Source organism: Zingiber officinale, chromosome 6A (genome assembly GCF_018446385.1).
Source record: "Zingiber officinale cultivar Zhangliang chromosome 6A, Zo_v1.1, whole genome shotgun sequence".
Lineage (NCBI taxonomy): Eukaryota > Viridiplantae > Streptophyta > Magnoliopsida > Zingiberales > Zingiberaceae > Zingiber > Zingiber officinale.
Window position 1 is genome coordinate 72,901,398 of NC_055997.1, and position 123,652 is coordinate 73,025,049.

The 123,652-nt window shown below is 39.9% G+C and overlaps 3 protein-coding genes, 2 long non-coding RNA genes and 1 pseudogene across 11 annotated transcripts; all 6 read left to right on the forward strand.

Annotated features, from left to right (window-relative positions):
* The first annotated feature begins 34,454 nt into the window (after positions 1 to 34,454).
* LOC121996548 (putative disease resistance RPP13-like protein 1) lies at positions 34,455 to 47,815 on the forward strand. 7 transcript variants are annotated; one of them, XM_042550549.1, is made up of 7 exons: positions 34,455 to 34,920; positions 35,107 to 37,902; positions 38,015 to 38,204; positions 44,684 to 44,755; positions 45,250 to 45,500; positions 46,142 to 46,229; positions 47,616 to 47,815. In XM_042550549.1, the coding sequence occupies exons 1-4, from the start codon at positions 34,594 to 34,596 to the stop codon at positions 44,713 to 44,715; spliced, it is 3,345 nt and encodes a 1,114-aa protein (XP_042406483.1). In that variant the 5' UTR covers positions 34,455 to 34,593; the 3' UTR covers positions 44,716 to 44,755; positions 45,250 to 45,500; positions 46,142 to 46,229; positions 47,616 to 47,815. The 7 variants fall into 7 exon arrangements, with proteins under 7 accessions (XP_042406483.1, XP_042406482.1, XP_042406481.1 ...); XM_042550548.1 differs by having other exon boundaries at positions 45,250 to 45,474; XM_042550547.1 differs by having other exon boundaries at positions 45,250 to 46,229.
* A 2,705-nt stretch (positions 47,816 to 50,520) lies between these two features.
* LOC121996553 lies at positions 50,521 to 77,015 on the forward strand. Its single transcript, XM_042550558.1, has 2 exons — positions 50,521 to 58,657; positions 76,714 to 77,015. Exons 1-2 carry the CDS (start codon positions 57,776 to 57,778, stop codon positions 76,828 to 76,830), a joined length of 999 nt encoding a protein of 332 aa, XP_042406492.1. The 5' UTR covers positions 50,521 to 57,775; the 3' UTR covers positions 76,831 to 77,015.
* A 14,457-nt stretch (positions 77,016 to 91,472) lies between these two features.
* Positions 91,473 to 92,357, forward strand: LOC121994066. Its single transcript, XR_006115568.1, has 3 exons — positions 91,473 to 91,969; positions 92,049 to 92,146; positions 92,299 to 92,357. It is a non-coding gene; the product is annotated as an uncharacterized LOC121994066 (long non-coding RNA).
* Positions 92,358 to 93,356: 999 nt separating this feature from the next.
* Positions 93,357 to 94,495, forward strand: LOC121994068. The gene is made up of 2 exons (XR_006115570.1): positions 93,357 to 93,388; positions 93,932 to 94,495. It is a non-coding gene; the product is annotated as an uncharacterized LOC121994068 (long non-coding RNA).
* A 71-nt stretch (positions 94,496 to 94,566) lies between these two features.
* Positions 94,567 to 95,195, forward strand: LOC121994067 (annotated as a pseudogene).
* Positions 95,196 to 119,370: 24,175 nt separating this feature from the next.
* On the forward strand, positions 119,371 to 121,246 carry LOC121994069 (rust resistance kinase Lr10-like). The gene is made up of 2 exons (XM_042548239.1): positions 119,371 to 119,991; positions 120,052 to 121,246. Exons 1-2 carry the CDS (start codon positions 119,451 to 119,453, stop codon positions 121,113 to 121,115), a joined length of 1,605 nt encoding a protein of 534 aa, XP_042404173.1. The 5' UTR covers positions 119,371 to 119,450; the 3' UTR covers positions 121,116 to 121,246.
* Positions 121,247 to 123,652: the final 2,406 nt, after the last annotated feature.

Here is a 123,652-nt window from a genome sequence, read left to right on the forward strand (position 1 = left end):
AAGCCGGTGAAAACCTAGTGAGTGAAGCTAGGTGAAAGTCACAGTGAGTGAAGCCGGGCAGGGAAAATCCAGATGGATCAGGGTGATCGGACATCCGGTGTTGGGAACTCAAGTAGATCAAGGGAGTGATCGGATACTTGACACGAAGAGGAAAGCCCAAGTGGGTCAAAGGATTGACCGAACACTTGGTGGAGAATTCTAGCAGGTCAAGGGAGTGACCGGATGCTAGAATGATGAACCAACAGGTCAAGGTTGACCTGATGTTGGTGTAAAGCACGAGGTTTAGGGGGGAGTTTGGATCGATGCGGGGACCGATCGATGTCTTGGATAGCTGATCGGTCACGGTGATCGATGCTAACTCATGTAGGTTATCGATCGGTGCAGAGACCGATCGGACAACAATCGAGGCACAAAGAAGTTTGGGAGAAGAAGCTGATCGGTCTACGGACCGATCGAGTGATCATGTGGACCGATCAGAGAGGATTCTGATCGGTCCATGGACCGATCGGAGACGGAACAGAAGCGAAGGATTCGTCGACTGTGTGATAACTGATCGGTCCACAGACCGATCCAGGCACTAGCCGTTGCGACGCAACGGCTAGATTTCTTCTGTGTTTCTTCGTTTTCTTCACAGGTTATAAAAGGAGGGCTGCTGCTGCGAGCCTAAATATTCTTCTTCTTCTTCTTCTTCCTTGGATTGAAGCTTCTGCTTCTGTGCTCTGAGGTTCTGAGCTTTGTTGAGCTCGCTTCCGAAGCTTCGCGTGAGCTTCCAGTCGTCGATCAGCTGCTGCGTTTGGGTTGTGAAGTTGCTGCTTCATCGCCTCCGATCGACAGAGAAGGCAAGCGAGTGTTGCATTCATATTGTTGTTTGTATTTGCTTCTTGCTTTCCTTGTACTCCTTTCTTGTTGTTACAAGTATTGTGGCGAGGTTTCTCCACCCACAAGGAGCATTTATTAGCCGGTTCTCCGGGGACTCATCCACCGACGGATTGATAGGCTTCGTCCACCTTACGGACACGCCGAGGAGTAGGAGTTTATCTCCGAACCTCGTTACATCGGTTTGTTTGAGGTTTGTCTTCTTTCCCTTTCGTTTCTGTGTTTATTTTCCGCTGTGCTAACACGTTTTGTAGAAAGAAACGACGATTTGGGGTCGGCTATTCACACCCCCCTCTCTAGCCTCCGTACGAAGGATCCTAACAATGCATGTCAAAAAGGAAACAAGCCAAGTCAACCCATAAGTCAACTAACCTAGAAAGATCCAACACCATACTTGAGCTCCTTCACCTCGATCTATTTGATTCACATGGAGCCAAATCACTAAACAAAAACCAATATTGCTTAGTAATAATTGATGACTACTCCAGGTACACTTGGGTAAAATTTCTAAAAACAAAAGATGAAACCTATGAAATATTTAGTAATTTTTGCAACTTAACGGAAAATGAAAAAGATACTAAAATTAAAAGGATAAGAAGTGATCACGGAGGGGAATTTGAAAATCATAAGTTCACCCAATTTTGTAAAGTAAATGGATACCAACATGAATTTTCATGTCCTAGAACCCTCCAACAAAATGGACTAGTAGAACGTAAAAATAGAACACTACAAGAAGCCGCTAGGACAATGTTAAACGAATATGAGTTAAGTCACCAATTTTGGGCTGAAGCAATAAATACGGCAAATTATGTTCAAAACAGAATTTTAATAAACAAATATCACAACAAAACACCGTATGAACTCTACTATCATAAAATTCTCAATCTAAATTATTTAAAAGTATTTGGTTGTAAAGTTCACATTTTAAATACTAAAGATTACTTAGGAAAATTTACACCCAAATCTAACCAAGGAATATTCTTAGGATACTCCTCTACCAGTAGAGCCTTTAGAGTATATAATCAAAATACATTGAAAGTTGAAGAAACAACCAATGTAATATTTGATGAAGAAAACAACTTACCTAATATAACTGTAAATATTAACACTAATCCAAGAGATGTAGATGATGATGAAATCCAAACTAATCTTAATGAGTCTGAAGAATCAGTTTCTGACTCACAAATAAGACCAACTAGAATAAGCACCTCTCACCCACCTGACCAAATTTTGGGTGACCCAAACCTAGGAGTCAGAACTAGATCGTCCTATAGAAACTTTAGTCAGATTGCTCTAATTTCTAAAATTGAACCTAAAACTATAGAAGAAGCCCTGCCTGATCCAGACTAGATCATTGCAATGCAGGAAGAATTAGCCCAATTTGAGAGAAACCAAGTCTGGGACCTTGTACCTAAACCCATAGATAAATCAATAATAGATACTAAATGGGTTTGTAGGAATAAGTTAGATGATCACGGTGTTATAGTAAGAAACAAGGCAAGATTAGTAGCCAAAGGGTTTAGTCAAGTCGAAGGCCTAGACTATGATGAAACCTATGCTCCAGTAGCTAGACTCGAGTCCATTAGGATGTTATTAGCCTATGCAGCCAATAAAGGATTCAAATTATACCAAATGGACGTTAAGTCAGCTTTTTAAAATGGTTTTATCAAGGAAGAAGTCTACGTAAGCCAACCTCCAGGGTTTGAAGACATAGACTACCTTAATCACATTTTTAAATTAAAAAAGGCACTATATGGACTAAAACAAGCCCCTAGAGCATGGTATGAAAGATTATCTAATTACTTAATATCCAAAGAATTTAACCAAGGACAAATTGATCCTACTTTGTTCGTGAAAACTATAGGAAAAGACATCTTTATAGCCCAAATCTATGTTGATGACATAATTTTTGGCTCAACTAACTCAAAATTTCTAAAAGAATTTATTAAGTTAATGGAAAGTGAATTTGAAATGAGCATGGTTGGGGAACTCAACTTTTTCTTAGGCTTACAAATAAAACAAACCAAAGATGGAATCTACATTTATCAAACTAAGTATGCTAAGGAGTTAATCAAAAAATTCTGAGAAAACTCAAAATTATAAATACTCAATGGCAACCAACATAAACATTGACTCGACCACGAAGGAAAACCAGAGACCCAAAATACTATAGGAGTGCCATAGGAGTTTACTATCTGCAAGTCGATCGACATTCTTTTTGCAGTGGGTATGTGTGCAAGATACCAATCACATGCAAAGAGTCACACCTAACATATGTTAAAAGAATCTTGAGGTATATTAAAGGAACTCTAAATGTAGGACTTTGGTATCCAAGAACTTGCACTTTTGACCTTTATGGCTATTCCGATTCAGACTATGTGGTGCAAGCTAGACAAAAAAAGTACAAGTGGTGGTTGCCGATTCTAGGTCGGTGCCTAGTAAGTTGGTCAAGAAAGCAACATTGTGTTGCTCTATCCACTCTGAGGTGAATACATAGCTCTAGGAGAATGTGCATCTCAATTGTTATGGATGATGCATACACTAAAAGACTATCAACTAGACTATAAAAATACTAAAATCTTTATTGATAATATCAGCTCAATTAATCTGACCAAAAATCCTATACACCACTCTAGGACCAAACATATAGAGGTAGAACACCACTTTGTAAGGGATCATATGGCTAAAGGTGAAATTGCACTCAACCACGTTGAGTCCAAATCAAACCTAGCTGACATTTTTACAAAACCCTTACCTGAACTTGAGTTCAGTGGACTTAGAAGGCAAATAGGAATGTGTTGGATAGAATAGATATCTTACTATTATTATTTTTTTTTCAAATTCTAGGAAAAATAATTTTCAAAACTCCAATTTTACTAGACTTTCAAAAGTTGGGTTTAGTCTAGGATTTCCCCCTAGATATCATGTTCCCCTAGAATTAAGCCAGAGCATCTCACAAAACACCTAGGTTTACCTTGATTGTGAATGAAAAACATAGAATGGCGTGAGATGCATAGGGTATAGCCTGGACTCAAGAATGCTTATATCTGTGCATCAATATGAGTCTGGGCGTTAAATATGCAATAAACATTAATCAAGTTAAAGTTCTCCAGCTCTAGTCAAGTCTATCTGGACCTAAATAACTTAACTTGACTAACCTAGTAAAAGCTATTGTCCTATAGACAATCAGCAAGTAACTAAAGGTTAGATAGTTGGCAAAAGATACTCAATTTCTTTTTCAAGAATGTTTTGTTCTCTATGGCTCTGATACCTAATATATAAACAAGACTTGTGCTTGGACTTAAGGACCAACTGAACTTAAAGGAATAATCTGGTCCTAAAAACTTAAATTCCAATTGACCTTAACTTCCAAACTCTGTTGAATATTGCTAACTTTAATCATGTACAACTCTTTATACATTGCCCATTTTTTGAGTTATGGCAAAGGGGGAGAGTAGCAAAAATGTAAACATAAAATTCAAGTTAAAAATTAAGGGGGAGCAAAAGTTAAGGGGGAGCCAAAGTTAAGGGGGAGTATATAGGGCAAAATTTACTTTAGTTACTTAGCAAATTTTGCCTGTGTTTAAAATGACTATCTATTCGCTTGTTTACTTAACTTCGAATTTGTGTTGCCATAATCAAAAAGGGGGAGATTGTTGGTGTGAGAAGCATCCGACGATCGAACTCGTGTTTTGATAACGGCAAAGAATTCAAAGTTAAGATGTTTTTTAGTCTAACAAGTCTACTTGAGGATTTCAGGAAAGTCCTAGCTGCGGTTAGGCAAAGGGAAAACCCTAGGGGCGGTAACCCTAGGTCATAGGGGGTGGTAACCCTATGCGTAAAGTCTTGGCAGGTTGATGGCTTCAGGCAAAAGTCCTAGGGGGTGGTAACCCTAGGTGAAAAGTCCTGGTGTCGCGAACCAGGTGAAAGACTGGACTAGCAGGGAAGCGGATGTCCAGCAGAAAGTCCGGAAGCATCAGTGCTGAGCAAAAGTCGATGAGGATGACCTGACAATGTAAAACTCTGAGTGGAGTAGAGAGCGCGTTCCCGAAGAGGGAACAGAGGGCGTCGGGTCGACCTAGGGCTTCCATGGAAATCCAAAGTCGACTCGGACAATCCGAAGTTATTACTATGTTTTATCAGATTCTAACATTGTCTTGCAGGGTATTTTGCTCGGACTAACCTTTGTTTGTAGGTGAGGAACCTGTGGAAAAAGAGTGTCCGGGCGCCTAGATCCGGGGACCAAATTCTATCCCTCTGCGACTTCGCCACGTGGAGCATCTGGTTGGTTGGCCACGTCACACTCCAGTGTGCCAGGATCCAGCGCCCGGAACCGCATATAAAAGGAGGGTTGAGGTGCAGCTTCAAGGACAACGAATTCTAAGTGATCTTTCATCTACACGCTGCTCCAAAAGACACTCCGAAGTGCTACTTCAAGTGCCCGACGACCCGAAGCTTCAGAATTAGCATTTCTTGTTGTCGGTATAATTTTTGATAGCTTTTATTTGTACTCATAATTGTAATCTTTTAACGAGCTTATAGTTGTTGCCCACCGGAAGCGATCAAGGATCGCGGGCCTTCGAGTAGGAGTCGACTTAGGCTCCGAACGAAGTAAAATCGACCTGTCTCTTTGTGTTGTCTCTTTATTTTATTTCCGCTTATTCCACTGCACGTTTTAACTCCAATAGTTTTCCGATAATCGAACGAAATAGCCACGAGCGCTATTCACACCCCCCCCCTCTAGCGCGTCTCGATCCAACAAAAAGTCCCCAGGTCAGGCCCTCCGACGCTCAAGTCAAGTACTTTTTCCCTAAAAATCACAGAGAGAGGACGAAAAGTAAAGACTAGTGAGAAAATGACGAGTGAGCGTACCTCCATAAGGGACAAGACATCCCTTTTTATACTGCAATGGATGCTTCTGGGACCTAGCAAGTGTAAGGGAATGTCGGCTGTTAGGCTTTGTTTGGCGGTGATTGACACATGGCTCTTCCTGATAGGCTGGCGGCACAACCGAAGGCATAACGCGACCCAACTGTTAGCATATTCCCTGACACCTTGATTGCTCTCTGACATTCTCTGACAAGTGGTTGCGATTCCTTGGCTTTTGTCCTGTAGCGTCTGAACGACGAGTCTGCCTCCCGAGATCTGTACTCGCCCTTCTTTTATATACTATTATCGGACTTGTATGTCCCGATCTGTGTGTTAAGCTTGTATCATAACCCGCCTTTGTCATCTGCTATCCACGGTCTGTACACCCCGATCTACAAAATAGGTCCGTGTCTAGACCTGCTTATATCCGCTGCTATCCATGGCTAGCACGTCCTGACCTGTAAGCCAGGTCTGTGTCTAGACCTGTGATCCTTGGCTTGGATGTCCCAACCTGCATGCCAGGTCCGTGTCCAGACCTACATGTATACCTGTAATCCTTGACTTGGATGTCCCGACCTGCACGCTAGGTCTGTGTCCAGACCTGCATGTATACATGTGATCCTTAGCTTAGATGTCCCGACCTGCACGCCAGGTCTGTGTTCAGACCTGCATGTATACTTATGATCCTTGGCTTGGATGTCCCGACCTGCACGCCAGGTCTGTGTCCAGACCTGCATGTATACTTGTGATCCTTGGCTTGGATGTCCCGACCTGCATGCCAGGTCTGTGTCTAGACCTGCATGTATACCTGTGATCCTTGGCTTGGATGTCCTGACTTGGCCCTTGGGTCTGATTCTTGACTGCTATAAGGGCTGGTCCTTGTTCGGCATATAATCACATCTTTTGACCGTCCCATCTGCTGAGACTTCGGCCTTGTCCACGTAAGCTTGACTTTTGACTTCCTGGACCCCCACGTCCACCTGATTTTTGACCGGCCACGGATGCTTGACTTCTGACCTTCTTGACCTCCAGGTCAGCTTGACTTTTGACCCTCTTGTGGCCTTGACTCATAACCACAACATCTTATCGACCCCACAAACATGCACCGTATCAACATTTATTAGAAATGTCAAGATAAAGGATCTAACATGATATTTTATTTTATTTTTTGTTATTTTTAGATAAATGTCATTATAAGGTATTTATTATGACACTTAGAAATAAGTGTCATTCAGATAATGTCACAATAGATCAATTTTCCTGTAGTGAGAGAGGAAGCGGCGATGGCTTCGACGGCTTTGATCTGGTTTATGTTTTTAACCTAGCGTTTTTTTTATTTTAATTGTATTTTTTACTTATTGCATTTTTATTTAATTACTTACTTTAAGTTTTCTTTACTTATTTTTTTTAACCATGTTTATTATTGATCGACTTTTGGGGTTGGATGTATTTTTTTTATTATTTACATATTTTTGTTTAATTTAACTTTTTTAAAGATAACTTTCTTTTAAACTATAATTTAAAAAAATTAAAGTTGGTCAAAACATGCTTGGTCAAAACACATTCCTTTTAATCATGGTAGTAAATAATAATTTTTTTATTATTTTTTTTAAACTAATCGCAGCATGCTGCATGCCGTTAATAATTTTAAAAAGTATTCGCAGCGTGCCTATTTTTGCATGTCGTTATTGTTATTAAATATTTATAGTATTAACGACATACTTTTAATGTGCGTCGTTAATATCTAGACATAATTTTTTTCTTCTTTAAGTTTATACTATTAACAGCGCGCATCAATATGCACGCCGTTAATAATACTATTAACGGCGTGCTTTTAATGTGCGCTGTTAATAGCAAGCTGCTAAAAATTATTTTTGTTGTAGTGTCTATTGCATAGTTTTAAAGCTAGTTTGCATAAACCATTGATATAAATAAAACTATTAAAACTAATATTAAAACTATTAATTTTGGATATTTTTGGCAATGATTCTGTGCCAAATATTAACTATTTCTATTGATATAACTTTTATGAGTAGTTTTCAAATCGCTCATATACATTTGGATGCCTAGTTCATTTCCAGATGCTCGCACACTTAGTTGGGCATGCGAGTCGGGCAGCATAACATTACTCTCTCAAAATACCCCTATTTCTTATAATAATATCCTAAAATACATATTTCTTTATCCAATAGAATCACCTTAACCATGTGACCATTGCTAACTTAAGATTTTTATGATCTTTATCTCCGGGATAAAAAATCAAATTTAAATAAAAATTTTAAAATAACTTATTAAAAATAAGAATATTTAAATTTGATTTTTTTTTTCAAATTTTAATTTTAATTTTTTTAAATAAGAGTACTTATATAAAAAAATTCGATTAAGAATCTAGTATTTGAAAACGGTATAAATTATTTAATATTTAATATAGTTATAGATATTTATGTTGGTGCAGGAAGCATCCGACGATCGAACCAGGGCGATTGAACCACGATAGTTATAGATATTTATAAACGGTCTCTGGTGTTCTGCTTTGACTCTCTGGCATGTCAGGCAGGTACTGACATATCTAGCAACGTCTCTCTTGAGTCCAGACCACCAGAACTTTTGTTTCAAGTCTTGGTACATCTTGGTGAACCAGGATGCATGGAGTAGGGTGTACTATGAGCTCCCTCTAAAATTTTCTTTCTCAACTCTTCATTATTGGGGGCACAAAGGCGGCTCCCCTGATAAAGAATTCCACTGTCTGATACTCGAAACTCCAAATTTTCTTCTTTCTGTATCCCTTGCTTGATCTTCTGGATATCTGGATCTTCACTTTGCTTTCTCTGTATATCCTCAAGCAGGGTTGACTCTAAGGTCAATGCAGAGAGTTGCCCATAAATAATTTCCATTCCAAAGTCTGACAACTCCTTCTGCAGTGGTAGGGCTAATGATGATAAAGACATCAAGGATGCACTGGATTTTCTGCTTAGTTCATCTGTCACTTTGTTAGCTTTTTCCTGGGTGGTAGAGGATTTCACAGTCATAGTCTTTAACCAACTCTAGCCACCTACGCTGTCTCATGTTTAAGTCCTTCTGAGTGAAGAAGTACTTAAGACTCTGATGGTCTATAAAAATTCTGCACTGAACGCCATACAAATAATGTCGCCAGAGTTTTAGTGCAAAGACCACAGCTGCCAGCTCAAGATCATGAGTGGGGTAGTTCTTTTCATAATCTTTGAGTTGTCTGGAAGCATAAGCTATCACTTTTCCTTCCTGCATGAGCACAACTCCTAAGCCCATCTTAGAAGCATCACTGTAGATGTCAAAACTCCTGTCACTTTCTGGAACTGTCAGGATAGGAGCACTGGTCAGTCTCTTCTTGAGCTCTTGGAAACTTTGCTCACATTTATCTGACCATTCAAACTTCTTGTTCTTCCTGGTGAGGGCTGTTAGTGGAGAGGCTATCCTGGAAAAGTCCTTCACAAATTTTCTATAGTATCCAGCTAAACCAAGGAAGCTTCTGATAACCCTGGCGTTCTTGGGTCTACTCCAGTTGTTGACCGCTTCTATTTTGGCTGGATCCACTTGGATACATTCTTTAGAAATTATGTGGCCTAGAAACGCCACCTGCTCTAACCAGAACTCGCACTTTGAGAACTTAGCATAAAGCTGTTTCTGCTGTAGGGCCTGCAAGACTATTCTCAAGTGCGTGTCATGCTCCTCTGGGGTTCTGCAATAGATCAGAATGTCGTCGATGAACACGATGACAAATTTGTCGAGGTATTCTCTGAACACTCTGTTCATTAAGTCCATGAAGACTGCAGGTGCATTAGTCACACCAAAAGGCATGACTACTAATTCGTAGTGTTCATATATGGTCCTGGAAATTGTTCTGGGCGCACCACTTCCTTTCACTTTCAACTGATGGTTCCTAGAACGCAGGTCTATTTTAGAGAACACTGTTGTCCTCTTTAGCTGATCAAATAGATCATCTATTCTGGAAAGAGGGTATTTGTCCTTAACTGCTATTTTGCTCAGCGCTCTAAAATCTAGGCATATTAGCATGAATCCGTCTTTCTTCTTAACGAACCACTCTGGAGCTCCCCAGGGTGAATGACTAGAGCGGATGAAACCCTTGTCAAGTAGCTCCTCAAATTGTTCTTGTAACTCTTTTAGCTCTGCTAGAGAAATTCGGTACAGAGCTTTTGAAATTGGACCAGTACTAGGAACCAGTTCAATCTCAAACTCTACTTCTCTGTTGGGAGATAGTCCAGGTAGCTCTTCTAGAAATACCTCTAGATACTTGCAGACTACCCGAACATCTTCCCGCTTGGGTATTTCTTGTTCTTCTGTATTCACAATGTACGCAAGAAAACCAGTACATCCTTTAGCTAACATCTGGTGAGCTGTTAGGGAGGAGAGGAATTTTTGGGTCTTCCTCTTTGGTACTCCCGTGAACTCAAAGGATGGTTCACCTTCTGAATCCTATAAACACTCCATATTGCTTATTGGTAATCCGTTGGCGGAATAATTCTTCGTGAAACTCTTTCTCGGAGTCAGTCCAGCTCATCTGATTGACTACTCTCTTGCTCTTAACTCTCTCTCTCTCCCACCACATACGAGCATTTCTTGATAGGCAGAAAGAGGCACACTTGACCTTCTCGACTTTTGGCCAGTCAAGAAGCTCCATGGTGCACTCTAGTGTCTTGAACCAAGCCTGAGCATCCCAGGGCTCAGTCGTACCTTAGAAACTTTCTGGCTTCAACTTCCGCCACTGTATCAGGTATGTTTCTTGTCTTCTAGGTGTTGTGACGACTTCCAGGGCGGCTAGTGGAACTTCAGTTACCACTGGAGTCTCCACATTAATGGTTGAAGGAGTGGGAGGAACTGACTGCTGATTGGCCATCAAATTAACAATCACTTGTTGCTGCTCTACTACTTGTCTCTAGAGTTGGGCAACAACTTTAGAGAGATTGGGCTCAGTTGATCTAAGCTCTTCATTCTCCTAATCTTGGTTCTTAGTACGAACAGTACGAGGACGTCCTTTTCTTGACATCTAATTATGCAAAGAAAAAGACTTGATATATTCTCTATCCTTTCTAAATAAACTTAGGTATATGGATAAAAGAGAAACAAAACTTCTATCTTATTAAGCGCATATAAGCAAATACTCTATACTGCAAATAATAAAGAAAGCATAAAAGGAAAACTTAAATACTTTCTTACTTGAAGACGACAAAGCTGGTGCTGATGTGTGATGCTGGAGAATGGGGACTGCTCTGATACCAACTGTAACGACCACCCTTCTTACTACTACTACTACTCTCTAAGGTGACCGTTACTTAACTATTAACTCTACTTAACCGGTGTGATCGAAACCACGAGGAATCCCTACCGAAAAATTTCGATAGAGTCTCCCCTGTACCGGTGACCAAATTCATCAATACATGCAAATAATAACCATCAGCCACATGCGGCTGGTATATATACTTCACAACCACGCAGTAATAACAATCTAAAACAAAGATGAACTCAAATGACATGAACTATAAAGTACAATCTCAAATGTTTACAGTCCACTAAAACATGGAAAACTTAGTAATAAAGAAAGAAAACTAAAAGAACTCTTTTCTAGTCCCAAGACTTCCATAGTCCTGACATCACACACTATCTGCACCACCTTGTCGCCTTCCTTGCTAGATCTTTTCCTTTCCTTTATCTGCAGTAAGAGGAAATGCAGTCTATAAGCAAAATTTGCTTAGTAAGCGCTATCTAACTCACAAAAACACGAATATGCATGTATACAAAATGAACTAGAAACTATATGCTCTAAAAGAAAGTAAAGCATAAATATATCCGCTCATGTCAAACTAATAGCAAAGAAAAGCTAAGGAATCTACTCATGTAATTCTAATAGCTAATCATGCTATAAAAGGATAAAACCACATGCTGAAAGATAAAGCTAATCATGCTAAATATCAAATCAGGAAACAACAAAACTAATAATGTATGCTTCGAATTAAAAGAAGCTAAACTTTCTGACTCTAAGCATAAATGAAGCTTATTTTATTTGTTTCAAAAACTTATACTTTATTACTTTAAAATAATAATCAACTTCTCTTGGGTCCGACATTATACCAATTTGCGCGCATCCTTAATATGAGTCAAGGTAGCTAATCCCGAAACTACTAAGGTACTTCTAGGCGATCTTGTGCCTATGGGCGATTTAGGAGCCCACCCAATGGACCTTGTGTCTGGTACATGACATTAAAAAGTAAAATACTTATTTTCTTTTTAACTATAACTTCCTTATACTTGTTATTCTTTAATTCTCTTATAACAAAATGTCTTGGCAATTCTTTGAGCACTTGATGTGCTGCTGATCCCAATACTTAAAATTTAGGGATCCTAGCAAGACCTTGATCTTTTCTTACTTATAGCTACTCATGTTCAACTAATAACAATGTAAGCTGTACATGCTCAATTAATAGCAAATGAATACTACTGATGTTCAACTAATAGCAATGAAGACTGTTAAGGCTACTGGTGTTCAAACAAAGCTACTGTTAAGACTGTCCATGTTCACATGATAACAAACAAAGCTACTATTGTTCAATAATAGCATGGAAGGGTTGTACACATACATGTGATAACAAATAAAAGCTGCTATTAAAAGACTTAAACTGCAATGCTATATATGTGATTCACGCCTATTGCAATTTAAAAGAAAAGTGCATTCTTAATGAAATAAAACTATTCTGCTACATATAACTTCCACGTCTACTGCATAAACTAAAAGAGTGCATTATTCTAAGCCCCAAATGGGGCTGTTCGGCTTGTAGAAATGCAAAGAAACTAGCTGGAATAAGCTCCACAGGAGCTGCCCATGCCCTGTAGAAATGCAAAGAGGCAAAGACTATTCTAGGCTCTATTAGAGTTGTCCGTGCTTGCTGCAACACAAAAGAAATGGGGCTATTCGTGCCCCTTTCTCAGCACAAAACAAATTAAAACTTGCTAGCATTTAGAACCTATGTAAAGCTTGTTCTGTTTGTTCAAAATCTATACTTTATAAAGCTACTAATTTCTCATGCTTATAAACAGTAAGAAACAATAACTTCATAAATGGCACGAAAGATACAATCAACAAGCTTAAGGTAAAATCATCAAGGAAACCAAACCTAATCCAACCAAAATCCCTTCTATCTTCTTTATGTGTTTCACAGCAACAAAACCCTAAGACACTCTTTACAGCATACTAGATAAGGAAATAAAAACCAAGATATTAAACCTTAACTCACGGCAGCCAACCCTAAGCAACAACCTGGATTCTATACAATCTTCCAAAAACAAAGGAAGGGTTTCAAAAACTCTTAGTAAACTCGAATTCCTGAATAGCATTCATGCAAGGAAGAAAACCAATCCCCGAACACAGTTATTGAAAGAATTTCAGAAGACCACAACCCATCCTACTGCCTTAATATTTCTCATAACATAATCCAAACAACCCAAGGAGCAAAACTTCCAAGGCTGTTCATATCCCATGGATACACACGCTGGAACCAAGTAGTAAGGCTGACCGTGCCCCTCTCCTAGCACAATTCTACTTGCTGAAATTTTTCAAACAAAACCCATGTAATTTATTCAAAACTATACCTTCACAGAATTACAGAAACCTTTAGGCATGTTACAACCGGAATGCAAAGGAAAACCACGACAGCAAGCCCTAAAACATCAATCTTCACAGAAAAGAAATTTGAAACAAGAAAAACATGAAATACTTGCTGCTCTTTAAACTTCAAGCTACCCTAATGCTGTAAGAAAACAATGATACGTTGTTGCTTTAAAATTTTATGCAAAAACTTCGGAAACAAGCAAAGAAACAAGGAATTAACCTCGGAGCTATCCTACTGCAGGTGAGTAGCAACTTACCCTTCGTGTTCTTGAACTCACAGCCGAAAAGGGAGATCTAGGGTTTCAGATAGATGAGAATCCCGGCGGCTTCTTTATGTTTTCGAGCTCCTCTCGTCGAGGTGGTCACGCACGGGTGAAGACCGGCCGGAAAACGATGCTCATCGGCCGCCGGAGACGTGCCCTAGGTCGTCTTCGCTTCCGCCCGAGAGAGAGCCGTCGCGCGGCGTCGCGAGCGTGAGAGGAGAAGAAATTTTAGGGCTCGGGAATAAAACGATTCCTTTTTAATACCTAGGGTATTTCGGCATCTAATTATACCACTTAAATATTATTCACTCTTTCCATAATTAACACCGGCCGCCAGCATAGCTGGTCAGGCGGGTTTTGCTCGGGTCAAAAGCCTCGGCTTCGATCCCTCAGTCGCGCACTTTTTATTCCAATTTATTTTAAACGTTCCAACTATAGCTTAAATATATTTCACTTCCTAATTTACCAGCAACGACCGCCAGCACAATTGGTCAGCCGGGTTTTGACCGAGTCAAAGATCGCTGGTTCAAACCTCGGCTTGGATATTTTTTTTGTCAAAACTTCTTTCGTTTAGTAAAAATATCAAACGACCTCCAAAAATTACATAAAAATACTCTAAAAATTTCTAAAAATCTCTAGAATATTTTAAAAGCATTTCCAAATATTTTTAAAGATATTTAGAACTCGAAATAGGGAAAATTGGGTTGTTACAGTTAGGCAGGTGGAAAACCCTAGGGGGTGGTAATCCTAGGCGGGAAGTCTTGGCGGGTCGAAGGTTTTGGGCAAAAGTCCTAGAGTTGAGGACTCTAGGTGGAAAGTCGTAGTGTCGCAAACCAGATGAAAGACTGAGCGGGTCGTGGAGCAGACGTCCAGTGAAAAGTCCTGGAGCCTCGGGCGCTGAGCAAAAGTCCAGTTGGTCTGAAGGATCAACTGTCAACATATAAACTCTCTTGAGTGGAGTAGGTGAGGACGCGTTCCCCGGTGAGGGAACAGTAGACATCGATTCGACATAGGGTTTCCGGATTGAAATCTGAAGTCAGAATCGGGCAATCCGATGACTGTTAAATACTATAATTTCACATATCTCTATTATCCTAACTTTATTTTGCAGGGTATGTTGGACTAACATGTTTTGCAAGAAGTGAACCTGGAGAAACAACCTCACTGCAAGGCGCGAGGGCGCCCTCATGGAGGTTGAGGGCACTCTCAGGCAGATAAGAGGTGACTTCTTCAGATCTCATCCTCGCTGCGAAATCGGCGGGGTTGAGGGTGCCCTCCAGGGTGTTGGAGGCGCCTTCAGCAAGCTATATATGCCTAATTCAAGCAGCAACTTAGAACATCATTAGAAACACGATCCATCTTCCGTGTGCTACTTAAAGAACGTTCCGACAAAGCCGCAACTCGACTTTGACGACCAGAAATGTCGTTGGTATATTTTACTACATTCAATTGTACTTCAAAGTTGTAAAGATTTACTAATTGATAGTGATTTCCCACCGAAAGTGATCAACGATTGCGGGCCTTGGAGTAGGAGTCGCCCAAGGTTCTGAACCAAGTAAATCTTGGTGTTTGCGTCTGCATTGTTTACTTTTTGGCTACATTTACTCGAAAGGTTTCCGAAACGAAAGTGAAAGCCACGAGCGCTATTCACCCCCACCCCCCCCCCCCTCTAGCACTTTTTTAATCCAACAATTGGTATCAGAGCGGGGTCGCTTTGAATTGGTACAACCACCATTCAAGCAATATTTTTTGTGGTAATTTTCTAATTTTTTAGAGTCGATTGGAATCGGTATAATTGCCGCCTTCTGATCCATTTTTCGCAATTGAAGTTTTTGCTCGAAGCTGGTGCAACACCACTCGAGTTCGGGTTTTATCTTTTCTTATCCCACACTACTAATCCAAGACTAAGTCTTGGAACAAGTTTTTGTTTTTCCTTGTGTGTAAAATCTCCCTTTGCTATAATGACCCATCAAGAAGGCTATAGCATAGCCTGCCCTCCACTCTTCACCGGTGAAGACTTCGGCTACTGGAAGGGCTGAATGGAGTCATATCTCCAAACTCAATTTGAGATGTAGATGATCATCAAGACTGGGATTGCACTTAGACTCGACTGCTCGGGAAAATCGATAGCATGCGAGAATTGGGACGTGAGCATAATCAAGAAAGTCGAGGTCAACACCAAAGCAACTTGCACCCTCCAATGCGGCCTTACAAAGGAGGAGCTGAACCGAGTCACCCATTCTTAAGCGCAAAAGAATTATGGGAGAAACTGATCGAGCTGCACGAGGGCACATCCGACACAAAGGTAAGTAAGCGTGACTTACTTTTTAATAAATTCAAAATGCAGGAAGGAGAGACAGCTAGCCAGTTTCATGCAAGAATTCAAGATCTACTGAATGGACTTCACGTGATCGCACAGAAAGTGGAGAACTACGACATTATAAGGTACGCGCTTAATGCCTTTTCGAGGAACACCTTGTGGGCATCCATGGTTGATGCCTACAAAGTTTCTAAGGATTTATCTTTAATTAAATTAGATGAGTTATTTTCTGAATTCGAATTACATGAACATACTAATGCTCAGCCGTTGAGAAAGGTGTTGCATTGTTTGCAAGTACAAGCAAGACAAAGGATGCAAGGAAGAAGCATCAAATCGAACCCGAATCTGAAGAAGAACCGGACTCAGATAATGACGATGACAAGATAGAAGCCGAGCTCGTCAACCTAGTATGCAAGCTCTACAGAGAGAAGAAGGCACTACAAGCCACATGGGGCGAGTCCTCCTCAGAAGATTCCAACGAAGAGCTCAAGCAGATGAGCTTCCTTACACTGACGGTCCGGGAACACATCGACGAATCAAAGACAGAGCGCGAATCGAAAGCTGAGTCTAAGCGAAGCCACGGATCTGTATCCATTTTCGAAGGGCCAAAACCCACTGTAAGTGCTTGTCAATTAGATAAATTATATGGTTTAGTTAATTATTTGTTTCGTAAGCTAGCTAAATCGAATGTCCGGGTCAAGTCACTTCAAAAGGAAGTAACATTCCTTAAAGAAGTGACTAACCCTAGCTCCTTGACTGATCTTGATCAGACTGGAACCTCAACTCAAGTCCAAAAGCTTGAGGAAGAGAATTCTAGCCTGAAAAATTAAGTCAAGGAACTAAAGGACATGTTGAAATGATTTACTCTGGGTTCCAAGAATCTTGATCTGATTCTTGGAAAACAGCGAGCCGTTTAAAATCGATCCGGACTTGGATTCAAGGCTAAAAGAAAATACAAGTTGTATTTATCTCTGGTTAATAGAAATAATGGCAAATTAGTCCAAGCATGGATCCCCAAGTTGAACTTGGTTAATCAAGTTGGACATGGACAATTTTGGGTCACCAAGGATCAAATTCATTACTTTGATAGACTATATCAAGGCTATGATCCAGGGGAAGTCAATAGGAAGACCATTTTTAGAATTATTTGATGATTACATTCTCTACTTTTATTATACATGTTTAGATTAGACTAGTTAAGGACCTAGGCGTAATTTACACTTTGCTAGTTAGACCTGGGGATTTCAAAAGGAAAATTAAGCATCCAATTTCTTTGAGAGGCTTTGTCTAGAAGTGGTGGATGATCTCATACCCAAGAAGGCCTAATGCCTCGTCATAGCCTGGAAGCTAATCTTTGAAATGTGTATTTAATTAACCAATTGAAAAACCTGAGTCTAACTTAAATGTAAATTAATCTTTAGACATAACTTAAATCAAAGATAAAATTAACCATCTCACAAAATCCATAAGGTTCCCTGATTGATAATTTAGAAATGGGTGAGATGAACTTAGGTAAAATTTAGAATTGAATTAAAATAATTTTAAATAAATAAATCAAGTTTAACTTAATTAAATCAATTTTTAACTTAATTATCAAATCAATATCAACATAACTTAATTAAATCAATTTCATTTTTAATAAATAATTTTAACCTAATTAATAAATAATCTTTACTTAACAATCAATTTAACTTAAATTAAAACTCCATAATAATAATATATATATATATATATATAGCAAGCACGGAGGCGCACTCGTGAGTGGCGGGAAAAATTCCCGCCGAACCCCTAGAGGGCGCCTCACACCAGTTGGAGGTGCCCCCCATAGCCCATTGAGGGTGCCCTCAATGCGGTTGAGGGCGCCTTCAACGTTGGTTTTTCCAGCGAACAAAAACATGTCTGTTCGTATTTTTCACGCCCCAACCATGACCTATCTCACACCGAGACGCCCTCCAACACCAGATTTCCTCCCTTGCGACCCCAAAATGCCTCCTAGTTATACCCTACTTCGTTTATTACATCAACATGTATTTCTTTTTGTGTTTTTTGTTATATGTTTGCTTGTGTAAAAATGGGAAGAGAAGGAATGTAGACGTTGCTTCTAGTAGCACACCATCTAGGGATCCTAGGTTTCCCTCTGAGCAGCATAGGATAGAGTTCCTTAGCCATAAATTTACTGCATTAAAATGTCATTACTTAAGTATATCATTTTTACTAGGTATTCTCCGTTTATTATCCAGATGTTTGAGCACTACCAGCTAGATAAGCTGGTTTACTGCAGCAATGCAGTTAATCATGATCTATGTGCTCAGTTTTATAATAATTTAGATAGGGTAGATGATTTGACCTACTCCACCAGAGTTGGTGGAAGGGATATTCAGTTTTCTCCCACTCTTTTATGCACTAGTCTAGGACTTAGGTCATCCACATGTTCTTTTTTTTGCTACCCTAGTAGGGACTTGTCATTTGGTGAGCCCTACTCCCATATCACCCTAGATACTATTTATATGTATCTTTTTGGGGAGGAGAGACCACCTTTAGTGACTGACTTCAGGTCACTCTCTCTTAGGGTCCATGACTATATTATGTACTGAGTCCTGACTTTTTGTATTTTACCGATCGTATCTCAGAACGTTCCGAAGATGCGCCCTTCTCATTCTTTCTTTTTATACACCCTATGTCAGCAGTTGAACATAAATATAGTTTTACATATATTCCATAACATCATACGTGATGCCAGTCTCGTCACTAGGTTTGAGATCCATATGTCCTACTATCATATCTTGACATATATGTTCTCGACCCTAGAGATAGACATGACCCAAGGGAGAGTTACTTCTCTTGGTCCTTACGATGAGTTCAGACAGCGTTAGTTAATCCTAGTGCATGTAGATATAACGCTCAAGGGATCCTAGCCTAGAGAGGTGGGCCACCGCCAGCTATTCCAGCAAGAGATGACTTTTATGCCCCTACCGAGGGAGAGGAGTGGTTAGAGTTTGCAGAGGCAGATCTCTTTGAGGATCCTCCTCCAGCACAGCCCTCGACTTCGACCCAGCCCTTGACTTCGACCCAGCCCTTGACTTCACTGTCCGTCAAGGATCGTCTTGCTCATCTCGAGGAGTCCTCCGCGCATTTACAACAGTTAGTCTCAGATGGCTTCAGCACACTCCGAGGAGAGATGATTGCTCTCCGAGATGACGTGACTTCGAGACTTGACTAGATTCTTCAAACTCTTCGAGCCCCCGAGTGACTATTACCACCACCTATGGTGTCGGCCTTTTTGCATGTCACGAGACGCTCCAAATTAATTATGATTGAAACTCATTGTAACTAAAAATAATAAGTGTAGTATGGAGTCCCAAATCGTATTTTTTTCCAAGGATAACTAGTAAGTGTGCGTGCATACTCTAGATTCGGCTCACAGTAAATTCTAATGTCAACAAGGTCAACTAAATGCTTTCATTTGACTCACATATCAAATTATCTTCATCTAATACATTCAAGAATAGAATCTAAAGATAATGTTCTTAACTAGACATGATCTTCTTAATTTCATCACAATAACAAGAACTAAAAATAACATTTCATTTATCTTCACACTCTGATTCAACAATTTCACTCTAATTCTCAAACAAGATAGTATTGAAGAGAAGTAACAATTTTCAACTGAAGGTAAGCAATTGACTCTTTAACACTATCAAAGCAACAAAGATTATGTGTAAATACATCGGAATTGTTAACTAAATAACAAAAAAACTACAAATTAGCAGTATCAGTGCTGCAAGAACTTAGCAGACCATTGGTTACTTGCAAAGGAACAATTATATCCGGGGTTGTAAGCAAGAAATTGAAAACGGAAAGTCTAAGACTCAATCAGAAATGAAATTGCAATGTTATGAATCAGATTTGAAGATCTGAGCAGATTCAAACACAATTCAAAGACAAAATTGAAGAAAACAAAACCTTAACATTCCACAAACCCAAATCCGGAACTAAAACTCCTCCAATCTACTATCAACAGATATGCCTTTGGAAACCTCCCCTCAAACATCCAACAGACAATCGACTAAGCTCCCAACTATCACCAGAAGATACTCACAGCTGTTGGAAACCTCCCCTCAAGCTCACATCCATCTGATAATTCCACCAGCCGAAGAACAGAGCTCAAGTTCTGGAAATTGCAAACCAGATCGATCGGCCAAATCGACCTAAGTTAGCTGCGGAATGGAGATCAGAAATGGATCAGAAACTCTCGGAAACCTCCCCTCAAGCTCTGGTGGATACGAATTCGCTAATCGGAAACCTCCCCTCACGGGAATGTGGCGATGGAACAGAATTGAAATCGCGGCTGAGAAACCTCCCTCGGCTGCTCTCTGATCACCGGAAGATGGACGCCGGAATCTTAAGATTGACGTCGTCGAAGGAATTTGAGTCTCAGATCTGGAATTCGGGAATGGGAGTTGCGGCGACGATGATGAATAGTGGCCTTTGTCATGGAAATGCCGAGCTCCATGTTCACTGTAGCTTCTCGCGGAATTTAAACCTCTCCTCATCTGATCGGACGGTCCAAATTGTTTCTGGCTTGATCAAAGGCTGGATGAACTCCGATCTGGATCAAAACCCTTGGATCTTCATCTATGGCTGTGATGTGCTTCCTCGTATCTCGGATGGACCAGATCCTTGACGGATGGCTCAGATCTCTCTAATCTTCAATGGCCAGTCCAAAACACTCCAAGGCTTGATCGACTTGATTAGCCCTTGATTGAAGCCCAAGTGTGGCCTGATTTGATTGGGTCCATGACCCTTTTGATGCCTACAAAATAAGAATCAAATATTAGTATCAAATACCATGAAAATTAGCTAATTTGCAATTAGGTCTAAAATCAAATGCAATATTGAAATATGATGTAAAATGTGAAATTATACTATGAAAAGATCATGAAAAATATGCACTATGAATTAAAATAATATAGCAAAATTATGGTTATCAACCTACTGATGATGCTCTATCTTGATTAGTCCTTTCTCTATGCTTTGTATATATTTGGCATCCTATCCATCGACAGTTTGTTCTAGTCTATTTGATAAACATCCTTTATAGACTTGGATTTGTTCTAAAATTGCTATTTCAGTCTGTTACTTAATTTTAAAAATTCTAGGAAAAATATTTTTCAAAATCTCAATTTTATTAGTTTTTCAAAATATTAGATTTATCCTCGGAATTTACCCCCCTAGAAAGCATATACCCCTAGTCTCAGCCAAAGCATCTCATAAGCATACTAGGATTACTTTATTTATGTATGAAAAACACTTAGAATGGTGTGAGATGCATAGGGTACTACCTGGACTTAAGAATGCTTATGTCGGTGCATCGACATAAGTCTGAGCATTAAATACCAAAATCATATTAACAAGTTAAGTGATCCATGCTTAGTCAAAACTAACTGGAACACTTACTTAACTTGACTAACCAAGTGAAAACTACTACCTCTTGGTAAATAGCTAGTAACTAAAGGTTAGACAGTTGGTTGTTAGTAAATAATTTGGTTACTCATACTTGGACTATAAGACTTTAAATTTTTAATTGGCTGACATGAATCAAGGGGGAGTGAAAGGAATTTTTTTTTTAACCAAGTTATTTCTTGTATTTAAAATAAAATTATCTTTTACTTGGTTTTAAAACAAAATTATTTTATGACTTGAAAAATATTTTAATTATTTTTGACTTGGTTTAAAAATAGAATTTTTTTACTTGGTTTTAAAATAAAATTATTTTGACTTGAAAATTATTGTTGATTTTCTATAACTTGGAAAATTACTTTAGTTGGATTTAAAAATTATTTTACTTGGACTTAAGAATCATTTTTTACTTGAACTTAAAAATTATTTACTGACTTGAATTTAAAATATTTTGGGTATAAAAAAAAATTATTTTTTAACTTAGCTTTGAAATAATAAAAATATTTTTAAAAGGTTTGATTAAATTATTTTGAATTGAAGTCTGAATTAAAAGTCTGAGCCTAGTATTTTTCAAAATATTTTTTTTATTTTGACTAAGTACTCACTAAAACTTCAATTTAACTTGGTTTTAAATCCTGAATTTAATTTAACTTGTAAACCTATTATTTTGAATTTTTTGACTAGATAATATTTGCTAAAGTCTTGAACTACTAGTTTCAAACAACAATGCTTTCTTTCAGGGGGAGCAAACTATCATTTCTTTTCATCCTTTTTTGTACTTTATATTTTTGATATATGACAAAGAGGGGGGGGGGGGGGGGGAAAGTGAAAGTAAAAGTAAATAAAAGGAAAACTAGAACATTTGTTTTCAATTTGCTATAGTTACTCAAAATGTTCTAGTTGTAATAACTCAATTCTTAATATTGCATTTTGAGTACTTTTGTTTTACTTAACTTTGAATTTTGTTGTCATAATCAAAAAGGGGGAGATTGTTGGTGTGGGAAGCATCTGACGATCGAACCTAAGTTTTGATAATGGTAAAGGGTTCAAAGTTAAAGTTATTTGTTATATAACGTGTTTGAATGAGTTTGCAGGAAAGTCCTAAGTGTACTTAGGCAAAAGTCCTAGCTGCGGTTAGGCAGGTGGAAAACCCTAGGGGGTGGTAACCCTAGATCCTAGAAGGTGGTAACCCTAGGCGGGAAGTCTTGACGGGTCGAGGGCTTTGGATAAATGTCCTAGAGTCGAGGACTCTAGGTGGAAAATCCTAGTGTCGCGAACCAGGTGAAAGATTGGGTGAGTCGTGGAGCAAACGTCCAGCGGAAAGTCCTGAAGCCTCGAGCGCTGAAAAAAAGTCCAGTTGGTCTAGAAAATCAACTAGTAATAGGTAAACTCTCTTGAGTGGAGTAGGTGAGGACGCGTTCCCCGGTGAGGGAACAGTAGGCGTCGGTTCGACCTAGGGTTTCCGGATGGAAATTTGAAGTCAGAACCGGATAGTCCGATGACTGTCAAACACTTTAATTTCACATATCTCTATTATCCTAACTTTATTTTGCAGGGTATGTTGGACTAACATGTTTTGTAGGAAGTGAAGCTAGAGAAGCAACCTCGCTGCAAGGCGCGAGGGCGCCCTCATGGAGCTTGAGGGTGCCCTAGACATTGGCGCGAGGGTGCCCTCATGGAGCTTAAGGGCGCCCTAGACCTTGGCGCGAGGGCGCCCTCAGGAAGATAAGAGGCGACTTCTTCATATCTCATCCTTGCTGCGAAATCGACAGGGTTGAGAGCGCCCTCCAGGGTGTTGGAGGCGCCCTTAACAAGCAATATATGCCTAATTCAAGCAACAACTTAGAACATTATCAGAAATGCGATCCATCTTCCTTGTGCTGCTTAAAGAACATTCTGACAAAGCCGCAACTCAACTCTGAAGACCAGAAACTTCAAATTCACTGTTCTCTTTTGTCGTTGGTATATTTTACTGCATTCAATTGTACTTCAAAGTTGTAAAGATTTACGAATTGATAGTGATTGCCTACCGAAAACGATCAACGATCGCGGGTCTTGGAGTAGGAGTCGTCTAAGGTTTCGGACCAAGTAAATCTTGATGTTTGCATCTACATTGTTTACTTTTCCGCTGCGTTTACTCGAAAGGTTTTCGAAACGAAAGTGAAAGCCACGAGCACTATTCACCCCTCCCCTCCCCTCCCCTCCCCTCTAGCACTTTTCGATCCAACAATTTATACATTTATATTATTTTTCTTTTATTCAAATTAAATTAATCATATATGACAAAAAAAAATTATTTTAATATACAAAGCCCAATGCAAACAAAAAGGAGGATGTTTTACTTAAAATTTAAAAATACAAGGTTTTATATCTCTTTTCGATTTTCACATGGATGAAAAAGAATAATACTTTCCCACAATTAATTAAAATTACATCTTGTTTCAAATTTATTTAATTTTATAATATTTTTATTTATGTATTATATATTATAGGAAATTTATAATTTTAATTTTAATTGTATTAGCGTAGAATTAGAATTACTTGAGTTGATTGATTTTAATATTAAAATTTAATTAATTAAAACCTAAGTTTTAATTAACTCTAAACCCTATATATGCTGCTAGTTATTCTACCGTGCGACGCCTTGTCCAAGCAACTTTATAGTTGCCTTTGCCTTTCTCCTATTCTTCCTTGGCTTCGTGGTGTACTCGACATGTGCCATTAAAATTACCTTCTTTTTAAAAAAAAAAATGGGAAGGAGGCCTATTAAATTGTAATAATTAAAACATCTCAATATTAATAATGGTCAAAATCAATTTGCCTCTTATGATTTTTAAGGATATAACACTCTAACTACGTGACAATCACGTATTGGATAAGACAAGTGTCATAGATCGAGCTCTGATTGTGATTTTGATATTATTTACTGTTGGATTAGAGTCAATCCAATGATTGAATATTATTCATTCCATCACTCAAACTCTGAGAAATGCCCTTTCTTTCCTACTTGAACGCATGCCCCTTTTCATCGCATCCAACCCTAATCTCACTCGCATTCTTCTATAGACGCACACCCCTTTTAATCGCATCTAATCTCGCATTCTTCTACATACACACAATGATGATCTGGACAAAGAAGATGACGTGGAAGTCTACCGATGGCAAGGCGCCGAGGAAGTCGGCCCTCACAACTGGTAGCATGAAGAAGCCCCACTGCTTCTGTCCAGACACGACATAGTGGCACTAATGGAGAGATCCGAAAGTACCAGAATAGCACGGAGTTACTGATCCGAAAGTTGTCATTCTGGCACCTTGTGCGTGATATCGCGTAGGACTTCAAGAGCAGATGCTACAATTCCATTCAACCCATGAAGCTGAACATCGACAACTCCCTGCACCAACATGCCTCCATGCCACAACTTGCAAGATCTCATAGGTGAGCCTTGCTTTCTCCTCCAAATTATAACTTAATCACTAGCAATTAATCTTGCTATAACCATGGCTCCATTGCTCTATCCCGTGCTAGGGAAAAGATCCATGTCTTGGTGAAGGCCAGAATTGGTAATGCAAGCAATGACATACACAACATTGCAATGCCCGAGGATGAGCTCTCTAATGACCTCTTTAATGATGGCATGCAAGCAGAGGAGAAGAGGAGGCGGCTGAACATGGAACAGGTGAGGGCACTAGAGAGGAGCTTCGAGTCATAGGGAAACAAACTGGAGTCATAGAGGAAACTATAGTTGGCTGCTGCACTTGGGCTACATCTAAGGTAGGTGGCCATTTGGTTCCGGAATAGGAGGGTCATATGGAAGAACAAGTAGTTGGAGATGGATTATGAGCTGCTTAAGACTCAATTTGATGCCTTCTGATCACAAAAGGAGGCTCTAAAATAGTACAACAAGAAGCTCCAATTTGAGGTAAATTGAGAATTTTCAAAAATGATTACTGGGATAGGAATAACTCAATTGTGAGGAAATGTGCAGATCTTGGTTCTCAAGGCAGGGAAACAACACTAGATGTCATCAATCTCAATAAAGAAACTGAATGTTCGTGTAGCAATTGGAGTCAGAACACCTCTGAGAGCGAACAATATTACAAATGTTGAAAATATTTTGGAGGATGGAAGTTTCTGTAACTTGCTATAACTTTTAATTTGAAAATGGTATATGAAGGTTTTCATTTGGACTTATCGTCTCAAGTTTACAAGATGTATTTGAGTAGAGATCTATGAAGAATATACAATAAGATTTTCATCTTTAATGAATTGAAAATTATTTTTACACTTATTGGGCTCTAGTTGAAAATTGTGTTTACATCTAATGGGTTTTAGAGCTAGAGTGGTTTGAATTGTTTCTAAATTTTAGCTTTAATAATGTTTGAAGTTCTCTTATACTTTGGCATTTAGGTGTGGTTTGAAACTGTTCTTAAATTTCAAGAATCAACAACGTTTCAAAAGTGCTCTTATACCCATGATATTTAAGAGTGGTTTGAACTCACTCCTAAATTTTTAGCATCAATAGCATTTTAAATTCACTTTTATATATGGCGTATAGGAGCGGTTTGAAATTGTTCTTACATCTAATGCATTCTAGAGCAATTTGAACTGCTCCTAAATTTCAAGTTTTAATAGCGTTTTGATGTGCTCCTATACCTACATTTAGGAGCGGTTTAAAATCACACCTTAATGTCTAGCATGAATAGTGTTTCGAAATTGCTCTTATATCTATAGCATATAGAAGAGGTTTAAAACCATTCTAACACCTAAAGAGTTTAAGAGCAGTTTAAACTGTTCCTAAATTTATAGCTATAGAAGTGATTTGAAACTGTTGTTATATGTACAACGTGTAAGATCGATTATAAACCGTACATATAAAGTATAATAGGAGTGATTTTTTAATTTTTACCATCGGTTACGAAAACCATGTCTATAGAATATAGGGACGACAACAAGAGGAGCGATTTCTAAACTGTTGGTAAAAGTGTAGGAGTAGTTGAAAATCGCTCTTAAAAGTAAAAAAAAAAAAATCACTCCTATATGGGTGCTTTTTTTGTACTACTTATGTCGCTCAGTCGAGTTATAAGAGGATTTTCCAGTGCATTTCGACTATCCGGTCGTACGGTCACTTGACCAATATTACCCAAATGAGTTGTCTCATACAAGTGCCGAGCGAAAGATAATCAAGTCATGCGTTGCACGAATATACTATAGGACCGTTGCGACCGGCTAGAAGGGGGGGTTGAATAGCCCTGTAAATAAAAACAAAAACACCCTTCTCGAACTTTCAACACAACACTTGCATAAAATAAATTGAGCAGAAATTAAAGAAAGGAAGAGGCAAAAAGATTTACTTGGTTACAACCAAGGAGATTGTTAATCCAAGGAATGTCGCACTAGTACCTCCTTCTGGCGGAGAAGCCTCTTACAGCAGTGAAAGCGCAAAAAAAGAAGATAATCTAAAACTGAAGCGTACAAGCATTGTAAATGAATTACTCTGAGTTGTTAAAAATCTTCTGGACTAAGGCTATATTTATAACCTTGGTTGGGACGCCCCAAAGGGTTCCGGGCGTCCTGGGGGGATAAACTTTATCCCCCAATGTTCAGATCGAGTCAAAGCTCGATCTTGTGAAAAAGTCAACCCCGGGCGCCCCGGTATGTTTCGAGCGCCCTGGAGGGGTCCAAGCGCTCCGGTCAACTCCGGGCGCCCCGGACCCAAAAGTCAACTCTGGTTGACTTTTTCGGTTCGGGTCCTCTGCTCCAGCTCTGGTCGCCTCGGTCCGGGTCTTCAACTCCAGATCCGCTCGCTTGGGTGATCTCGGCCATCCGGAAAAGGGTTCACCCGAACCCAACATCCCATCTTCTCGAGTGGGCTTCTGTTCCGGCTTCTTGTCCCTCAGAATCACCGCGTGTTTCCTTCTCATCCGCCGGCGTACTCATCAGCAGTTTTCATCCCTCAGACGCACCGCGTGCCGTCCTTCTTGCTAGCTGCGTCTCTTGCTCCTTGAGCAATCTTCTACTCCTGCTTTCGTCCCTCGGAACCACCGCACGCTTCCTTCTCGTCCGGCGGTGTACTCTTCCGCAGTGCCTCATCCCTCGGACGCACCGCGTGCCGTCCTTCTCGCTAGCTGCGTCTTCCACTCGACTACCTATTCTCTTAAGCTCCTGCACACTTAGACACAAGGTTAGAAACACACAGGACCTAACTTAACTTGTTGATCACACCAAAACAACATTGGAGTTCCAACAATCTCTCCATTTTTGGTGTGAGCAACTCAAGTTAAGCTAGGGTAAAAATAGACATAAAATAAACTTAACTAAATTTGCAATTAAGTGCAAAAATAAAACAAGTTAAATTTTGGACTACCTCCCCCTAGACTTATACTTTTCCTTCTCCCCCTTTGATCACATAAAAAATGGGGTTCTAAGAAAAAAATCTAAGGGTAAAAACTTAGAAAATTTTGAGATCCTTAAAAATTTTTTCAATAATAAACAGTCTCTGAAAAAAAAATTAAGTAAAATTTTAAGAAAATTTTCTAAGTGAAGTTATAAGAAAAAAAATTCTAACTTAGACAGCTTTGCAAAAACATTTATTGAAAATTTTTCTAAGTATAAAAGAGAATTTTTCTAAGAAATACTCAAAAAAAAATTCTAAGTTAAAAAAAAAAATTAAATCTTTGAAAAAATTATTTTTGAAAGAAAATACAAAAAAAAATCCTAACTTAAGATTTTTCTAAATAAAATTTTCTAAGTAAAAATTTCACGTAAAAGTATTTTTCTAAGTATAAAAATATTTTGAAAAACATTAATAGCATTAATTAATTCTAATTTTAATGCTTTGACCGAAAGTTAATTAAACATTTATTTCAATATTTTGGCTTCCAAGTCGTAGCGAGACACTAGGCCTTCTTGGTTATTGGAGCAACAACCACTTCCTTAGACAAAGTTTCATAGAGAAATTTACTGTTTAATTTTCTCACTGAAATCATTAATTTCGTTTAAAATTTAGACTAAGCAAGATTTAGGAACTCAATATAGGTTACAGCCTACTGGATTAACTAAATATTTCTTAGGTACATATTTTCTTGAAATATTCCTAATTTGTCCCTGATGATATCTATAATACCAATTTTAAATTTTAAATTTTAAATTTTCTAAAATTAGATGAGCATGCATGGTTTTTCAAATTATCTACTTGTATTTTTAGATCTTTATTTTCTTATTTCAATTTCTCATTTTCTAATTTTGATTTGTCTAATTCTTCTAAGGGACAAGATTTAGCCAAAATTATTTTAAAATTTTTAGTCTCATTTTCTAATTTGCAACCATCTTTTGTTAATAGTTTAACAAACTTAAAAAGTTTATCGGGAGGAAGTGATCGTACCTCACTTATCTTGTCGATCTTGTTGTCTGTTTCTCCCCCTGAACTGCTGCTTTCTTCCGACGTGGCTCCCCCTTCATCAATACTCTCGATGCTCATTTCGGAAAAGCTTGACTCTTTGTCGTCCTCTTGATGACTTGCCATTAAAGCAAGTCCGGAGAATGCCTCGACTTCCGACTCCGACGACATATCATCCCACGTCGCCTTTAGGGCCTTTCGCTTTTGGATAGGCTTCTTACCCTTCTCCTTGTCCTTGTTCTTCAGCTTGGGGTAGTTGTCCTTGACGTGTCCTTCTTCGTCGCAGTGGTAGCAGAGGATCGTCCTTTTCTTTTTCCCCATTTCCTCGTCATCGAGAGAAGATTCCGACTCAGGTTCGTCTCTCGAAGCTTTGAGGACGACGTTGTTCTTGGGCTCCTTCGAACCTGCACATCTTGATTCGTGCACTTCAAAAGTCGAGAAAAATTCTTCTAATAAAATTTTTTCTAAATCTTTTGAAATGTAAAAGGCATCTACTAGTGATGCCCATTTTAAATTTCTCACAAATGAATTTAACACGTACCTTAGTGAATCTCGGTTACTTACCTTTTCTCCGAGATTTGACATTCCGGTGATGATCTCTATGATTCTTGAGTGCAGATGCGCAATTGTCTCGTCTTCTCCAAGTCGCAGGCTGGTGAGCTGATTGCGAAGTAGATCTCTTCTGGCAAGCTTGGCTTCGGACGTTCCTTCGTGCAGCTCAAGGAACTTCTCCCAAAGTTCCTTTGCCGAGTCGTAGTTCCCGATCCGGTTGACTTCTTGAGGCGGAAGAACGCTTAGCAGATGGTATTCTGCTTTTCCATTCGCCACGAAGTCGGGCTGCTCCTTTTTCGTCCAAAGGTATTTCTCCTTACCTTCCGGTGCTGTAAAACCAAATTCCATTGTAAGCATTAATTTAAAATCGATGATAAAGAATACCTACATCAGCTTTTTCCAAGTAGCAAAATCCCCTTCGAATTTCGGCGGGTGGATGCTTGGTCCGACCATTATCTTTGCTTCGATTGGCGGGTAGTCCTCCTGAAGCGCTTTGGCTCTAATGCCACTTGTAGGACCGTTGCGACTGGCTAGAAGGGGGGTTGAATAGCCCTGTAAAACACAAACAAAAACACCATTCTCGAACTTTCAACACAACACTTGCATAAAAATAAATTGAACAGAAACTAAAGAAAGGAAGAGGCAAAAGGATTTACTTGGTTACAACCAAGGAAGTTGTTAATCCAAGGAATGTCGCACTAGTATCTCCTTTGGGCGGAGAAGCCTCTTACAACCGTGAAAGCGCAAAACAAAGAAGCTAATATAAAACTGAAGCGTACAAGCATTGGAAATGAATTGCTCTGAGTTGTTAAAAAGCTTTTGGACCAAGGCTATATTTATAGCCTTGGTCGGGGTGCCCCGAAGGGTTCCGGGCGCCCTGGGGGGATAAACTTTAACCCCCAATGTTCAGATCAAGTCAAAGCTCTATCCTGTGAAAAAGTCAACTCCGGGCGCCCCGGTCAGCTCCAGGCGCCCCGGACCCAAAAGTTAACTCTGGTTGACTTTTCGGTCCGGGTCCTCTGCTCCGGCTCTGGTCGCCTCGGTCCGGGTCTTCAACTCCGGATTCGCTCGCTTGGGTGATCTCGGCCATCCAGAAAAGGGTTCACTCGAACCAAACTTCCGGTCTTCTGGAGTGGGCTTTCGCTCCGGCTTCTCGTCCCTCAGAATCACCGCGTGTTTCCTTCTCGTCCGCCTGCATACTCATCGGCAGTCTTCGTCCTTCGGATGCACCGCGTGCCGTCCTTCTTGCTAGCTGTGTCTCTTGCTCCTTGAGTAGTCTTCTGCTCTGGCTTTCGTCCCTCGGAACCACTGCACGCTTCCTCTCGTCTGCCGGTGTACTCTTCCGTAGCGCGTCATCCCTCGGGCACACCACGTGTCGTCCTTCTCGCTAGCTGCGTCTTCCACTCGACTACCTGTGCTCCTAAGCTCCTGCACACTTAGACACAAGGTTAGAAATACACAGAACCTAACTTAACTTGTTGATCACACCAAAATAACATTGGGGTTCCAACATATACTAAGGCAAAAACCTTTTGATCGATTTAAGTAATGGTTACTCGAGTCAGCAGCCATTTAAGCGCTACTCACGTGAATTGGTTTGCACACATTAACATAACGCCAAGGAAAAAATGTAAAGGTTGAGAAACACAAAAAGACATGAGTGTCTAGTAATTTACAGTATTTTTTGACTACACTTGAAGGGGAGGCTTATGATTCGGTGAATAAGGTAGGACCCCCGTAGTGGGGGTCAAAGTCAAGAAGATCGACTGAGGTGGCGGTTAAAGTCAAGGAGGGTCAACACTCGGGGCCGACATGATCGCATGACTTGGCTAGATAGTCCGGTCTGTAGGATCGAAAAGAATTTAGATATCTCCACAATAGCATGATATTGTCCACTTTGGGCCTAAGCCCTCATGGTTTTGCTCTTGGGCTCTCCCCAAAAGGCCTCATGCCAATGGAGATATCTTTCTCTTATAAACTCATGATCTTTTCCATGTGTTTTCAATATGGGACTATGTTTGCAACCTTGCAACCCCAACAATCCCCCCCTCAAACAAAGGACCATAGGCTTCCCACGTCCGATCCTTGACCCACCAGGTCTTCCTGCCCCTCGGTCTACCCGACCTACTAGGACTTCCTTGCCTAGCCGCAACTAGGACTTCCTGCCCCTCGGTCCACCCGACCTACTAGGACTTCCTTGCCTAGTCGCAACTAGGACTTCCTGCCCCTCGGTCCACCCGACCTACTAGGACTTCCTTGCCTAGCCGCAACTAGGACTTCCTGCCTGGTGTCTGGTCCTCTTGATCCGAACATAGGAGCTCCCACTTTCTTTGTTCGAGGTCAATATTGTACTCACATAGTTCAATCAGACCATAGCTCTTGTGCACAGTCGGCAGTCCGGGCTCTGATACCAATTGTAGGATCGAAAAGAATTTAGATATCTCCACAATGACATGATATTGTCCACTTTGGGCCTAAGCCCTCATGGTTTTGCTCTTGGGCTCTACCCAAAAGGCCTCATGCCAATGGAGATATCTTTCTCTTATAAACTCATGATCTTTTCCATGTGTTTTCAATATGGGACTATGTTTGCAACCTTGCAACCCCAACACGGTCAATGAGACATTTTGCCCGGTCAGATACTGAGTCCCCCAATGTGATGAAATCCCGAGTCGGTCCGACTAGACTCCCTGTCTAAGCAGAAATTAGGTCGATCGGATTCCTTGGCCGGGCGGATACACGGTCTTCAAGAGGTCAAGTCCTCAAGATGTTCAATGCTCTTTAGCCGACCAAACTCCCTATCCGAGCGGACAATAGGCCGACCATACCCCTTGACCAGGCGGATACCCGATCTTCAAGAGGCAAGTCCTCAAGATGTTCAATGCTCTTTACTCAATTGGACTCCATGTCCGAGCAGAACTTAGACTGACCGGACTCCTTGTTTGAGCGGATATCCAGTCTTCAAGAGGCCGAGTCCTCAAATGGGTCAGTGCTCTTTAGCCGGCTCGGCTTCTCATCTGGATGAATGATGTTGGGAATACAATTAAAGTCCCACATTGAAAATATATGGAAAAAATCATGGGTTTATAAGATGAAGATATCTCCATTGGTATGAGACATTTTGGGTAGAGCCCAAAAATAAATCCATAAGGGCTTAGGCCCAAAGTGGACAATATCATACTATTGTGGAGATATTTAAAATCTTTTGGTTTTAACAATTAGTATCAGAGTGAGGTCTTTCTTCACCGGACTAACCGTCGAAAGAAACATTAGCCAGAATTATGATCCAGATCGAACCATGTGAGTGGAACCTTGAATGAAGTAGGGGAGACCCTAAGAAGGTTAGTTACCTGATGCTTGAGGAGAGGCCCTGAGCAGGTCAAGAGTAACCCGATGCTCAAGGGGAGACCTTGAGCAGGATAATGGTGGTCGTTCATTTGAGAGGAGGATTGTTGGGAATATAATCAAAGTCTCATATTAGAAATATATGCCCAAAGTGAATAATATCATACTATTGTAGAGATATATGAAATATTTTGGTCCTAACAAATGAGGCCCGACCAAACATTATAAGAGACTCAACCAGTCTATCATTAAAAGCATATTAATGACCCATTAACCTAATGACCTAATATTCTTTTTTGACATTTCGTGTAACCATTGTCAGAGAATATAGGAATATTTCCTGTGCACGCTATACAGAGGAAGCTTCTACCATGCAATACACAAAAATGGTGAGTTTATTTTAGGGAAATTGTCAAAATGTCAGAATAACCCATTTTTTTTGAAATGCATTGATATTCGTGTACAGAGGAAAATTAGCACTATATAAGGAGTCTCTTCCTAAAGGCGCAGAAACACGTACGTAGATACACACATCCACATTTATTGTTCTATTATTATTCTTCTTCTCCATCTTGCTCGGCTATTGTTGTAACTTGAGCGTCATAGTACTGCTTGCATCGGAACCCTTCCCTGGCATGATGATGAAGCCTTTCTTCTCCCAGTTCTTATTTTGCTACATAGGTTCACCCACGTCATCAAGGTTTTCGTCTTCTCATGGTCAACATTGGAGCCACCTAGTCAGCGTGTCATCTTTTCCGCTTCCAGATAATATCACTATCTATTAAATAGAGAATGGTTTTGTCAGTGATGCTCCATTGTCATCGGAGGAAGAGGAGTTGAGAATATCGACAGAGTTCCTCCTGTACTTGCCGATAAATAAAATGAAAAAAATATTTCAAAAAAATATAGGAACTTTGTTAAATATATTATTACAAAACACAAAATAATTTTGTTTTATAATATATTCCTCCGAGCTTGTCAATGTATAAAAAAAAACTCTTTGACTTTTACTATTTATAATATTTTGAAAAAAAGTATTTACATATATGACATTTCATGTAGGAAAAATTAATTAAAACTAAAAAGATGTAAGTGAAGGAAAATGGTAGAAAATGAAATTGAATGATAAATAAATTATAATATGGGCATTTTGATAATATTAATCGATAGAGATAATATGACAATAGTTTTGATTTTAATTTTAAGGTGGTATTAATTTATTGAGAAACAAGGGAGGAGAGGAAAAGTCGGATGCCTCAATACATTTTGACAATTAGAATTACACTAGTCAAATTTAGAATTTAATGTGTTCTATATAAATATTTTTTTTTAAGAGAGAAAATAAAAATAAAATAATCATGTTTTCTTGTTTCTTAAAATAAAAGAAAGAAATTTACACATCTTATAAATTTAAAAACAAACAAGTCTAAGAAAGTATTTTGAAGAAATTATGGAATAACATTAGCATGATTCAAAATAACTAGAAACAAATAAGCCTATGTCGTTTCAAAGCAACGACAACAACTGCAATGCAACTCAGAGAACCTACATATTTTGTGGAGTGACTTTTAGTTTTCATTTGTTTTTATTATAAATGTAATTTTTTACAAAAATTAAAAGGTACATGTTCCGCTTTAAAAACGTGTCATAAAGGGTATTAACCATGTTCCACTTTATATGAACCGACAAATATATCACTCCAAACAATTGACGCAGGGGCCAACGAATGGTTGAGCATTTGATGCCACGGCAGACTTGGTTCACTGACTCGTAGATCTATGCATCCCTTCACCACCAGGCCGCTCCTTCCTCGTCTGCCTACCTAAAATTTCCAATAAGGAACAGGGAAGAACAATGGCCGGAGGAGGCTTCCTGTCTTCCATCATCACCATGGCGGTAGACAAGCTGCATAGCTTGGCTTTACCGTCAACGCCATCTTCTTCTTCGTCACCACATAACAATATTGAACAAGAGATGAGTAAGCTGACAGAGACTATGAGGAGAGTCCAAGCCAAACTTGCCGACTCAGAGGAGGATAATCATGTAAAAAGTCACTCGGAGAAGCTTTGGCTTAGCGAGCTCAAAGAGGTTGCCTATGACGCCGAAGACCTAGTAGAAGAGTACGAGTACGAGGTGCTGCGTTCCAAACAACTGCATGGGAACAACAGTGGGACACATGAGGTACGCGATTCTGAAGATGATTACTTTTGTGAATACCTAAATTACTTTTTTTATTTTGCCGTGCTTTTCAGTTTAATTTTATAGGCTGTAAATTAGATGATAACAAGATCCTGTGTATTAATATTTGGGAATTCATACTGTAATCTATACTTTCAATGTTTGGATTCATGATTATAAACCCAACAGGGTGAACTAGCAAATAAAGCTGCGGAGATAAGGAAAAGATTTGATGAGATCACCAAAGAGTGGAAACTCCTAACGTTGCCTAAGAACGCAGGAGAGAGAAAGAGAAGCCCCTTAACCCTAGTTGATAACAGAGAAACAGGCTCTTTAGTGCTTGAATCAGATGTTCTTGGAAGAGAAGAGGAAAAGGATATGTTGGTTGAATGGCTGCTGTCAGAGGATGATATGACAGATAATAGAGTTTCTGTGATTGCGATAATTGGGATGGGGGGACTAGGTAAAACAACACTAGCTCAGCTTGTCTATAATGATCCAAAAGTAAAAAGCTATTTCAATCCAAGAGGATGGGTCTGTGTATCTGAAAATTTTAATGTTGTTAATTTGACGGAGAAGATCCTACAATCATTTACAGAAGAGAAAGGGAAAGGGGAAGTGAAAATTCCTGAAACGCTAGATGGGCTCCAACGTGCATTAGAAGAGAATCTGCTGGGGAAAAAGTTTTTACTGATATTAGATGATGTTTGGAATGAAGAATTCACTCTCTGGTATGAATTAAGAAAGCCCTTAGTATCGGCTCAAGTGGGTAAAGTTATAGTGACCACTAGGAATCAACCAGTTGCTAGAATTATGGGGATAAGAAGTCCTCTCGACTTGAATTGCTTACCATTTGATGTATGCTGGCAATTGTTCAAGAGAGTCACTTTGGGAGGAGCTGATCAACCACATCTTGAAGACCTTGGTAGGAAGATAGTAGACAAGTGCAAAGGCTTACCTTTAGCTGTGAAGGTGCTAGGAGGTGCTCTTAGAAACAAAGAAGATATAGATTCATGGGAGGACATACTAGAGAATAAGAAGTGGGAATTAGAAGAAACAAATAAAGGAGTTTTACCGGCACTTAAAATATCATATGATTGCATGCCGATCCAACTTAAGAGATGCTTTCAGTACCTGTCCTTATTTCCCAAACACACACGTTTACATTCAGAAATAATAGTCAGATTATGGATGTCACAAGGTCTTCTTCCTCTTGATGAAGATGATAGAGATAAGAGAGCAGAGGACAAAGGCAGAAATTACATAGAAAGATTGGCTGAGAGGTCAATGATACAACTGAAATGGAGTGACTCTTTTTTGATGCATAATCTTGTTCATGATCTTGCACAATATATAGCTCAGGACGAATGCTTCTGTATGATGGATAACAAATTTGACACAAAGAAATTACAAAAGATTCGACATTTGTCGGTGAGCATAGAAGATCCTCATCTACTAAAACATCTGGAGACAATAACAGATCAACAACTAAAACTAATGCGGACACTTTTTATAAGAGTACAAGACAAATCAAGGGGGCGACCTTTTATTACAAGACAAGACAAAAATTTTGGAGTCCTTGACGATCTTTTCCAAAATTTGAAATACATACGAGCACTCCATTTAAGCCAGATCGGCATCAGAGAGTTACCAGATACATTGGGCAACCTCAAACTACTTAATTACCTTTCTATAAAAGATATTGCAATAAAGAGTATTCCAGAATCCATACACAACCTTTACAACTTACAAACTCTGGATCTGACACAAACAAATATTTCTGAACTCCCAAGGCAGATTGATAATTTGATAAATCTACGTCATCTTTTGCTTTCTCACAAAGTTGCCTTTCTTCCATCTGGAATTGGAAACTTAACCAACTTGCAGACACTCACCCACTTCAACGTTGGTTGTGGAAAAAAGCATTGCGACATTGGAGAATTGAATAGTTTGATGAAACTTGGAGGGCATATCTCCATTTATAATGTAGCATTGCTACACAGGAGCATTGCGACAATGCCGGTGAACAAATTTTCAAACACAAAACCTACTCTGAAGACAAAAAAGTATCTTGATTCTTTGAGGTTAGATTGGCTTAGAGAGCATGATAATTTTGACCGTTTCAAACAGGATGAAAAGAAGGCAGAACAACAACTTGCATACCTCCAACCGCACGTCAACCTCAAGTTCCTTGAGATAAATAATTATCCAGGTGTTAGATTTGTTGAATGGGTGAGTGATTCATCCTTCACTAAGTTGACCCGTCTGATTCTAGAAGATTGTAAGAATTGCACTAAACTTCCACCGTTGGGTCAACTTCGTTATCTGGAATATCTTGATATAAGAGGCATGGATGGCGTACAACATGTGGGACGTGAATTTTGCTCCATGCTAATGGCCTCTCCATCTTCTTCTCAAAACAATATGGCATTTCCATCTCTGACACACTTGGAATTTAGCAGTATGCCAAATTGGAAAGGGTGGGATGGAGTGGAGATTGGTGATTTCCCCAGTCTCCATTTTATTGAAATTTCTAAATGTTCAAAGCTGATCAAGTTTCCTCAGTGGCCCTTTATGTCTTCTGTGAAAGAAATGACATTAGGTAATTGTGGCGCACTTGATGTTCTAAATTTGCATTTATGGACAAATTTAAGCATCGGTATCAAAACTCAAGAACATAGCAAGTGGATGTCCAAGTGTTACTTTCCAACGCTCCAACACTTGACATTAAAAAGCAGGGTGGAATGTGTTCATCTGTCACAGAAACGACTACCTTCACTCAAGACTTTAGAGATTCAATCTTCTGAAGAATTGAGGGTCATTGGAGGGCTTGAAGGCCTCACCTCCTTGACTTCTTTAATTATAAGAAATTGCTTTAACCTTGAGTTCGAGAAGTTACCAGCCACCCTCCAACAACTAAGGCTCTCCAATTGTCCTCTGTTCCATAAGGGGTTAGAAAAACAACCGCATATGCTCAATGTATTGGTATGAGAAATATACACTCTCTTTCTTTTCAATACCAAATACTTATTTTGGTAAATGATAAAGTTATTCACATGCATCATTGTCTTTCATTTTGTGTGCCGATGATGTCAAGAGAGAGGGAGAGAAGAGGGAGAGAGAAGAGCTTATAGAGTTTGAGAGACGTTACCCTATCATCAAAGATTGGAGTGATGCAGAGCAGGACAACATCAATAGGATAACATGGATGAGTGATCACAAGGATGACAAAGAGTACAATGGTAGCAAGACAGCAAGATTCTTACCATCGAGAAGGGATTCTTATCGTGAGTATCTTTTTTTAATCATTGTTATTTTAATTGGAATATATGTTTAGGTTGTACCTGTAAAAAAATTATGATATAACTTATTACATTATAGATTCCTCTTGTGATTTTTCTTTTAGTTTTGAAGAATTTCTAAATAAATTTTGATAACATTTTTTCATTAGAAACAGAGTGATTGTATTTTCTTTCTAAAAAAAAGTATATTTGTTGACATATGTTTATATATCTCTATATAAAGTAAAATGAGAATATCTTAAAATGCTCTTCAACAATATTTAAATTTAATTGTCTTTTATTCATTTTCTATTTAAATTATTTTCTCATTAAACATCATTCAAAATTTTAAATAATTATAAATACAAACATGAATTAAAAAAAGTAGATTCGCTACCTTAGTAGCTCCTTAGTTTCAACCCCACGGATATGGAGGGAGGTAAATATAGGTACATAGACCATAGGCGCATGGTGGGGTAAACCTCAGATCGTCAGTTCCTGAGAATCGACCCTTGGCCATTACGCTAGAGATGTACAAACATGAATAAAGATATTATAGATTCGATCCTTACTCTAAGTCATTGTAAGCAAACCCAATAATCCCTAAATGAGTAGCTTTGTTATACTAAATTAAAACCATAAATATTTGATAAAAAAATGTAATTAATATACTCATTGTATTATGTTGATTGAGTAGGATTCAATGCCTGGTGTAAAACATGACAATAGTTTGTCCATGTCTCAGTACACAATATCTAATAGAATGAATGATGATAGGGTATTACCTTGTAGGAGTAGAAATCGATCAAGGTAATATAGAGAACCTATTTAAAGGTTGACTGATTAACACTATTAAATCACTTTTCATATTTTAACTTCAATATTAGAACTTATTCCTTACCTGATAATGAATAACATCACTTGCATGCATAAAAACAACTTGCTGAGTTCCTATGGTTAACAAAGACAAAGTAAACGAGAAAAACTTTTGAGACCTTGTATGAGAACCTATTTAAAGGTTGACTGATTAACACTATTAAATCACTTTTCATATTTTAACTTCAATATTAGAACTTATTCCTTATCCGATAATGAATAACATCACTTGCATGCATAAAAACAACTTGCTGAGTTCCTATGGTTAACAAAGACAAAGTAAACGAGAAAAACTTTTGTAGTCTCAATGTCACAATTAGGGGTGACAATTTAGGTAGATACATTATAAATAGGTTGCATCTCATTGACTCAAAACTTATTTAATCTAAACTTGATCCTAATTCATTTATAGTAAACAATTTAAAATCTCCAACTCACACACACGACCTGTTTATAAGTGAGTTAGCTCATTTATGTCTAATTTTAGTAATTTAATTAAACAAATTAGATGAGTTATAAATGGTCATGTGACCTAATCAAACAAATTCCATTGTTTAGTTCCATTAAAAAAACAAATAAATTTTAAATAAAAATATATTAATTATTTTTAATTATATAAAATATAATATAATATATATTATTTGATATTATAATAGATATATTATTACATCATATATTTATAGCTTTTATAGTTTTAATTTGATTGGATAAATTGTTATCATAATTAAATATTTTATATATATATATATATATATATTTATATATATTCTGGGTAACTTAGCCTGCACAATTGTGGGCGACATCCTATGTGGATTATCTGAAGCGACCAAAATTGATTTTTTTTATTCTTCTCTCTCATCTTCAGGCAATTTTCTTCTCTCTCCTGCATGCATGTAATGCTGTCAACTTGAGGTCTGGGGTTTGAATCTTGGCATAGTCGAGGGAAATGTTTCCCTCATGGATCAGTCACTATTCCAAGAGCTAGTAGTCACACATAATTTACCTCTTTCGTGTTGGCTCTGAGACGGATTGGTGAGGGCGTTGGGGTCAAGCACAGTCGCATTTTGCCAACTTTAAAGACTAGCACCAACCCTAGTTTGAAACCAACACCAGTCAATACCATGTTGGTGTTGGTCTTTAAAGACCAGCACGAACACTGGTTTTAAACCAGCACTAGCTAGCACCATGTTGGTGCTGGCCATTGGTACTGGTCTTAAAAGACCAACGCTGGTGCTGGCCATTGGTACTGGTCTTAAAAGACCAGCGCTGGTGCTAGTCTTTAATGTGTTGGTTTGAAACCAGCGTTGGTGATGGTCTTTAAAGACTAGCACCAACTGGTGCTGGTTTCAAAATAACGCCGGTGCCAGTACCAATGTTGGCGCTGCTCTTGAAGACCAGCACCAGCATGGTGCTGGTTGGTGCTGGCTGATGTTGGTTTGAAACCAACATGGTGCAGGTTGGTGTTGGTTTCAAACCAGCGTTGGTGTTGGTTTGTAAAGACCAGTACCACCTTACATGGAGAGAGACTTGCAAGTGGAGAATAAAAAATACAGTTTTAGCCATGTCAGATGATCCACGTGAGATGTCACCCATGGTCGTTCAGGATAAATCGCCCAAGATATCATTTCTGTGTGCGTATATTGTTGGGCCGATTACGCATATGAGAGGGGGGGGGGGGGGTGAATCACATGGTTTTCAAAAACTTGTTCTTTTTCATTTTAGAAAACAGAGTATGAACGCAGCGGAAAAGAGAAACACAAAAAGCAAGCACGAGAAGAACGCAAGTCGTTTACTTGGTTCGAAGCCTTTAACGACTCCTACTCCAAGACCCAGGTCCCCCGGACCTATCGATGGATAATTCACTATAAACCTCTTCTGGTACCTTCAGAAGAGGGAATCGAAGTACAAGGAAAGTTAGAACAAGTGCAACCCCCTGCACTTGTCCTTTTTATAGTATTTTAATTACACGAAAAAATTTACCGATATTTTGGAGATTGAAGTTGGAGCGCTTGTGTAGATGTCAGTTGCCAACCGCGATCGGAAGCCCTCGGATCAGTCGTCGGGCGCAGCAGCTTTGTAGTAGAGTCGTAGCAGGAGCTCGGAGCAATCAGAACCTCAAAAGAACACGTAGTAGCTCGTATGGTGGTTGTTGTTAAATGATTTCTCGAGATATCCTTATAAAGGGCATGGAAGGCGCCTTCCATAGCCATAGAAGGCGAGTTTGATCCCGAACAGATCGACACTTATCCATTGTGACGCCAAAAGTTATGCTGTGGAAGGCGTCTTCCATAGCCGTTGAAGGCACCTTCCATAGCTGTGGAAGATGCCTTCTACGAACAGTACGAATGCGCCTTCACTGCTTGAAGGCGCCTTCGGACACTGTTCATCCGAAGGTAACTTTCTTCTTTTTGCCCTATAAAACAACGTTAGTCCAAAATACTCTGCAAAATAAGTATTAGGACAATTTAATAATAATAAATAGAGTAGTAATTAATTCCTATCCTCCTAGGACCAGGAACTAGTCAAGGTCTCAGCTTAGGGATCCCAAATGGACCTAAGCTGAACCGACGCCTACTATCCCTCCAATCGAGACACATCCTCACTTGGTCACTCTCCTCCAGTGACTTACCTTAACTTACCAGTTTGCCAGACATCTGGTCAGCCCATCAACCTGTCTGGATTTCGTGCCAACTATCCAGTCGGTCGTTGACCTAGCTGGACTTCTTGCTAGATATTCAGTCAGTCCGTCAACTTATCTGGACTTCGTACCAGCTATACAGTCGGACCGTCGACCTAACTAGACTTTGTACTAGCTATCCGGTCGGCCCGTCGAACTAGTTGGATTTCGTACCAGCTATCCGGTCGACCCGTCGACCTAGCTGGATTTCCTGCACACTTAATCAAATGGTTAGATCACAAATAAAGTCTAACTTAACTTAACTTGTCATTCATCAAAACCCGAGTTAGACCGTTAGTGCAAACCGCACCAACATATAGATATACACACACGAATCTGATATCATGTTCGTCGCACAGTACGTGACTTTGCGCGTAGGATATCAGAGTGTTTTTTTATTTTTTATTTTTAAAAATCAATATTTTCGTAAATATAAGTCCTAAATACCTTATTATACCCCGTAAATATATTACTAGACCCCATAAATACCTAATTTTTTTTTTTCATTTTTTATTTTTCTTTTAACTGAACACTATCACTTAATTAGGAATCATGAATCCAAAAAAATTAGCCGTACTCTTAGGGTTTAGACTTCCCAATTGAGTTATAGTGTTCAAGTTAAAAAATTTTAAGATTTTACCTTTAGGATTCAGGCTTCCCAATTAAGTTGTAGTGTTCAGTTAAAAAAAAAATTAAAAATGAAAAAAAATTTAGGTGTACCCTTAGGATTTAGGTTTCCCAATTGGGTTATAGTGTTTAAGTTAAAATTTTTTAATATTTTACCTTTAAGGTTCATGTTTTCCAATTAAATTATAGTGTTCAGTTAAAAGAAAAATTAAAAACGAAAAAAATTTAAACGTTTACGGAGTATAGTAATATATTTATGGGATATATTAATGTATTTAGGATTTATACGAGGAAACGTTGATTTTTTCAATTTAAAATTAAAAAAAAATAAATAAAGATAATGATGCTGATGTTCATACACACTAGCATACTGGGTGTGTCTATATATATATATATATATAATTGTGTTGTGTAAACATGCACTCCAGCCATACGTGATCAAATGTTTAATTGCTATGGCTTTATGGACTAATAAAGTCAGCAAATTGTATGGGACGGAAGGATCTGGAACTTGCTAGTAAGGCCTCCATTGCCTTTAGGATATATCAGTTGTCTTGAACCCGACAAATCGTTATCCTTCTGCCACTTGTATTTTGTTGATATGGTCAATCGGACTCTTAAAGTAGGATTGAGTTGATTATTACGAGACAAAATTTATTATCATAGGTAGTGATCGATTTTCGATAAAGTTGAACGAATAATCTTCCCTGTAATAATCAACTATAATTTCTTGATTTACCTCCTCACATATGATTGTAGAGCCGACTATGTGAGGTCGCTGGGTGGTGAATTCCACTTTTCACTACAATTGATTTGTCCAATCGGATAATCTGGAGAAGTCGGTAGGAAACCTGTCACAATTTGAACAGTGGATCAAAAAACTCCTTTATTACTATAATGTCATATTTTTAATTGAGAAAATTTTATTTTACAAACAAATAAGAGTGAAAATTCAAATTATGTAAATCATGAAAAAGTACACTCTATTAAAAAATAAAGAAATAAAAGAACACCCCATCAAATATTTTATATCCAAAATACCCCTTCTTCTAACATTATTACAATAGCCACTCATAGTTGTTATAACGTATAACAAAAGCTACTACAACGTGAAAATCTACTATTTTATTTTAATCAAAATTACAATACACAAAGTATTATTATATCAAAATACTTTTTACCAATTTGATGAAAATTTCTTAAAAATTCATTAAAATCATTTTAAATGGATCAAAATTACTTTAAAATAATTGTTATATTGTTGTAGCAACTGCTACTCGTACTTACTACAATAGCACTGAAAATAAGGATCAATATTGTGGCAGCTACTCTATAGCTGCTACACGTTGTAGCAGCTAAGTGTACCTACTACAATAATGTTAAAAGTAAGAGTAACTGTTACACGTTACTGTAGTTAAGTGCTAAGTGTAACTGCTACAATAATGTTAAAAGTAAGAGTATGCTCGGAATAAAACATATGATGGGAAGTCTTTTTTATTATTATTATTTTTTAAGATACCTTTTGATGATTTATATAATTTGGGTGTCCTTTTTATTTTTACCCAATAATATTTAGAAAAACTTAATTTTTTTTTCATAATCAACAAAGTCAGCATTAAAATTTTGAGAGAATAATTTTTTTATCTCCTATAATTTTGAAAAATATATTTTAACCTTTATGTATATTATATTTAAAAGATTATGAACATTTGAACTAACACATATTTAAGAAGAATTTAAACGAAAATTATCAAAACTACAGTTGATAAATATAGTTTTTTATTTTTAACTCTAAGGTGAAGTGAAAAAATGTATACATACTATGGGGCCAAGAGGAATTTTCTTCTATTTACTAAATATTAAATTTAGTCAAAAATCAAAAGAATCCCTTATTGTTATTTTCACCCAAAAGGCATTTTAATTTTTGTTAAATAAATCAAAATAACACTCCATCCCTTTTTTATTTAAAAATATATGCGGTCTCGTATAATAATTTTATTTGAAATTATTTTAACATCAAACAATTTAACTAAAATTATTTATAGCAAATTTAAGATATACTTCTAAAACAACTACATATTATAGATTTTGAACAAGTATATTATAATGGTATTGAAGCAAATATAATCAATTTAAAGTGATTTTATTAAAATAAAAATAATTTTAATAAATTGAAAAAAATGATATAACAATGCTCAATATATACTGATTTTAATTAAATAAGAATAATTTTATTTTATGTAATAATAATTTTAGTTAAAATTATTATAATAATATTAAAATAAAAATATTTTCATGATAAAAGGGATGAAGCGTTCAAGGTTCGCCGCGGGATGAATTGGAACAAGGAGCTCTGTAGGAATTTTCAACGCGGAAGGTAAATTCAACTTTTGCGCTTTCATGATTGCTACACATTTTCTCTGCCCTTTTTTGGTCTAGCTGTTCTCTATCATAAGAATCAGAATCCTGGAGGGAGAGGCAAAAGAGATATCTATGTAGGTATCATCTGTCTTGCTTGTCAATGATTTTAATTGGCATTTTGCATGAGCTCAATGGGCTCAAATAGGTAGGAAACATGTCTTGACGATGATGGTGATTTATTTTCCGATAAGCACATGAATTTGGATGAGAATTTAGGTTTTTTTAATTAATAATCATAGAAATCATTGATAAGTTGCAAGCAAGGTGGATCAGCAATTTACAGCATAATATCCATAATTCTTCCGTAACATTGCAGCTATCTTGGTCTTCTATGTACTTGTCTCTATGTTTTTGGGTGTTATTTATTCAGTTCATGTAAATGTTAATTGGTTAAAATTCACTAGCCACTTAACTAGTACTGATTTTTTTCTTTTAATTTTTTTTTTTCAGTTACCAATATGGATTTCGCTGCAAATTTCTTCATACAACTCAACAAGAGACAAATTCTAATCCCTACGGTTTTGGAAACCAGAGTACCTTACATTTTCCAAACACTACTCAGCACCAAAAAACCAAACCTTACGGTTTTGGAGTGCAAAACAGGCCCCATTACAGAACAACACCCCTAAGAAAGGTTCCTTCAATTTTGTAGCTAAATACCAACCTCCTGCCAAGGTGCTTTCTCACATTACTTCTATAAGGTGCTGTTAGTAATCTCAAATTTTTATCAGTATGTGCATGATTATGGTACTTTTAATCTTTTATGACGTCCATCTTATGGGGTTTATGGTATAAAACCAATACCCTTTCTCCAGCTAATGTTGTCTTGCCCTTTCTATGACATTCATGGATGTTTTCTTTAAAATCTTCTGTGAAAGATGTCTGGGTTTGCCTTTGTGTGAAGATTTTGTAATTTCTATCATAGTGGCTGTTTGGTACACAGACACCAAGAAAAATCTGATTCTTCTCTGTTGTTCTGCCATTCAGTATCAGATTTTGATTTTCACTTTTCAAGCCATGATTGGTTTGGATACATGTATACGACAATTACAAGCCACCATAAATAACAGAAACCACAAGTTTGTTGCTTTAGTTATTGCAGTTGACCATTAAATTTCATTAGCATCACTTGATAAAAAAAAAATGGGAAGAAAAAAGGTTCAAATATTTTCTATTCTGGACATTGCATTGTTATTAACAATTTAACACGATGTGATACATTATATTTATAAAATTACTAAATTGGATTCAAATAACTCCTTATTATTGCCTTTCATTTTACAATTCCTGTTGATGTGCATAGTATATTGCCTCATTGACTAACTAATCTCTTTTCCAATAGTGGTCCTTGTGACATTGTTGGTGATATCAGTTATGAAGAACTTCGGTCATATGATGATGTAAGGCAAGGATTAAGTGTTGTATCTTTTGTAAGCTCCAAAGCTGATTCTCTCTTTATCTCCCCCCAAGTCATTAAACTAACTGAGAACACTGTGCTTTGACAGTGTAGATAAGATGATGCTCAGCCATTCTATATTGTCTCTCTGATAATCTGTACCACTTTAATGGTTAGAAACTGGTGATTATATCTTGGAGGGCCCTCTAATTGTATATTAGATGAAGATTTTAAATGGTTCCTGTATAGATATACTGTCTTTTCATATCAAGTCTCTTGTAGACATGTATAGACTAAAGAATTAACTCACTGAGCATGTAGAGATATATCAAGTTAACTTTAGAAAGGTTTTCGACTTAATTAACTGACTAAATTTGAATGACTTTACTCATTCTTATCGTTATATACACATATATATTTAATAAGAAGCTTGTTTTTGAAGAGGATCATGGACATAGAAACTAGAAATAGGTGGCAATCTTTTGCAGTTTTACTTAAGTCGCATGGGAGTTGTAATTTATGTTAGGGATTATTATTAAAATATTAAAGCTTCTACTTAGTACAACAACATATTTATGTAGATGAACAAATCATATAAGCTTAAATGTCCTTGTATTATGATTATTGAATCAGCAATTTAGCAGGATGCAACCCTAAGCAATAAATTGTGATACAGTTTCTTTACTTTTTGTCAAATGCCACAAAAGTAATTGTTAAATATGTGGAAAATTGTTCCTTTATTTTTCCTAGTATACAAAGCATAACATAATGTTTGTGTACAATGGAACATACTGTGGTAAACAACATTGCGCTCCTGCCAATGTTATGTAATTCAATAATCAGCTGTTATATAAAATCAGCTGTTAATTCAAGAGTTTCCCTTTTATATAAAATCCACAAAATAAGATAATTGATCATTATCTTGATAGACATTTCCCCAAAATGCTTAAACTTGAATTAATGGTCTCTCATCTAAGCTTTATAAATACTTCTATTAACCCATACTTCCATGTGGAAGTAAACTACAGTGGTATAATTTTCACACATCTTTGTTGAAGTCCAGCATCCAATTTTTATTTTTGTATAATCTCTACTCAACAGCATGTTACCTCCAATCCGATGATAGTATGGACCATCACCATTGATAGTCTTTTTCCATAAGCTTGCTCTGATATTAAGGATAATATTATAATAATTTGTTCAAGAGGACTGACTGGTAACTTGATAGACTCAACCACTTGCTCATAGATGCATGATTTCAAGTTGACAGTAATTCGGTTAGCTAAGGTTTATCATCCTCCCATGTTGGCTGACAATTTCTGATATGGAACTTAACTAAGATGTAACTGACATGCTAGAGCATATCATTTCTTTCCCTTTGTTGCCTAGAAATGCTTAAAGAACCTATTTTCCTGTGCAGGTTGAGAGAGAGAGAGAGGAAGTTATACCTATCCAAGTTGAATGAATTTGATAATTTATTGAAAAAATCATATGGTTCACAAAGTCCTGGTTTTCATCAGATGAATTCCACTCCCATTTCAAACTCGACTCAGTCTCCTGTGTTCACGAACAATGCATCATCTGTAAATGTTCAAGGAAATAATGTCCCCTCTTTTTCAAGTTTTAGTCAACTAAAGGCAGCAACTAATCTTAGCTCTGAGAACAGGTTATTCTTTAGGTTTTATTAAATTAGAACCAGCTTTTTTTCCCTGACTTTCTATTTTCCTTAACTTTCAGTACCTGCTGTCAGGTCTGATCCACAAGGATTCCCCAGCGGTAATTTTGGTCAACCTAGTCCTTTCCAGAAAGCCAGCCAAAGTTCTTTTGGTCTTGGAAAATTTGGAAATTCAGGTGTTTTTTTGGCAAAAAATAATATATTTTTTTCTTTACACTGAATGGTTGAAGTTCATCTATATCATTTTCATTGTTACCATCTCATCGAACCACTTCAATGCATTTTTTACTTGAAGTTCATCTATGCCATTTTTATTGTCTAATTGTTACCATCTCATCATACCACATCAATATATTGTTTTACTTTCATCTGCACTATACTGGGTTACTAGTTTGATTTGTTGTCTGTTAACAGAAATCTGTATTGAAATTGGAGTCAGTTTAACCGATTGGTAATTATACATCTTTATGGTGTTAATAAAAGAGTAGTTACACGCACAAAATGGTTCATTTTGTTGAGGTCTGCATTCAGTGATGAGTCAATACAGTTTGAAGTCTTGTACAGTTCATTTTATAGTCAGTCCTAGGTATTTTGGCAGCTCTGGCAACAATACAAGGTTCTAAATTAGATCCGCTTTCAAGCCTATCAAGAGGTTGTCTTAAAAAAGGTTGAGAAACTATGGGAGTGCATTTGCAAATTAGTAGGAACCTTCTTTTGTGGTATTAAAACATGCTCCAAAATGAACCTATGGATTTTATTTTCCTTTTTTGGTGGCTTTGACGATCTGAAACATTAATAATTTGCCTTTCTACCTAAGCTGAGGATACAGGAACCATAGCGATATTGCCAGCCATTTAAAGAGAACTTCTGTAACATTTGACTTAACAGTGAGCTGGGTATACTACTCTGCTTCACCATGTTTTTAGAATGTGCCTTTACTAAAACTTACTATGTATATCTGTGAGTGCATCACCATCTTGCCTGGATAGTGAAAAGTAGTTGGAATTGTGAATTAAACATAGCTTTAAATGGTTTAGAAGTGAGCAAAGTAACTGAGATGGCTATAGGCATAACGCTGAGAATACTGATATTTAGTAGTGTTTATAGCAACTTCATTCCAAAATTCACTCAGTTGGACTAGGCAAAATTCAGTTTCTAATCGAATTACTTGGTTATTTTTGAAATGATATAGGAAGAGAAAACAAACTTTCATGTTATTTTTATCTCAGACTTGTTGAATAGGTGAGTGGACCTTATAAGCATTGCTATGCAAGTCTTAATTTGCAATAGTGAAAAATGTTAAACGTTTTTTTTTTTCTTCTCTTTTTGTGAAAACTTTGATTTTTTTTTTCTGATCATAATTTTTTTTAAGTGTTCTTTGTTGGGATTTTTCTCTTTTATTCCTCTTTTTTCTTAAATTATTTTAGTCTTGATTAGCAGAAGAAGGTTGAAAAAGAACCTTGAAAGGTTGGAAACTATGTTTCTGATTGGAAATATGATATCCAGTATCCACTCTGTCCGAGCACTATATTTTTCATTCGAGAACATAATTTGTAGAAACATATAGGCTATTATAATCTTTGACTCTTGTTAAATATCTGAATTTGGAGTCAAATGAAAGGTCCAAGTTCATTATTCCGACAATACTACTAATCATCCAATGTATAAAATGATTCAACTGCCCCGAAGGCGTAGCGCAGACGGAATTCTTTAGCCACATAGCGTGTTAATTTATTGGAATTTGATGCATGAGGAATATTATGTTTGCCATCTTTTTTTCTCCATCTGACCTTATGTATGATATGTTTGAGGTCCCATCGTTTACATGTCTGAACTAGGAGTCAATTTAGGTAGACGTCATCTCCAATATCGGAAAGATACCTTGAAAGGTAACTTTGATCGAAGGAGAATGGATATAATAATAACATTACTTGCTTGCTCATTGGTATTCTTTAGAAACATCAAAAATAGGAGCTGGCCACTGTTGATTGAATACACAATTAAAAATATAGGAAAATATTTTTGTCTGGGCACATAGTAGTCTACCAGTAGTACATACACCTATAGGGCATGCTAACATTAAAATAACCAATCACTGCAGATCTTCTGAAGAAGGGTGGTCTGTTTATCAGTCTTTGCATGGGATTTAAACATTATATTTAAGAGGGAAAATACTTCACACTTGCTTCCAAAAGTAGACTCTTGCACCATATCTATAGGACACATAATACCCAATAACTAAATACCCATTGTATGGCTAAACCCATAGTACATTTAACTATTAACGGTAATAGCTCAATGATAATTTTAATATATGGTTTATTATTCTGATTCATTTTAGATTTACTTGGCTAGTAATCTAGCTGTTGAGATCTAGAGTCTACGCATACATTTCCTAAAATATAGTACCTTACAAAGAAGTAAGGTAATTAACTGTACAGATAATCATACAGTGTTTCCAATCGGTGATCAAGTCGTTGGAGTTATTTTTATTCATATCATTGGTACTACTATTTTTTTCAATGCTTTTAATCAAGTTCATGTGAAGTGCCATTCAAATTATAGTAACTATTGTTCAATTTATCTAATTAGATTTCCTCACATAGGTATGAGGTTAATGATAGTATTTGGAGAAAGGAAGAATGGAAGATAGGAGAGGTATGGTTTAGTCTAGGCAATGATTTCTGAAAGCCCTGTATTTTCAGTTTTTATTTATTTTATTTTGAGTTTAATGTTAAGGATAGTGATTGAGTTGTCATTGTGCATTATCCTAACTTTGGCTTAATCTATGCGACTAATATATTTGTTAATCTAGAAAACTTTGTTCAACTTCTATAAAAATCTGTAGTGCATTTGGTTCATAGAAATAGTGATCTTATTCCTATTCCAGAAGACTGTTCCTAGTTTGGTTGCAAAAATAAACATGAAAAACTAGTTCTCATGGAACAGAAATTCCTAGGATATTTCTTACTTTCTTCTAAGAATAGTTATTCTTTTTCTGATTCACTTTTCTAAAATTATTAAAAAATATTTATTTTAAACAAGCAAATTAGGTTGAATAAGCTGAGCTGACTAGTCAAGTTGATCAACTACTTGATTTCAGAATTGATTGGTCAATCTGGACGTGTAGATTGAGTTGGTTGTGATAGTTTGGTTGAGTTGAGTGGGCTAAATGGTTTCGATTGTCTAGACAAACCCATTGTATTGAGCAGTGCAAATATGATGGACAAAATCTGCAAGTACATGACTATCATCAAGTAATAAAATATTAATTCCATAGGGACTGTACATCGAGTACCAGTCAGAATCGTGAAATAGACTATCTAGAACAATTGAACTTGTGAGAATCATGAGAGAAAGAAAATGAATTGAGAAAGCAACTGGAGTCTTAGGAGAAAATCGATTTTGGGGAGCAACTATAAGATTTTGATTTTGCCACGATGACTGTTGACACCATAAATATTATTCACTCTCTTATCTTAATGTTGGCATGCATGAAGGTGGTCTATCCCGAGGTAACATGTATAGACTCTTGGAATTATATCGGCATGCTTACCCAAACACGACACCTACTTTCAAGGTAGCCTTACTAAAGCGGCCGCTTTCTCAAGGAGACTCTTATCAAGATGCACCACAGTCCTCTAGGTGTTATCCCCTACTTCGTGACGTTGAATGGAGGTAAATCTATTAAGCTTTGTGATAGCCAATAGTGCTTTCATGAGATTTTGGACTACTTTTGTGAACAACATCTCAAGTCTCGGTCTTTATGGGTTAGAGAGTTCGATTCACCTTTCGGCCATTCCTTGCGTCCCGTGGGATATAAAGATATAAGTTAGCATTATAATCATGTATGTGCAATAAGGTCGGATCATGGATCAACACATCATATAGTACAAGAAATATGAATATACATAAATCGAATGTCAATCAATCAAGCTACTCCCTCATCCTAGAATTTAGAGCACTACTCCATGGAGATGGAGTTACAACACAAAGACAAGGAAGAAGACATTCTATAACTCAAAATCAAGGAGAAAAAGATAAGAGAATGCTTAGTCATGTGTCGATCGTCGTCTTCGGATGAATTTGAAGCTCGATAGTGGACAGAACTCCGATGGCTCATTAGAAACAACTCTCCTAGGGTTTCCAGTCATGGGGAAACATCTCCTTTAGGGAGGGGAGAATCCCTTGATCCCTTGATTCCCCCAATAGATGCCCCCTTGTTTCTCTTCAAGGATACCAAAAGTAACAAACTTTCCTACAAAGTTAGGGGCTCTTTCCTAAAATGCAAAATATCCCAAAAAATATGGGGAGTGCTGATCACGAGCCACGACCGTGTTGGGAGGCACGACCTAGCCGTGTTGCTCCAATTCAAAAAAAAGGGGGTTAGACATGTTCTTGCTATGTGGCACGGCCAGACCGTGACGCTAGCTAGGTCGACGAACACAGTTGTTCTTGTGGTCCCGACTTGGGTGTGTCAAAGGCTAACCAAACTATTTCTTCGGCAAGAGGGGGAACGATTGTACCTGTGGACATGGCCACCCCATGTCAGACTTTGCAAACTCCATTGCTACTGTGCAAAGAGCAATTCTCGGAACTAAAAGTGTGAAAATAATGCAAAAGAGATGAAAGTATGCAAAATATGCTCATGTGATGAAACAAATGTATGCAAAAGAATACCAACAATTATGCATGAAGCACACACGTTAAATACCCCAAGACTTAAAATTTTGCTTGTCCTCAAGCAAAACTTGTAATCTAAATTCATGTATGTGAGCAATGCATCATAATCCCTAATGAATCCATCTAATCCTATCATGCAGGTTCACTAATAAGCAACGATAAACGAATTGTCCCAATGTTCCTAAGTGAAAGTTTTCCATACTATCATAATCCCTAATGAATCCATTTAATCCTATCATGCAGTTTCACTAATAAGCAACGATAAACGAATTGTCCCAATGTGGCCTAAGTGAAAGTTTTCCATACTAAGTGTAAAAGTGGCTTAACTCTCAAGTTTCAATCTCTAATCTTAGTTAAGTCGTCATCTAGCCATGCTCTAATTCCTCTGACAATGGGCACTTACATGCCACATGCAAGTTTCGGCCCCTCAAGGTGTTATGCACTGTCTACACAAAGTTTCAAAAAAGTACTCGGTATCGAGAGAAACTGATACATATTTTCCCAGTAACCTAATTTGGTCTTAAAGGGATACCATATCGTTTTTACTCACGATAACTATTTTTTATCCCTTTTTTTCACACTACTCAAAATTTTTTTTTCTTGTCACACGTTTCTCTTTTTTTTTTTAAATTTTTTTCAGGATTTTAATTTTTTTCCAATGAGTACAACGATCCGAGTTTTCTTCAATAACCAAAATGCAATGAGAGGTCACCTAGGAAACAAAAGTACAAGTCCAACTCTATGAATCATAACTATTCTCAGATACATATCAACTTTCAAGATCAAGCATAACATGAAAAGATCGTTAGACATACAAGTAGGCCAACACTAAAACTCTTTTGACTAAACAATGCTCAAATCATTCTGCTATCGATAGAAGGAAATAGATTGCTAAGCATACAAACACACTATCACAAAATCATGCTTGAGTCATGTTATAAGAACAAACAAATAAATTCATGATGATGTATCTTTGCTTAGCCTAGTCAACTTTCATTGTGGAGACAATAGTGACGATGTCCTTGTTGGTCGCTTTTCACTTTCCCTTCTCCGTGTCGTCGTTTGAGCATCTTTATCCTAAACAAAGTTCTTTTGGGCCTCAACAAGGGCTTTTTTCAAGTCTGAAACTAAGTCATTACAGGTTAAATCTAGTACCCATTTGTAGACCTTTGAAAGAGCTTCGATATGACTAGTTTTACGTCAAATGATTCATCCCAGATCAAAATTTATGACCGTTTAAAATTTGGTCTGTAGTGAGACATGGGTAGGCCTCATAAGACAGTGTGACCGTGTTTCCTTCGATTTGTGTGACTGCCAATGTCCAGCAAGCGACACTGTTGTGCTTATGGGCATGGCTAGCCCATGTTCTCTTCAATTGGGAGTGCATGGTTTAAAATGGTCGCGCTTCCTTCTTCTCTTAATAGGCTCATTAATGGAAGATCTTTTGAATTTTTCTTGTGTCGAGACAAGATATTTCCTTACTCTCTTTCCACTAGCTCTTTGCCCTTCACCAAATATGCTTGATCTTAATGGCTTGCGATGTCTCCTAAATCTTACTCGTGGAGGAACAAGATACTTGCTCGCTCCATCTCTTGGTCCTTTATCAAATACGCTCAACTTCATAGGGTTTAGGTCTTTCATTTGACTCTTCTATTGCCATCCACCCTAAATAATTTTCCCTACAACAAGCATGCTCAATAAAAATTTGATTAGTAGCCTTAGATAGTTTAAATGAAGTTCATCATCAGTTGCGGTTTCAGTGGTGGCTAGGAAAGGATTTCCTGAATCTTTGAGGTTTGGAGGTAATTGAATCAAAGCTATATGCTACTTTGTCAAAGTCTCAATTTTATATTCCTCGAGTTCCTTTTTGTGTGGTATCCGAGTGGCTTCCATCTCTTTGCATCTTGTGGCTGAGAAAGACTTTTCTAGAATATTCAGAGTTTGAGGATCCTCATCCATCTCTAATATAACATAATTGGAAGACCCAAATGAATTTCCTTCTTCAAATGATGTCTCAATGACTCTATCCTCTTCATTTCTTGTATATTCATCATATCCAGTGCTCTCCTCAGGCTCCTTAAAAGCTTCAATGATCCTTGAAATGATATCGTTAAAATTTTCAAAAGGATCGATCTTGGGTTGACATGAAAATTCATTTGGAGCTCTTGAGAAGAACTAGGAACATGTACAATTTGAATTTCCAACACAGAATGATTAAGAAAGGTATCAATGTTGTCCATCAACTTTTTGACTATGTCCATAGTAGCTTAATGTTGTTGACTTGACTTCTCCATTTGTTTAGTTTGAGTTGCGGTGAAGTTCTCTAGTAAATTTTCTAAGTCAGATTTTGGTGCTTGTTGGAATCCCCATGGTGTTCCCTAGTTCTCCTCAGTTCTCCTCTACTTGATCTTGATAGTTCATGTAAGAAAAATTTGTAGGTTTCTCCGGTCAGAGTTAAAGGTGTACTCACATGGATCATCCCACAACCACTGGCTGTAGTTGGGAGGACACCCCATTATACCCCTGTACTCCATGTGAAGGGTCAAATACTACCAGACAATTATTATATTTATGACCTATTTTTTTCATCACAAATTTCATAAAAATCTTTAGTAGAGTTCACAACAGTATCTTGACCGAACAATTGAGTTAGAATATCTATCATAGACTTTTAGAATTATACCAGCGTGCTTACCCAAACATGATGCCTACTTTCAAGGTAGTCTTACAAAAGTGACTGCTTTTTCAGGGGGACTCCTGTCACGATATCCAATGGTCCTCTAGGTGCTATCTCCTACTTCGTGACTTCGATCGGGGTAAATCTATTAAGCTTTGTGATAGCCAATGGTGCCCTCATGGGGTTTTAGACTACTTTCATGAACAACCTCTCAAGTCTCGGTGCTTATGGGTCAGAGAAATGAGTTCACCTTTCAGTCATTCCCCACGTCTCATGGGATATGAAGATGCATGTTAATGTCATAATCATGTATGCGCAATAAGGTTGGATCATGGATCAACACATTGTGTAGTAAAAGAAAGATGAATATACATAAAGGAGAAAAATGAGTTACTCTTTCATCCTAGAATTTAGAGTAATACTTTATGGAGATGGAGTTACAATGCAAAGATAAGGAAGAAGACATTCTAAAACTCAAAATCAAGTAGAAAAAGAGAAGAGAATGTATAGTTGTGTGCCGATCATCATCTTCGGATGAACTCCAAGCTTGATGGTGAATGAAAACTCCAACGATTCCTTGGAAACAATTCTCTTAGGTTTCCTATTACGGGGAAACACCTCCTCTAGAGAGGGGATACCCCCTTGATCCCTTGATGCCCCTTTGGTTCTTTTATAGCCTCCAAGGATATCAAAAGTAACAAATTTTCCTAAAAAGTTAGGGATTCTTTCCTAAAATGCAAAATATCTTAAAAAATAGGGGGAGCGTTGCCCATGAGCCACGACCATGCTGGGAGGCACGACCTGGCAGTGTTGCTCCATGTCGGCAAAAAAGAGGGCTGGACACGATCATGCTAGGTGGCACGACCAAATTGTGTTGCTGGCTAGCTCGGCTAACACAACCGTTCTTGTGGGCACGACCTAGGCGTGTCGGAGACTGACCAAACTAGTTTTGTGGCAAGAGGGGGCACGACCATGACTATGGGCACGACTAGCCCATATCAGACTCTGCAAACTCCATGGTTTCTCCGTTTCACATCTAACAACGACTGGAGGAACACGCTCATGTCACAGGACATGACCAGAGCATGTTCTTGCACCCTCTTTTATTTGAATGTTTTGAATCAGGTTTAGTAATAGATCCTTTTTAGTAGTTCTTGAATCAACTAAACCTTCACATATTTCAATTAGTTTCTCCCAAAGTTGTTTAGCACTATTTAATTAGCTGACTTTTGTCAGTTGTAGGCCTGTTCAGCCGGTTGGTTAATCGGTTTACCGGTTTATCGGTTTCGGTTAATTTCGGTTTATTATTGATCCTGTCGGGAAGCTGAGAAGACGAACCTACCGGAAGGACGTGTCTGGAATGTTGACCGCATCTCCATGACCCGGATGGTGAGCTGTCTCCTGTGTTGACCAAATCGCCTGGAATCCTTTGGTCAACAGCACCTGTAGCCATCGACCGGGTTGCCTCGGTCTTTGGTACCTCGATGCTCGAGGCGAGTCCCAATAATGCATAAGAAACAAGCTGAATAAATAGTGGAATAATGAAGTAAATAGAGAACGAGTACGATGACGTACCCTGGCCCCGAGGGGGGGGGGCGCCCTCAGATGGATGGTTGAGCTGATCTAGTCATCACGTCCCTGACGAGTGGATGAGTGTGAACCAGTTGAGGAAACAGATCTGAGGGTGACAGCATGGAATCCGATGTAGCCTGGATCCGGAAAGCGGCATGTAGGCCGGGACATGACAACGGCTCGCAGGCCGATACGTGGCACGCATGCCGAATAGTACAGATAACTCACACTCATAATAACGATAGAACTCGCTCACAATCTTTCAGTAATTTACGACCGAGTTTGTTTGTCTTGTAGAATCCACTTAAAAAACTTCAAACAAATTCAGGAGGAAATAGAAGTTCTTAAAGAAGAAAACAAGAAGTTGGTCAAGAACTTGATAAATTTGACAAAGGTGACAGTAGAAAATAAATCACTCACAGAAAAACAACTTAAAGAAGTGGTTTTAAACATTATTCGACAGCCTAAAATAATTGAAGAATGAACTCTGCAATTGTCAGAAGAGCTAAAGAAGAAACTGGATAGAGTTGAAACTTTGTTACATGAAATTGAGACTTGGACGTCTTCATGAATGAGTTACATCAATACTCAGGCTACAAATTCATATAAAGAAGCTCTCCAAGCAACTGAAAGCCTAGAATCACCTTCTTTAGGCTTTTGTCGACCAGCTGAATATAAAGGAGCTATCAGTAGTTCTATAGCTACTATTAAGCAATCAAATACTCAGATTCAGCTATTAGTAACCATTCTTGAGAAGTTAGAAACTCTTGATGACCGCTTAAAGAAGCTTGAAGCCGAAGTCCAAAAATTCGGAACACCCTCTTTGCCAGACACAGTTATTGATAATTTAACTGAAAAAAATCAAGAGTCTCAAAATACAGGAAAAACCAAAAGAGCAAAAAGGAAAGCTCAGAGTATTTTCCGACCCATTCACTTTGTTTAAAGAAGAAAAAGCTAGAGAAAGAGGCAAGTAATGGCCATCAGAACACGGTTACAAGATCCTCCTGTAACAACCCTTACCAGAAGTATAGCAGCAGAAGAACACCCAATGTTTGAAGATCAAGTGAGGGAATACAGGCAAGGGCAGAGGCGTAGATACAATGCTCAGAGAAGACTCCAGAGGATTACTAGAAGCATCACCGGCCAAGGACCTTTTAACCAATCTCTAGAGCAGCAGCTTGATCCTCAAATACAATTGAGGTTATCTATGCAAGAAAGAACATCAATAGTAGCAGCTGAGGTACTATATCACTCACGAAGGGATGATATCCATCATCGAGTCTATATGCATCGATCGGAGGAAGCTATTCTGGTTACTACAAACCAGGTTGATCGAGCACTTATTCAACCAGAAAGTTTTATGCAACTTCAAAGAAGCGGGATGCGATTCATTCATATGGGAGTTATTCAAGTCAGAGTTCAAATACTTCATAGACAAGAAGAAGGTACGCTTCTATTAATTGTCTTTCGAGATAACAGGTGGCAAGGAGACCAAGCTATATTCGCCATCATGGAAGTAGACCTGACGCAAGAGAGCCAGTTGGTATATGTGATACCTGATACCATGCTAACTATCTCAGATTTCTATAGAAATATACAAATTTCTATTTTAGCCAGGGGCTATGAAGGCTGGCAGAATGGGGATGTCAATATTCTAGTTACCAGAGGAATGGTTGGACGGCTATCCAACACCCCAAATGTCGGGTTTGCCTATGAAATACAGAATGTGGTGGACTATCTAATTACTCATGGAGTTAGAGCGTTACCAGGCAGAAGGTATAATACTAGAGAAGTACAAGGGCAAAACTGGATTATTCATCAATCCTGCATCAACATCCCCATGCAACCAACAGAGGTAAACACTCGGAACCTGCTAGATGGACGTGTTTCAATACATTTTGACAGCTATTAGGCAGCAATTGTAGCAAACCCACCACATTATAATCAAAGGGATGAAGAAATTCCTTCTGATGAAGAAGAAGTCCAACATCAAGTCATTGCTGTCCTTCTTCAAGATCCGGAAGTATTATAAGTTAAAAGAATTAGTAGTACAACAATACTTCCCCAAAGAAAAACTGAAGGATCCGCTGGTTATGATCTAGCCATTAACAGAGAACAATTTGTCCCTAAAAAGGACAAGAGCCTCTTAACTATTGGCATTTGTATTCAGATTCCAAAAGGAACTTATGCTAGAGTAGCGCCGAGATCCAGCGCTGCCTTGCGAGGCCTTATTATCATGGGGGGAGTTATTGATGAAGATTACCGAGGAGAGGTAAAAATTATTGCTTACAATATTACTAATAAACATGTTTACCTTCAAAAACATGAATGTATTGCTCAAATTATTCTGGAGAAAATAACAACACCAGATGTGGTGGAGGTAACCTGCCTGGAACCTACAGAAAGAGGAATGCAAGGGTTTGGATCCACTACAAACCTAGCATACCCCTCTGAAGCCCCTTTGCCCAAAGTATGCACAAAAGGCGAAAGTCATCCTGAATGCCCGGGATGTGCATACTGTCATGATGGTGAAGAAACAACAGAGCCTTATGAATTCTATGTGACTCCTTCACCAGGCTATATTGATGACCGTGAGTACATCCAATACATACCCCCATGTCATCAAAAGAATACAGAATCGGTTCCAAAGGAAAAACAGACATTTGATGCAATTCTTGAAGAATACCAACACTTCTATCAGGAGTATGATTGGCTGCAAAGACGAGCTATGACATCTGAAGATGACCCTATGGAAATAGCTATCTCTGAGACAAGACGAACCCTGAGGCGGTCCAGGGACTATCGGCAGGAACTGCAACAACAGCTTGATGCTTTAACACCTTCCTCTTCTACTAACCACTTTTGCATGACTATTACTAGTGACACTGACGATGACTATATTAGTTATCTCCAATATTTAGCCTTGCAGAATTGTGCCCCCTCTCATATGTCGGACGAAGAATTTACAAATCCTTTCGCGGTAGGTGGTGGAGAAGCCCACATTATTGCTGCAGGGGAAGAAGAAGAACAAGAAGATTGGATCACTGATTATCCAAAGCTCAACGCCCTTACAGAGCAAATTTATTCAACAGAGGCTGTTTCACAATACAGGCCTCCAATGGACACAACGATGAACCCTGTCGGCTATCCCCCAACAAACAGGGCAAAATCCGAACCTGTTAGCATTGTTCCCCCAATTGAACCAGGAAAAGGGAAGCACTTCAAAGGCAGGGATACATCTGAATGGTGGAACCTACCGTCAGCACACCAACCAACTGGCGCCATTTTAACCCTGCCTACACAGCTTGGTAAAGTAGAGGATGTATTTTTAAGATAGGAAGACATTACTAAAATTATGGTTGCTTTGCAGAATTTTACAGATAACCAGGACAAGACCGATTTTATTGAAAATCTTTTAGGAGAAGCAGAAAGGTTGACCTGGATTCAATGGCGAATGACCTACCCAGATGAATATCAAGAATTGGTAAATTCATCTGAAGGAAGAAATGGTACCCAAAACATACTTTCTCAAATAAGAAGGGTATTTATTCTAGAAGATCCTTTCCAAGGATCTACTGATATGCAGGACAATGTTTATAGAGACCTTGAGAGAATATCATGCTCCCATATTAAAGATGTTCTTCCATTTATGAATGATTACATGAATTTAGCTGCAAAAACTGGAAGGCTATTTACTGGTTCAGAACTATCTGAAAAATTTTGGCTAAAACTACCAGGTGATCTTGGCAGAAGAATTAAAGCTGCGTTTGAAGAAAAATACCAAGGAAATACAATAGGAGTTCACCCAAGGGTCCTTTTTGCATACAAATACTTGGAAGAAGAATGCAAACGAGCGGCTTTCAACAGGTCATTAAAAGACTTATCATTCTGTAATCAGATACCTATATCAGGATATTATCAAAAGAAAGGGAAGTTCGGAGCAAGAAGATTCACTACTTATAAAGGAAAGTCTCATAACTCTCATGCCAGGATTGAGAAGAAGAAACACCTTCTAAGAAATAAGAAATGCAAATGCTTTCTATGTGGAGAAGAAGACCATTTCGCAAGAGATTGCCCCAAAGAATATCGAAACACAAAAAGGGTAGCTATGTTCGAAGGCCTTGAGCTTCCAGAAGACTATGAAATAATGTCCGTCCAAGAAGGAGATGAACCTTCTGATGCAATCTATAGCATATCCGAAGGTGAAGATAACTAGGTACTTACAAATATTAATGAATCTCTATTTGTATTTATAGAGAAGAAGAATTGTTATATGATTGGAAAGGAAAGTGGATGACAACCAATGGTACGGGTCACTAAAACCCAACACGAATGCAACCACATATGGATGATCAACGATGAAATTTCATTCCCATATGAGAGATGTTACTGCTGTAAAAGAATGACGATGTAGAAACACAGGATGCACTGTTTCACATGCAAAATAACATCATGCGGTATGTGCTCAAAACATTACTTCAATATTACAATTCCTATTCAGCAAAAGACACCAATTTCATACAATCCTAGTAGTCTTGTTCAAGAGTAGCAGATATATATTAATTGGGCTGAAGCAGAGATGACTAGATTAAAGCAAGAAGTTGAGGCGACCAAAAAGCTTTCTATTTTGCAGATAGAGCAATTAAAAAAGGAGTACCAAGGTAGAGAGGAAGAATTAATAAGAAATGCTTCTGCAGACAAACTTGAAGCTGATACAGAAAATGAAGAACTTCGTTTAAAGATAGACCTTCTTGAGCTAGAAAATGCCGATCTCAAAAGACAAATATCTAAAAATTAGAATGAGGAAATTCATCAAGAAGAAGAAGAAGAAGCATACATGTTTGTCACTGAAGGGCGGGAAAATGATCTCTCTACCTCTGAGGTAATATCCCGAAAAAGAAAAGCAAATGGCCTTTTTAATCTTGTGGTAGAACTCAGCATACCAGGGGTGAAGAACTTCAAAGTTAATGCAATATTAGACACCGGAGCTACTACATGCTGCATAGACCAGACATCTGTACCACTGGAGGCCATTGAAGACACACCTTCATTGTCAATTTCAGCGGAATCAAGTCAAAAACAACTGCCAACAAAAAACTGAAGTATCGCAGTATGAAGATTGGGGAACATACTTTCAGAATACCTTACACGTATGCTTTCCCCCTAACAATTGGAGGCAATATCACCATGATAATCGGATGTAATTTCATCCGATCTTTATACGGAGGCATTCGGATAGAAGGAGATGAGGTAACTTTCTACAAAAATATAACTACTATAAAAACTCAACAAACTGTTGCTGCAATATCCACTCTTGAGGAACTGGAACTTGAAGAAGAAGAATACAACTAGATTCAAGAACAAATCTGTACATGGCAATCAGGTACTCTACTGCAAGATCTCATAAAAGAACTTACTGATACTGGTTACATTGGGGATAATCCCACCAAATATTGGGACAAAAATAAGATTACATGCAGGCTTGAAATTAAAAATCCTGATCTCATTATTGAAGATAGGCCCCTGAAGCATGTAACTCCTCAAATGCAAAAATCCTTTAGTGCTCATATAAAAGCTCTGCTGAAATTAAAGGTAATCCGACCAAGTACAAGCCGACATATAACTACAGCAATTATTGTCCATTCTGGTACTACAGTTGACCCAGTAACTGGAAAGGAGATAAAGGGGAAGGAGCGCATGGTCTTTAACTACAAACGTCTCAATGATAATACTCACAAAGACCAATACAGCCTCCCAGACATCAACACTATTATTAACAAGGTTGGCCGAAGTAAGATCTATTCAAAGTTTGATCTTAAAAGTGGTTTTCATCATGTGTCAATGGATCCCGACTATCCCTTGGACTGCATTTTGGGTTCCTGATGGACTCTATGAATGGTTAGTCATGTCATTTGGATTAAAAAATGCTCCAGCCGTTTTTCAAAGAAAGATGGACAACTGCTTTAAGGGTACAGAAGATTTTATTGCAGTCTATATTGATGATATTCTGGTTTTTTCTGAATCTGAGCAGGAGCATCGAAGTCATTTGAAGATCCTATTAGATATCTGCAAAAAGAATGGGTTAATATTAAACCCAACAAAAATGAAGCTTGGAAGCCCAACTTTTGAATTTCTGGGTGCAACAATAGGAGGATCAAAAATCAAGCTTCAAGCCCAGATTATTACAAAAATAGTTGATTTTAGTGATAATGAATTGCAGACAACCAAAGGGCTTCGTTCATGGCTAGGCCTCCTTAACTATGCCCGATCCTATATCCCTAATCTGGGAAAAATCTTGGGCCCATTATACTCTAAAACAAGTCCAAATGGTGAGAAAAAGATGAATTCACAAGATTGGGCTTTAGTACGCAAGGTCAAAGTAATGATAAAAGAACTGCCTGATCTGACTATACCACCGGCCCAGTGTTATATGCTTATTGAAACTGATGGTTGCATGGAGGGATGGGGTGACATCTGTAAGTGGAAGCTTCAAAAGCATGATTCAAAGACAAAGGAGAAAATCTGCGCTTATGCAAGTGGCAAGTTCTCACCCCCAAAGTCCACCATAGACGCCGAAATCCATGCTGTTATGAATAGTTTAAACAGCTTCAAGATCTACTATTTGGATAAGGAGGAACTTTTAATCAGGATTGATTGCCAAACCATTATTAGTTTCTTTAATAAGTCTGCACAAAACAAGCCATCTCGAGTACGATGGATAGCTTTTACAGACTTCATTACTGGCCTAGGCATTCCCGTCCATTTTCAACATATTGAAGGTAAAGACAATCTTCTTGCTGACGCTCTATCCCGATTACTCTGTGTCCTTACAGGTGCATGGACTCACACGGAGAAGGATCTTCTAATGCTGACCCAAATGGAGGAGATCTTGAGGCAACTTGACTCCAAGCCAAATACAGTAGCATCCCGGCACCTAGCGGGCCTTATCATCTCTTGGAGCAGTATGAAGAACTGGCCCAATCCAGTAAAACCCAGATCCTCTATCTAGAAGAACATGACAAAAGAGCCCACATGGAAGATATTGAATGGACAACCTCAAGAAATGTCATTAATAGCATCAGAGAGCTGGAACTCATCTGTAGGGTCAAAGAAAGCGATTTTAAGGCCAAGAGTACCCAGAAACGAGGCTTTTACTTTAAAGACGCACTACCAGTAGTAACCAGCACCAGAATTGAATTATTGGAGGCCTTTTTGAGGATGCAAAGCACTCTCCAGCACATCAAAGACACACCATCATAATTAAAGGAAGCATGGTGAGCCCGCAAATCCAAAAACACTTTATCCTCTGATGGATTGAGCCCCGGGGAGCCATCCATTTGTCCATCAGGATAAGAGTGCTGAGTTAGTCTGTCCTGTAAAGCAAGCAATAATGGTAGAGTATCTACTTTAGAGTCTGTAGTAAAACTGTAGTGGGTACAAGAGATAAGAATCGGCTGAATGATGATGGGGCCCAATGCGCACCCATGTGACCGATGAAACTCTACAAAACCCATGACTCTCTCAAATGCAAGACACACAGCACATCTTGCTACAAGTCTCACTTTGAGAAACTCCTAAGCGTGTAAGTTTCTTACTTCTGTTCTTAATCTTAAATCTGAGTCCTGTATATTATTTCTAGTTCTTGTATACATTATCTGTGAGATTTTAGATTAAAATCTTTTTCCACATTTTGGTATCGGCGGTGAAAAAAACCCGAGCACGAACCGCCTCCTCTTGTGGAGATGAATAGTGCTGGCTTATAAACTCAAAAGCCCTAATCCTGAAAAAACCAAATTGCCCTCTCTTTTCCCCTAATTACTTCTATACCAAAGCTATATCTGCATCACAAGCCTCCCCTTCAAGTCTAGTCGAAGGATGCGTAAGTCCGACTGACTAGATAGTCTGTCGCAAAGGCTGAATCGCTCTTGATAACAGAGTCAAATTGCTAAACCCATAGTAAAATACCACGTAAGCAGTCGTGATAGTATTGGTGCCACGTGAGATGATAACGGTGCCGAGCGGACCCAGTCCATAACCGGACCAATGCCGAGCGAACGACAAGACATCAAGCGAGCGACGGGTAAAATGATAATAGTTCGAGCGATACATGGGATAATGAGCAGACCGAGCGGACGAGTGATGCCGAGCGCGCAATCGTGAAGATGTCGATCGAGCGATTGGAAGGGTGCCGATCGGGTGGATAAACACTGGGTGGACGGTGCCGAGCACGTGACCAAGAAAGGGTTGGCCAGTCGGTCGGAAGGACTAGCCCCGAAAAATATCGATCGGATGGCTGTAAAATGTGGTCGGGTGATCTCGAAATGCAAACATGGTGACCGTAAAATGCCGATCGGGCGACTATAATGATGTCGAGCAAAGCAAGTACGTGGCTAGGTAGACGATCAGGCGAAGGATCAAGTGGCTATCAAAGTGTCGACCGAGCGACGAAGAATAGTGCCGAGCGGCTACTAGGCAAGCTCTCGGCCGAACGCCAAGTGAGTGCATAGGCGAATACTGAGCAAGAGACGAAGTAGCGCTGGGCAGGAGCGGAGCCCGAAAACTGAGCGGAAGCATAACCCATGAATCGAGTGCGCAGAGATGAAAGTCGTGAGCCGAACGGGCGCATCACACGTGAACTGAATTGGAGTGTAGCCCGTGAGTCAAAGGCGCATGGACGCGAAAGTCGTAAGCTGAACGGGCGCATCACACGTGAACTGAACTGGAGTGTAGCTTGAGTCGAAGGCGCATGGACGCGAAAGTCATGAGCTGAACGGGCGCATCGCACGCGAAATCGAATGCGCACAGAAACAAAAGTCGTGAGCTGAACGGACACAGAGCCTATAAGATATTATGGCCCGAAACCAGCGGAGATACTCTCGTTCGCGACCATTGGAGATAGCTCGACCCCGAACGGGGGAGATAAGCTGCTCTGATGCTCCGTGACCAATGAAAACCTCTTAACCCGGACGGGTGAGATATGAGATTCGATATGCTGGTCCGAGACCAGCGAGGGCCGCTCGACCCTGAACGGGGGAGTTGAAATAACTGATAAGCTGATCCGAGACTAATAATAACCGTTCAACCCCGAACGGGGGAGATGAAATAACTGATAAGCCGGTCCGAGACTAGTAATAATCACTTAACTCCGAACAGGGGAAATGAATTAACTGAAGTTGGTCTGAGACCAGTGACGGTCGCTCGACCCCGAACGAGGGAGATAAAATATCTGATAAGCTCGACCCCGAACGGGGGAGAAAGAATATTCGATGAGCTGGTCCGTGAAGACGGGGGTTTAACGTCGCCGCTCGACGGTCTTCAGGCCGGGTGTTTATAGTCGCCGGTTCGACTCTAGAGTTTAACGTCACCGCTCAACGGTCTTCAAGCCGGTGTTTTTATAGTCGCCGGTTCGACTCTAGAGTTTAACGTCGCTGCTCGACGGTCTTCAAGCCGGGGTTTTTATAGTCGCCGGTTCTACTCTAGAGTTTAATGTCGCCGCTCGACGGTCTTCAAGCCGGGGTTTTTATAGTTGCTGGTTCGACTCTAGAGTTTAGCGTCACCGCTCGACGGTATTCGAATATAACTCAAACCCGGTCGATCGGCGCGGGAGTGTTCGTTAATGAGCTCGTGGCTCAAATAACATACACCCGGCCGATCGGCACGGGGTCTTCGACATCGAGCCCGTGGCTCGGATAATATACGCCCGGCCGATCGGCACGGGGTCTTCGACATCGAGCCCGTGACTCGGATAATAATCGCCCAGCCGATCGGCACGGGGTCTTCGACATCGAGCCGGGGGCTCGGATAATATACGCCCGGCCGATCGACACGGGGTCTTCGACATCGAGCCCCGTGGCTCGGATAATATACGCCCGGCCGATCGGCATGAGGTCTTTGACATCGAGCCGGTGGTTCGGATAATACACGCCCGGCCGATCGGCACCGGTGTGGGGGTCCTCGACCGAGGAACTAGGGCAAATCATATAACTGAAAGGGAAAAGATAATGGAAAAACTGATCGAGGTCATGAGGATGGTAGAATTTTCCGGCGCTGTCCATCTTCACGTTCCAGATCAGGTACGTTCCCACAAATGACGCCAATTTGATCATGTAGGGAAGCTGAGAAGACGAACCTGCCGGAATGACGTGTCTAAAATGTTGACCGCATCTCCATGACCCGGATGGTGAGCTGTCTCCTGTGTTGACCAAGTCGCCCGGAATCCTCTGGTCAACAGCACCTGTAGCCATCGACCGGGTTGCCCCGATCTCTGGTACCTCGATGCTCGAGGCGAGTCCCAATAATGCATAAGAAACAAGCTGAATAAATAGTGGAATAATGAAGTAAATAGAGAACGAGTACGATGACGTACCCTGGCCCCGGGGGGGGGGGGGGGGGAGCCCTTGGATTGATGGGTGAGCTGATCGTGCTGCTAATCGAGTCATCGCGGCCCTGACGAGTGGATGGGTGTGAACCAGTTGAGGAAACGGATCTGAGGGTTACAACACGGAATCCGATGCAGCCTGGATCCGGAAAGCGACATGTAGGCCGGGACATGACAACGGCTCGCAGGCCGATACGTGGCACGCAGGCTGGATAGTACAGATAACTCACACTCATAATAATGATGTGCAAAGTAAAACCCAACGGCTCGATGGCCGGAACCACCTCGACTCGGTGGCTGAGCACTATCTCGACTCGACGGCCAAAGTAGGCAAACCTGAGCATTCAGACGACAACTACCCGGAGGGTGACGGCGGCTGTTGTCGGAGGCGGCACCCGCTGTAGGCGTCGGTGGCAGCGACGGCAAGCACCGGCAGTCGCTGGAAGAAGTGTCGATGCCCGCTGGCGGCGGCGGCGGTGGCATCCGTAGCCACCGGAGGCGGCATGGGGCGGCGGTGATGGTCGCCAAAGGCAGTGGCAGCGGCTGGTCACCGCTGGGGGCGGCAACGGCCGCGGGAGAAGGTGGCAGCGGTTACGCCCGTTGGAGACGGCGGCTCCTCCGTGGCGTCAGCGCTGGCGAGGGGCTATCATGGCCGGCGACGAAGGCGGCACAAGTAGCGTCCTCCTCTACTGGACATGCACCTTTGCTCGTCGTCGCTGCCGTGTGTCTAGAGAAGAAGGAAGAAGAGGGATGGCGAGAGGGGCCAGAGGCCGGTGACGCGAGGAGGAGAGGAGAGGTGGTGGCGGAGGCCCCCGACACCTGGCGTCGGTGGCGGAAAAAACCTGAGCGCGAACCGCCTCCTCTTGTGGAGATGAACAGTGCTGTCTTATAAACTCAAAAGACCTAATCCTGAAAAGACCAAATTGCCCCTCTCTTTCCCCCTAATTACTTATATACCAAAGCTATATCCGCATCAATTATGATTTATTTAAAACCGATTAACCGACTGGTATCTTACCGGTTCTGGTTAAACCGGTTCCGGTTGAACCGGTTCCAACCGAGAACCGATAAATTTTTCCCATTTGAAAAGAGCCAGCAGCAATACTGTCATCCAGTCAGTTTTCGATTGACTTTCTTCTCTTTTATCCTTTTTATTTTTAGATTGACTTTCTTCTCCTTTCTTTTTAACATCTTATTATTGAACTGACCACCCAGATATATGTCATCTTTGAATTGCATTGAGCTCTGACAAGTACATGGTTTTTTGTTATAATCCATTAGCACTGATGAATATGAAGAGGACACGTGCATAGAAATCAGATTGGCCTCAAATCATTTTCAAACCGGAAATCAGATTGGTCTCAAACCAACTGTTGGCATCATCTGACGACGAAACTATCGTGTGGTGTACGCGAAGAATGGAAACAGGAGGAATTGAAAGAGGTGACCTGGAGAGGAGGAGGGAGGAAGGAAGGAAGGCTGAAGATGACCCGCTCTTAGTTTTACCGGTTTACCGGTTAAACCGATAAAAAAAAAATTCAAAATCGGAAATTAACCGATAAAAATCGGTTAACCGGAACCGGTTAAAACCGATTAACCGGTTAACCGGTAAATCGGAACCGGTAAGCTACCGGTTCCGGTCTGATTTTTGGTTTGTCGATTTTTTTGCACAGTCTTAGTCAGTTGTTCTTGAGTTAGCCCACACTGCAATGTAGTTATAGCTTTAACATTCGCTTGAGCCTTTTTCTTATCGTTGTTTGTCCAGTTTTCAAAAAAAAAAAAAAATTGGAGCGCCATCTAGAGTTCTGGGCAGCTTAAAGCCATCTTGATAATAAGATAATTTTCTATATCATTAATTAGATAGTATTCCATTCTGTTTTTCTAATAGGTGAAATTGCCACCATTGAAAAGCGGCAAACGGGTTTTGTTGAAACCTTCATACAAAGACAACTCAAGAGCACAAATTTATTCAAGTTGTATTAAGGCTTAGAACATGATATGAGTTTAGTTTGGGTTTGGTATGGCTGTAATTAGGGTTTGGATTTGGGTATAGGCTAGGCTTAGATTATTAAACAATTAATTGTTTGCCACTATTTCTGAGCGCAAAATTTGTCTAATGTTAGATTCAAGTTTTGCTTTGAGCGAATTTAGCAAAAGTTTCAAAAATTGGCTTTCAGGTCATGGCAAGACACACGATCTTCTTAAGTATCAAAGCAACGACGACTTCTTAGACCATGCCTTTTTAAGAATCAAGAGTTAAATCAACTTTAATACAATACCTTGGTCTAACTAGTTTAGATTAAGGTGAGATAACTTCTACTAATTCCACTTGACTAGAAGTACCTGGTAGGGAAATCGAACTTAGACATGGAACTATCCAAGCTTTCCTAGTTTCTATCAGCTCAACTCACTTTGATACCAAATTGTAGAATCAAAATCAACACTAGAAGGGGGTGAATAGTAGTAAGATTTTTTTTTAAAAAAAATGAGTAGATAGTAACTGAATCAATCAATGTTAGCACAACGGAAATAATAAATTAACTTAGACTGATTCAATCAAGTAAGACAAAGGTAATAATGAAGTCTAATAGGTCAAGCATGCAAATTGATCAACCAAGCCAGAAGTATAGACATGAAGAAATTTAAAAAAATGATTCTTATTTGTAATTTCTCCTAGGTGGAGAAACCGTACAAAAACAAATCTAATAATTATGCATAATATAACATATTAAGGCAACACAACAAATAAAAAGTTACTCTAAGTATTGCCAATCGAAAATGAAGTGTGTCGTAGCACAGAAGGAGCACTTAGAGCACAAGAACAGAACTAGATGATTGAGCGAGGGATTATTTTCAAGCTCTGCCTTGAAATTGTTTATATAGCACTCGTTCGACTAGGAGCCTCCCGATCGTCTGTGTAGGTGCAAACGTGGCTACAAGTTCTATCTGGTAGATAACATTAACTTTGGCTTCCCGATCGACTGTAGAGCAGTCAAATCTCATCTTGATCCAACTCACTCGGGTTGCCGATAACTTTATCTTCCCAGTTACCTAAAAGCCACTCCAGTTGCCCATATACTTCGATCTCCTGTGTCCCATACTGTCGCCTGGATCCTCTGAAATTCCTTTGTTAAGAGTTAACACCAGTTAGTGACCCCCCGATAACATCTGGTTGCTTGGAACCGTCGAGGATGATTCCCTGCAATGGTTGCACGTAATAAGTATAATATAAAATATAAAGTTACTCTCACTTTCTTGACTAGATTAACTTATCTAGTGCAATTTTGCCAAGCAATCAGCCTCCAGCTGATTCAACACACTTGGACTTGTGCTAAGTAATCTGCCTCTAGCCGATTCCATACACTTAGAACTTTTACCAAGCAATTAGCCTCTAGATAATTCTACACACTTGAACTCTTGCCAAGCAATCAGCCTCCAGCTAATTCCACACACTTAGACTTAAGTCACCTAGCACCCAGCTAGGAATTTGTCTGTCAAGCCGTAATCACCATAATCGCCAGGACTTGATTCACCTATCCTCTAGCTAGGAATTTGTGTACTTGGTTTCTAATGAATACTTAGTCACTGCCTGATTCACAACCAGGATTTTAGATGCCTAGATCCACTAGGACTTGATTATTGTCTGATTCACAACCATGACTTTAAAACCTGTCAAGTATCATGTGCCTACAAACTTGACACAACTGGTTAGATCATAACTAATCTAACTTTAACCTTAGTCATATATCAAAACCTAGGTTACATGTTGTGCACCTAGCACTAACATTCTTCTCGTGTCAACTCTTTATTGGACTTTAAATCAAGTGTTCGATAAGCCATAACCCACTCAGACTTCTCGTTTTCATGCCAACTTTATATTGGTCTTCTAATTATCAGGTGTCCAGTCAACTGTGATCCATTTCGCTTGCAAGCTGCCTTGTTGTACTCTAGACATCATCAAGTATCCGGTTAACCTTGACCTACTTGACTTATCATGTCAACTCCCTGTTAGACTTCTGACATCATCAAGTATTCGATCAACCTTGAGCTACTTGACTTCTTGTGCCAACTCTCTCTTGGACTTCTAACATCATCAATATCCGGTTAACATTGACCTACTTGACATCTTACTAACATATTGATTAAATATCAAAATCTAAACTCAATTCAACCCGAGCTTGATCAACCTTGACCTGAGATTGATTGCACCAACAATGACGATCCACAAAAGCCCATTCCCTTGAATAGTTCATTAATGTTAACGAATCGGGTTTACGAATCTATACATGGAATCTACATCCAATATCTAAATCCCCTTCATGCTATAAGTATTAGATTACTTAATTGGGATTTAATTCCCGAATGATAATTATTGTGTGTGTTGTTAATCGCGTATTAGCCCACCAAATGGAGACTTAATCCTTCAATCTCGAACTTGGGCTATACGTGATACACCACATAACATCTTAGTTGAGCTCAACATATCAAAACTTTATGGGAGGTTAAATATCCCCTTAAATATTTGGTTCATTAATTCAATTAGTACAAGACTAAAGAAGTTAAAGTTACTATAACTATTAAAAGATTCAACAATAATGAATTCATTAACGATATAGATCAAATGTGGATGTGTAGTTTGAAAATGACACAAAATGTGATATGTACATGCTCATTCTCAAAAATCTTCCTTATGATCCAAACCGAGTTTGAATCATATTTACTAATGCCTTATGCTAAAACATAGTATAAACAACGATTCAACCATATGACTTAAATAGAGTTGCACACCATATTTACAAATATTGTATGCAAAATCGCAATAGTAAACATGATGTCCTTATATCAAAAAGTCATAACCTTATACATATGTAAGAAACTTTAGTATGTACAATAAACTAAAATACATGTGTTTATTAATATAGAGTATTGCACCAAATACAAATTCCTAATAAATGAGTACTTCATCAATACGAAGAACCTCCATATTCAACACATGTTAATAAAACACCATGGGTGATAAACCCTTGGTGAGAGGATATGTTAATATGAAATTTGTTCTTATATACTCAATCATAATTTGACCACTTTGAACCCTTTCTTTTACGGTTAAAAATTTTATTTTGATATGTTTACACTTCAAAAAATTGCGGTTATTCTTGGAATATAACTTTACATCTTTATTATCATAGTTAATTCTCAATGACCTATTAATGCCTTAATGATCTATAAACTTGTGATAAGATTTTGAATCAATATCCCATTGTCGGAAGCTTCGTAGCCTACTATAAATCCTGCCTTCATAGTCAAAGTAGCTATTAACATCTATTTGATACTTTTCCATGATATAACCCCACCTGTCAGAATGAAGACATAACCTGAGGTGAACCTCTCTCTATCTAAGCATCCGGTAAAATCAAAGTTTGAATATCCAATGATCTTCAGATGACCGGATCTCTGATAGGTGAGCATATAATCATTAGTTCTTTGCAAATACCGCATAATCCTCTTTATAACTTTTCAATGCTCTAGTCTAGAGTTACTCAAATATCTGCCTAACATCCCTATAATGTATGCAAGATTCGGACACGTACATACTTGAGCATACATCAAACTTTTTACTGCTAATGCATAAAGGAATTATTGTATTTCCTTTATCTCAAGTTCATGGCATGGACATTGTTGCAAGCTAAATCTATCACCCTTTGGCACAAGAGTGTTACTAGGAGCATAATTCTGCATGTCATACCGAATGGACATTTTTTCCATATAGGCCTTTTATGAAAGTCCAAGTGTGCATCTTGAATAATCACGAACAATCTGTATGGCTAAGACAGGATGCATCACTAAGATCTTTCATTTCAAATTCATCTGATAGAAATGACTTAGTTTCTAGCAGCAAACCCTTTTTATTACTTGCTAGCAATATATCATTATATCATCCACATACAAAATAAGTATAATAAATTTGCTTCCACTGAACGTGATATACAAAATATTGATCAACTAGATTCTCCTTAAACCCGTACGAAGAAACCACTTAATCAAAGTTTTGGTACCATTGATGAGATGTCTTCTTTAAACCATAAATAGACTTCCTTAATCTACATACATGGTGCTTTGAATCTCCCAATTCAAAGTTCTTCAGTTGCACATGTATATAAATTCTCAAGGTTTTCATTGAGAAATATTGTCTTAATATCCATGTAGCTCAATGTCATAATGAGTTACGAGTTCATTACTACCCTAAGGGAGTCTTTCTTAAACCAGCAAAAACATCTCTTTGTAATCAATATTCTCCTTTTGAGTGAATCGCTTGGCGACTAGGCAAGCCTTATACTTTTTGATATTATCATGTGAATCCTATTTGATTTTAAATATTCATTTATAGACAATAGGTTTCACCCCTTCAAGCAATGTGACAAGTTTTTAAACGTTATTATCCGTCTTAGACTTCATCTCTTCCCTTATGACTTTAATCTATTTTTTCGGATGAGTGCATTGTTTGACTTCTTGGAAAGATTTGAGATTATCTTCCAACCCAATGTCAAACATATGTTCTTGGAGATATATATAATCATGAGCTATTGTGGATATTCTTTTTCTAATGGATCTCCTTAATGATACTTGATGTTGAGGTGGTTGGGGGTCGTGCTTAACTGTAGAAGGAAATACCTCTATTTGAGTTGGCGTCCCCTCCATTTGAATTGGAGGTGGTACGGGAATATCATAGTTCACTACCCCTTCTGATTGTGCAACTTTAAATGTATATAGAATGGATACCATTTCACTATTAGTTGCATCAAAAGTTACCAGATTAAGATCATTAATGTTCTCCTCAAATGATATTTCCTTAACTTTATATTCTCATTATCCTTAATGAATTTGGTATTACTCATCTCGAAAAAGGATTTACTTAAGGGGTTAAAAAACATAAATTCTCTTGAGTTTTCAGAGTATTCTTTAAAATAATAGCTAACAATTCTTACATGCATCCAATTTTCTTTTGTTAGACCTTTAGGATCTACCCTTAGCTTGACAACCCTGATATGTAAATGCCTAACACTAGGCGTTCTACCTATCCATAACTCGTAAGAGATTTTCGTTATTGCCTTACTAGGTACTCTATTAAGTAGTAAACTATAATCTTGAATGTCTCACCCCATAAAGAATTTAGTAGAGAAGAAAATGTCATCATACTTCTCATCTTGTCTTTCAGGGTTTGTTTTGTCGCTTTGCTACACCATTCTGTCATGGAGTACCAGATATGGTGTATTGTGCAATAATTCATCACTCAGCAATTTAATCCGCAAATGACCCAAGATATTGTTTATATGATCCATTAGATCTATTATAGTATTCACCATCATGATCTGATCTGATAGCCTTAATCTTCTTATATAGTTGATTTTCAATTTCGACTTTGAAGTTTTGAACATGTCCAGGGATTGTAACTTATCATTAATAAGGTACAAGTATCTGTATCGGGAATAGTCATCTATAAAACTAATAAAGTATGTTTGACCGTTCCAAGAAGCTTTATAGAACAATGCACATATGTCCGTGTGTATCAACTCTATGACCCCATTACACCACCTTGAACTCTTATTACTTTTGTTAGTTGTTTTTCCCTTGAAACACTCAATGGAGATTTCAAAATTTGACATATCAACGGAATCAAGAATGCCTAATAATATTAATTTTTTTAGGCATCGTTTAGAGATATGCCCTAAATGCCTATGCCACAATATAGATATTCTCACTAGTCACACGACGCTTCACACATATACTATGCATCACAACATTATCCATATGAGTTTCAGTGTCCAATCTATATAGTTTGTCAATCAAAGAACCAATACCATATAAAATAGAATTAAAAAAAAATACTAAACAACTTTTAATTTCCAAATGAACAAGTGTATCCAGATTTGTCTAAACATGAAATAGAAATTAAGTTTTGTCTAAATAATGGTGTTACAAATGTATTTTCTAAATTCAAAAGTACATTGTTCCCTAAACAAAATCTAAAAACACTTATTGCTTTTACTTTCGTCTTCTTGACAGTTCTCATATAAATGAATCTTTCAGCATCAATTGGCAGTCGACTTCATTGGCAATCCTGTATAGTTACACATATGTGAGTAGTTGAACTTATATCTATCCACGAAGTGTTATTAGGTACAATAGTTAGGTTAACTTTTAAATTAACAAAGTTGAGAAGTATACCTTTCTTGACATGTAGTTGACGTGTCTAGGACAATCTCCTTCAGGTGACCTTTTTTTTAACAAAAGTAATAAGTTGGATCTGGATCTTGTTGCTTTTACACTTTATGCCTTGAAGCCCTAGTCACTGCAAGTTATATATCCTTACTGTTACTATTATCATTTTTCTTCTTGTTCAAATACTAAGATGATGATGTAAAGTGAGCATTGTGAGATGTGTCGTGTCTTAATATCTCTTCTTGTTGTACACACTGAGTTATGAGCTTATTTAATGTTCATTTCTCCTTTTGAGTATTATAGTTAATCTTAAAAAGAGGAATTGTGTAACTAGAGAGGTAGAAAAATGTTCACAAGTATGCTTTTAGACATTTCTAACTTTAGTGCCATATACCTTGTAACCAAATTTGACATTTCCATAATGTACTCTCTTATGCTACCCTTCCCGTTATATCGCATGGGCATCAACTTCATAAAAAGTATGGTAATCTCAATCTTTTCGTTTGAGGCGAATCGGTCTGCTAACTCCTTAATGAAGGCTTTGACATCCTCATTCTCAGTTATCGAACTCCTAATGAATTCCGGAATGGGCATCCTCATGATCATAAGACTCATTTGATTTGATCGGTCCCACTTGTTAAAGATCACCTTTTGATCTGTAATGGAATCACTAGATAAAGGTGCAGAGCAATCATGTCTCAATACAATGTCTAGATCCATATAGTCTAATAATACCATAATATGCTCTTTCCACTAATCAAAGCCTATGCCAGTAAGCACGCGGATGTTGTTTAGATTCGCAGATATTGAGAGTAGGGGTGTCAATTCGGGTGGGTTGGGTGGGTTCGGGTTGGGTTGAAATCAGTTTTTTAAAAAATTACCCAACCCGAACTCGACTCTAACCCGAAACATATAAACCCGAACCTGAACCCGTTACAACCCGGACAACCCGCCAACCCGCCAACTCGATTTTATTTTTAATTATTCTTTTTTTTTATCAATCTCAAAAAAATAAAAGCATGAATCTCATTTGATGGTATCCAACCTACAATCCATTATTCATCTGATGGTATCCAGGAGACCAGAACCCTACTTTAAGTCTTTATCAGCATGAATCTCATTTGCATAATCAAAACCATCAAAGTTAACTAATTTCCTAAACAGCTAAACAGTAAACAGCTAAACAGTCTCGATGCTTTGACTAGGAGCAAATGGAACACAAAATGACAAAAATCTGAAAATATTTTGAACCCATTTTCATGATTCTAGCATCTAAATTCTAACATCTCCCTTTCCTATCCTACATGGTTCAGATAGCAGTAACTCCCATAACTTTGGAATTGCAAATGGAGCCTGAGATCCAAGCATCTGCTTCTAACTGGCTTGCAACAGCTGTAAAAGGAGTTGAAGAGGTTACCGATGCTGCATAGCTTTTGACTTGTGTGTTGTTTGTTGATAGTTTCGTTTTCATTTCTGATGGAAAGTTATGTTAGTTCCAGTTTGTGCTGACTCTTGCTCACCATAGTTTGTTGTGTCTGGAAAAACCCATGCCTGAACCATTCTATTATTAGCAATAGTGGTGTCAACGATATGTGGTGAAGTATTTGATGCTTTCTTTATTCTGGCTTCTTTATGCAATTATGCTGGCTTCTTTACTAAGATAGTGGCGGATAATTTATGGAACCGTCATTAAGGTGCCCGAGCTGATTTGTGTAGATGGTAGAATGGCTTATTCATCGAACTTGTCTCGTATTATTGAAGACCGCCGTGGCCTCATGCTCGCAGACACATCAATACATCATGCCGCCTCAAAGTGTTGGGTAAATGGGGGTTTCCCCATCTTCGAATATAGAGCAGTAGAGGTAGCTGTATTTTTCAATTTGAGATGGACAAGTGTTGGGTAAAAAAATTATACAAAAAATCATAGGGAGAGATCTAGAGACTAGAGTCCTCGTTGTTGATTTTCTACCGGAATTGGGTGAGATTCTCAAACTTAGAATTAGATTCTCCTCTATTGGTTTCAATATTTCATGATCAGTAGAAGTCAAAGTCACATGAAGAATTGAAGATCAAGTCATGATTAAGACTTAAGAGGAGCAAATAGACCAGCACGTCGAAATTAAAACTTATTAGTCAAAACTTAAACATCAGACAGCGAGCAACAAAATATCAGGTCGGATAACACACCGACGCAGAAAGATCCAGGCGTATCGGAGTGAGTTTGAAAGAAAAGCCAAGAAGAATACACATCCAGAGCAGTTAAAAAGATGCGGTAAGATGACTCAGCCTCAGAAAGCAAATCCATTTTGAACTCCTTCCAACAACTAAAGCTGAAAAAGACTCATAATTACTAATGTATTATTTTCTTCAATTAATTGTTTCCATCCATGCATCGCATGCAATATGCTACAAAGGAGGACCATAAGCCATAACAACTCCATTGCATAACCAAAACATTGAACCCATTTTCTAAGCTTGTCCTAAATACCAATGCTCTACTACTTGCAAATGGAAAAGAAATCACCGATTACAACATCATGAATCATAAGGCAAATCTAAATGTCATTGGTTTGCCATTGGCTAGGTTTGGAAATACCTCAATGTCTCACAAATTCAATCCAAGGGTCCAGGAGGTCACCATCCTAACATCCTTCAAAACACACTCTTTCAAAAAAGGGCAAAACAAATACAATCTTACCACTCTAAGCACATGAAAGCATCAAATCAAGTAATCAACATTCAACAACAATTTTGGTAAACAGAATTTACAGGAAAGAAAGAAAGCTCCCAAGGGATCTTATAAACTTGTACCTTCGTTTTTGGAGCCAGGCCAGCCATAAGAGCTGCAGCAGCATTGCCAGCATTGTTTTCTTCAATGAAACTGATGGTGGAGTTTATCACGAGCAGTACTACAATACCGACAAAGTCTTGCTAGTCTGGGGGTTTTCCATCGCCGTTGGCCAAGGCAATGGCCATGATGGCAGCCATTTCCATCACCTATGAAAGGGGGTTCCACATGAAACCCAAAAATTAACTTTTAAGGCAATCCAAAAGGATTAAAGGTTAATACAACTATATTATCTATACAAGTAAAAGATCCTCCAGAGTCCAGAGTTTATACAAGAAAATTTAGGATATCAATACAAAATAAAAAAGTTTTCAAGCTTCACAAAATAACTTTCAGTTTCAAGCTCCACTTCTCCATTGTTTTACTCCTCCTTTGTACTGAGTCAAACCTTCAAACAAGCCAACAAGGTATGAAATAAACAAATTAAAATCTAAAAGATTTTTAAAAACCTATACTTAATAAACTTAAATGGTTTAATCAACTTACTTTTCATTAGAATCATCAATCATGTGTTGTAGTAGGTTTTGATCCAGTATCCTCATTTGTGAATAAATTCATAATATTTTCAGTCAAATCATTCAACCCCACCTCAATAGTTTCTACAAAAACAAATATTAGTAAAACAAATAACTTTAAAATAAAAATAAAAAAAATAAACTACTTACCTTTCCCTCCAGCTAACCAATCTCTACAACAAATTAATGCCTCAACAACATCAGGCTTCATTGCACTGCGATATTGGTCAAATATCCTATCACCGGTGCTAAAAGCCGATTCAGAAGCAACTGTAGAAATTGGAACACTCAAGATATCTCTAGCCATTTGTGCAAGGTCAGGATACCTAAATTGGTGAGCTTTCCAAAACACGAGAACATCCAATTTTGTTATTCTATCAATTGTTGGTTCTTCCAAATATAGCTCTAATTGACTCTTTTGAGCTCTGCCAATGAATTCTAAACTTTGAAAAGTGTCAAATTCCTATATCATAAATGAAATATATTAGTAACAAGTAGTAAAAAATAGTGAGGAAATGCAAAAAAAAAATTATCAACGGTACCTTCAAAACATCCATGCATCCGCTGCCTAAATTTAGAGAAAGAGAAGCATTATCATCAATGGCACTATGAGTGCTCGAAGATGCACTGCTAGTACTTACCTTGGAAGCAATACCCGTATGCATATATTCCTCAAACAAAGAAACCAATTTGGATCTTACAAGACTCAATTCATTACTGCCATGTCCATATAACTTGTTGTAACAAAACTCAACAAATTGCATCTTGAACCTTGGATCAACTATCACAGCAATGGCAAACAAAATGTTATAATCTTTCCAGTACTTATCAAATTTATGAAACATCCGATTGGCCATTGATCTCATGAAATCATCAGAGCTTTGCAAGGCTTGACTTATTGTCAATTGAACCGTAAAGATGTGAGGAAAGTAAAGGTTGGCAGTAGGATATTTCACTCCAGAAAACAAAGTTGTTGTCTCATAGAAAACCTCAAGGAATTTGAATATTTTTTCAACTTGTCCCCACTCATCAACCGATGGACAATGTGTGAAATTAGTATCAGCCAATCTCAAATGATTAAAAGCACGCCGATAATACATGGCACTAGAAAGCATCAAATACGTAGAATTCCATCTAGTAGAGACATCTTGCCTTAGTGATTTCTTAGAATCAAGTGAAGTTTGGGTAATCGATTCTATAAACCTTTGCTTTCTCACTTGACTGCCTTTCATATACTTTACACATTCACGAATTTTATCAACAGAACTATCAATTCTTTTCAAACCTTCTTGCACAATTAAATTGAGAATGTGTGCACAACAACGAACATGCAAAAACTCGCCACCACTCACTAATGAACAATTTAAACCAAGTTGATCCCTTAAAAGGCCAACAAACACATCATTTGCAACTGCATTGTCTAATGTAATTGTGAAAACCTTTCTCTGAATTCCCCAAACATTGAATAAACTATTAATTTTATCACACAATGCAATACCAGAGTGAGGTGGAGGCATGTAAGAGAAGTTAATTATCCTTTTTTGTAAAACCCAATTGGAATCAATGAAATGTGCTGTCAAGCATATATAACCATCAGTGGCAATAGAAGTCCACAAATCAGAAGTGAAACAAATTTTTCCAGGGCATGAATGCATTTCTTGAGCTATTCTATTGCATTCATTTTTATGCATCTTGAGAATATCAGTCCTTGCAGTGTTTCTAGTGAAATAATTTACTTGAGGTTCCAAATACGTAAAAATAGATCTAATTGCCTCATATTCCACAAACTGAAAAGGTAAATCATGCTTCACAATTGCTAAGATTAGCAACTCTCTAAATCTTTCTTGGTTAAACTGTTGTGACCTAATGGCAAGACTTTATCACCATCTTCTAACAAAGCTTGAGCAATATCATTAGTTTTCTGTTTAGGACATTGATTAAGGATATGGTGTCGGAGATTACCTGTACCCATGCTACTTTCTACTTTGTATGTAATCCCACAAGCTTTACATTTGCAACGCAAATCTTCTCCCTCTATTTTAGGAAGCATCTCAAAATATTGCCACCACTTTGATTTCAAGACTCTCTTCCGTTTGCCACTTCCGGAGGCCTTGCCTTGCAAAGACGTTTCTTCATCTACATTTAAATCCCTCGTAGTCATAGATACAGTTGGTGCACCCTCCAGTTCCTCCTCCTCACTATTCTCCTCTTGATCGAGATCAATAGGTTGAGAATTCATGTTGTCGATGATGATGTTGGAGAAATAGAAGAGAATCATGAACCCCTTCCTTCGACAACCCAACCCCTGTGAGGCTGGTCCCTGTCGATTGTCGCGGACTCGCGGTGTCGGTGTCGCTGCTGTCGCCTGCCTCCTAGCGCCTAAACTCCCGAGTCCCGATTCTCTCGAAGGCGGAAGGCCGAAGTCCCGAACCAAAGCTGCGTCTCTCGGTCTCTGGCTCTCTGCGATGTTCTGCGAACTGGCGGTGGCGGAAGTCAGAACTGCGAACCGTAGCCCTAACCCCTAGCCCGTAAAGCACTAAAGCAGTAAATCCCCTAATTAAAAGTTTAAAAGTTAAAACATTAAATAGTAAATACAAAAAAAAATTGGTTTGGTCTAGTGGGTTCGGGTTGGTTCAGGTGGGTTCGGGTTTATGGGTGACCTGATTCTTAATTCAGGTCAACCCGGGTTGACCTGAACCCAACCCAACCTGGAAAAAAGAAATCGGGTCAGATTTCGGGTTCAACCCAATCTGACCCTAATCCAAAAACCTCATCTCTAACCCAATATTTTTCGTGTCGACTCGGGTCGGGTTATCAGGTCGAGTCCATTTTTGACACCCCTAATTGAGAGTGTTACATAAACAAAAGTAAAGAACATGTATCTTTATAGTTGTGCGTTAATATAATGCAACAAACAAAACATGTAATTTTATGGGCATTAATTGAGATACCTAGTGCAACCTTACATTAAGTCTTTGGATTGAAATATGATTTGTTAGTGGTACTTTCTAAACAACTCATAATTATTATCATCTGCCAGATAACTCGTCTTCCTTGGGGCCGACACATCATGTACATGATTAACTTTATTTATGAGCTTCCTTAGCTTATATTTTCAACTATCACTCGCAATATTTCTAATCGGTCACATAGTGAGTCTTCCTTTGGGCCGACACACTACGCACATGATTTAGAAGTCAATGTTAGATTTGTGAGCTTCCTTAAACATCTATCCGACATAAAGAATGACTTTCCTTTAGGCCAACCATCTTTAGCATGGATATACATCTATCTATCAACAATTGAATCCGTTCATAAATCGATTGGTACACCATATGTGTCAAATTCTGGACACACCAGTCGATTGCTAGTGAATAGTAGTCTACTAGTCTACATCAGTCGGTTGGAGCTGTTATGTGTACAAGTTCACCCACACCAGTCAATTGACCCTTATGACAGTCGACTGATGGCTTCAATCTAACTATCTAGTCGAGCAGGAACTGTTCTGTAGACAACCCTGTGAACACTAGCTGACTGATGGCTCCAATAGAATCCTCCAGTCGACTTGGAACTGTTCTATAGACGACCCCGTGAACACCAGTCGACTGATATCATCGGTCAAACTGCCTAGTCGGACTGAAAATGTTCTATACACGAATTCCAACCTAGCAATCGATTGGGAGTCCTTACCAGTTGACTGTTAGGCATGAGATCATTTTCTCTACTCGTATAAATGTCGTTTTGCTCACAAATAGGGTGGAAAAATCCTATTCCGCCGTCGTTTTCGTGTTCTTCATGAAATAAGGCAAACTCGAAATGTAGGTTAAAACCTAGCTTATCCAATGCTAAATTCGACTGATATACATCAATTCACTCGTCTAAATAAAATCGAATACAAAATTCTAATCTCTGATTCTATTGAAAGCAATAGCGATACATCGAACTAAATCAATGATGCATCAATCGAATTTAGTTATCATCATCAATAAGGCTACATTGGAAAACCGAATCCAATGGCAAATTGAAAGCTGACCTAAATCCAATGCTAAAATCATTACCTCTTACTTGTCAAGAAGCTCCTGCAAATGCAGCATAATGACCTTCTTCATGGATCAGACAACAACCAGAGTTCCTTCTCAATGGGAATGCCTTGACATCTACTGTAAAATATCGGGAAAATAGGCGAATATTAATAAGGGAATTTTCCGGAATTTTTGGAAATTTTTCGGGAATTCTTCGGAACTCGTAGGACGAGTTAACGGGGATGAAAACGGGGTCCGGGAAAAGCCTGTTTGGGCTTCCCTATTTAAATGAGGAAATGCATGATTTTCTTTTAAATTTTCTTTTCTTTTTATTTATTCCTTTTTCCTACGATCCTCTACTGTGCCAGTTCCTTTCTCGCGTGCCCGTGCCCTATTTCCTCACCCGACGCCGTCTTCTTCTCCAAACCGTCGCCGCGACAGTTTCCCCTCTTCTCAGCCGTGGCCTAGGGTTTGTGGCAAATCCCTTTATCTTCTCGTCTTCTCCCTCGCCGAACCTGATTTCCCCTCTTCTTCTCTTCTCCTTCTTCTGCCCTAGCGCCGACCAAGTTTTTGTTTCACCTCTCTTCCTTTCTTCCGGCAAAGCAAGGGCCGACCGACTGTTCTACCTCTTGATCGTCGGCTATCATCACTCGACTGCCACCATTCATCGCCGGAGGTGCTTCTTGTGTTTGTGGTCACTGTGGTCGCAGGATTCTACCGAGCCCTCTTCCCCATCGGTTGATTGTTGATGCTGTGCCCTGGTTCTTTTCTCCATTGCCGGCTTCTTCTTCCATCAGCCACCGACAGAGAGGGAACGAGGGGCACTGGTTAGGAGAGGCAGGTTTGAGTAGGTATGTGAATATAATTTGGGGATGTTGCGTTGAGTTGTTGGCTGATCACAGTGGATTCTGTCACTGTTTATTTCCGCAGCAGTAACTTCTAGTTCCGGTCATTATATCACTAAGGTACGCGTCTCCGGCAGTGACTCAACAGTCAGGCATACACAATTGGGTGAGTTTTGGATTGAGGTAAATGCATTGTTGTGAGTATAACTGTGGATTTCATGGTTGTAGGATTGTGTTGAGTTGATCCAATTTGGAATTTCTTAATTCGATTAGGATTTAGTTTAGCTAATTAATGCGTGATAGAATTTGCTAAACTAAATATTGGTGATATACAGGACCTTGACGCGAGACGTGTTTCTCAATTATTGGATTGGACCACTTTATTGGAGGCGGGTACTTTGACTTATGTCTTTTGATATGCATAATAAAGTGTTTAACATATAGCAATGATTGTGTTATCCTTTTGATTCGGTTGGTCACTACATGATCTGTTACATGTTGTTTGTTTATTTATTATGCACTGCATGTTATTATTGACCTGACCATACATACTTTCGGTAGTGACCCAACCATGTGATACATCATGTTCATGACCTAGGGTTTATATGATACCCTATCTGTTTGTGTACCTTCCATCTGATACATTGACTTGTGGTACACCTTTTATTTATGTATGGATCTTGTTATGCTATTCATGAGATTGCCATGCTTAGTATCATGCATCATGTTTGCATGCTGTGCGATTGTCGGCTCCACTTTGGTTGAGCCCATCGCCAGTTACATGTACTGCACACACCACCCATGGATTAGTTGTATATCCGTCGAGTGTGGCGGTTCTGCTTGCTCCGTTGGTCGGTGACTCGGTAGTGGCCGTGATCGCCTCTGTTGCTCCGTTGGCATTTAGGGTAGCAGCGTGTCGGCAGATGGTGGACTCTGTTTGGCTCCGTTGGTCGACTCTGGGTAGCCGGCAGAGATTTTTCCTCTCCGTCGTTGTGTATCGGAGATGAGAGCATTGAGCTCCCCATTTATGATTTGGGGCGGAGGATAGAGTACTCAAGATTCCGTCCACTCCATCCTTGCCGAGCGTGATTTAGTCTGTCACCATATCATTTATTGCATTTTATTGTTGTGATTGTTGCACTATATGCTTCATTTGTATGGATGCATTTGATTGACATGCATACTGGATTATGATTTCTCTGACGACCTGCTACCTTTGTACCTTGATTCCGGTTAGTACAGATCTCCGATTTCGTTTTAGTTGCATTTATTCCTTCTCATATTCAGGAGACTGATTAGTGTTGTCTGTTATTTGTTTTATTATGCATATCGGTTGTACTGCTGAGTGTTGGACTCACCCGCCTCCATTGTTGATATTTTCGGGTTGAAGCAGTCGCTGGCCCCCCATATGCACGTAGAGCCAGTTCTCTACTAGTTCGTTATTTGTTTTATTTTTGGCCTTTTTCTATATCAGACTTTGTTTTAGTATTGTCTTTGGATTTTTCCTATGGATATTGTATGGAGTGATACCTTTTGATGGATTTTTGATATGATATTGGATTTCATTCTACTACGTGCCTGCCTGGACGGCAGAAGAGGTAAGTTCGTTGGATTTGAGCTTTACGAGTGTAGTGGAGTAGGGTGGATTTCGAGTCAGAGTCCTATTGTTATTGATTACTACTATTAACTGCGGGGTTGTGACAGCCAGAGGCTGAATATCTTTATAAACTGCGTGGTGTTTGCTTTTATTTTTGTTATCATTCCAGCCGCCTGTGGCTGATGTATATGTGATATGTAGAAAGTTTCATATTGTCCGCCGTACAGGGGAGATGCTGCCGAAATTTCTTCGGACAGAGACTCCTCTGGGGCGTGACAATTTATTTGGTATCAGAGCCAAGTTACGATACTTGCTGTGTGTTCTGGATTTATACGATTTTTGTTTTTGTATTATGGATACTTAGAATAATCTGATATCAGTTTATTGGGTATCAGCTCGCCAAAGTTTGGCGATATTTATTTGATTTCCGTGTGTTGGATTTTCGGGATTTATCTGATACCAATTCATTGGTATCAGAGCAGGGTGTGATACCTGCTTTTAGTATTTTGGACATTTTTATACTAGCCCTAGTTGCGAGACAGATTAGTCTGGGCAGTTATTTTGGGTTGCACGGATTTTCCGTTTCGATTTTGTTATGGACTTCCGTTTTGGATTTATATGGATTTCCGATGTTTGTTTTCCTCGTACGGAATTTCGAGGTCATTTTGGGGGCTGGACAGCGACGGAACATCTCCAGACAGCAATTAGGTATGGTGTCATTTTGGTAATTGTTTATACCTGTAGTAATATCTGTAATATAATTTAACAGATATGAGGCGATCTACGCGTATTGCTGCGAGACGTGGTGCTGGACGAGCACGTGCGAGGACTGCAGGATCTCTGGATATACCAGAGATGCCTACCGAGGCTGAGCCTGTCGGTCAGGGACAGACTCAGCATACTGCGAGTGCGGCGGGCCTTCAGACTCCGATGGCTCCCTTAGAGGTGCCTACCTCAGCTGCACCGACAGTATCCACTGCTCCTGTATTTCCGGTACCACCAGGGATACCATTAGCATATCCGACACCAGCTCCAGCTCAGTCTATTGCGTACTCGGCACCACCGCCACCTGGGCCTACAGTGTACCCGGCATCAGCGGCGCCTGTGCCCCCAGTACCTATCGTGTACCCAGCAGCTCCGGCATTAGGGATACCGGTTGCTTCACATCCGGTACCAGTGCAGTTACCCAGCAGCACCGGGAGTACCTCCTCCAGTTTATACAGCGGTATCTTCTGTAGCATCAGCTCCAGTGTTTCCGCCAGTTCCGACAGCCGTACCGACACACCTCATAGATCCTGTTGCGGCACGAGCCAGGATTCCAGTGTTGGCAGAGTCGATGAAGAGTCGATTCACACTCTTCCGAGGAGACCGAGATCCGAGTGTGGCCTTGTCTTGGATTGAGACTATGGAGCGTACCTTTTTCTATATGTCTTGCTCCGAGTGGGAGAAAGCAGAGCTGGCTGCTTTTCACTTACGAGACGCTGCTGATACATGGTGGCTCACCCATCGTTCCATCATCGGTGAGCAGAACATCACTTGGGCCAGATTCAGAGAGGCTTTTGAGAGCCGTTTCTTTCCACGAGCTTATCAGATGGCTCGCCGGCAGGATTTCCTGAGTTTGCGATAGAATAATCGGACAGTGACTGAGTATAATGCAGAGTTTGACAGATTGGCCAGATTTTGTCCAGAGCTAGTTGCTGAGGACAGTTCACGTATGCAGCAGTTCATTCAGGGGCTGGATGGACATTTGCAACTAAGACTTGTCGGTCTTGGTATCACATCTTATGCGGAGATGTTGGACAGAGCCCTCATTATTGAGTCAGCTCAGCAGAGAGTTTTTCCGGATAGGAAAAGGAAGCAGCCGAGTCAGACATCTGGACAGATCCAGCAGCCTCAGGCTACACCACAGCAGAACAGGCGTAGTCGGTCAGATCAGGGTATATCTGGGGGATCACGTAAACCCCAGAAATCAGGACAGTCTTCTTCTGGACGTTCCCGGTCTTCCCAGCAGAACCGGAAACAACCCGCCAGCGACATTCGTTGTTTCAGATGTGGGTCCAGAGATCATATCATCTCAGCTTGCTCTCTGGGACAGTCGGTTTGCTTTTATTGCAAACTGCCTGGGCACCAGAGTCGAGATTGTCCGCAGAAGACTCAGCATATGACTTCCGGAGGATCTGATCATGGAGGACAGTCCAGTCAGTCCGGAACTTATCGAGGAGGGCGAAGAGCCCAACCTTTGCCTGGCCAGCAGCCGAGTGCTTCACCTGCAGCAGCGGCATTTGGTATGTTTGGACAGGAGTATTCCAGTGCTTCCGTAGCATCTCAGAGTTCTGTTCCGGGACTTTATTATCCGACACAGGGACAGTACCAGACTCAGTCTCAGCCAGCTGCACAGTATCAGTCGTCGTCTTCTCAGTCTTCTCTGGCGCAGTATCCAGCACCGCCTCAGTGGCAGGCTTCTGCCCAGCCGCAGCAGCCGCTGGCAGCGTTACCTCCTCCTCCTCCGCCAGAGACTGGACGTGTACATGCGATGACCAGAGAGGATGCGCAGCGAGCCGACGGATCCGTTTTCCGCGGTATGATTTCTATTTATGCCTTATCTGCAGATATACTGATAGATACTGGTAGCTCTCATTCATTTATATCTCGCACTTTTATGCGGGAGGTTGGTAGATTACCCACTTTCAGACCCCAGCGATTGACCGTCTCCCTACCGTCCGGTGATTCATTGGACGTCACCCAGGAGGTCAGAGGTTGCCCGTTAGATTTTGGCAACCTAATACTTACAGTGGATCTTTTAGTATTAGAAATGGTCGATTTTGATATTATTCTTGGCATGGACTGTTTGTCAGCATATCATGCCACAGTTGATTGCCAGACGAGGGTGGTCACATTTCGGCCTCCGAACCAACCCTCGTGGGATTTCACTGGCATCAGAGACGACGGCTTATCGATCATTTCGGCGATACAGGCTCAGAAGTTGCTGTCACATGGCTGTCAGGGTTTTCTGTTATCTTTGATCAGTACTGAGGACAGCAGCAGTTCGCAGCTCTCCGACGTTCCTGTAGTCCGGGAGTAGGTTTGCCTCCCAGAAGGCCAGTGGAGTTCGCTATTGAGTTGATTCCGGGAACCGCACCGGCATCGAAAGCTCCTTATCGTATGGCACCAAAGGAGTTGAACGAGCTGAAGGTTCAACTCCAGGAGCTTTTGGATAGGGGATTTATTCGCCCTAGTGTTTCCCCATGGGGTTCTCCGGTATTATTTGTCAAGAAAAAGGACGGCACCATGAGGTTATGTATTGACTACAGACAGCTGAATGCAGTGACCGTTAGGAATAAATATCCTTTACCACGGATCGAGGATTTGTTTGATCAGCTCAGAGGTACATCAGTGTATTCTAAGATTGATCTGCGATCCGGATATCATCAGCTGAGAGTCAGAGACTCAGATATTCAGAAGACAGCTTTCCGTACTCGATATGGTCATTATGAGTTTTTGGTAATGCCATTTGGGCTTACCAATGCTCCAGCGGTGTTTATGGATTTGATGAACCGCATATTTTTGGAGTATCTGGATCAGTTTGTTATCGTTTTCATTGATGACATATTGGTCTACTCTCATTCCAAGGAGGAGCACGCACAGCATCTTCGCATAGTCTTGGAGATTCTTCGACGACATCAGCTGTACGCGAAGTTCAGCAAGTGTGCGTTCTGGCTATCCTCAGTCGGTTTTCTGGGACACGTGGTTTCTAGTAGAGGTATTTCAGTGGATCCTCAGAAGATCGAGGCTGTCACCAGTTGGGAGCAGCCGAAGTCAGTTCAGGAGATCCGCAGTTTTCTGGGATTGGCCGGATATTACCGACGTTTTGTCGAGGGTTTCTCGCATGCTAACACGCCTTACCAGGAAAGACGTGAAGTTTACGTGGACCGAGGATTGCGAGACCAGCTTTCAGGAGCTGAAGCGGAGATTAGTGTCGGCTCCAGTTTTGGTTTTACCTTCTGGAGAGGATGGATTTGTACTCTACACCGATGCGTCTCTACAGGGTTTAGGCGCTGTTCTGATGCAGCACGGTAGAGTAGTCTCTTATGCTTCTCGGCAGCTGAAGGAGCATGAGAAGAACTACCCAGTTCATGACTTGGAGTTAGCTGCCATCATTTTTGCTCTGAAGCTATGGCGACATCACTTATATGGTATCACATTTGAGATTCTTACTGATCATAAAAGTCTCAAATATATTTTCACTCAGAAGGAGCTTAATCTCCGACAGAGGAGATGGATGGAGTTCCTGAAGGACTACGATTGTACCATTAGCTACCACCCAGGGAAAGCTAATGTGGTTGCAGATGCACTCAGCAGGAAGTCCAGGGCGACTTTGGCTTGCCACCGGACTTCAGTCACGGACTTGATTCAGAGTTTTTCCGAGTTAGACCTTGAGGAGCAAGGATCTACAGAGCAGGGTATTCTGGTTACCATGATTGCTCAGTCGTTGATCAGGACGAAGATCCGAGAGGCTCAGGCTGGTGATCAGCATTGTCAGTTCATTGGCAGTCAGATAGCTTCCGGACAGCAGACCGAGTTTACACGAGACGAGGAGGGTGTTATATACTTCCGAGGCAGATTATGCGTACCTCAGTCTCATCCGGTCTTACAGGAGCTACTTCAGGAGGCTCACCGTTCTCGATTTGCGATCCATCCAGGCGGGACCCGTATGTATCGAGATTTGAGACGTTCCTACTGGTGGAACGGCATGAAGAAAGACATCGCGGATTTCGTGGCTAGATGTCTTGTCTGTCAGCAGGTGAAGGCTGAGCATCAGAGACCTGCAGGATTATTTCAGCGGATTCCTATTCCTGAGTGGAAGTGGGATCACATTACCATGGACTTTGTGGTAGGATTGCCGAGGACACGACGAGGCCATGATGAGATTTGGGTAATCGTTGATCGATTAACCAAATCCGCGCATTTCTTAGCGATCCGGAGGACTGATCTCCTGAATCGATTGGCAGATCTGTATATTCGGGAGATCATCAGACTACATGGTGTTCCGTTGAGTATCATTTCGGATAGAGATCCACGGTTTACGTCTCGTTTCTGGCAGAGTCTGCAGCAGGCCTTGGGCACACAGCTCCGACTTAGTACAGCTTTCCATCCACAGACAGATGGACAGTCAGAGCGGACTATTCAGACTCTTGAGGACTTGCTGAGATCATGTGTTATGGATTTTGGAGGCAGTTGGGAGGACCATCTGCCGTTGGTAGAGTTTGCCTACAACAATAGCTTTCATTCGGCTATCCAGATGGCACCGTTTGAAGCGTTGTATGGTAGACCTTGTCGGACACCCGTCCTTTGGGATGAGGTTGGAGAGGCCCAGTTGTTGGGACCTCAGAGAGTTTAGCAGGATGCAGAGTTGGTCCGTACTATCAGACGGAGGATGTCAGAGGCGCAGGATCGCCAGAAGAGTTACGCTGATCGGAGACGCAGACCACTAGAGTTCTCTGTTGGAGACCATGTATTTCTGCGAGTTTCACCCACGAAAGGGGTGAAGAGATTTGGCATCAGAGGTAAGCTAGCTCCACGGTACATTGGTCCTTTCGAGATCTTGGAGAGGATCGGAGCAGTAGCTTACCGACTGGCACTACCACCGTCCTTGTCAGGCGTCCACGATGTATTTCACGTATCTATGCTGAGGAGATACGTGCCCGACCCGACGCATGTGCTGGCAGATATTCCAGTTCCAGTTCAGCCTGACATTACATATGAGGAGGTTCTGGTACGGATTCTCGACCGGAAAGAGCGTCAGTTACGGAACAAGACTATCCGGCTAGTCAAAGTCGGATGGCAGCATCATTCAGACGAGGAGGCTACTTGGGAGCTCGAGGATACGATCCGAGCTCGATACCCCCATCTTTTCGCTTGAGGTATGTGATTTATTTACCGTTCAGCATTTATATGCTTTACCTATTGTTAGTACTTGCTGATGGTAGATAACGAAATTTGGGGACCAAATTTTTATTAGTGGGGGAGAATGTAAAATACCGGGAAAATAGGCGAATATTAATAAGGGAATTTTCCGGAATTTTTGGAAATTTTTTGGGAATTCTTCGGAACTCGTACGGATGAGTTAACGGGGATGAAAACGGGGTCCGGGAAAAGCCTGTTTGGGCTTCCCTATTTAAATAAGGAAATGCATGATTTTCTTTTAAATTTTCTTTTCTTTTTATTTATTCCTTTTTCCTACGATCCTCTACTGTGCCAGTTCCTTTCTCGCGTGCCCGTGCCCTATTTCCTCACCCGACGCCGTCTTCTTCTCCAAACTGTCGCCGCGACAGTTTCCCCTCTTCTCAGCCGTGGCCTAGGGTTTGTGGCAAATCCCTTTATCTTCTCGTCTTCTCCCTCGCCGAACCTGATTTCCCCTCTTCTTCTCTTCTCCTTCTTCTGCCCTAGCGCCGACCAAGTTTTTGTTTCACCTCTCTTCCTTTCTTCCGGCAAAGCAAGGGCCGACCGACTGTTCTACCTCTTGATCGTCGGCTATCATCACTCGACTGCCACCATTCATCGCCGGAGGTGCTTCTTGTGTTTGTGGTCACTGTGGTCGCAGGATTCTACCGGGCCCTCTTCCCCATCGGTTGATTGTTGACGCTGTGCCCTGGTTCTTTTCTCCACTGCCGGCTTCTTCTTCCATCAGCCACCGACAGAGAGGGAACGAGGGGCACTGGTTAGGAGAGGCAGGTTTGAGTAGGTATGTGAATATAATTTGGGGATGTTGCGTTGAGTTGTTGGCTGATCACAGTGGATTCTGTCACTGTTTATTTCCACAGCAGTAACTTCTAGTTCCGGTCATTATATCACTAAGGTACGCGTCTCCGGCAGTGACTCAACAGTCGGGCATACACAATTGGATGAGTTTTGGATTGAGGTAAATGCATTGTTGTGAGTATAACTGTGGATTTCATGGTTGTAGGATTGTGTTGAGTTGATCCAATTTGGAATTTCTTAATTCGATTAGGATTTAGTTTAGCTAATTAATGCGTGATAGAATTTGCTAAACTAAATATTGGTGATATACAGGACCTTGACGCGAGACGTGTTTCTCAATTATTGGATTGGACCACTTTATTGGAGGCGGGTACTTTGACTTATGCCTTTTGATATGCATAATAAAGTGTTTAACATATAGCAATGATTGTGTTATCCTTTTGATTCGGTTGGTCACTACATGATCTGTTACATGTTGTTTGTTTATTTATTATGCACTGCATGTTATTATTGACCTGACCATACATACTTTCGGTAGTGACCCAACCATGTGATACATCATGTTCAGGACCTAGGGTTTATATGATACCCTATCTGTTTGTGTACCTTCCATCTGATACATTGACTTGTGGTACACCTTTTATTTATGTATGGATCTTGTTATGCTATTCATGAGATTGTCATGCTTAGTATCATGCATCATGTTTGCATGCTGTGCGATTGTCGGCTCCACTTTGGTTGAGCCCATTGCCAGTTACATGTACTGCACACACCACCCATGGATTAGTTGTATATCCGGCCGAGTGTGGCGGTTCTGCTTTAGCTCCGTTGGTCGGTGACTCGGTAGTGGCCGTGATCGTTCCTTCTGTTTGGCTCCGTTGGCATTTAGGGTAGCAGCGTGCGGCGGATGGTGGACTCTGTTTGGCTCCGTTGGTCGACTCATGGGTCGGCAGAGATTTTTCCTCTCCGTCGTTGTGTATCGGAGATGAGAGCATTGAGCTCCCCATTTATGATTTGGGACGAGGGAGTACTCGACAAAGATTCCGTCCACTCGACCACCGCGAGTGATTTCGAGTGCACACCATATCATTTATTGCATTTTATTGTTGTGATTCTGCACTTATATGCTGCATTTGTATGGATGCATTTGATCGATACATGTGATTATGATTTCTTGATCGACGACTGCTACCTTCCTTGATTCCTTAAGTACGCTTATCTCCGATTTCGCTTTGATTGCATTTATTCCTTCTCATATTCAGGAGACTGTACATGATTAGTGTTGTCTGTTATTTGTTTTATTATGCATATCGGTTGTACCTGCTGAGTGTTGGACTCACCCGCCTCCATTGTTGATATTTTCAGTTTGAGGCTGTTCCAGTCGCTGGCCCCCCATATGCACGTAGAGCCAGTTCTCTACTAGTTCGTTATTTGTTTTATTTTTGGCCTTTTTCTATATCAGACTTTGTTTTAGTATTGTCTTTGGATTTTTCCTATGGATATTGTATGGAGTGATACCTTTTGATGGATTTTTGATATGATATTGGATTTCATTCTACTACGTGTCTGCCTGGACGGCAGAAGAGGTAAGTTCGTTGAATTTGAGTTTTACGAGTGTAGTGGAGTAGGGTGGATTTCGAGTCAGAGTCCTATTGTTATTGATTACTACTATTAACTGCGGGGTTGTGACAGTCAAAGGCTGAATATCTTTATAAACTGCGTGGTGTTTGCTTTTATTTTTGTTATCATTCCAGCCGCCTGTGGCTGATGTATATGTGATATGTAGAAAGTTTCATATTGTCCGCCGTACAGGGGAGATGCTGCCGAAATTTCTTCGGACAGAGACTCCTTTGGGGCGTGACATCTACTAAATGCTTAATCACTTATGTCTATAATTATTGTGTATGAATTAATTTTTTACTGATATATGCTGATTTTGATGCAGGTTTCTATTTCAAATCTCGAAGGAAAAATAGTGGCTCTGAACTTCGCATGCAGTCTTTATGATTGTTGCGTTGAGTTTACTCCAGTATTTGCAGAAATCTATAAACAGCTCAAGGAAAATGGAGAGAGCTTTGAGGTTGTGCTAGTGTCCTTGGACAACGACTCTGATTATGATGAAGCCATAGAAAGCATGCCTCGGCTTGCATTTCCTTTCAATGACAAATTAAAGCTGTGATAAGCTTTTTTGCTATTTTGATCTCCAGGAAAATAATCATCATGCTGTCATCTTGATTGGATCGGATGGGAAAACTATGAATTAATGTTGATTTAATTGAACTTATTAAAGAGTATGGATTTGATGCATGGGAAGCTTTCCCGTTTTCTCAGGAGAAATTGCATGAGTTTTCAGAGAAAGCAAAGGCCAAACTTCACAGACACTCGAGTCACTTCTTGATTCAGGTGATCTGGTCTGTCATTGGAAAAATAGGATTGAAGGCAATGAATTTTCTTGCTTAACATGTAAACAACTTCCACATTTTCTAACTGAACTTTCCTTATTTTTTCACTGGAGTAGATTTTTCCTTATAATTTGGTAGTAGAGACTGTGTGGTAATATTCTTCTGTTAGGATCCAATAAAAGAGCTTGTTGGAAAGACCATCCTCCTAAACCTCTCAACACGTTGGTGGTGCGGCGATTACCTCCCTGAACTGATTGAAGAGTATCACGAGATCAAAATGTGGATACTGATTTTGAGATGATCTACGTCTCCAGCGATTATTATCAGGATTCATTCAACAAAGTCTTCTTACGCATGCCATGGTTGGCACTACCTTTTGGTTACGTCCAGAGCTGTGCCCTGGTTGCTAGAGGCCCTACAGGACGAACAATTACCAAAGAAGCCAGGGAGTTGATGATACATCGAACTGTTGCTTACCGATTCACCGAGAGGATCAAAGAGTTGGAGCATCTTAAAGAAATGGCAAAGGGGTGGCCTGAGAAGATAAAGCTTGACCTCTATGATGAGCATGAGCTTGTCCTTACCCGTTGCTTTTCTTATGGCTGTAACGGTTGTAGAGAGATGGGACATATTTGGTCCTACCGTTGCGAAGAGTGTGATTTCGACCTGCACCCAAAATGTGCACTGAACCAAAAAAACAAGGAAGATGGAGAAAATGGCGAAGCACATGGTGAAGTGACAGAGGAAGAATATGTGTGTGATGGTGAGGTTTGTCTCTTGAAAACTGAAAAGAAAAGACTAATCTAATTTGCCTTGTTCATGTTCTAATAAGTTGGCCTCAAAAGGAAACTAAAAAAATATTTAAAAATAATTAAATGAATTATAAAATAATTAAATCATTAGGAGTTAAATAATTGATCGATCTTAGTATTTATATAGTAGTTTGACATGGAAATTAAGATGAAAAAAAAGTTATTTTAAAAATTGAAATGAATATTCTAAAGTACAGTTTAGTTAATATCTATCATTTATTTAATTTTTTAAAGGATAGTTGTTTATATTTTTCATATTGAATAATTCTTATCCAAGATCATAAAATAATTTCTAATTGACATAATTTATGTTAAGAAGTTGATTTAGGTTAGTTGATTAGATTAATCACTAAGACGTGAACTTAAAATAAAATAATTAAGTAAAAAATTAAAATAATACAGATGTAAAATATAGAAAAATTATAATAAAGTGAAAATTTTGAGTATAGACTTTTATTAGAATACCTAAGTATTTATATCTGAAATACTAAGAATCATTTGCTGTAAATATTTATTTGTACTTTGACATTATATTTTTGTAGTATTCAATTTAGTTAGCACTGAGTATTTAATTTACTTCGATTAATCTAAGAATAATTGATTCAGTCTCACACGGAAGTTTTTTATCGACCATTAGAATAAATTGAGATATACTTGTAGCGGACGGTCCATCAACCTAGCATTCTTAGACTAATTGTCTATTAAGTAGAATTTATTGGTAATTTACCAAAGTTAAGACTCGATCTTAGATGTTTAAAAAATTAAAAAGGTGATTTGCGACTGCTCCATTGCCCGGGGGCTAGTGAAGATACTTTTAACCCATATGTTAGATGAGATGTTATTATACTTTGAGGACATTGGCTTAATTAATTCACTTCTTAATGACCTTTTAATAGATGATTTAATGGATTTATATTGATCCTGTTCGCGAGCGTCGATGGACAAATCACTGGTGAATTGGCTCTGTTGCCAATTTAATCACCATTCTCCAATGACAATGAGGATGATGACCTGGTTGGGAGCTTGGACAGAGACAAACAACAAGAATAGGGTTAGAATGACAGCCAGGAGGTTTTGCCAGAAGATTCTACAGAAGGTTCTTTAACCACGGACTTACCAATTGGTAGAGGAGAAGCAGTTCGCAACGTTTCCATCAGTCAAGGTACCTTCTAATGCGTCAACGTTGCTTTAATCGACTGAGGCAGTGTTTTGGTGAAGGATTACCTGTTGGGGGATGCGATGATTGTCCCTTTAACACTGCTTGCACTGTCGCGACCACCAAATTGTCAAAATCCGTTGACCCCATGGCTATGACATTAGGTCTTCCGGCATTATCCATCTTTACACTGAATTTTAGGTCTTAACTCAATATTCCTACAAACGGCGCCAATTTGATCCTGCCTGTGAGCGTCGAAGGATGAATCATCGGTGAATTGGCTTTGTTGCCAATTTAATCACCAATCGTGGAATGACAATAAAGATGATGACCTGGTTGGGCGTCTAAATGGAGACAAACAATAAGAATAAGGTTAGAATGACAGCTAGTGGTTCCCTAGTAGAAGAGCCGGTGCATATGCGTATGCGTACCTTAGAGATTGAAAAGGACCATCTTTTATAGAGAGAAAACAAACATTTTCCTTCCGTTTTGATATTTATGTTGTCATTATTTAATTCCTTAAATAATGTAAGATTTATTCATATCATTGTCTTTTTTTTTTTCTAAAATAACTAGGATTTATGCGATGATTATTCTTTTCAATTGAAACAATCCTTTATCTTACATTATTGAAGAATCAGGAGGCCAGAGAAGCTAGGTAGCTGGGAGGTTGGAGAAGATATGTAGCCAGAAGACCCAAGAGGCTAAGGAGTCGGGAGGCCCAAGAGGCTAAGGAATCGGGAAACCGAGAGGCTAAGTAGTAGGGAGACCCAAGAGTCTAAGGAGCCGGGAGGCCCAAGAGGCTAGGGAGCTGGCAGACTCGAGATGCTAAGTAGCCGGGAGACCAAAGAGGCTAAGGAGCTGGGAGATCTGAGAGGCTAAGGAGCTGGGAGGCCTGAGTAGCCAAACATCAATTTGACCTTCAGAACCACCTCAATAGATTCACTAATCTCCTTTCATCCACGTGATGTCCTACTGATCATTCTCCGAATCACATATCATTCTATAATATTTATACATGTTGATATTTATATATGTGGATATTATATCATTGATGCCCGATTAAATAATAATAATTAAAAATTATCTTAATTAATAAAAATAATAATTTAGGGTGTGAATATTAATAAACAACTAATTTATATTAATAATTATAGATATAATTATATATTTATAGCCTTTTGATACGTTGCACGCCCTCCTGTGTGTAGCAGTGTCCGCAACTGAGGGCACGCGCTCACATGGGTTGACTACCATATCGGTTGACTACCCTCAGTAAATGCTGCTGCGCACCGAAGGGTGCATTGTTAGGGATAGATAACAGGCTAGAAAGGAGGTTGAATAGTCATTACCCGAATTCGCTTTCCTACGTATTCGTTAGCACAACGAAATATAAACAAATACAAATTTGAATACAAAAGCTAAAGACAAGAACAAAAAGGCAAACCAATGCACACCGATTTATATGGTTCGGAGATAACTTGCTCATACTCCATGGCTATCCGTAAGGTGGACGATTCTAGTAATCCTTCGGTGGATCAAGCCCTGGAACTCCTGCTTGCGCGAGCTCCTTCTCGGTGGAGTAAATCTCACATAACCTTGATTAATACACCGCACTCCAATCACAACTTAAGATAGACTACTAACAAGGGTTTACCACTCCTGTTTCGTCAAATCTAATCAAGCTCCAAAGCCTTGGTTATATAGGCCACGGGTTGGAAAATCCCACCTACCAGTTGATAAGTATACTAGTCGAATGTCCTCTATGGAAATTTGACTGTTACACCCCAACGACTCGATACCAGTCGACTGGTAACTTTACCAGTTAACTGATGATTTTTCCAATCGACCGTTTCACATTGGTCAAGCAAATAGAAGCATCCTGTTCGTTCCCAATCGATTACACAGTCAACTAAACCAGTCAACAAACAAAGCCACAAGTCAACTGATAAACCCTAAACCTAAGATTTTGCCCCGAGTACAATCTCTCAGCACTCAGACCCTCACGACTCACTTGACTTTTGCTCGCAGCCTTGACCTCTTGCCTTCAAGCCCACTTCCTTTGGCTCTCATCCCTCGGACGCATCCAAGAGGATTGTTCCAATGTCTACTTTTGCATATGCCTCGAAGTGTGTTTCCCTTGCCTCTTGTGCTTGTTGCCTTGTCCACAGTCCCTCGGATGCTCCATCCTTCACCAAACCTGAAACTATCAAACTAAGTCATATGTGTATCATGTAAACCTACACAACTCAAAAACACATATCAAATACAAGGGTAAATCTAACTTAAACTCTTTGCCCAAATATCAAAACATATGGTTGTTGGAACCCCAAGGTGTCTTGATGTGATCAAACAAGTTAAGCTAGGTCCTGTTTGGTTTAACCCTTGTGTTTAAGTGTGCAGGAGCTTAGGAGCACAAAAAGTCGAGCAGAAGATGCGGCTAACGAGAAGGATGGCACGGGAGAGAGCCGATGAGCTCGGTGCGTCCGAGGGACGAGGTGACCGCGGAAGAGTACACTGGTGGACGAGAAGAACGTACGCGACGTTCGAGGGATGAGAAACTGGGGAGGAAGGTTGCTCGAGGAGAAGGCCTGAACCTAGGTTCAGGTGAGCCCTATTCCGGATGGCCGAGATCACCCAAGCTAGTGGAGCCGGAGCGAAAGACCCAGACCGAGATGAGCTGAGCTAGAGCAGAGGTCCCGAACCGAGAAAAGTCAATTCTGTTGACTTTCTTGGTCCGGGCGCCCGGAACCACTCCAAGTGCCCAGACCAGTCTGGGGTGACCAGGATGCTTCCGGGCGCCCGGACCCGACTTTTGACTAGATCGAGTTTTGACTCGATCTGAATGTTGGGGGATAAAATTTATCCCCCTAAGGGCGCCTGGACCCTTCGGGGCGCCTCGAACAATACTATAAATATAGCACTATTTTGCACAATTTATTCAATTCACTTAAAATCCATTTTTCTGTACTTTACTTTTCTTCTGTGCTGTTAACGAGAGGATACTCCGCCCAAAGGAGATCTTCATATAGTGTACCTAATTCACCTTGGATTAGCAATCTTCCGATTGCAAACCAAGTAAATCCCTTGTGTATGCTTTCTTTAATTAGTCTATTTTTTTATTATTATAAGTGTTTGTTATTTAGTTGAAAATCCGAGAAAGATTAGATTTATTTTTTCAGGGCAATTCACCCCTCCCCTCTTGTCGGCCTTCGAAATAGACTAACAAGTGGTATCAGAGCCAGGACGCTTCAGGAGGACCAACCGCCGATCGAAGCAACGAGATCGCCAAACCAAGCATCGTTCCACCAAAATTCGAGGGGGACTTCGCACACTGGAAGCGTCGTATGGAGGTATTTCTGAAAACCGATTTTGAAATTCCTCTAATTATTAAATATGGTTTTGTAGCTCCTACTAATCAACATGGAGAAGAAAAAGAAGAGAGTCTCTAGACAAAGAAGGAGCAGAATGATTCCGTAGCGAACAACCGAGAGGAGTATCACCTGCTAAGTGTGCTGCCGCCTCAAGAAGTCAACTGCGTCGGAAGCTACTCGTCAGCGAAAGAACTCTAGGAAAAATTCCTAGAGCTTCACGAAGGCACGCCCGAAGCCAAACTAGCAAGAAGAGACATCCTTTGGAACAATTGACGAACATCCGTATGGAAAAAGGTGAGAAGGTAGCCGATCTACACACGAAGGTAAAGGAATTAATTACCAGTCTCGAGAACCTCGGTGAAGTGGTAACCAACCGGGATACCATACGCTACGCACTCAACGCGTTTCCGAGAACTCTAGAATGAACGTCAATCATCGACGCCTACTACATTTCAAAGGACCTGGAGGTAAGTACCTTAGAAGAGTTATTTTCCACTCTTGAATTACATGAAACCAGATGTGCAGGGACAACCAAGGAATCAAGCCAGATTATGGCGCTAAACGCAACCAAAAAGGATGAACCCGAGTCAGACTCAGAAGAAGAACAAGAAGCGTATATGGTAAGAAACTTTAGAAAATTCTTTCGATCTAATAAATTTAAAGAAATGCAGAATAAGAAGAATCAAAGAAATAGAAGAAGGGTTCATTGCTACCAGTGTCAAAAGGAAGGATACTTTAAAGAAGATTGCCCAGAATTAAAGAAGGACAAAGTCAAGATACCCAAGAAGCACAAGAATCTAAAAGCTACTTGGGACGATAGTTCATCATCTGAGTCCGAGATACAAGAATATGCTGGACTAGCACTGATGGCAAACTATGAAGGGCAAAGTACATCAAAACCTAGCATCGATGAAGGGGGAGCGACTTCAGATGAATGCAGCGAAGCAGGGGGAGAGTCGGGCTTCAAGTCTGATATGGTAAGTGAGGTATGCCTCTTACCTCCTGATCAGCTTTATTTTGGTATTAAGGCTATGGCAAAATCCATGTACAAATTAGAAAATAAAAATACCAAATTAAAAAATAAAATTTTAGAAATAAAAAGAGTTTTGGCAAAATCTTGTCTAATAGAAGACTTTGATAAGATAAAATTTGAAAATGATAAATTAAAAGAAGAAATAGAAAATTTGAAAAAGTCTACCTGTTCAAATATTTATGCTTTTAAAAATTATAGAGGATTAAACTGGTATTATAGGTTTTACTAAAGTCAAATCAGAAAAATATCAAAAACCTATGTGCCTAGAAAATACTTGATTAACCCTGTAGGAAGGAACCTCTTTTGGGTTCCAAAAACCTGTTTAATTTAAACTCAAAATTAAAACTTAGCATTTTTAAGCGAGAAAATTAAATAGATAGTTTCTTTATGAGGCTTTATCTAAGGAAGTGGTTGTTGCTCCAATAACCAAGAAGACCTAGTGCCTCGCCATGACCTGGAAGCTAAAATATTGAAATCAAATGTTTAATTAACTTTCTGGTAAAGTATTAAATTTAGAACTAAATTTTTAAAAATTCTTTTTAGAAAAATTCTTTTTAGTAAATTTTTTAAAAAATTCTGAGAAGATATTTTTGTCTAAGTTAAAATTTTCAAAAACTTAGAAGTTGTTTTAAGTTGCAATTTGCCTTAGAATTTCTTTTTATTTATGAATTTTTTTTAGAAATTTCTTGTACACTTCAATTTTTGAAAAATTCTTAAAAAAATGTCTAACTTAGTTTTTTTTATACTAATTTTTTTTAGTTAGAATTAACCTTAGACTTGTCAGAAGTACCCCATTTTTTATGTGATCAAAGGGGGAGAAAAATGTTAAGTCTAGGGGGAGGTATATATTTTTTTTCTATTGAAGAATCTTTGCACTTATTTGCAAAATTTTGTTTTTTTACTTTATGTTTATTTTACCCTAACTTAACTTGGGTTACTCACATCAAAAAGGGGGAGATTGTTAGAACCCTAAGGTGTTTTAATGTGATCAAACAAGTTAAGTTAGGTCCTGTTTGGTTTAACCCTTGTGTCTATATGTGCAGAAGCTTAGGAGGACAGGAAGTCGAGCAGAAGACGCGGCTAACGAGAAGGACGACACAGGAGAGAGCCGACGGGCTCGGTGCGTCCGAGGGACGAGGTGACCTCGGAAGAGTACACCTGTGGACGAGAAGAATGTACGTGACGTTCGAGGGATGAGAAACCGGGGAGGAAGGCTGCTCAAGGAGAAGGTCGAAACCTGGGTTCGGGTGAGCCCTATCCGGATGGCCGAGATCACCCAAGCTAGTGGAGCTGGAGCGAAAGACCCAGACCGAGACGAGATGAGCTAGAGGAGAGGTCCTGGACCGAGAAAAGTCAATTCTGTTGACTTTCCTGGTCCGGGCGCCCGGAACCATCCGGGCGCCCGGACCAGTCCGAGGCGCCCGGGATGCTTCCGGGCGCCCTGACTCGACTTTTGACCAGATCGAGTTTTGACTCGATCTGAATGTTGGGGGATAAAATTTATCCCTCCCAGGATGCCTGGACCCTTCGGGGCGCCTCGAACAGTACTATAAATATAGCACTGTTCTGCACAGTTTATTCAATTCACTTGTAATCCATTTTTCTGTGCTCTAGTTTTCTTTTGTGCTGTTAACGTTGTAAGAGGCTACTTCGCCCAAAGAAGATCTTCAGATAGTGCGCCTAATTCGCCTTAGATTAGCAATCTTCCAATTGCAAATCAAGTAAATCCCTGGTGTCTGCTTTCTTTAATTAGTCTCTTTTTTTATTATTACAAGTGTTTATTATTTAGTTGAAAATCCGAGAAAGGTTAGATTTATTTTTTCAGGGCAATTCACCCCTCCCCTCTTACCGACCTTCGAAAGGGACCAATAATGGTCACACTGGACCCTCAAGATTGCTTCCAACAATCTCTCCCTTTTTTATTTTGGCAATACATTTAAGTTAGGAAAAATATAATAACAATCAACAATGATAATCAAACATGTAACATGCATTAGAACATATCACAAGGCTCCTCCTACACCTAAGCTCACCATTGAGCTACAAATTTCACCACAAGGATATTTAAGAACATATCACAAGGCTTCCCCTACACCTAAGCTCCCCATTGAACTAGGAATTTCTTACTACAAAGGTATTTAAGGTTTTCCATACTTAAACCTTACTTCTCCCCCTTTGCATAATATCAAAAAGCTTCTAACAATATCTCGATTGTAGAAACTTAATCATCTAAACTGACCCAAAACTCGTGTATTTATCCTCCAAGAATCTCATACACCTATATGAGCTGTCCAGACTAAACTCAATACTGAAAAATAGTTTCAAATTTGTATCAGTTGACTGCTCTTATCGAAACAAACTCACAGAACCATTCTGTGTTCGATAAACATTTTTATCAGTTGACTGGTATCTGCATCAATCGACTAGCATCCTATTTTCAACCCAAATAGTATTTTTAACCCAACCTCAGAAATGCACTAAAAATTTCACAAACATCCAAAAATACTTAAATCTTGTAGAGGGGTCTATTTTACCTGTGTCTACTTAGAAAAAATATATTTAAAAATGTATATATCTCAAATTCTAAGATTGACACAAAATCCAAAATTATCTAAATGGTTCAATTGAACATTGACCTAAAATCTTAATTTTGGCTTCCTTTTGATGTATATGCCCATACTAAACTTCAATATATCCCTAGCATTTGTTTATATAGCATCTATACATCCAAAACCAATTTTCATGTAATATGAATCCAATTTCATATTTCCATGCATGAAATGCATCCCATATGTGTCAATTCCCTAGGTTTGAGACTCAAGTCCGTCTCCAAACCACTTTGGCACATTTCATGACCCATGTTGAATCTCAAGCAAGATCCACTTGAGATTCATTGACCATAGGTCCACTTTTGACTCTTTGAGCCCCCCTAGAGCTCTTAACCTTAGTCACCTCCTTGTCTTTGGTTAATTTCTTCTTATCCTTAACCTTAGGCACATCATCCTTGCCATAATTATATGCAACCCTAGCATTTTATTCTTATTGGCCTTGGATGACTCTCCCTTGTCTTTATCATTTGCCGCCCTAGCATATGATTTGTCCTCGGCCTTGAAGGAACTAGATTGATATCCCAAACCTGATCTATCATTGTTGGGTATTTGGATACCCAACACCATACCTAACCCCTTAGATCCAACATTGAATCTCTCTAGGGTTTTTTTTCCAACTTATCAAGTTTTGCCTTCAAAGCTTGATTTTCTTTTTCTAGATTCCTCACCCTAGAATTGACTTATCCACATTGGACATTCCTAGACTTACCCATCTTTCTATGCATGTGTCTCCCCTTCTTGGGATTAATTCCTAGGTTCTCCTTAGGTTTACCATTACTAGAGTTAGCATGAATAGGTCTCCTAGGATTATAATCTACATTGATCATATTTCTATCATAATATCTAAAACTAAAATTATGCATGGGCATACTATGATTAACAAAATCATTTCTCCTAGCATGTATGAGAAAATAAAATTTTGAATTGCAATTCAAATTAGGGTATATCTTCCTTACCCTTAAAGCTCCCCCTCGACTTGAGCTTTTCTTCTTCTCTCATTTCTTCAAATGCACAAGCTTCTTGATTTCCCTCTTCTTAGAGCACTTGATGTGGTAGTTTCCTTTCTCCCCACACGTGAAACACACAATACACATTCTCCTCGTTTTGACTTCTTCATTCCTACAACCTGTTGGGACCGATTATGTAGCTAGAGAGGGGGGGTGAATAGCTCGATGCGCTCGTCTTTGCTTTTCAAGCTTGTTTCTTCAAGATATGCAGTGGAAAATATAAAGAAACAAAATAGACAACGCTAACAAGAGGATTTACTTGGTATCCACATCACAAGAGGTGACTAATCCAAGGATCCACACACTCACACACCCTCCACTAATAAAACACTCCTTTATGATAACTACCAAAGGTGGAGAAGCCCTACAAGTTCACACTACAAGAAGAAAGGGAAAGGGAACAAAATACAAGCTAGAAGCTTACAAGATAGCACAAGAAAATCCTAACCTTAGATTTCTTCTTCTGCTGTAGATCCGCCTCTTGACTTGGACAAACCTCCAAGAACCCTCAAGATTTGGCGGTGAGAACTTTGTGGAGAAGCTTTGGAAGCCCTGTGAAGATCTGAGATGAAACAGTGTAAGTTGTGCTGAGAGAACAGCTCGCTAGCAGCTAAATACGATGCCAACGGTCAGATCCCGATCGATTGGATTACTCCCAATCGATCGGGGAGGCTTTGGATCGATCGGTCGATTGATCTAGAGCGCCTCTGTGCTCTCGGGAATTGCCTGGATCGATCGGATGATCGATCCAGGGCTTATCGTGCGAAATCGCACCTCCCAATCGATCCACTGAGCGATTGGGGGCTCTGGATCGATCGCCCGATTGATCCAGAGCTATTCTGTTCGCTTGACACTTCTCCCCAATTGATCCACTGATCGATTGGGAGGAAACTTGTCGCTGGGACTCACCCAATCGATCGGCCGATCGATTGGGTATGAGCCAATCGATCGGCTGATCGATCCAGCTCCTTGATTTTGCCCAAAATCAAGTCCAAGGCCCCTTAAACCAACATCCGGTCACCTATGACCTGTTGGTACATTATGCCTAGCATCCGATCACCCTTGACCTGCTAGAACTCGCTCACCAAGTGTCCGGTTAACCTTGACCCACTTGGACTTATTTTTACCAGGTGTCCGATCAACCTTGATCCACCTGGATTTCCCGTGCCAAGTATCCGGTCAATCCCTTTGACCTACTTGGGCTTCCCAACACCAGATGTCCGATCATCCTTGATCCATCTGGATTTTCCTTGTGCCAAGTATCCGGTCAATCCCTTTGACCTACTTGGACTTCCCAACACCAGATGTTTGATCATCCTTGATCTATCTAGATTTTCTTTGTGCCAAGTATCTGGTTAATCCCTTTGACCTACTTGGACTTCCCTTCTGTCTACCTTCACTCACTAGGACTTCATGTCTGCCTGGCTTCACTCACTAGGACTTAATGTCTGCCTGGCTTCACTCACCAGGACTTCCCTTCTGCCTAGCTTCACTCACTAGGTCTTTCACCTGGCTTCACTCACCAGGATTTCTCTTCTGCCTAGCTTCACTCACTAGGTCTTCACCTGGCTTCACTCACCAGGATTTCTCTTCTGCCTAACTTCACTCACTAGGAATTTCACCTGGTTTCATTCACCAGGATTTCCAGTCAAGTATCCAGCCAATCTTGATCTACTTGACTCTCCTTCACACATGAACAATTGCACCTGCAATTTTCATGTATTGACTACATGTATTGTCAAACATCGAAACCACAACATCAAGACTCGAGCTTGACTCAATTTAAGCTCAGTCAACCCGGTCAATCTTGACCTGGGGAATTTTGCACCAACAATCTCCCCCTTTTTGATGTTTGACAATACCTTATTTAAGTTAGGCTAATCCCATAGCCTCAACTTCCTTCATGCCACTAGGTAATGAAGACGTAAGTTAAACCCTACATTCTCCCCCTAAGAGGGCAAACTCCCTTTTGACAATACCTTCTTTAAGTTAGGCTAATCCCATAGTCTCAACCTCCTTCATGCCACTAGGCAATGAAGACGTAAGTTAAACTCTACATTCTCCCCCTAAGAGGGAAAACTTCCTCTTAGATAATGAGGGCCTAACTTAAACCCTTCATTCTCCCCCTATTGACACACATCAAAAAGAAACTCTCCCCCTGAAGAGTTACTCATCGTTGTTCACAACTTCACTCATTGTACACCACACAATTCAAATAAAAGTCTCATACCCTTTATTTTCATCAAATGCTCATCCTTGAGCATATACCACTAAACAATGAAGATATCCACTCTCCATTGTATTCCAATGCTCAACCTTGAGCATTTTCACTAAAGAAGGTAAAACCACTTTCCAAGGTGTATGAAAATAATTTTTCATGTCTTTAAAGAGTAACTCCCCCTAAAGACATGCACGTAACTTCTGTTATTTCACCAACAATGACTTGGAATCCCTAAACCTTTATGAAACCCAAAATAGAAGTTTTGAGGTTCATAAATTCAATAATGAAACCAAACCTCAACCTAAACCTCTACTTAGTCTTCCTTAACCAATCCGTCCTCGTTTTCATCATGAAAACTCCCCTAAATGTATACAAATGTGTTTTGAGGGGTTACCTAGACTAAAGATGGTCCAAAATGCTAAAATCAGGCTTTACCAGTCAAAATCAGCATTCCTAATCGATTGGAGTTGGGTCCCAATCGATTGAACCTACTTGAATCGATCCACTGATCGATTCAGGAGGGCTGGATCGATCGGTGGATCGATCCAGGAAGCTTCTATTCGCGAGAAGCTTGCTCTCAATCGATCTCCCGATCGATTGAGACCCTTCAATCGATCGGGTGATCGATTGAACCTCTGAAAAAGCTGAAATTCCATTTCAGTCAATTTCATAAACCCCTAGAAAAATCTACAAAATTCCAAAAATCATAAAAATCGTTGTAGACATTATTTAGGACATATAGTATCATGGAAAAATAGTTTTCTAAGACAATACATCATATTTTCAAATATGGATACAAACTTGAAAACTTGTAAAAATTTTAGTGTTTTCTTCAAGTTTGTGCCTAACTCTTCAATGATGATCACTATCAAAAGATAGTCTTCACCAAGGTTTTCCAAAAGCGTTTTAAAATGATTTTCAAAACCAATATCCAACCATGTTCTTTGGGCTCAATGCACATGACTTGTACATTAGCTTTCCCAATGATTGGAAAACACATAACTATGTATTTTGATGAACTTAAAACTCAAAAGAATGCACTAAATCAACATCTTGAGTTTTGTTCATCATCCTAACATCTCACTTGTATCTAATGTGTACGAAACCACATACAAGTCACCTTATAGTTCTTAGTGAGATGTAAACTTTGGTTTTTCCCTATTCTAGGGATCATGTATATTTATCTAGGCATTTTGATGTTATGAACATCCACCAAGGATGTTATTTGTTAATAAATGCCATTAGTACTTAAGTTGTAAGGAATTAAAATAATGCATGATATGTTATGACATACATCAAAAAGAAATAATTTTTAAAAGAAAATATCCTATGACTACATGATGTATGTATGACATGACATGGTATTTTTGTGGTTTTCATAATAAAATATGAATGCAAAAATAAACATGATGTCATGACATATGATGGGCAAATAAAGCATGGCGAATTAGCATAAAAGAAATACTTAGATTATCTATCTAAGTATCCTTAATCCTTAGCTAAATTAAAATTTAACCCTAGATTGTTCACTAAGTCCCTCATAAAATGCCAAACTCTCAACTTGACATTTCTTTTTCTCTTAATTTGTTGTGCCAATTGAAATTAACTATATTCCTCAAATTTTGGCACAATCTACTCTTCCAAGAGTAACCATTTAAAAATAAGGCCTAAATTACCCTTAACTTTCTAAGAAAATGCCAAAATCCCAAATTGACATTTCTTTTACTCATATTTTGTTGTGTCATTGAAAATACATCAAAACTTCTCAACTCATAGCACATATTACTCCAATTAAGAGTAAATGATAATCCTTTTTCATTTTCAAAGGTTAATAATAACCTTGAAAATGCTCCTTGAGTGTCAACTTCATCATGATTAGGTTAGCTACCCTTTCAATTTGAGTTGACACTCTCTAACCCATCTATGGGGTAGAGAAAATGCTCCTAGGAACCCAAAACCTATTGGTGTTCCTTGGATGCTCTAGGTACTCGCTAGGGATAACCTCCTTAGATACCTTCCTAGTGACTTTGTTTGGCTTCTTAGAAGCCTTGGTCACCTTTTCTAGGTCAACCCTAGGGATTTCTTCCCTTGTGACCTTTTTAGTGACTTTGTTAGACTTCTTAGAAGTCTTAGTCACCTTAGTTTCAAAAATACTCCTAGGGATAACTTCCCTTGTACTTTTGACTTAACCCTTAGACCTGGACTCGGTTCCATAGCTATATGGAACCCTATGGTAAGAAATTACATCCTTCTTAGCTTAAGTTTGTATTCCAAACCTCTATGGCCATTGGATGACTTTTGTTGTCCTAAACCTAGGTTTTGCTCATTTTTCCCTTTTAGGATATTTTCCATCCTTTTTAGGGACTTTTCCATTTTATCAAGTCTTGACCTCAAGACTTGATTTTCTTTCCATAAATCCTTAGTTTCTGATTTTTCATTAATTCCATGAGCATTTCTATTTCTAAGCTTATAACCAAAATCCTTAGAGTTATTGCCTAAATTCTTATCTACCTTCCTAAACCTAGGCGTGGTAGTTTTAGCATGTAGAGCCACATGTTTTTCTTTAAAGCTCTCATGCTTTCTATTCTTATAGTAAATAACATTAAAATGATACAAATTAGAACTAGCATGCTTTTTACCATTATTCAAGGGAGTAGGCTCAATAAATGATACCTTTCTTTTTACCTTGGAGGCTCCCCCTTGAGTTGTGCTTCCTCCATGAGCCTTGACCTCTTTCTTTCCCTTGGGACATTGGCTCCTATAATGTCCCTTTTGATTGCAAGAGAAACACACAATGTGCTCCTTGCTCTTCTTTGTTGTGGGGACGGTCTCCTTGGGCTTCTCCTTGCCCTTTGGTGCCACTTGGCCCTTTTTCTTGGCCAATTTAGGGCATTTGCTCTTATAATGCTCATACTCTCTACACTCAAACTATATGATATGATTTTTATTTTTATTTGAAATATTTATACCTTCATGCGTAGGGATGACATCTTCTCCTTTTGATCCGGAGGTAGAGGCTTCCTCTTGATCCGATAATGATGCTCCTCCAATAGATTCGACTTGACTTATGGAGGTGGAAGCTTCTTCATCCTCTTCTTCTCTTGACCCGGATGTGGAGGCTTCTTTTTGCTCCGGTGTCAATGATCTACACTCCCCCTCAATCCTAGAGGTGGAGGCTTCTTCATCTTCATCTTGTACATGGAACAAGGAGTATGCCCTCTCCTTGCCCTATTCATTGCATTCCTTTGAAGATGAAGCTTCTTGGACTTCTTCTTCGGGAGTTGTGCATCTCTCAACCTCGGAGTTCTCTTACTCTTGGTCTTGATCCAATGAGTCACCCTCTTTGGATTCTTCTTGATCTTGTACAGTGGAGGAGATCTCATGAATCTTTGCCAACTTGCTCCATAGCTCTTTGGCATCCTTGAATTCTCCAACTTGAGCCAAAATATTACTTGGCAATAAATTGACCAAGAGCTTGGTCACTTTATCATTTGCTTTGCTCCTTTGAACTTGCTCTTGACTCCATTTGCTTTTCTTGAGAGGCTTGCCCTTGGAGTTTGTTGGAGCTTCAAAATCTTCCATAAGAGCAAACCATTGTTCTATCTCCATCATCGAGAAATTCTCGATCCTTGATTTCCAAAGATCGAAGCTTGTTGAAATAAACAATGGAGGCACCCTTGTATCGAATCCAAGTCCGTCTTGGAATTCCATTGAAGTTGAGCTTGATAAAATCTTTGACTTGGAAAATTTTGCTCCAACTTCTTCACCCTCTAGCTCTTTTCCCTTTCCGGCGATGATTCCGGTGAAGAGCAACCTTGCTCTGATACCACTTGTTGGGACCGATTATGTAGCTAGAGGGGGGTGAATAGCTCGGTGCGCTCGTCTTTGCTTTTCAAGCTTGTTTGTTCAAGATATGCCAGAAAATACAAAGAAACAAAAGACACAATGCTAACAAGAGGATTTACTTGGTATCCACCTCACAAGAGGTGACTAATCTAAGGATCCATACACTCACGCACCCTCCACTAATAAAACACTCCTTTATGGTAGCTACCAAAGGTGAAAAAGCCCTACAAGTTCACACTACAAGAAGAAAGGGAAAGGGAACAAAATACAAGCTAGAAGCTTACAAGATAACACAAGATTTCTTCTTCTGCTATAGATCCGCCTCTTGACTTGGAAAAACCTCCAAGAACCCTCAAGATCTGGTGGTGATAACTTTGTGGAGAAGCTTTGGAAGCCCTGTGAAGATCTGAGATGATACAGTGTAAGTTGTGCCGAGAGAACAGCTCGCCAACAGCTAAATACGACGCCAACGACCGGGGAGGCTTTGGATCAATCGATCGATCTAGATCGCCTCTATGCTCTCTGGAATTGCCTGGATCGATCGGATGATCGATCCAGGGCTTATAGTGCGAAATCACACCTCTCAATCAATCCACTAATCGATTGGGGGCTCTGGATCGATCGGTCGATCGATCCAGAGCTGTTCTGTTCGCGCGATACTTCTCCCCAATCGATCAACTGATCGATTGAGAGGAAGCTTGTCGTTGGGACTCACCCAATCGATCGACCGATTGATTGGGCATGAGCCAATCAATCGGCTGATCGATCCAGCTCCTTGATTTTGCCCAAAATCAAGTCCAAGGCCCCTTAAACCAACATCCGGTCACCTATGACCTGTTGGTACATTATGCCTAACATCCGGTCACCCTTGACTTACTAGAACTCGCTCACCAAGTGTCCGATCAACCTTGACCCACTTGGACTTATCTTCACCAGGTGTCCGATCAACCTTGATCCACCTGTATTTCCCATGCCAAGTATTCGGTCAATCCCTTTGACCTACTTGGGCTTCCCAACAGCAGATGTTCGATCATCCTTGATTCATCTGGATTTTCCTTGTGCCAAGTATCCGGTCAATCTCTTTGACCTACTTGGACTTACCAACACTAGATGTCTGATCATCCTTGATCCATCTGGATTGTTTTTGTGCCAAGTATCCGGTCAATCCCTTTGACCTACTTGGACTTCCCTTCTGCCTAGCTTCACTCACTAGGACTTCATGTCTGCTTGGCTTCACTCACCAGGACTTCTTGTCTGCCTGGCTTCACTCACCAGGGCTTCCCTTCTGCCTAGCTTCACTCACTAGGTCTTTCATCTGACTTCACTCACCAGGATTTCTCTTCTGCCTAGCTTCACTCACTAGGACTTTCACCTAGCTAACTCGCCAGGATTTCTCTTCTGCCTAGCTTCACTCACTAGGACTTTCACCTGGCTTCACTCACCAGGATTTCCAGTCAAATATCTAGTCAATCTTGACCTACTTGACTCTCCTTCACACATGAACAATTGCACCTGCAATCTTCATGTATTGTCAAACATCAAAACCACAACATCAAGACTCGAGCTTGACTCAATTCAAGCTCAGTCAACCCGGTCAACCTTGACCTGGGGAATATTGCACCAACACAACCCACATTAGTATCTAAAGAAACTTGAATGGGTTTAGGATTTACCTTCTCATTACCATTTGGACACCTACTCTTGTAGTGTCATTTCTCATTGCACCCAAGCATATGAGGTGGTCCTTTGACCTCACTTCGGTGGAGATGCTTGCAAGGTTGACTTCTTTCAAGACCTCTTCTTCATCCGTCTTCTTCTTTAACCTTTGATGATGTTTCCTAATCTACACTTGTGGATGACATTTCCTCATCCCTCTCCTCCTCCGATGTTGAACACGAGTCAACTTCTGGTTGCTCCACCTCCACTTCAGCCACTTCCTCCCTTTCTTCAGATTTTTCTTCTTCTTATGTAGGCTTAGGTTTTTCACTTAAAACCATCTTTACCTTTCTCTACAAATCGTGGGCGTTCTCGTATTTATCTACACGACTCATCATGTAATTAGGCAAAATAATAATTAAAATTGATATTACCTTTGATCGTGAGGCTTGCTCTTCCGTCCAATAACGCATTTGGAGTCTCTTCCCTTTCTTGTCTCTTGGGACTTTGAATAGCTCCTCAACAACCACCATGGTGTCTCAATCTGTCTCGAAGAAGTTCTTCATCTTCATCATCCAAAATGTGATGTCACATAGACTTCCTCCTTCGTACTTTGAAGGTTCAATCAAGTCAGTCATCCTTGAAAGTTGCTCTTCTCGGTGGTTAGTCCAGTGAAGTGTGACCTCGCTCTCATATCACTTGTTGGGGATCGGTGGTTGGTTAGAAGGGGAGTTGAATAGTTATTACCCCAATTCGCTTTCCTATGTATTCATTAGCATAGTGACATAAAATAAATACAAATACGAATATGAAAGCTAAAGACAAGAATAAGAAGAAAAACCAATACACGTCGATTTACGTTGCTCGAAGATAACTTTCTCCTACTTCACGATTGTCCGTAAGGTGGATGATCCCTGTGATCCTTCAGTGGATCAAGCCACGAAACTCCGGCTAGTGCAAACTCATTCTTGGTAGAGTAAACCTCGCATAACCTTGATCCTTTTGTAGTGCACATGGGCTGCTAGGAAAGGTTCTGTTCTTGTACAAATTTTTGTAGAAGGGAAATAGAACGGAATTCCTAGTAGCACCCAACAGGGCCCTCGCCGCTTGCAGTGGTGGATCAGTACACCACCCTCATTGGTCGGCCGGTTCGATGTCATATTGGGCTTTCAGTAAGTTGTCGATCCTCCTTTCATTTCATTTACTGTGCTTTTAAATTTCTAAAATTTTAATCACTTCTTATGAAGGTTTCCACTAGTGTCGATGGGGCTACCGAAACCTGTCGATGGTGGAAGGCGTTGTCAATGGCTACAAGCGAGCGCAGATCCCACTCGACGTCATCTGGAATGATGGCGACCACATGGACACCGCCAAGGACTTCACTCTTGATCCAGTCAACTATCCGCACCCCAAACTCCTCCAATTCCTCGACAGGATCCACTCGACCGGCATGAAGTACATCGTACTCATCGACCTCGGCATCACCGTCAACTCTTCCTATGCAGTCTACCACCGCGGCATCACCCGCGACATCTTCATCAAGTACAAATGCAGGCCCTACGTAGCTCAGGTCTGGCCTAGCCCGGTCTACTTCCCCGATGATCTTGTTAAGAATCTGAGTCAGATGAAAGTCGGATGAGCTGTTGCTAGCGTTGACGGAGTGGTGACTAGGACACCCTTCTCATATGCGACCACAAGAACAGATCCCCACGTGGCACTGACGGACAACGATGACTAAGCCGACGGTACTTGAGCTTTGTATGCACTCAGACAAGCACACGGAATGTTAGAAGCTAGAAACCAGAAAAAAAGTCCCCGGAGTAGTCCCTTCGATGCTCAAGTCATGTACTTTTCCCCAGAAGAACAATGTACGAATGAGAAAGAAAAGTAGAAGACAAGTACGAATGTGCGAGAGAGCGTACCTGCAAAAGGTAGAGGACCTCCCTTTTTATATGACAATGTGTACCTCTAGAGCCTAACTGATGTTAGGGAATGTCGGGTGTCAGGACCTGTCAGGTGATGAAGGACACGTGACATCCTTTTGTGGACTGGAAGAAGGATCCATTCGCAGATGACCGCAGACCATTAAAATATTCCTTGACATACAGCAGTTATTCTCTATAGGCGTTTACGATTCCCTGACCCTATTGTCGTGTAGCGTCTTCTGTCCTGCCTGTGTATGACTAGGGCAGCTTAGGATGATTTATCATGTTTAACACCTGGCCTAAGTCTTGAGGGGCAGGGAGAGATATGGTGAGATCGCTCAAGGGCTGACTGGAAGTTGACCTATTGAGAGAACCAGACCTGGATATAGCTGAGCTGTGAAAACCCAACCAGTCGGAGTAGGTCAGGCATCACCCTGATTGTATATCCTGATTCAGATCTGGGATCCTGATCTGAAAGCACCCGACCAAGCAGTCCTACCTCTTCTTTTCCTAGCTGTTGACTGCCACGTCCTCTTGACTATTGACTGCCACGTCTCCTTGACTTCCAACTACCACGTCTCCTTGACTTCCAACTACCACGTCTCCTTGACTCCTGATGATCGGACCCTACCATTATGCACCGTATCACAAGTCTCCCCCAAGTCTAGTCGAAGGAGGCTCAGGTCTGACTGACTAAACCCAGTCCCTGATGTCATTTACCTCGCCATGATAACTATACATGCTGCTCCTTTCCTCCCTAGCGCTTCCTTTCTTTATGCCGATCTCAAGTGGTGGTTTATGAAGGCTTTTCTTGTTGATAACCCGCTTGGGAGCGAGAGTGTGGAAACCTGATCCATTAGCTATTAAGTATGAAAGTATGCTTGCTTATACCTTGATTTGGGGTATGAGTCTAGAATCTTGACCGAGAGGTCATTGGGCATGAGAGCATGCTCACTAATAACTTACGTTGAGGTGAGAGTCTAGAGGCATGAGAGCATGCTCACTTATAACTCACGTTGAGGGGAGAATCTGGAGACGTGAGAGCATGCTCACTTATAAATCGCGTTGGGGCGAGAGTCTAGAATCCCGACCGAGAGGTCATTGGGCATGGGAGCATGCTCACTTATAACTCACGCTGAGGCAAGAGTCTGGAGGCGTGAGAGCATACTCACTTATAACTTACGCTGGGGCGAGAGTCTAGAATCCTGACTGAGAGGTCGTTGGGCGTGAGAGCATGCTCACTTATAACTCGAGCTGAGGCGAGAGTCTGGAGGTGTGAGAGCATGCTCACTTATAACTTGCGCATGGGCAAGAATCTAGAATCCTGGTCGAGGGGTCGTTGGGCATGAGAACATGCTCACTTATAACTCGTACTAAGGTGAGAGTCTGGAGGCGTGAGAGCATGCTCACTTATAATTTGCATTGGGACGAGAGTCTGGAATCAGAGGTCGTTGGGTGTGAGAGCATGCTCACTAGTAACTCGCGCTGAGGCGAGAGTCTAGAGGTGTGAGAGCATGCTCACTTATAACTCGCGCTGGGGTGAGAGTTCATTGGGCATGAGAGCATGCTCACTTATAATTCACGTTGGGGCGAGAGTCTGGAATCTCGATTGAGATGTCATTGGGCGTGAGAGCATGCTCACTTATAACTCATGCTGAGGCGAGAGCTTGGAGGCGTGAGAGCATGCTCACTTATAACTCGCGCTGGGATGAGAGGCTGAAATCCTGACCAAGAGGTCGTTGGGCGTGAGAGCATGCTCACTTATAACTCGCGCTGGGGTGAGAGTCTGGAATCCCGACCAAGAGGTTGTTGGGCATGTGGGCATTCTCACTTATAACTCGCACTGGTGCGAGAGTCTGGAATCCTGACCGAGAGGTCGTTGGGCTTGAGATCATGCTCACTTATAACTAGCGCTGAGGCGAGAGTCTGGAGTCGTGAGAGCGTGCTCACTTATAACTCGCGCTGGGGCGAGAGTTTGGAGGCCTGAACTACACATGGCCTGAAGACCTGATCGGAAAGTGATCTGGAGGTTTGTCTGGGAAGTGATTTGGAGGCCTAACTAGGAAGTGATCTGGAAGCCTAACCGGGAAGTGATCTGGAGGCCTGACCGGGAAGTGATCTAGAGGCCTGACCGAGAAGTGGTTCAGATGAGCAACATTTGTGGCTTGAAGGGATTGTGCTCGGGGACTTGGCCTAATGCTCCTACGATCACAAAGTGCAGTACATAGACTTTAGTCAAGTTTGAATCTTACTCTGACTTAGAGGAGCAAAGGCGTTGAGTTTTGATCAACGCTTCCCGCTGTCTTCTACTTCATTTCCCGAGGCCGCCGCATGGAATTTTCATTCCTCGAGGCATGGTCTTTATGAGGTAGGGCTCTCCTGTTCGCATATCCCCTCTATGATTTTCCTATCACTTTTATCATAAATGTCCTTTTATCGGGAGATGACATGTGCCCCACGAACTTTACTTGTCATAATGTATGACGCTCACTTTTTGCACACGACCCCAAATCGCTTCCGCTTCTCAATCTGACTGACGCGTGCTGTGATGTTTAAATTGTCTGGTTCGCATCCCGATGTTCCCTAAGGATTTTGATTTAAAAACCCTAAACGTTGTCCGACGATGTTTCTTAGCGCTTCATCCTCCCTCGACCTTTCTTTCTCTACTTGCTTTCGCTCGCTCGCCTTCCTCTTCGTGCCTCTCTTCTATAAGTACTCCTCCTTTTTCATCTTCCACTCCTTTTTTCGATCCTACAATGGTCGGCAAGATGGAAGTACCTGTTGGGTTGCAAGGTTGTAAACATAGTCCCACATTGAAAACACAAGGGAAAGATCATGGGTTTATAAGAGAAAAGATATCTTCATTGGTATGAGGCCTTTTGGGTAAAGCCCAAGAGCAAAACCATGAGAGCTTAGGCCCAAAGTGGACAATATCATATTATTATGGGGATATCTAAATTCTTTTTGATCCTTCAATTAGTATCAGAACTCGGATTGCCAAAAGGTTTAATCGCAGACTGTGCACAAGAACTATGATTTGATTGAGCCATGTGGGTATAATATTGACCTCGAACAAAGAAAGTGGGGCTCCTATGTTCGGATCAAGAGGACCAGACACCAGGCAAGAAGTCCTAGTTGCGGCTAAGCAATGAAGTCCTAATAGGTCGGGTGGATGGAGGGGCAGGAAGACCTGGTGGGTCGAGAATTAGACGTGGGAAGCCTGTGGTCCTCTATTTGAGGGGAGGATTATTGGGGTTGCAAGGTTGCAAACATAGTCCCACATTAAAAACACATGGGAAAGATCATGGGTTTATAAGAGAAAAGATATCTCCATTGGCATGAAACTTTTGGGTAGAGCATAAGAGCAAAACCATGAGGGCTTAGACCTAAAGTGGACAATATCATACCATTGTGAAGATATCTAAATTCTTTTTGATCCTTCACCAACAACTCAGAATGATGCAAAATTTGGGGTTGTAGAGTTAGCAATTGACTGACAAAAGTACCAGTCGATTGGTGCAGTCAACTGGTAGAAGTACCAGTCGACTGGAAGTGAACAGAATGCTTTTGTTTACTTAGCCCATGAAGACTAGTCGATTGGTAAGTATGACAGTCGACTGGTATCAAGCCGTTGGAGTATAACGGTTGATTTTTTCATAGAGGCCTATCGACTAGTGACTTTACTTATTGACTGGTGGCGGAAAACACAGCTTGTGTTTTAACCCATGACCTATATAACCAAGGTTTTGAAGCTTGGTTAAGGTTGACGAAATAGAGGTGGTTAACCCCTATTAGAGTCTTCCAAGTTCTCGTGCGATCAAGCGTGCTTATACGAGGTGGTGGTGAGGTTTCTCCATCCACAAGGAGCTACTGAGCTAGTTGAAAGTTGCCCGAGGAATCATCCACCGATGAATTAGGATCGTCCATCTTACGGACAATAGAAGTAAGAGTAAGTGATCTCCGAATCACGTTATATGAACGTGTGAGGTTTGGTGTCTTTCTTGTTCATTGTAGTGCTTATGGTTAGCTTTCTCTTGTTAGTGTTATTTATATTTCCACTACGTACTAACAAGCATAGAAAGCGATGACGTCTAAGTCCCTACAATAAGAAGCAGCAGACTCAAGATAGGATTTGGCCTATGGAAGGCACCTTCAAGGTTATGAAAGGTGCCTTCCACACCCTTTAAATGGGTGTCTCGACCAAGCAATTAAATATACCTTCTCTATGAGTTTCTACGCGTCCAATTGATTTTCTAACTGCTCCAGCTTTTTGATGTTGCTCCACTATGACATTGCTGCATCTGACTACTGCTAAGGAGCCACCCGACACAGAGTCAAACCGATCATCTGCTAAGGTGTTGGGTAATGAAGTGTCAATTCTGTACTTAATTTCTATAAACGGAAAGTGTAGCTTGTTACACTCTTCTGATTTTTTTCTTGTACTCAATCTCCTCTTCCGGTGGTTTCAGAAGAGATGTTTTAGTGGATTACCCGTCGATAGGTCTGTGAGACTTGGGTCTTAAAGTAGGAGTTGTCGAAATTTCCGAACCAAGTAACATCGAATCTTGTCTTTTACTTTTGCTTTTGTGTTTTCTTTCCATAGCGTACTTATTTCAAAATGTAAAAAGTTTTTCAAAACCATATGATTCACTCTCCTTCTCACGTGCATCTCAATCCAACACCATCGAGTCCCTTCTATCGTCTAGTCAGACCTCGTTTACGGCTCGGATAGGTAGAGGAACGCTGACCATCTTGAGGACTCATCTTCCTTGAGGACTCGGCTCAGTCTCATTGAGGACTCATCTTCCTTGATGACTTGACTCAGTCTCCTTGTGGGCTCATCTTCCTTGAGGACTCGGGATTCGATCGATCAAAAGGTCCGATCGACTAAATTGCCCGATTGGGCCATGTGACCAAGTGCTTTTGTATTGAGCTAAATCGGTTCAGCTCAAATTTTCTTGAGCCAAGAGGGCTCAATCGAGCCATGTGACTTTATTTACTGTAATATTGATCATCTTAACTTTAACCATCATATCAATCAAACTTCTTGACTTCAATCACTTTTATAGTTCTATCTCATCCACCGTATCAATAACTAAATAAAGGCCCGTGCAATACCTTCTTACATTATTTGAGAAGAAAATTCCGCACTGTCAACCAATAGAAAGCCTCTAAGTCAATTCTTGAAATTTAACGTTTGATAATCGAGTAAGTTCCTTGTCAACTCAAGGTTCCTGAAAGTTACGAGCTATATAAATTTCCACAATGAAAAAGACAATGCGTATAGAAAATGAAATCTAAATTAATTATGAGACAACGAACGTCTCCGACCCGCAGCAATAGTTCATTGTGGACCTTGACTTCCTCCACAGATCATGCTTCCTCCGTAATTCCAAACTCGAATACCTTAATCTAATTTCACCATGAGTCGCCTACTCTGCCTTCTACTACTGCTTCTCCATGCTTCCAAAGCCAAGAGTTGGGCTGAGGATCTCGAGGGGAATGAGGAAGAAGAGTTTATCAAGGATTGCCGAACTAATTCCGCCTGCGGAGGAACAGACGTCAGCTACCCCTTTCGCCTGAACTCGACTCCCGCGTACTGCGGCGTTCAGGGCTTCGAGGCATCATGTTCCGCTGCCGGTGACGCCATCATCTCGCTCCCTGATTTAGGACCCTGCAAGCTCATCTCCATGAATTTTGAGTCCCTTAGAATCAAATTAGGAGATGAAAGAGCTGATCAGTGCTCCTTGCAAAAGCTCATCTACGCCAATCTCACCGGCTCAATTTACGGCAGTTATACGCTGGTGAGATGCCCGAGTGGAATAGCAACAGATTCGGATTCGATTAGAGGACCCATTCCGTGCCTCAGCAATGAGAGTCAAGGGCAGTTTGTTTATCAAGTGGATGCTTCGGCTTCCATGGACCTGCTCCCGTCACAATGCGAGGGCACCGGAAGTGCTGTTGGTCAGTATCTTTGTTGATTCTTTCTGAAATATTTCTTTTGATGATTTTCTTTCTTATCAGGAGCGTGTGTAAGTGGAATTGTAGCTGTATTAGCAGCTCTCATTATAGTGTACATTTTAAAGAAGTCTGAAAAGGATAAACAAACTCGTTTTAAGGTAGAACAATTTCTAGCAGCATATGGCGATGCAAAACCAACTCGGTATTCTTTTTCAAATATTCGAAAGATCACAAAGAGGTTCAAGAATAAGTTGGGGCAGGGTGGTTATGGAAGTGTGTATAAAGGGGAGCTATCAAAGGAATTCCGGTTGCTGTTAAGATGCTTGAGGTTCGAAGGGGAAGGTCAAGAATTCATCAATGAAGTTGCAACCATTGGAAGGATTCACCACATCAACATTGTTCGCTTGTTGGGATTTTGCTCAGAACGATCAACCCGTGCTTTGATCTACGAGTTCATGCCAAATGAATCTTTGGAAAAGTATATTTTCTTAGGACAAGACAAAGGAAGCAACAAACCATTCAACATGGAGAAATTGTTGAACATTGCGATTGGCATCGCTCGAGGCATCAAGTATTTACATCAGGGATGTGAACAACGCATTTTGCATTTTGATATTAAACCACATAACATTCTATTGGATCATCAGTTAAATCCAAAGATTTCAGATTTTGGGCTAGCAAAGCTTTGCTCAAGGGAGATTAGTATTGTGACTATGACTGCTGCGAGAGGTACAATGGGATATATTGCTCCTGAGATGTATTGTAGGAATTTTGGAACAGTGTCATATAAATCTGATGTCTATAGTTTTGACATGTTGTTGTTGGAGATGATAGGAGGCCGAAAAAATCATGATCCTGAAATAGGAAAAAAGAGTGAGATTTATTATCCAGAATGGGTGTACGATCGACTAGTTGAAAGACAAGATTTAGTATTGACAACGGAGGTGGAAGAAAAAGATGGAGAAATAATGAAGAAGCTCTCCAAGGTGACTTTATGGTGTATTCAGTGGAATCCAACTGAAAGACCTACCATGACTAGAATTCTTCATATGCTTACAAGTTCAGAAGAAGTGCACATGCCTCCTAAACCATTTGTCTCTAATATCAATCATGATTATACTAATTAATTAATATCCCAAACATTCTCTCTTTCTATGTGTAACCTAAGTTGGTAGTGACTTAAGTAAGTTCGTCGTGTTTATATTCAGTGGAATCCTATTGGCATTATTGTATGGATATTTACAAGAATTATTTTCTTCTATAGTTCTATAGTGAACTACTTTCCACCGAGATGGTTATCAGATTTTACCATGGAAAAACAAGTCTCTCTATTTGGGGTAGGATCACAATCATTAATGATTAATGATTAATCATAACGCGTGGCAAAGTCTAACCTTGACTTCCTGCACAGATTATAAATTGGAGATCCACGCTTCCTCTTTAATTACCAGTTTGAATTGGAATTTGGAAATTGGAAGTCATCTCCCTCCCTTAATTGTTCACCATGAATAGCATACCCTACACTTCACCTTCCCTCCCTTATTTTATTGTTAAATTATATTGTTAAATCACCAAAATAATATACTTAATCATAAAAGAGAAATCTTTGTTTCGCACTTGTATAATTATGTCCCAATTCTTTTGGATGAAACCTATCTGAGCTTCCACAATTTCCAGCCTAGAGTTCTCTTTTCAACATTTCGTATTTAGAATCTTGTATTGGTGAAAATTGAGATTGTTTGTCTGTTCAGACTCCATCTTCTTTTATTGCGAGCAAGCACTCTTATAAACTCCCTATATCTTCTCATGTGAATAGACTAAAGTAAATTAATCTCTTACCAAAATCTTTATTTCTTGTCAACGCGCGCGGTAACAACTTTTTAAGCTTTGATCATCTCATTGAGTTTAGTTATCTTGATGATCATAAATCATCAATCCAAAACTGTAAATTAAGTGTGAGCCAATGATAATAGGACCCATAAGTATGATGTTACATTCTGTTTACTGGTCACCAGTTCGCAATGGAAGAACAAATTGGTGTGCCATAATGCATTGTAAAATTCATAGAATAAATGCCAATACCATTTCTACGATTTTTCACTTCCACAGATCAAAATATATTGATACTACGTATAAGGGCTCCACAGAGACGTAGTAGTCTAAGTCATAACGTATACCAAAAAGTCAAGAGATGTGGCAATGAAATCAAGGAAAGAGGGTGGGTAGAGCGCCCCACCTCATCTCTGCATAACTCCCGGACGGCCACTATCAGGTCGCACCTAAGACATAAGACCTGCAGTTCCTAGCCTGTCCTCGACCGATCGCTTCTCACCCGCTGGGTTGTATATGGCCATCACCTTTCCCATCAAAGGCCTCACTTAGTAGCTTAGCGAGTAGTCTCATGGCTACAACGGAACTTAAGCAAGTACATACAATGCTAGATGACAACAGTATCAGGGAATCAGAACTGCCTGTCAGAAAATAACTGTCATTGGTCAGGGAATATTCCAGTGGTCAGTCATTCCCCGAGAATGAAACCTTCTTCCCACCAATGAGAGGACACCACGTGTCTTCCATCACCTGACAGGCCTTGACGCTCGACATTCTCTGATATCGATCAGACTCTAGAGGTATGCAGTGTCATATAAAAAGGGAGGTCCTCTTCCTTGAGCAGGTATGTGCACATTCGTACTCGTCTTCTACAATTCTTTTTCCTTCATACACTTTTCTTTTGGAGAAAAAGTACCTGACTTGAGTGTCGGAGGGCCTGCACCGGGGACTTTTTCCCTGGTTTTTAGTTTCTAACGTTCCGTGTGCTTGTCTGAGTGTGCGAAGAGCCTAAGTACTGTCGGTTTATCACCGCCGTCCTTCAGTTTCACGAGGGGGTCCGTTTTCCTGTGCACATACGTTTGTGTCCAAGTCACCCCTCCATCAACATCGACGACATCTCAGCCGGCCTTCGTCTGACTCAGATTCCATATATGATCAATTTGATGTCGTTTGTGAGAATCTCCTTCACCTGTTCTGGAACGTGACGATAGAGGACACTGGCAAGATCAACGTCACCACGATAGCCGGGGAGTATTAACTGTTCAAGAAAACCAAGAGGTGAGCTGCTTTCGAAAAACACACCACTGCTTCACATCCGCACAAGATGCATACAGTTTCAAGGGAGCAAACCCATGTTTCTGATAGGGGGTCTAAAAGGAAACAGCCCGAGACTTTCTCCCAAGCCTTTTATTGAAAGTCCTGCCCAAACTATTATAACAAGGGCTCGGACTATTATAACAAGAGAGGGAAACACCAGGCCTCCACAGACGAGAGCTCCCCGCCCAGAGATCCGAAAAAGGGGAAAGCTACAATCCTCCGAGAGGATCTGAGGGAGATGCCCGAGGAGCAAGTGCTCTTTTCTCTAAGGGTACTTGAGGAGAAGCTACCAAAGGGGTACAAGCCCCTAGCTATTAGAGAATACGATGGTAGTAAGGACCGAGAGGATCATCTCCAAAAATTTTGGAATACGGTGATGTTGCACCAGTACAGTGCTGGGTGTTCTTAAACACTCTGTCTAGCTCAGCACAAAAGTGGTTCGATAGATTGCCGAGTGAGTCTATCACCTGCTTCCAAGATTTCATGAGCGCTTTCCTGCGCCATTTTGCTAGTAGCA

What these genes read in the sequence shown, in the direction of transcription:
- LOC121996548 (XM_042550547.1), top strand. Translation starts at nt 34,594, where the DNA reads ATGGCCGGAGGAGGCTTCCTGTCTTCCATCATCACCATGGCGGTAGAC. An exon ending in ACAACAGTGGGACACATGAG is followed by an intron (nt 34,921 to 35,106) that starts GTACGCGATTCT and finishes TAAACCCAACAG; the next exon opens with GGTGAACTAGCAAATAAAGC. An exon ending in CGCATATGCTCAATGTATTG is followed by an intron (nt 37,903 to 38,014) that starts GTATGAGAAATA and finishes GATGATGTCAAG; the next exon opens with AGAGAGGGAGAGAAGAGGGA.
- LOC121996553 (XM_042550558.1), top strand. Translation starts at nt 57,776, where the DNA reads ATGGCCATCAGAACACGGTTACAAGATCCTCCTGTAACAACCCTTACC. An exon ending in TCCCCATGCAACCAACAGAG is followed by an intron (nt 58,658 to 76,713) that starts GTAAACACTCGG and finishes TACATGGTTCAG; the next exon opens with ATAGCAGTAACTCCCATAAC.
- LOC121994069 (XM_042548239.1), top strand. Translation starts at nt 119,451, where the DNA reads ATGAGTCGCCTACTCTGCCTTCTACTACTGCTTCTCCATGCTTCCAAA. An exon ending in GGGCACCGGAAGTGCTGTTG is followed by an intron (nt 119,992 to 120,051) that starts GTCAGTATCTTT and finishes CTTTCTTATCAG; the next exon opens with GAGCGTGTGTAAGTGGAATT.